This window comes from Indicator indicator, chromosome 2, assembly GCF_027791375.1.
Source record: "Indicator indicator isolate 239-I01 chromosome 2, UM_Iind_1.1, whole genome shotgun sequence".
NCBI classification, from domain to species: domain Eukaryota; kingdom Metazoa; phylum Chordata; class Aves; order Piciformes; family Indicatoridae; genus Indicator; species Indicator indicator.
The window spans coordinates 64,508,398-64,641,135 of record NC_072011.1 but is presented as its reverse complement, the minus strand read 5'-3'; the positions used below and the strand labels follow the sequence as shown (position 1 = coordinate 64,641,135).

Genomic DNA, 132,738 nt, shown 5'->3' with positions numbered 1-132,738 from the left:
TTCTTAATTTTGGGTACCTAATTAATTTGGAGATTAAAGCACAGTACGTGGTTTTGATTGGTTTTATTTCCAGGCTCTTAGACAACAGAAGTCAATGTTACTTGGTTCCATTTTTCCCAGAGGCTTTAGATGTGGAAATAAATTGGATTTTAAAATTCTAAGAAGGTCTTAAGCGTTCGTTTGTTGTATTTTAGCACTGTAGGAAGTTGAAACTGGAAACACAAGGAGCTGCTAAAATACTGGAGGTCTGAGAATTTGCTTTTATCCATGGGTCTGGGTCTGTCAAGACTTCACCACAGCTTAGCAGCTTCCTACCAAGTCCTTCTCCTCGTTGGTAAATAGGAGCCTGTGGGAGTAGATTTTCTACTGATCTCAGAGCCATGGTAGTTTACACGCTGAGTTTTCTTACTGGAACACTTCAGTTTTCAGAAGCAAATGGCACCTAAGGATCTTTGAATGTTCAATGATAGCTGCCTTCCAATCGCTGAGGTCTGCAGACGGCTCCTTCCTCTGTCAGTTCTCCAGCTCAACCTGGACAGTTTTACACAGACTTCCTTCTCTCTACATCAAAGGAGTAAATGGTAGAAATTTCTGCAATACTTTTATGAATTCTAAGCAATTTTTAAACCTTGTTCTGATGTTTTCTTGAGTACAAAGCGTTGTAAATACAAATCAAGAACGGGACAATGTTGTAAACTTTCCCTGTCTAGTGACACAGACAGAATGGTTTTGATATACAGGAATGTCCAAGGTCTACTGACTTTCTACTGGTGCTGCACAGCATTAAAGTTGGGGTTCTCCTTCCTTCCCTTTTTGCTGTTGGGGAGGGGGGAAGAGTTAGTTGTGCATTCACTAATTGTTTGGGGGGTTTTTGCAAACTAGAGATTTGTTGTATAATGCATGTTTCTTTTTAGCCTTGTGTTACTGCATCTGCTGTTAATAAAATGAACAAGCGGCTTTAATGAAAGCAATTAAAGAAAGCAAAACCTTCTGCTAATTACCAAAATTCTGGGGAGGTTTGGTTTGTTGCTTGGTTTTTTTTTGTATATAATTAATAATTTTGTATTATCTGAAATGAACAGAGCAATAAGAGTTTATAATGAAGTGGCTTTCATTTTCTTGTACAATACAATCTTTGTCATATTATTCTTTCCTTCCTCCTGCTCAAAGGAGCATCTACAGCTTGGCAGTGGACACTTAAGAGTCTTCTATTAGAATTCTATGAGGCAAGTCCTCATGACACAAAGATCTCCTAAATACATTCTCACTATAACCATGTCTGCTTTTATTAATAATAATTATTTATTTATAAATAAGTTCTTATTATGACTGTGTTGCTAAGTTCTAAATATTTAAATTGTCTTCTGACATCTCACAGAATCACAGAATGTTAGGGGTTGGAAGGGACCTCCAAAGCTCATCCAGTCCAACCCTCCTGCCAGAGCAGGATCACCTACACCAGATCACACAGGAATGCATCCAGGTGAGTTTTGAATATCTCCAGAGGAGACTCCACAACTCCCCTGGGCAGCCTGTTCCAGTGCTCTGTCACCCTCACAATGAAAATATTCTTCCTCATGTTTCCATGGAACTTCCTATGCCTCAGCTTCCACCATTGCCCCTTGTCCTGTCACTGGGCATCACCCAGCAGAGCCTGGCTCCAGCCTCTTGGCACTCACCCTCTACATATTTATCAGCATGAATGAGGTCACCTCTCAGGCTCCTCTCCAGGCTAAAGAGCCCTCAGCTCCGTCAGGCTCTCCTCATAAGGAAGATGTTCCATTCCCTTCTTTTTTGTGGCTCTGTGCTGAACTCTTTCAAGCAGGTCCCTGAGGTCCTTCTTGAACTGAGGCCCCAAACTGGACACAATATTCCAGATGTGGCCTCACCAGGGCAGAGTAGAGGGGGAAGAGAACCATTCTCGACCTACTCACCACAGCCTTTCTAATCCACCCCAGTATGGCTTTGGCCTTCTTGGCCACACATTGCTGGCTCATGGTCAATCTCCCATCCGCTGGGACCCCCAGGTCCTTTTCCCCTTACTGCTCTCTAACAGGTCAGACCCCAACCTATCCTGGTCCATGGGGTTGTTCTTTCCCAGGTGCAAGACTACACTTGCCCTTGTTGGATTTCTTTCCAACAGCTCTGTGTCATTCTTACAGTGTGGACACCATAACTGGATGCAGTACTGGAGGTGAGGTCTCAGCAGAGCAGAGTCAAGGGGCAGAATCACCTCTCCTGCCCTGCAGCCCAGCACACAGCTGCCTGCTGGGCTGCATGAGGGCACCGCTGGCTCCTGGCGAGCTTCTCAGCAACCAACATTCCCAAGTCTCTTCCTTCAGGGCTGCTCTGAACCCACTCTGCACACAGCCTGGATTTGTGCCTGGGGTTGGCCTGATCCAGATGCAGGACCTTGCAGTTGGACTTGTTGAACCTCATGGGTTTTTATTATTTTATAGTAGATCCCATCCATTTAAGGAGGCTTGAATTTGTTTTTTCCTTTGAGGAAAACAGATTGTACAGGAAATTGTGATACTGTTTTTTCAAGGAACAGCACAAACAAGAACATTAAATTCATTTTCTCCTCCCTAATTTGTGTAGCTCAGTGCAGCCCACATGTGGTCTGATAGCCCCTCAGCACTCATAGGGTCTGTTTGGCATCTCAAAGTCCCAAGAGAATGTGCCATAAGACAGAACGAGTGGCATAATGCCTCCAGCATGCCTTGGAGCATCCTAAGTTCCTATTTACAGACTGTGTGGTACACTTGCAGCTCCTCTCTGAACAACACAGGCATGTGTTGCAGGGCACAGCCCCCCTGCTCCTGCCTGCTTATGCCATTGATGTACCAGACAGAAATACAGACTCCTAGATACATCACTCAATGTTGGATACAGTAGAAGCTAGGAAGTGCTCCACCTTGCCCCTCTTCTGTTTGAATCAGGGCTTTATCTTCCTGTGGTGACAGTGACCTCTCTCCTTGATACAGGTATCCAGCAGCTGCTTCAAAGATTTTGCTGCTGACAAAATGAGAGAGAAAAATTAACGTCTTTGCATGCCTTTAGGAAGCTGCCAGTCTCTTGTCCCCTGAAGGCAGTAAGCTGCTACTGTTGCTTCACAAAGCTCTTGGTGATACTGGTAGGAGGTTACTGCATAAAATCAGGTAGTGTCTACATTAATTCCTCTGTGTTTGAAAATTAAACTTTCTGATTCTAGAGCTCTGGAAATTGCCACTAATTTGGAAAAAAAAAAAAAAGAGCTTATGTTCTACTGTGGGCATCAGCAGGCTGTGCAGCAGAACCAAGAGATTTCACTTTGCTGGAAAGCTTAGTCTGTAACCACAGAACATCCTTTGTACTGATCCAGCCTTATTTGCAAAGCCCTGACCAGGTCTGGTGTTCCTATTACCAACCTTCTGGACATGGTCAGAGAGGAAGAGAGGCCTTTTGGGCAGAATCAGCATGCTTGCTGCCTAGAGCAGTGCTGGCTGTGGTACTTCCCAGATAGTCCTCAAGACCAGCTTACCTTGTTCATCTGAACTGACCTGCTGCAGCATTTGTGATAGCTTCACATCTTTTTCACAGAATCACAGAATGATCTGGGTTGGAAGAGACCTCAAAGGTCATCTAGTCCAACCCCCTCTGCAGTAAGCAGGGACATCCTCAACCAGATCAAGCTGCCCAGAGCCTTGTGGAGCCTCACCTTGAGTATCTCCTGGGATTGGGGGCCCAACGACCTCCCTGGGCAACCTGTTCCAGTGTTTCACTACCTTCATGGTGCAGAACTCTTTCCTAACATCCAATCTAAATCTATTCTTCTCTGGTTTGAAGAACAGGAAAAATAAAATGCAGTGTTAGTTTGAGTCCTCCTCAAGAGGCAAGGGATAAATGATCATGAAACAAAAGGAGAAAAGAGAAAACATTGCATTTAAATCACAAAGTGGATTCCTGTGTTGTATTTACCAGTGCTCAGATTCATTAACTCCTCAGCCACAAAAACCAGAAATACATCACTCAGGAGCTGAAAGTGAAATTTGCATTTTTACAGCTGTACATTAAATGAAGACTAGTTAAAAAAATGTTTTGAAGATTCCCAACTTATTTTGAGGTGGAACAGCTCCTGATTAATTTTACATTGCTATTTCATCCTTACCATTTGAGATGACACTTCAGAGTGATTGTTCATGGACTTTGGATGAAGTCGTTTAGGAGCAGAGCTTACTGTGACTTTGTGTCTGCAGACAGCTGGGTGTAAGTATTTTGAAGGTAAGGATTTCATGATAGTTTTTACTCTACTGAGCAGGATAAGATCTGTGAGGTTTTTCTTCTTGCTGCTTTTGGGTGGAAGAGCTTTTATTTTGCTTGCTTAAACCACCAATATTCCTCTTTGTTCTTGCAGATCCAGAGGCCCAGCATCTTGCTGTTAGAATTAAAAAAAAAAAAATGATGAACCATTATTTTTTTTTCTTTTAATGTTCAATTAAGCATGTTATAAAAAGCTGAGTGGGGAAATGTCACCTAGAAGGCAGTCAGTTACATTTAATCACTTTCAGTGTGTAGGCACTGCCAGAGGTAGTGCATTAAACGCAGCGGAGCATTGCTGCTGCTAATTTACCCATGGAGATTTACTGTCTTCAGCGCTTCAGCTGTGAACACAAAATGCCGTTTTAGACTCCAATTTCTACTGAGCTAAAGCCATCTCCTGCCGTTTAGTGGTTGGGGGCAGTGATTTAGATTCTGGTTTGTGGAAGGAGGAGGTTAGCTGGGGAAGGCTAAAGAACGGCAAAAAGCAAACGGTGCCGTATTCAAAACACTAAGTGGATCTAATTTACCTGGAGTTCCACTCCCAGGGCAGCACTTGTCCCAGGGCAGGTTCCTTATCGCAAGTGGGAAGGGTGACACAGCCTTTAGTTGGTACGGACAAAGCGCTGCGGCCGCAGCCGCTGTCCTGACAGGAGCCGCGTTTCCCACCTCTGCCCTTGAGCGCCCGCGGCCGCGTTCCGTTGGAGGCCGGGCTCAGTTGAGGCCGGACTCGGTTGAAGGCCCGGCTCGCTTGGAGGCCGGGCTCGCCCCGCCCCTGCTCGCCCGCCTCCGCCAGTTGCGGCTGCGCCGCACGCCCTTCATGGGTCTCGGGTCGGCGCGGCCATGGCTCTGCGGCTGCTGGTCAGAGCGCCCAGGGCAGCGAGTAAGAGGAGGGCGGAGAGCGGGAGGGGCCTGGCTTTGCGGTTTGAGGGGCTCCTCAGCTTCTCCTCCCCCTTTGCTCACGCCGGGAGGGGCGGTTGCGGGGTTGCGGTTGGGGTTGCTGAAGGGCGCTCAAGATGGCGGCGGGGGGGCGGGCGGTTGTCTAGCGCGAGGCGTCTCTTAGGGGCGGTGGGAGGGCCGCAGCTGTGTTCCCGCGCTGCCCCCGGCCCCTCGTTTCTCTGCAGCTTTCCTGCTTGCTTTCTTGTTTCTCGTTGTTTTCGTTCTAGACACTAATATTTTTACTGATAGTGCAAACTTGTCACTCTCAAACCTCGCTACTGATTCCAGACGTTCGGGAACACTATATATTAATATTTTCTGATACCAATATTCTGTGTTAGTATTTTTCTAGATATTAATATTTTTCCTGGTATTGCAAACTTACTGTTACTAAACCTTACTATCGATTCCAGAAGTGTGGCCAGCAGGTCAAGGGAGGTGATTCTCCCGCTCTGCTCAGCTCTGGTGAGACCCCACCTGGAGTACTGCATCCAGTTCTGGAGCCTCTGTTACAAGAGGGATCTGGACATGCTGGAAGGTGTCCAGAGAAGGGCCACCAGGATGAGCAGAGGGCTGGAGCTGCTCTGCCATGAGGACAGACTGAAAGAGTTGGGGCTGTTCAGTCTGGAGAAGAGAAGGCTCTGAGGTGACCTTCTTGTGGCCTTCCAGTATCTGAAGGGGGCTACAAGAAAGCTGGGGAGGGACTTTTTAGGCTATCAGGGAGTGACAGGACTGGGGGGAATGGAATAAAGCTGGAAGTGGGGAGATTCAGACTGGACATAAGGAAGAAGTTCTTCCCCATGGGAGTGGTGAGAGCCTGGAATGGGTTGTCCAGGGAGGTGGTTGAGGCTCCATCCCTGGAGGTGTTTAAGGCCAGGCTGGATGAGGCTCTGGCCAGCCTGCTGTAGTGTGAGGTGTCCCTGCCCATGGCAGGGGGGTTGGAACTGGCTGATCCTTGTGGTCCCTTCCAACCCTGACTGATTCTATGATTACATATTCATATTTTCTGGTGTCAATATTCTATATATTAGTATTTTTCTAGGTATTAATATTTTTCCTGACACTGCAGACTTAACAGCTAACAACCCTTATTACTGACTCCAGAAGTTCTGGAACATTATATACTGCTTTCTGAAATCAATTTTCTATATTTCAGTGTTTTTCTAGGTATTAATACTTTTCCTGATACTGCAGACTTACTGCTATCAACCCTTATTACTGAATCCAGAAGTTCTGCAATATTATATATTTTCTGATATTAATATTCTCTATATTAGTATTTTTCTATGTCTTAATATTTTTTTATTATACTGCAAACTTACTGCTATTAAACCTTACTGTTGATTCTAGAAGTTCTGGACTATTACAATAACGTTTCCTGCTATTAATATTCTAGAAACTCATATTTTCTAGGTAATATTTTTTCTGATATTGCAGACCTACTGCCATCAAACCTCATTATTGATTCCAGAAGGTCTGGAATACTCTATATTAATACATTTCTTGCCAATAGTGTTCTCTATATTAATATTTTCTGTTTTTTAACATTTTCTGATAACTGCAGATACGCTATCAAGCCTCACTTGATTCCAGAAATTTTCTTTCTTTACTCTTACTGTTCTCTGTGTGAAAATTCAGGTGCTTTGCTGATAGAGGCTGGAGGACAAATAAAGTTAGCCTGTGGACCACTGCAAGAGACTTGGATATTGTGGATGTTGGCTGTGCAGCAGCTGTAACAGCTTGGAATTATCAACTCCTGTCAAAATTCATCTATAGAATTAATAAACTGCATGACTTTGTCACTTTTCATAAAGGATGAGTCCAAGATCAGTTTGCAGAATGTGGTTTACTGATAGCTGTTCCTCTCATGTTCTTCAGGAGTACTTAATGTTGAACTGAGGCCACCTCTGTGTCAAGAAGACAAGATCTTATCTTGGTCAATAAGATCAAGTATTGCAAACAGGAAAAGGGATTTTGCTTTTGCTGACTGAGATAATCATCTTTGTATCAGTGCCTTAATCTGACTTTTATTTGAACTTGGCTATCAGCTTTGATTTAATTTTTTGGCTACTCTTCCGGCTTGCTGAATGTCAAGATGCTTTGCAGGAGTAGAGAGATCGAATGCACGCAGAAGGATGAGATTCTTCACTGCTGAGGCTCCATTGTGGTGTGCTCAAAGCCAGAAACAAACAAACAAAACCGAAACACCCAAATGATTCTTTTGGGCCATTGGCAACAACTGGCAGGCATCACACAGTTGATGTGGCTGGAGGGCTTGATGTTAGGGTTGTGGTAGTTTAGAATACATGAATATGCTGGTTCTGGGAATACAGCTGGGTTGTTGGCTGGTGAGTCAAATCCATGCTGCTTGAGAAGGTGTCCTGATGCTCTTTAGCAAGGCACAGGAATGGTTCCTTCGAGTGCCTTGCACCCAGGCAGGTACAGGGAGGATTTATGGCTGAATCTTCCTCCTTCAGAAAAGTCAGAGCTGCATTAGGCATGTGTCCACAGCTGAAATGGTTTTAGAGGGTACTTTATGGGCACTGTGGGCATTTTAATCACCTGCAGCAATATCAGGCATTTGGAGAAATCTTCCTAAGGAGCTTTTGACTTGTTTATGACTCTTGAATTACAAGTTGATGTCTCTGCACGCCCATTTTTCTACTACATGAAAGAACTTGAGCATGGATATTAGTAGGTTTTCCTGCATGGAGGACTATATTTGTGTTAAAATGTTAGTAGGGCTTTAAAAGAAAAAAAAAAACAAAACAAAACACTAAGTTTATGCTTTTAATTGAAGCTGAAACATGTCCAGAGAAAGGAATGAGGATGATCAGAGCGCTGGAGCTCCTCTCCTATGAGTACAGGCTGAGAGAGTTGGGGTGGTTCAGTTTGGAGAAGAGAAAGTTCCAAGGAGACCTTATTGTGGCCTTCCAGAATCTGAAGGGGGCTACAAGAAAGCTTTGCTTTTCTGGAAGTTTATCTTCTGCAGCATGGTTTGGATATTGGAACTTGGTCTGTATTTATACCTGGCTCAGCCCAGTTTCCCTTCTGCAGGGCAGCAGTTTGGTTTCCCAGGATAATTGACATTTTCAGCTAGCTAAAGATCTGCTGGCTTAGCCATCTCTAAACTTCCAACCCTGACAATTCTGTGTGATTTGCATGCAGCTATGTAACTGAACTTAAAATGTGCTCAAAGTTTGTCCTGCTGGCTGAATTCTTTTCCCATCATAAGGGAAACCCAACTATTCTCTACCAACATTCTGGAAGAACTGTTACTAAGGGATCAAGGTTTGGTTCTTTAACAAAGTTTGGGAAAGCAGAAGCTTCTGTTTTTCTGCCTCAAAAGCTGCTGGAAATGAGTCAAGAGCTGGAAATCAGCAGGCTTCTTGGGGGAGGTTAGGACTTTTCTCTGGGAAAACAGAATGTCCCAGTCTATGCTAGCATGATTACTATCCAGAGTCTCAAACACAAGAAGGTAACAGTGAAGGTAAGTCTCAGCAGTTTAAAATACACTGTTTATGTGAACTGAGTTATACAACTTTTTTTTTTTTTCCTGCATATGTTTCCAGGGCCAAAAATTTATCTGTGCTGATTTCTTAAGTGTTCATGAGTTGAGTTAAACTAATATTGGGGATCTGGGGTTTTTTTTGTCCTCTGCTGTCTGAAGTGTGGGGTTTCCAGAGGTGCTCTGAGCAGTCACAGTACTACTTGGTGTTAAACTCTCACATGTATGCTGCACCTCTCTGTTTGTTTGGTAGGGGCATCACTGCTTTGCAGCTCTCTGAGGAGCACCAGCTCTAAGACAGGAGGAAGATCTGAATCTGCTAAGCAGCCGCTCAGGAAACCGAAGCTCCCAGTAGGGCGATTTGATGAACCAGAGGAGTCCAGTGTAGAGAGGGAACCCCTGGAAAGTAAGTCATGTTGTACAGAGCTGAAAGCCATGTTTTAAAGGCAAGACTCAGAGCTGGAGGGCTGAGTCAGTTTGAGAGAAGGGGGTGGGCATTCAGCACCCCTCAGCTTCACTTCCAAAGCTTCATGGCTCTCATAAAAATGGCAGGGCAGTGGGCATGAGCTGGAGCCAATGGCATATGAGGGGAAAAGTCTTCAGAACCAAGCTGGTGAATCACTCTTAACAAGTCACCTGAAGAATCTGTGATCCCTCTTGTCATGGAGACAGTAACATTTTCCTGCATGTCCTGACCTAAACCCAGCCTTGCTTTGAGCAGGGCTGGGGCCAGGTATCTGCCATAAACCACTGCACGACTGTGAGAAATGACACTGGTACTGGTCTGTCTTGCAGCTGTAAGTAATGGTCATAATCTCCTGAGGACAACAGCTAACTTTACTATCCAAAAAGCCTGCTCTCTTTCTGACTCATGCTCTGTTTCATGCTTAGCCTTTCTCTTAGCCTTGCAGTGTTGTTTTGAAAAGCACCAACAGGTACTGAATTTGCTGAGCCCCTCTGGGGTGGGGCCCAGGAAGACCTAACAAACTGCTCTTTCTGTTGCCTTCCAGTGGCCTTAGTGGGGCTGCATTTAGAGAAGCTGATGAGACTGAGGCAGACACATCACTGTAGAAGTCACTAAAAATGTGTTTTGTTTTGTTAGGAGAATGACTGAATTTCTTACATTTAATTACCCATCTTAACCAAAAGTTATAGTTATCTTACCATAGTGTGATGTTCTGCTGCTGTTCACCACTTTTGATAACCCATTTTTATTAACTTCAAGGTCTCTAGGACAAGCTTTTTAAATAGATCAATAGATTACTACAAATAGCCAGGTGACAAAAACCACTGAAAAATTCTAGTATCATCTCTGAAAATGGTTGCAGGCAATCTCAGATTGTGACTCACTTGACTACTGACTCAGAGTTGGAGTTACTGTGCAAGCAGCTATTTAATTCTTGCCCTTCTATTCCCAGGAAAAGAAATGTCCTCACTGCTTCATTTTAAAATAAATGCATAATGATTATCTTTTGCCTGTTTTTCTTGAGGTGTTCTGCATATAGATCAATTCTCAAGGTTTCTTTAGGCTTTAAATTTAGCTGCTCCTGGATATTTGAGTCATAACACCAGCAGTAGTTTGTTAGAGTGCTGGCTGCCTGTTGTGTAATGAGGTAACAAGAGTTTCCAGCTGGCTATTTGAATTCCCTAGCTGTGTAGCTATTGTGAGGAATCTTTGCTTCTGCATCCACTGTCAGTGGATCATCAGCAGTGCCTGGAAGTTGGGATAGTGACATCTACACAGCATGAGATATATTTGTGCTCCTCATACTGCCAGAGGTACTCAAATGCTGACATGTCCTACCCTGGTCTGCATGCACTTTGAAACAAGCATCCCAGTGTGTAGCTACATATCCTGTAGCTACAGGAGTCCCCTCCATCACTGTCCTTTTTCTCTGCTCTCCAGGCTTTCTGTTGTCTTCCCTCATTTTAAACTCCACTTCTCACTCATGTTGCTCACAAGGGCTGAGTTAGGGATACAACTGAGAGAGCCCTGAGTTAAGCAAATGTTGGTGTGGCAAGGTGGGGTGTGGGGTACAGGAAGCTTCAGGGAGCCCTGCAGTCTGGTGTAGGATGAGAGAGAGAGCACTCAGCCTAGGGTGGTGCTGTGCCAAAAAGCACTTTGTGGCTGAGTGATGCCAAGTAGGGTGGCCATGGTGCTGCAGAGGTGGCCTGAGTTACTACTCTTTGAGTGGGGCCTCAGAGTAAGGGACCTGTTCTCCAGACCCAGACTTAGTGGGCTTAGATTAAGTTTTAGAGGGTAAAAAAAAATCTAATTTAGTTATCTGGGATCTTACAATATCTTCTGTGACTGTAGTATCTAGTCTGGTGTTGATGAATATCAACATGCTTGCTGCTTCAGCATCCATGAAAATGTGATGTTTTAAAGAGAAGAATAGAATCTTGACTAAAGTTCAAGCTAAAATTAAAGCCTGAGTGCTGAAAATTAGACCCCCTGAGCAAGCATAGAAAGTGACTTGGTGCTTTAGATGTAGTGAAGGTGAGGACAGTATACCTGAAGGACACAAGTTCTCACTGTGAATTCATGAGAAACTGGGGGGCTTTAGTGCCTGTGGGCATGGAGTTGCTTTTTTGTTTGCATAACTGAATATGATGATTTATGTTCCTGGATGTAGTCAAATAAAAAAAGCTCTGAAATTCCTTTTGCCTGACTGTGGGAAATGTTTAGCTCAAGGCTGCCTCAAAAACAAGAAGAAGAGAATCGGGTTTGTATTTGGAAATGAACCTGAGAGGCAAACGTCACAGGTGATGATGGAGAGTTGCAGTTCAGTCTGGAGAAGAGAAGGCTCCCAGGAGACCTTCTTGTTGCCTTCCAGTATCTGAAGGGGGCTATGAGAAAGCTGGGGAGGGACTTCTTAAGGTGTCAGAGAGTGATAGGACTGGGAGGGAATGGATCGAAGCTAGAGGAGGGGAGATTTAGAGTAGATGTTAGGAAGAAGCTCTTTCCCATGAGGGTGGTGAGAGACTGGAACAGGCTGCCCAGGGAGGTGGTGGAAGCCTCATCCCTGGAGGTTTTTAAGGCCAGGCTGGATGTGGCTCTGGGCAACCTGATCTAGTGTGAGGTGTCCCTGCCCATGGCAGCAGGGTTGAAACTGGATGATCCTTGAGGTCCCTTCCAACCCTGACAACTCTGTGGTTCTGTGACATTGTTGCTTTTGTCAGCCTTCTAATGTTGTGGCCTTTTTGATGAACTTTCTCTGTCCTTTTAGAATTCCCTGATGGAATCAATCCTGTTACAAAAGAGAGAGGTGGACCAAAAGGCCCTGAGCCTACGCGGTATGGAGACTGGGAGAGGAAAGGTCGCTGTATAGATTTTTAGTGTGTAAATCTGTCTGTATTGCTGATGAAATGTTTCTAGTTGTTGAACAATAAAATGTACAGAAAAGTCCCACCTTCATTTATTTGGATGTTTTTCCTTCCTGTCATGCTTGTGGTGGGATTTCTGAGAGGTGGTATGTAAAAACCCTGCTGCAACTTGCATTTTGGAGCTTAATGTACTGAAGAACTTCTTCCCAAGATCCAGTCTAAACTGTTCTGCCTTGTCTTGTCTCTGGACACCCTTATGAAAAGTTACTCTCCAGCCCTTCTCTAGGCTCCCTTCAAGTATTGGAAGAGTACTCCAAGGTACCCTGGAGACTTCTCCAGGCTGAACAACCCCAGCTCCCTCAGCTCATCCTCACAGCAGAGCAGCAGAGGTGCTCCAGCCCTTGGAATGTCTTTGTGGCCCTCCTCTGGACTTGCTCCAGCAGCTCTGGGTCCTCCCTATGCTGGGGACACCAGAACTGAAGGCAGGATTGGAGGTGGTGGAAGGTTTGCAATTCTTGAGCCTGGGTACTGTTTATCAAAAGCAGAGCCACTTCTGAGGAGATCAGTGCTTGGCTGATCTTAGCACAGTGGAACCATCCCCTCTTCTCCACTGTAGCAAGCTGGGGCTTCTCTCCTCTCTGTGGAGATGGAAATTCCATTTTTTTTTCTCAGACTGGTGGCTGTAAATGGCATGATGGAAGCAGAGACTAACTCCAGGTGGATTCAGTTGGTGGTTGTAGGGGTGCTCTGTGTGTGGTTCTGAAGCACTGTTCATACAACCCAGCTCAGTAGATGCTCTTTGTGTTGTCTTTTCCTTGAGAAATGGAGATGCCTGTTTGAAATCTGGCTAAGTGTTGCCTGGGGAACAAACCTCTTGCTTTCTAACACTCGGTTACAGGGACCTAAATGACAGTAGGTGGCCTGATGTTGCAGGTCTGAAAACTCAGTTTCAGTCAGACTGAGCTCAGTTCTTTGTTCAGGAATTTGCCTAGTTGTAGATGCTGTAGTAGAGTCTAAATCAACCCCTTGTGTGGGTGCCTCTTAATGACAATAAGATGCCATTATTAAAATGAGTGAACATAGCCTCTGCTTCTCTGCAAGTTCTTTCCAAGGGCCTGGCCAAGTGGATCTCTAGTCTTCAACTGTAAATGTTTTCTTCATCCCCTCCTGGTGTTTTGCTGATTTGCCAGCCTCTCTTAATCTACGCATTCCAGCTTAACTAATTATGATTCCTTTTGCCACAGCACCACAGTGGGCATTACAACTGAGAATGGATTGAAGCTTGAGAAGGAATGGATTGAAGCCTAAGGAGGGCAGATTGAGACTGGAGATTAGGAAGAAATTCTTTCCAGTGAGGACGGTGAGAGACTGGAACAGGTTGCCCAGGGAGGTTGTGGATGCTCCCTAACTGGAAGTGTTCAAGGCCAGGTTGGATGAAGTCTTGAGCAACCTGGGCTGTGGTGGAAGGTGTTCCTGCCCATGGTGTGGGCATTGAAAACAGATGATCTTTAAGGTCTATTCCAACCCATTCTGTGAATCTATGAAAAGTTTCTTGGAGAGGCCAGGACAGTCTCCTGTTTTCTGGCCTCATTTCTTTTTCCTATGTGGGTGGTTTAGCTTTTTGCTGTTGTACCTGAATGAAAGTTGGCTCTACTTGAGTTGTTTTTGTTACTTGGGCTCTGTTTAAGACCATGGCTTTGCCCAGCTTTGCCTTCTGCATGATTTTATTAGAGCAATAAAAGTGTGTTAGTCCTGGTACGAACACTGGAACAGGGAGGTGGTTGAATCCCCATTGTTTAAAAGACCCAGAGATGTGGTGCTGAAGGACATGGTTTAGCACCAGCCTTGGGTAGAGTTAAGAGAATGGCTGGACTTGATCCATCCAAAAGGCTTCTATCACACATCTGTACAACCTCCCTAGAAGTCACTCAACATGCAGCCAGTGAGGGAGCTCCTTGAGGTCTGCCAGCTTGTGGCACAGTGGGTATTTTACTGACATGGTATCATGCTGCTTGTGAGTGTTTGAGTCGCTGCAGCGATGCCCTGCGGAAGCACTGAGTCTGTTCAGTTACACCCTGACCAACCAAATACCTCCCTGAAGAGCAAAAGGAGTTTTACCAAATCTTGGGTTTCACAACAGCTGTTAGCCAGTGGTCATGACATTTTGAATCTTTGCTTTTCTGGAAATGTACCTTCTGCAGCATGGTTTGGATATTGGAACTTGGTCTGTATTTATACCTGGCTCAGCCCAGTTTCCCTTCTGCAGGGCAGCAGTTTGGTTTCCCAGGATAATTGACATTTTCAGCTAGCTAAAGATCTGCTGGCTCAGCCATCTCTAAACTTGCAGATAGGCTGCTTATTAAAATACTTCTGCTAAGGCTTTGCCTCTGCAGTTGGTAGTGGCTTGGAAAACACTCATCACACACCACCCTTCCAAACAGGAAGCAGAGATTTTAATTGGAAACTTCTGCCTTTTCTGCAGGGTTATTAATAGGCTGAACATCTTAATTAGTGAAGAGGCAGCAACACTACCACAGTTATTTTTTAATTCTAAATCTTCCCCTCCTTATGCACAACTTGCCATGTGTGCTCATTACCTTCTCCTACCAGGTTTTACCCTCCCCAGCACACACTACCTAGTGCCACTTCCTCACATTGCTCATTTTCAGTTCTAATTGTCACCTTCAGCACTGCAGCTGCAGTTCTCCCTGGCTGCAGAACTCTAGGGTTTGGCATGTAAAGAAGCAGCCTTGCTTTTCCAGGCCCTTTTAATTACCACCTGCCAGGCTAATGCCAAACCACTGAGTATTTGCGTAATGTGGTTAGGGAATGTGTCAGTAAGGGGTAAGAAACTGAACATTTTGGGGGAAATAACAGGCAACAGCAGGAGAGTGAAAGCTAAGGGCGTATTGATTGGTCTGACAGCTGGTGTTTGCCAAAGAAAGAGGAGCTCTGGTAATAATTAAGGCAAAAATAAGATCCTGTGGTGCTGCACCAGACTTGGTAGAGTTAGGTAACAGTTGGATTTGATCTTAAAGGTCTTTTCCAGCCAAACTGATTCTGTGAGATTCAGTAAAATCTCTTGTGGCACCTATCAGAACTGATCATGGTTTGCATGCAGGAACTGATGCAGTGATAGCATAGGGCATAAACCATCATTTCTGGTCTGTTTTCTTGCAGTGTCTGCAGTTAGGAAAGAAGCACCTCAGCACTTTTTCACTGCTGTCTTCCTGCTCTTCCCAAATGATTAATGAGTAATTTACTGGATTGCAGCATTAGGGTAAAGTGATGGTTTGTGGCATAAGGCATTAGATTAGCCAGAGAAATGTTTTTATCAGAAATACTGATGGAATCTAATTTTGTAGGTCTGTGTTAGTATAACAGTGAAGAGAAAAAGGTTTGGAAGTTCTGGAGGTTTTTGGTAATGGTTCATGGCACTGAGGATGTCAGAGCCTGAGGCAATGACTGGAGATGTGTTTCTGTGTGCTGATGGTGACCACAAACTCAAACATTTGTGGTTGCTTTCATGCCTTTCTAACATCCCATGTCAACATACCTCTGCTTAGCTGGTGGTTGGTGTTCTGTGTCAGACCAGCTGCGATGTGCAGTCTGCAGTGCAGCCTTGGTATGGTTCTGCTCCCTCCTACATCTTGGAAACTGGTGGTAGGAGGTGGTCTTCCCAGGGACTTCTGCTGCAGAAAGGGTGCCACAGTAGAAACTGAATCAGTTATAAAATCTGGTTTTGACAAATCCTGAGGAAAGCTGGAGCAGAGGAGGTTCCACGTGAACATAAGGATAAACTTTTTCACTGTGAGGGTGGCAGAGCCCTGGAGCAGGCTGCCCAGAGAGGTTGTGGAGTCTCCTTCTCTGGAGATCTTCAAAACCTGCCTGGATGTATTCCTGTGTGACCTGCTCCTTTGGCTGGGGAGGGGGTTGAACTCAACGATCTTTCAAGGTCCTTTCCAACCCCTGTGATTCTGTGATTGATTCTGTGATTGATTCTGTGATTCTGTGAGTGTTTAAAACAAGGGCTGTGAAATGTGGATCTAATGTTAAGGTTCTGTTTCCCATTAATGTCTTACACCTCCTCTAGATCCAGTGTCTTTCTGCCTGTTCCCTTGTTGATTGACATTATCTCTACCAGGCAAGAGAAAGGGCATCTTTCTGCCCATCTTTCCTCACTGGGGCATTACTTGGCTCTCTTTCCCAGCCACTGATTTTCACAGAGCTTGCAAGAACTTCCATTACCTTGGAAACTCCTCTCTCCCTGACAGCTTTTCAGAATAGGTTGAAGTTACTCATTGGCTTTTAAAGTGCTGATATTGGCCACCCATCCTTTGGAAACCAAGCTGATGAATAATGTTGACCATATGTATTTTCTTCAGAAGTACTCAGCAACTCTCTGCATTTTTTAATTTCACTTTGAGAACAGATTATTTTTTATTTTTCCTTAAAGAACATCAAAAGTGCCAATTAAAGCTTACAGCAGGAAGATGCTGGCATACATTTTCCAGGCATTAGATTTCCCAGCTATAGTCTTGGGCCTGTAAATGATCACATATTTTAATGTTGCCATTTTTAGAATCACAGAATTGTTTGGGTTGAAAAAGACCTTTAAGATCATTGAGTCCAGCCACTAACTAACTCTACCAAGGCTGGTGTCCCTCAGCACCACATCTCTGCAGCCTTTAAACACCTCCAGGGATAAGGATTTAACCACCTCGCTGGAGAGCCTATTCCAGTGTTCAAGAACCTTTTCAGTCAAGAAGTTTCTTCTAATACCTAACCTAAATCTCCTCTGTTGCAACTTGGGGACATTCTGTCTTGTCCTATGACTCATTACTAGGGGAAGGACAGCAACCCCCACCTCACTCCAGCTCAGGGAGTTGTGGAGAGCAATGAGGTCTCCCCTCAGCTCCCTTTTCTCCAGACTAAATAACCCCAGCACCCTCAGCACCTCCTCACCAGACCTGTTCTCCAGATCCTTCACCACCTTTGAACCCTTCTCTGAACCCTCTCCAGCACATCAACGTATTTTTTGTAGTGAGGGCTCAAAGCTCAGCAGAGTGAGGATGTTCCAAGAAGCTCTTTAAGGGTCCTTGCTTAAGAAATGAATTTACAATAAAACTGCCATTCCTGGCCATCAAAGCACAAATGTAATGTCCAAAATCAGGTGAGGTGTGAGAGGAGCTGCTGATCAGGTTAGTTCTAGAAGCCAGATATTGAACTGTTATTTACAGTGGAACTCTTTCCTAATCAGCTGCTTTAAAATTAAGTCACTTACCAAGCCATCTGTGCTTGCTTCTTAATTAGTTGCAATGACAGGAGGTGGTGCTTTTAAGAGGTATTCTGCCTCAGTAGGGGAAGATCAATTCTTCTTTACAAATGGAAAGAAGTTTTAAGTGTGTCCTCTCCATTAACTTTAAAAGCTGTGTGAACAGCTGTCCTAAGGGAGACACCATTATTAGATAGATGTCAGCTTTGTGGTGGTGACAGTAGACAAGGTGTCAGTGCACATGAGGTGTGAAGCTCTCTCTTCCTCCTCAGAGGGAGGGTTGCACTGGGGCAAGGAGGCCTGCAGTGCTTTTGCTGCCTGAGCCCTTACCAAATGCTGCTGGCAGGGAAGGAGACAATCTGGGCCAGCTCTTGGGCTTCATGGAAAAGGGAGTTTGCTTCCCTAAAAAGAGAGGAAGAAGGCTGGAGCTAAGACTTTAAATTCCTTCTGCCTACCCACCTCCCAAACAAATGCCTAAAGCATCACTTAGCCAAGAGGGTGACACTAAATATATTTATGTTGGGAGTGACAGCAAGCCACTTATTCCAACCTAAGAGTTTGGGGGAGTTTTCTTCCCTAACAAGGAAAGGTAAATGCAGCAAATTAACAGCTAAACTGTCTTCATCCAGTGTGCTGTTGAGAGAGGCAGCTAATATGAAGATAAAACTGGCTAGAAAACAAAATTAATGTATTTGCTGAGCAAACCCTTAGTCTGTGTGACTTCCTCGTGAGAGGTGAAAGAAAGAAAGAGTGGTGTGTTCCTAGTTTCCAGCTGAATGCCAGGGAAAATTTCACCCTCTCCTAGAAGATGTGGGATCAAACATTGCTTAGCTGAGGAAACAGCCTGCTTTTAGCCTGTTTTTTTTCCCACAGGGCTTTCACTTGCAAGGTCTACAGCATGTGTGTTTGTGTATATGATCTTGAGAGGTTTCTCCAGATGTTTCTCTTGAGGTAGGACTGCAGTATAATGACAGATAACCGTTTGGTCAGGCAGGACTATTGCTTCATCCTCCTTGTTTATGTTCATATAGTTCTTTTTCTGCCTGGTATTGACAGTTATAGCTCTGTTGTTATTAAATTACAAGTTATTTAATCCTGCTTTTAATTTTTGCCATCCTTGATAGATTGCTTAAGTTGCTGTAGAGTAGTAACAGGATATTTGACAACGTTAATCACAAATCACAGAGGTTTCTTCCTCTCCCTCACAGAATTACAGAATGTTAGGGGTTGGAAGGGACCTCTGGAGATCATCTAGTCCAAACCCTCTGCCAAAGCAGGTCCACCTAGAGCAGGTTGCACAGGGTGGCATCCCAGTGGGGTTTGAATAACTCCAGAGATGGAGACTCCACCACCTCTCCAGGTGCACAGGAACACATCCATGTGGGGTTTGAGTGCCTCTAGAGACGGAGACTTCACAACTGGTCTGGGCAGCCTGGTACAGTGCTCTGCCACCCACAAAGTGAAGAATTTTTTCTTTCCACCTCCTGTGTTCAAGTTTGTGTCCACTGTTCCTTGTCCTGGCCCTGGACACCACTGAGCTCCATCCCCTCTTAGCTATGTAGACATTTCTAGTTCTTTCAGAGTGACTCCTCATTTTCCAGTAGCACCAGTTTCCCTAGAAGTTTTGCCCCTGAACACAGACTCATTTTAAAGCCTCCTTTAATTGGGCATTGTTAAAGGTAGCTTAGCTGTTATGTTGTTAAACAATTCACAGAGCATGTGGCTGTGTCTAGTCTGTCCAGTACGGACATGCTGGTATCCTGGAGCAGTCCCAAAGCAAGTCACTTGGATGATTTTTATAGGTTGATGGCTTAGTTTGCATGGAGAAACCCAGAGCTAAGGTAGTCAGATCTGAGTGGCAGGCAGGTTGTTGGCTGACCTGTGAATGACCGTGGGTAGAAGCATCTTGGAAATGGCTCTAAGGTTTGGGTAAGTGAGCTTCCAAGAACAGTGACATCATCAGTGGCAGCTCAGATGCTGGGCCTGGCCTTTCCATTTGATCACTGATGCAGTTGCTTGCAATAGGGCGAGGTTGCTCTCGGAGCCAGGCAGTTACCTTCTGGTCCCCTGAGCTGAGATTTATTCCTCCTTAAAGAACAGATATCTCAGAGGTGTCTGACCCACCACTGCTTCAGCAGATGTGCTGTGTCCTATCCTCCTCTGGCTCAGGAAGACCTCTGATGGGAGAGCACAGGCAGGGAGAGGCCACATTGCAGAGTGAACAGGTGCAAGAGAGCAGGCACATAGGCATTTGGGCAGCTGAGGGCCAGATGGTCCTTCCTGTGAAACCAAGTGTGCATAACACTGGTGGATCACAGGGCCTTGCTGTGCTCCACACACCCTGCAGGAGCAGGGAAAATGGAGTGCTCCAAGCAGGATGTGGTGCTTTGCAGGAGGCCAGACCACTCCATAGTACAGGGAGGCAAGGGAAGGAAAAGTGTTCAATTTCTCTCTGTTCTTGTAAAGAAGGGGAGAGGATGGGATGTGTGGAGTGTGGTGGTAGTGTGCTGTGTTACCATACCTGGCTGAGCTAACCCTCTGTGTGTGCCTCACTAAGCCATGGTTATAAATTCCAATACTTGGCTCCTAAAATGCCTCATTTTGCCTGTGTTCTGGCCCACAGCCTCATATACTTTGGGGCTGAAGAGGAGAAGCTGTGCCAGGGCAGAGGGGCACCTAAGCAGGGAGAGGTGGATGCCTGGGAAGGGGTCACAGCCATGGACCACAGGAGTGGTCTGGGAGCCCCTCTGCTGCCTGCACTGCATGCACAGTGCTGTGGTCTCTGGACACTGGCAGCAGTGAATGGGCCAACCTCGGCTGTAACTGGGGAGAGGAGGCAGGAGGAGGCTAAACTGCTGCAGGGGCTGAACTCTGAATCCAGGTTTCTGGGGTCCTTCCTTCCCTTCCTGAAAGGTAAGGACACTGTTAACATCTTACTGACCTTTTCTTCTAGCCTTTTCCTTGTTGCCTGCAGCCTTGGTCTGGCAGGGACTCCTGCAATTCATAAACACCCAGCTGACAAGGAAGGCCCTCTACATGTGCATTAGTAGGTCCCTCCCCATGTGCCTCCTTCAGCCTGAAATGTTCTGAGCTCTTGAAACCAGCAGCACATGGAGGTAAGTGCTTGTCCTTCACTAAGAATGGTCCTGACCTACAATACTGCATATATTTCAAGTCTGGTCATGGAAAACTTACTAATTTATCTTATACCATAATAGAGGTTTCAATTCTTTTGGGTATTTTTGTGCTCTTCCCGCTCAGCTTTGACATAACCCCGGGGTTTTCCCTGTCACAGCAGTGCATGTGGATTTTTTTTTCAGTCTGTGGGAACAAAAAAGGGTTGGGTCCTTTCAGGCTATGTTGAAACAGGGGACTTTTGACAGAGCAGCACTGGTGATGGTGATGGTGCTGGCATTGTTTCAGACCACTGTGGCACTGGAAAACATTATTTGTTATCCCTGAGCAGAGGAAAGAACAATTGCTCCTGGTCTTTGGGAGAAAATTAGGATATGGAACTTGCTTCATCATCTGCTGAGTGCTGGGGAGGGTGTGGAATGAGGGGCTGAGTGGGGAAATTTGGCAAGACACCCTTCTAACATTTTGGGCTGCCTGGTCTGTAGGAAATTGTCATACAGACTAATTTGGGAATAACAGCCCAAATTTCACATCGGAGTCAACAGAACCCTTTCCATTTGCTATACTTCAGCAGCCAGACACATAAAACCTTAGAAGTGGCCTTGGAAGTTGCACTGTTCCTCGACACTTTTCCTAAGCCTGTGTTGTGGGCTGGATTTTGTTGGGTTGTTGGTTTTTAATGTAGGTTGTCTTTGAGGAATATGCCTTAGAGTCAGTTGTAGTATGAATCACTGAATCATAGAGTGGTTTGGGTTGGAAGGGACCTTAAAGACCACCTAGTTCCAACCTCCCTGCCATGGGCAGAGACACCTTCAGCTAGCCCAGGTTGCTCAAGGCCTCATCCAACCTGGCCTTGAACACCTCCAGGGCATCCACAACCTCCCTGGGCAATCTGCTCCACCCTCTGTAGAATAACCTACACTCTTCCTTAGCAGTATCCAGTGTTGTCCTCTCCAGGATTAATAGGCTCTGTAGGCTTCTAAACCCAAGCTGTCCTCTGAATCACTCAAATGGCCATGGTAGTGTTAGGTTGATGGTTGGACTCGATGACCTTAGAGGTCTTTTCCAACCAAACCAATTCTATGATTCTATGAATGCTTTCAGCCACTGCACAGGTAGCAGCCTGGACTCCTAGCATTTCCTCCCAAATCCCAGGCATGTGGTTCTCCTCCCTGGTCTTTTTTGGCAAGACAAAATGTGTATGTTTTTCCTCTCCGTGGGAGGAAATTATTTCAATAACGGCCTCCCACACAGAGCTGAAGCTGGAAAGTGTAACCATTTCTAGAAGATGACTTTCTGCATCCATTTGCATAGCCTTGATTCATGTGTCTATACCTGATACAGAAATGTTTGCAGATTTAATCCCTGTGTAGGAGGTTGGCTCCTCACAAAACCATTTCACAATGCATCAAAGCTTGGTAGAGAACAATTCTAATAAAATATTGTATGTAGCAAAATGACATCAGATAGCTAATGCTGTTTCTTAGAGAGTTTGGTTAGTTTGTGAGGAAAGGCTGGGAGAGGTGGGTTTGTTCAGCCTTGTCCATTGCCCCTTATCCTATCACAGGATGATACTGAACCACTTTGAAGTGGTAACACAATATTTTTTTCTCAGTTTGACCTTTCCTGGAGATTTCTTTTAGAAGGTCTCCTTTCAGCCTTCTTGTCTCCAGACTAAACAACCCCAGTTCCCTCACCAGTCCTGTTCTCCAATCCCTTCACCAGCTCTGTTTCCCTTCTCTGGACATGTTCCAGCACCTCAATGTCTGTTTCGGAGCAAGGGCCCCAAACCTGAATCCAGTACTCAAGGTTTGGCCTCACCAGTGCCAAGTACAGGTCCTGCTGCTGGCACTGTTCCTGATGCAGGCCAGATGCTGTTGGCCTTCTTGGCCACCTGGCCATCATCAGGAAGTAGTAAGATTTCTTTTTTTCTTTTATCTGCTATTTCTCATATTGATGGTTCTTGGTAACATTTGCACAAAGTCATCTGGAAATATGCATCAGGCTGTGTTCTAAAGCCCCCAAACTGGTTTGTGAATTAGGTGCACTAAGGGTACTGGTCTTCAGCTTAAGAGATACAGAAACTAAGCCACATCTGGTATTTTAGTCTCAGCCAGAAATGGGATCAGAAGTGGGAAAATCACCTTACTTTCCAATCCTGCTCCCCTGAGCAGCTCTGGGATGAGTCATTCCAGAATCTCTCCAGTATCTGATACAGCTTGCTGCTAGAAAGGGTCAACAAATCAAGGGAGCTGCTCTCAAGTGCAGGAAGCAAGTGTTTCCTTGAACCTCAAAATCCATGACATCTTCTAAAAATAAACACAAAGCAGATAGATATTTTAGAAAGAACAAATACTTCCACCTTAATCCAAGCTCCAGGGATGCAGGACATGATTAAAAAAATGTTCTTTGGGAGTGCTTCACCTCTATACATCTGGTATCACTTTAAAAAGAGGCCAGTACATTATCTTCATCTTATAGATGGGGAAATGAAGCCCTTGGAGGCCATATGACTTGGCCAAGCTAGACCTGAGTCATGCTGTATTGGATCAGACCCATTTCATCCAGACAAAAATGCTTTCTCTGCCTACAACCACCAGACTCATCACAGGGAAGTACAAGAAAACCCACATTCCATGTGCTGACAACTCTGCCTCTTTACACTACTGTACAGGGAGAAGAGAGGATGATGCAACTGGTAAATTACATCTTCAGTCAAAAAAAAAGCCATAGGAAACTATTTTTTCCTTTCCTTTTGCATGATACAAGTAGGTTATGGAAATGTGTGCTACAAAAAAAAAGATGAAAAAGCTCAGAATTGTAGTTTTGAATTACACCATCAATGTCATGCAAACCAGTCTGAAATTAGAGAGCCACTTAAAGAGCTTAGTTAGATCTGTCATGTCTCATGAAGGACATGAAACCTTCTCATGAACTATTGAAATGCAAAGAGAGAAAGTCACAGAGAGTGTAAGGAGCTTGTGTAACACTGACAGGAATAAATTTCAATCCTGGTGTGACATTCAGGGAAATCTGCTCCGTGGTTATCTGAGGCACAGGCAGTGAGATTCAGCTGAAACCAGAGGAAGCTGTAAATTGCTTGCAGCATTTTGATGTACAGAGGACTTCAGAATCATCAGGGAGACAGAAGAACCCTCTACTGATCTTGAGAGAGATTTAATGGAAAACAGCCCCAAACTAGAAATGAAACAAAGTATTTATCAATGTGCAAGTCTACTCAAACTAAGAAGGGACAGGGACAGCCTCTACTCACTTGTGCCCTGTCTTAGGACAAGGGGCAATGGATGGAAACTACAGCACAGGAAGTTGCACCTCAACATGAGGAAGAACTTCTTCACTGTGAGAGTCCCAGAGCACTGGAGCAGGCTGCCCAGAGAGGTTGTGGAGTCTCCTTCTCTGGAGACTTTCAAGCCCTGTCTGGATGCATCCCTGTGCAACCTATGCTGGATTCTGTGGTCCTGCTCTGGCAGGGGGCTTGGACTTGAAGATCTCCAGAGGTCCTTTCCAACCCCTAACATCCTGTGATCCTCTGACTGGCAAAGATGCTGCAGAAATAAAAGCACACACAGGTATTGCAATGTTAATTTCTCTTTTTGATGACATCAGATTTATCTACCTGGGCCTATGTCAGCAAAGACAGCCATGGCAGAGAAGGAGTAGCCAGTGCCACGCAGCACAGCTGAGAAAGCAAACAGCTGAGGGGCAAAGGATCAACATGGATTCTGCACAGAGAGAGAATCGCCTGTGGAATGGCAATTCAGTTACAAGAGAGTTTCCACACCAGCTTCCCCATTCCTGAATGAACCACAGACTGAAAACCTGATCTGGAGGGAATTCCAAAGTCAGCCTGAAGCTGAAGCAAGCTCAGAAGCTGGAGGCAATCCCAGATAGGCAGATGCCTGGCCAGAGAGGTCCTGCTCTCTTGCACACACTGTGTAGGGCCATGCTGCTCTCTCGAAGGGCTGTGGATTCCTAGCTAGAGCTCAGTCTCCTGACATCACACTTCTGCAAGGGCAACCAAGCTGGTGAAGGCTCTGGAGAATGGGGCTGCTGAGGAGCAGCTGAGGGAACTGAGGTTGTTTCATCTGGAGAAAAGGAGGCTGAGGGGAGACCTCATTGCTCTCTACAACTCCCTGAAAGGAGGCTGGAGTGAGGTGGGGGTTGATGTCTTCTCCCTGTCAGGTGATAGAATGAAAGGATATGGCCTGAAATTATGCCAGGGGAGGTTTAGGTTGGATCTTAGGAAAACCTTCTTTGTGGAAAGTGTTCAGGCATTGGAACAGGCTGCCCAGGGACATGATGGAGTCACCGTCACTGGAGGTGTTCAAGAAGCATGTGGACATAGCACTTCAGGACTTCATGGTTTAATGGCCATGCAGGTGTTAGGCTGACAGTTGGGCTCGATGATCTTAGAAGTCCTTTCTAACCAAAACAATTCTATGATCCTCATCCAGTACAACTGCAAGTTTTGTACACAAACCAAAGAAAAGATCACAGCAACCAACCCTGACTTCGTGATTCGAGAGACAGCCACCCAGAAGATATTTTTAGCTGCCAGATGAAACCATTGTCCTGTGAGCACATCCAAGTGTGCTTCTCCTCAAGTGACTGATCACAGAAGGGATGAAGAAAGAGCTTCTCTTTTTCCCCCCCCTTTTTTATAGTAAATCCTTTTTTCTCATTTCTTCAGTATCCAGTGGCTGAGGAGAAACATGTTTTCCTGCAGATATGGGCTCAGCTTGGGAGTGCTATGGACATCTTTTTGTTGATAAAAGCCTCCCTGCTCACTAAAAATATCCAGCTTTTGAAGTAGAAATGATCCTTCTTCTGAGTCTGTGGACTTCAGAGAAACTCAGAAGCCAGTATGATTTGCTATGACCCTACCTCCTTGGACTCCCCCAGTATGAAACTATCTTGAAGGAGAAAAAAAAAAAAAAAAAGGCAAAATTGAAGTATTTAATGTTTCTCCTCAACATTTCTACTTCTCTGAGGAAGATTCTACCAAGACAGAAATAGGTAGCATCACAGGACCACTGCAGGCTTTCAAAGAGGTAAGGTTATTCATTGCTCTTCATCATAAGGGGTATTTGAAAGCTGCACACAGATTTATTTGCTTTCATATTTACACTACAGAAAAGATGAAAGAAAAAGATACTGTTTCAAAGGACCATCTCAAAAGTTCTGTATATAGAGGTTCTCTTCTGTCTCCAAGAGTCTGAAGCTTGTAATTCAGCAGCTAGGCTTTAGCCTGCACTCTCTGCAAGTTCATGATTTCACTGGGGCAAAGAAAAAAATGGGCTACCTGAATCACATTTTCTATTGTTGAGGAGCTAAAATTAAAATCTGTTCCATGTGAAACCAAGATCAAAAGCTGTCCTAGCTTTAGTGTCTATCCTGTTGTTTACCCCATCCAAGTTTGAAAGACTATCTTATGCCCAGGAGAGCATGAGAGTAATACCAGTGGAGCTCAGCTGTCCCTCTTTGTATTTTCTTTTCATATTTCTCCCAAATCTTTCAAATTTATCATTTCACAGATGATTTTACGTCTGATTTTTGCTCCTCTTCTTGGCTAGATATCAAGGGTTACTGATACCTAAGGCTGGTATTCTTATCCTCAAAGCCTGAGTGAGCCAAATGTATGACTCACAAAGTTCCATCTCACAGTCCCTCTGTTCAAAAAAGCCCAATCTTAGATAAATGGAAAGGAAAAGACTCATGCTGAAACATACACACAGCCTTAAATAGCTGAGAAACTGCTGGGAGCTTGGGAAGTGCAAAACATTTCATTTTTAAGATCTCTTCCATGCTTCCACTGGAACCACATGGACCTTCCATTTCCTTCTATGCTACACCTACACTGCCCTGTATGATTATTCACATTATAATACAGTGGCCAAATGTATGTAGTAGTTTAAAACATAATGGTGTGTATGGGTAGTAGCTGTACAGCATGGGGTGGTGGTTTTTTCTGAGCTGACACAACTATGACTGATAGCAAAGCTCACTGAAGTGTCTTCAGCTGTTTGCATCCAGCTGTTTAATTGATAGGTACCTCCCAGGTACTCATTTGTGTTTGTAATTACAACACAAATTTACTAACAGCTGTCAAGAAAACATAATTGTTGGTGAAGTGTCATCATGTGCTGGGATGTCACCAGCTCATTAGGGAATCATAGAATATTTTTTTTTGGAAAAGACATTTAAGATCTTGAGTCCAACTATTATCTAACCCTACTAAGTTTGAAGCTAAGCCCTATCCCTCAGCACCACGTTTCCTCTTTAAAACACCTCCAGGGATGAGGATTCAACCACATCCCTGGGCAGCCTGTTCCAGTCTTTGAGAACCCTTTCAGCCAAGAAGTTTCTTCTAAGATCCAACCTAAGCCTCCCCTGGTGCAACTGGAGGCCATTTCTTCTCATTCTATCACTTGTTACTGTGGACAGAAACTGACCTCCACCTCATTCCAACCTTCTTTCAAGGAGATGTAGAGAGCAATGAGGTCTCCCCTCAGCCTCCTTTTTCCAGACCAAACACCCCCAGTTCCGTCAGCTGTTCCTCACCAGCCCTGTTCTCCAGACCCTTCCCCATCTTTGTTGCCCTTCTCTGGACACCCTCCAGCACCTCAATGTCTTTGTTGCAGTCAGGGCCCCAAAACTGAACCGAGTCCTCAAGGTGTGGCCTCAGCAGTGCTGAGTACAGAGGGTGATGCCACTTCAGAAAAGATGAAGATCCCATTCTTGTTTTAAGAGTTTCTGTCGCAGTTTGCAGGAGTGCAGACACACCACCATCTTTTGGTTTCAGTGTATTTTAGATGTTCAGCACCTACAGAAATTAGGGTGGGATGTCATAATGTCAGTAATTCACCTAACACCAGCTGCTCAGTCCCTGCACAGAAGTAAAGGAAGAACCAAGAAACAGGAAGAAAAATGTACTGCCTCTAATATCTCAGCTCTCCAGTTAAGTTGTTGTACAGAAGCTAAAATTCATTGAAAATGCAGCCTTCCCTATAAATCTTGCTACTTTTACACTTTTTAACCATTTTGGGTGTCAGACTATAACTCTTGGCTTCAGGGGCCAGGCATTAAGTGCTCAAGGTGTAAGAAAATATGACTCATGCCACTCGTGGGGCAAGCCCACAACAGTTATTGATCAGACTTCCAATTGCAGAGAGTCTACAAGGCTGTCAGACATTTAATGCCCATTCTGGGATGATGTGATATAAACTTGTTCCTCAATGATCCAGAAAGTGATTCACGTCCTTCAGCTCACCCCAGTCTGAGGACAAAGCACCTACAGGAACATCTGTTTCTCTCCAGTGGCTTGCAGGGGTAGCCAGGGTGCCTGGATGATAGCTGAAGATTTTCTTAGTCTGGGATAGAAATTCCAGCTAAAGTGTTAATCGAAATGAGGTTAACTTCTCAGGTTCTGCCATCCTCTGCCAGCCCAAGGCTGAAGGTACCATGTTATCTGACCCTGAGGGCTGCCCAGATTCCACAGCCTGGGAAGCCAACTTTGAAGAGTTGAATTTCAGCCACAGTACTGAAATGTCCACTTCCCACAAAGTTCTATATGTTATTTGATTTAAGAGCATGAAAACATCTGAAGCACCAAAGTTTCTCATGAATCTCAAATCCTAGAACTCTATCTGGAGCCCTGTTTACTTCTGGGCTTTGCTATTTGAGGCTGAGACATTATTAAAACACAGCTATTTTAACACCTGGGTTCAATCCAGTTAATAACTTTGCACCTGATACATTCTCCCCCATTAAGTCAAATTTATGCTAATACTGTCCTGATTAGCAAATACTATTTAAAGGTGGTTTATGGGCTGATTTCTGAACAAGGTGGGCACCTAGATTCAGTGAATTTTAGCCATCAGATTCTAAGACAACATGAACTTCACAAGCTGTCTTCTAGGTATCCCTACAAAACTGTGGAATAGCCTGCAGGGTGACAAGTGGTGACAGCTAGGGGGAGAGAGGGATTTTTCATGCTGAGTAAACTTGTGCTTCTGCCAAACACAACATCATCTCTCTGCAGAATTCCAGTATTTCAGGGACTTAATGGAAGTGAAGCTCACTTGATTCTGGAGATCCATGACTTGAAACACACAAAGTATGTATTGAAAAAATTCCAAATCTGGATTGCATAGGGCTGTGCTCTGCAGGGCTTAAGGAAAGGTGAAGCAAAGGGCACCCAGCTGACAGGCTCAGTATGACAATTCTCTATCTTCTCCTCCTGAAGGAGCCTTAGGTGGTGACATCTCTGGCCTCTCTGTGCTATCTTTCATGGCATGGTGTGGGCAGAACTTAACTCATTCTATAAGTCATGCTGTATCCTGAACGACATCTTTTCTTGCCTTTTTTGTGTGTGTTTTGCTTTCTCCCCTCTGAAAAATGCTTCAGGCAATAACTTTGCATCTCTAACACTCTGCTTCTCTTCAGGATCCAGAAAAAGCAGCAAAGGCACAGAAGGGATTATGTTTTTGTCTTTAGATTCCATCTGAGCTCTCAGGGAAATACCTAATAATGCATTTTACAGCATGCTGTTTTCAAAGTACAAGCTATTAAAATATTAATAACCTGTTCACCTCAGCCCCAGAGTGGAGGAGGTGATTTCATATCTCTGCTACTTTACAGGAGCATGGATGAGCACTTTGAAGGAAGGGATAATTTTCAGAGCTGAACACAAGAAGCACATCTTTGTGCTTGACAGAAGAGGATGACCCGTGTCAATCCAGCCCAGCACACACAAGAAGCAGGAGTCAGACCCAGACAATATGTAATCTAGTCTAAGGCACTAAGCACACAGCTTATCCTTGCTCTGCTCTTGGGTAGGGTCTTTCAAGCATAGGAACTGGACCAACAGCCACTTTTCATGGCCTGTATCACTGCATTCAGTCCACCAGAGACACCTGGACAGTCTGGAGAGTTGGGCAGGGAGAAATCTAATGAAATCCAACAAGGGCAAATGTAGAGTCCTGCCTGTGGGGAAGAACAACCCCATGGAGCAGTACAACTTGGGGGCTGACCTGCTCTGGGGGAAAAGACCTGGGAGTCCTGGTGGACAACAGGCTGACAATGAGCCAGCAATGTGCCCTCAGGGCCAAGAAGGCCAGTGGAATTCTGGGGTGCATTAAGAAGAGTGAGGTCAAGGGAGGTTTTCCTCCCCCCTCTACTCTGCCCTGCTGAGGCCACATCTAGAATATTGTGTCCAGTTCTGGGCTCTCCAGTTCAAGAGGGACAAGGAGCTACTGGAGAGAGTCCAGTGGTGAGCCACAATGATGATGAGGGGACTGGAACATCTCCCTTAGGAGGAAAGGCTGAGAGAGATGGGGCTGTTTAGCCTGGAGGAGACTGAGGGGGGATCTTCTCAGTGCTTATCAGCATCTAAAGAGTGAGTGTCAGGAGGATGGAGTCAGACTCACTGGTGTCCAGTGACAGGACAAGGGGCAGTGGACACGAACAGGAGCACAGGAGGTTCCACATAAACACAAGGCAAAAATCCTTCTCTGTGAGGGTGGCAGAGCACTGGAGCAGGCTGCCCATAGAGGCTGTGGAGTCTCCTTCTCTGAAGGCATTCCAAACCCACCTGGATGTGTTCCTGTGTGATTCATTCTGGGTGACCCTAAGCTAGCAGGGGGTTGGACAGGATGTCCCTTCCAACAGCTACAATCCTGATTCTGTGAATCTGTGAAACTGATGAACATTCAACTCATTGCTCAAAGCCATTAGCTACCTTCTGGCAATTTGGTAGAGAGTTTCAGACTACATGAAATTTACAGGTCAAGTCTGTCCTGACACAGAAAAGCAACTTCCCTCTAAAATGGCAGTGCTGCTTACCTAGTGTGTGACAAGCAAGTTTTTCTCTCAGGGACTTTTCTCTCTCAGGGCATTTCCTGCCCACAGCTCTTGTCTTTCTGGAAAGCATCCTGTTCCTCAGAGCCCTGGGATAATGGTGAGGTATTTGTTGGCCTTCTAGCTGAAGCTGGTTTTCTCTCATAAAGATTCAAACCTACTTTGGGTTAGAAAAGAAAAACGATTGTATGCTTGTAGGTGAAGCTAGAACTCAGTCTTATCTGATGTCATCTTTAAGCAGTCAGGACTATTGCACCCCAATAATTAAGCCCCTAGTCTAGTATGGCTAACAACAGGCTACGTCAGTGTTTGTTTTACACTCTTTCTGCTGCAGGAAATTCCTGGATTTAGGCACTGTTGTAAGGCAGCTGGAGCTCAACTCTGTATTTTTAGTTTTAACCCTTAATGCCTGTCTCCAAGTAGGATGCTAATCCATCTAAACCACATCCTCATTTTGCAGCCTCATACCAAATAACTCACTGGCCAGGACACTCAGCCTTTGGGCAGACCTTAATTCCCTACTTTGAGGGAGATCTAAACACATTCTCCCACTTCAGGTGCTTGTTTAATTACTATTTATGTGCAGTATTTATAGTTCTTCCTGTTTGTAACTCTTCCAAACTCAGGGAGTAGTTAGTTCACATTTGGATAGGAGAAAAATCTACAGAGAACGATTCAGTAATTTAATGGCTGAGAAAAGACCTGAATTTTCATCTGCTTCACTTGTGGATTTTATAGGCTATAGATAGGCTTCAACTCTTTCCAGAAGGGTTGAATTATAGGGGAAAGAAACTCAAGCAAGCTAGAATTGAGCTGACAGAAAGGATGTTACCGGTGAATAGACTCAACAGAGAACTCAGCACAGGCAAAGGGACCTACAAAATGGAGAAAGGGGAGACTAGAGACAATGGTACTTAAGAAAGGGCAAGTACAGAGGTGCCCAGCTTTGGTCACAGAAGCTTGAGCTGTGCTTTTTGAGGGTACTTTGGGTCCAACTCACAGTGCAGCCCCAGGATCCAAGGCTGCTAACCTTAGAACCTCACACAACCTCAGGGAGAGCAAAAAAAAAAAAAAAAAAAAAAAAGGCACCATCTCCATTGTAAAGTCTCTGCTGCCCACCTTGCCTATTTTGCAGACAGAAACATGGACTCCTGGAAAAAGTTCAGAGGGAAAACCAACACTATAGCAGTGTCGATTCACTCAAGAGACTTTTCACAGCAGGCTCTTCTGCTCCAGCACTGGCCTGGGGGAAGACACCTGCCCCAAGGACACAGGACTGCCCAATACCAACCAGCACTGCCTGAGTGGCTGCATGTTTTGGAGTATTCACCAGCAGTGGGTTGTCACAGCCCAGTCCAAGGGCAAAACAACTCTTTTAAGCAGTGGAAGGTGTGTGGTAGTTTTAGGTTATGCCTTTAAAATTTTTTGCAGATCTTGAACAGAAAGTAATAAAATGTAAATAAATCACTGTTGGGTGTAAAAAGGAAAATGATGATTATTCTAAACAATCCCATTGGAGAGATATCTACCATAAGATTTGGTTCCCAAAATAATCTCTCTCTTTTCACTTCCTTGGACTGGGAGATTTGTGCTTCTGCTGGTATTGACTCCTCTGCTTCTGTCTCTTGTCCCTTTTGTAGGAAGGGGGTAAGTGGGAGGCAGGGAGAGAGAAGCTGTTGCAGCTCCCCAGGTCTTTGGCCAGGGGAGTCCTTGTGCTGTTTATTAACTGTAAATCCTGTATATTTTGTACATGTTCATTGCATTCCATTGTAGATTGGAGTTTTGCTTGTAAATACAGCTTTCATTTGCTTCCAGCTGAGCTGGTCTGGCAAAGTTAATGTTGGGAGGGGGAATTTTCAACCCGCCACGAAGGTGCCACTCCACCTTCCTGTGGACACAGTGCTCAGTCCAGGCCAGCCATACTGGGGGGCAGCTGCCCTACCGTAACCTTGCTCCGGGCCTCCCCGGTAGGGTGAGGCAAGACGCGAGGGTTCGAGGCCGGCAGGGCCCGGAGGCAGCACGAAACGGCGCCCGCAGCAGCTCGCGGAGTTCAAGGAACGGCCCCGAAAGCCCAGCCGCTGGGGCGGGAAGGATGCCGCGGCGTGGGGAAGCACCACCCGCTGCTCCAGCCTGGGATCGGTGCCGGGCACCGGGCGCTGCCCTCAACTCACGGCCAGCGCCCCGTTACCTGTGGGCAGCCGCGGGCGGCCAGAGGGGCGGCACGTCCTGCCCGCCCTGCCCACACAGGTTGTCGGCGGCAGTGCAGATCCGCGGGCGCTACCTGCAAGGCGGTCACCGCCGGCGGATGGATACCACAGGGTCACAGACGACGGGGCTGAGGCACCTCTGGAGATCAACTCCCTGTAGAGCTGGGTCGCCCAAAGTACATCACACAGGAGCGCGTCCATGGAGGTTTGGAATGCCTCCAGAGAGACTAAAGAGCCCCTCTGGGCAGCCTGCACCATTGCTCTGCCACCCTCACAGTGAAGGATTTTTTCCTGATACTTGCGTGCAACTGGGTTTCAGTTTGTGTTCACTGCCCCTTGTCCTCTCCCTGGAGACAACTAAGAAGAGTCTGGCTAAATCGTCCTGACACTCGCCCTTTTGCTATTGATCAGCATTAATGAGACCCTCCACCGCGGGCTAAACAGCCCCAGCTCTCAGCCTTTCCTCATAAGGTAGACCTTTCATTCCTCACATCAGCTCTCTCCACTGGACTCTCCAGTGGCTCTCCACTGGATTCTCTCCGGCAGCTCCTTGTCCTTGAACTGGGGAGCCCAGACGTGGACCCAGTACTCCAAATGAGGCCTCACCAGGGCAGCATAGAAGGAGCTATCTCCTGCTCTCCTCAGGTGACCTTTACCCTGGGGCATTTCTCTATGCCCTTCGAAAGCCAAGTCAAGGTGGAGCGTCACCGCCACTCCTTGGAAAAACCCGGACAAGTCAGCACGGCGATAGGAGCTGGCGGACTATTTTTCATCTGCCCTCACACCCAGGCGCAGGCTCCCGCGGCAGGGGTGGGTGTGCGCGCGAAGAAGAACGGAGCAGGCGAGGAGGGAGGGAAGGAGGGAGGCAGGCAGGCAGGCGGATGCGTCTGCGGACGCAAGTAGTTCCGGTTGAGGAAGTCGGCTCTCGCTGCCGCTGTTTCCCGTGGCTGTGCCAGGGCAGGAGCGGCGCGTCCCGAGCGCTGCCGAGCCCGCCCCGGCCCAGCTCCCGCCGCTCCTTCGCGGAACCGATCGCTGCTGCTGTCGTTGTCGCTGCTGCCGCCGCCGCCATGGCCACCCGCTCCTGTCGGGAGAAAGCTCAGAAGCAGAATGAACAGCACCAGGCCATCCTGGCCAAGCTGCTGCGGGAGGAGGACAACAAGTACTGCGCGGACTGCGAGGCCAAGGGTACGGGGGGCGGCCGAGGAAGGGGGAGCGGCCGGGCCGGCGTAGGTGGGGAACTGCCGGAGGGGGCTTTCCGTGTGTGTTCGGCTACGGCAGGGACCACGCTCGGGGCTGGGAACCGGCAGCGAGGCCCGGAGACGGGCCCCGCCCCGCTCCACGTCCACAGGGGCGGTGGCGGCGGGCGCCGGTCCCCTCCCGAAACGGGGCCAAGAGGGGCGGCGGCGGCAGGAACCTGCGCTGCTCGGGGAGAGCGGCGATGGAAGGCTGACAACCTTTTCTTTCGTTGTAAAGCCGTTTCCGCTTTTCCATCCAGGCGAGCTGCAGCTGCGTTCTCCCAAAGTGAGGAATGCCCCGGCCGAGGCTTTATGCAATGCCTGGCCTAGTCCTTTCCTGAAGTTTCACTGCCGCGTCCCCTCCCTTCCACTGTCAGGGATTGATGAGGCGCTGGGCCTTCGGGAAAGCACTGGACGGTGCTGCGGTTAGGTGCCAGAGGAGTTGAATGCTGAGTGTGCAAAACAATGCCCTTCAATGTTGTCTGTGCCATATAAACACTAGGCTCTTGCAGTCTGGGTGTCTGTGTCTGGCTAGATGTGTCACAGATCCAGCTTGGGTGATGAGTGGCATTTTAAAGAGTCTATTGCTGTTAAATCAGATCTCTCTGTAGTCTATATTAACCTTTCTTAGTTTTACTCTGCACAGAAGTAGATCTCTCTTTGTGTTTGTATTTGCCTTGAGTTCCGTGGCTTGGAAGTGCACATTCCTCTTTCATCTCGAGTGGGTTCATTAAGATGTTACCCTAAATAAGATGACTGTACAGTAAGTTATTGTTTTAAACGTGGTGCTTCCTGACTAACAACCAGGTGTTCACACTGTTTGACTCGTTCCAGAGCTGCCCTGTTCAGCCCTTCTCCACCTCAGCTGGAGGTCAGGCATGGTGAGCAACCAGAAATGGCACTGGTTTTGTGATTGGCTTTTCCAATCCCCATCTGCTGCTTTTTTGTCACCCTGGGTATAAATCCTGCAGTGTCTTGTACAATGCTGTTGTTTGACATATCAGAATCAAGTATTTGTTGTCCTAGTATATATCCTTAAGAAATATATCATCTAGATTACACCAAAGATCTTTATATTCTGCAGTAACTCTTCTTAATCATTTTCTAGCACAGCTGTTCTTGCCACCAGATTTCTGGCTGCTGTGTAAAAGATGGGTTGTAACTGGTGGTTTTCTGGAAAAATCTGTATGTTTGTTTTGTGCACTTGAATTTCCCATGCTGAATGCTGCTCTGAGTTGCTTGCTGATGGAATTCCATACAAATTCCATAGCATAGGCCTCAGGGCTGGGTTGCTCAAGATCAAAGTCTGGAATTAACCAGCTAATTTTTGTCTTCCTCTCTGAGTTCCTTCTTGGACCATATCCTGGTCAAAGTATCATTTGTAAATCTCTAGTTCCTGGTGGTTTTGTTTCTTTGGTCACTTTAGTTTGGCAGCGTTGGCACTTTGAGCTTCCTTCTTTTTCTGTTTGTGTTATTGAGTATCTTTGTGCAACTCTTCAAACCTCTTCTCTCACAAGAGCTTTCTTTCATAAGTTCAAGCTTTGATGTCACTTGAGTTTGTTGTTTGTTTGGGTTTTTTGGGTTTTTGTTTGGCTATTGGTTTCTTTTTGTTGGTTAGTTTAGTTGTGGGGTTTTTTTTGTGTGTGGGTTTTTTTTTGTGTGTGTGCTTTGGGTTTTTGTTTTGTTTTGTTTGGGTTTTTTTGTTTGGGTTTTGTGTTTGGGTTTTTTTTTTTGTTTGGTTGGTTGGTTGGTTTTTTTGGGGGGTGTGTCAGTCCAGATTCTAGAGGACCTACCAATCTCTTGACCAGGCTGCTGTCTGCAAGTACCTACAATTCAGTTTCCATTTTTCTAGTCTTTTTTCCTTATTTTCCTTACCTACCTTACAGAAATCTTGACTGTACTTCTGAACTCTGTTTTCTCTTTTGCTCGACCTTCTCCCCTGCTGTCTCTCTGTATGCCAGAGGCATGGCTTGTTTTCACCCTGTCCCCCAGGAAAGCTGGCATGGAAATGCTGTGTTATGCAACATGAGCTTACAATATTTGAGGGAATTGTTTGGGCTTTTAAAATTCTTTCTTCTTTCAAGTTTAGTTGCACTTGCCTCATCCTATCTGGCAATTCTTACTTCAAACCTTGTGTCATATCAGCTTGGCAGTGCCCTCTGCCTTTCCCTGAGTTTCTGTAGTTCAGTGTTTTTCTTGTATTTGGAAGGCGGAGTGTGGACTGAAACTTACTTCAATTTTAACTGTTCCAAAGGCATTTGACAGGGAGATGGTCGTATGTGGACATTGGATGGATTTCTTTCCTTAAGTTTAGGAAGTTTCCTTCTGGGAAGGAGAATTGTGTGGACAGTACTGAAATATATTGGGATGGGGTGGTAGAGAGCAGCGTTGCAGAAAAGGACTTGGGGATGCTGGTGGACAAGAACCTGGACATCAGCAGACAGTGTGAGCTTGCAGCACAGAAGGCCGATGGCAGCCTGGGCTGCATCAAAAGCAGTGTGGCCAGAGGTGGAGACAGGATTCTGCTACTTGACTCTGCCCTGGTGAGACCTTGCCTGGAGTGCTGCACCCAGGTCTGGTGCCCTCAATATAGGAAGGACATGGACCAGAGGAGGAGGGCCATGAAAATGATCAGGGGGTTGGAGCACCTCTGCTACAAGGACAGGCTGAGGGAGCTGGGGATGGAGAAGAAAAGGCTCCAGGGAGACCTAATAGCAGCCTTCCAGTATCTGGAGGGGGCCTGCAAGAAGGATGGAGAGAGACTGTTTACAGAGGCCTGCAGTGACAGGATGAGGGGCAATGGCTTCCAACGAGAGAAGAGCAGATTCAGAGTGGATGTTAAGAACAAGTTCTTTAATGTGAGGGGGATGGTGAACACCTGGAACAGGTTGCCCAGGGAGGTAATTGAGGCCCCATCCCTGGAATATTCAAGGTGAAGCTTGACAGGCTCTGGGCAACCTGATCTAGTGGAGGATGTCTCTGCTCACTGCAGAGGGGGTTGGACTATATGACCTTTGGAGGTCTTGTCTAACCCAAACCATTCTATGATTGTATGTCTCCACTATACCCTGAAGTCTAGACTTTATGCTTCCAGGAGGCATGTTGCTTAAAAGAAATATGTGATCAGTCATTTATTTGAAAATCAGGCTTGCCTCAAGCACAGAATGCCACCATTGAGCTCTTCCTTGTTGAAACAGTCCTCTTGGTTGATCAAATAAATAGTGAAGAGTACTTTCAGTTGCAGTCAGCTGTTTTTTTCTCTCATGTTTCACCTCTAATCCTTGGTGCTTAAGTCCTCATGACTTGCTGGTGCCTGGCAAAGTTGGAGTTTTGCTAGTCCTGGTATGCAGTGATGTCTGAGGCAGCAAGTTCCACTGTGACTCTGCTAGGTAGCCAGAGCCTGTGAGCTGTCCACATGGCTTTCTCCAGGCTGTGACACCTCGTGCATCACTACCAGCATCTCTTTCATGTCTGGTTATGTTTGTCATTAGTCTGGAGTTGCCTATTGCTGCTTCCACCAGAGTCTCTTCATCTTGGGTTCTGCAGGTATGAACATGAAAACCATTCATGACAAAATCTGATGTCCTAGATGAGAACATGTGATTTGTCCTTTTTTTTAAGTGTAATTGAGTCTTTTTCCTTTGAAATGCTCTTCAGTTTCTATTACTTCTCTCTTATGTGAGAGCTTTTCACCTTTGTCTGATGTCTTCCTTCCTGCTGTTCAGTAGGATCCCCCGAGTTCTGTTTTATTTTGCTTTCTTCCTGTCCACCTAATTGTTGGGTGTCATCATCATCTTCATGATGAACTCTGGTTGTGTTAGCTGAGTTGTGGTTTTATCTTGACTCATATTCTGGCAATACTTAAACCCATTGTTTTCAGTGTGGTCCTTCAGGTAGCTGACACTTTAGCATGGGCTCTTAACCAAGCTAAGAGGCTATCATCACTAATTCCTTCTTCTCACCACAGGTGTAATAGTCTCTCTTAAACCTTAGTATTATATCTAATCTAGGTGTCTGTCCAGATAGTCACATCAAAGGGACGTTGAAAGCTTGCAGACTCTACTTGTACTTCTGTTGTAATGGTTACTCTTTTAGGTTCTGGGAATTCTTAGGTAGATAGAGATCTTTTTAAAATCTTACAAATATCCTTTTGATGCTAAAAATCTTGATGCAGTCCTATTTGTGTATTTATCACTCAATGCTTTCATCATATCTATTGTCATCATAGAATTGTTTCAGTTGGAAAAGACCTTAAGGATCAGTGAGTCTCTCCAGTACCTCAATGCCTGTCTTGTAGTGAAGGGCACAAAACTGAACCCAGTACTCTAGTTGTGACCTCACCAGTACTGAGTACAGGAGGACAATCACTTCCCTGGTCCTGCTGGTCACACTATTCCTGATCCAGACCAGCATACTGTTGGCCTTCTTGGCCACTTGAGCACACTGCTGGCTCATGCTTATGTGCTGTTGAAGTCTTCCTTCGTATCATGAAGGCTTCTTTACTGTCTTTTACTTCTTGCATCAAAAAGACCATTAGAACTTCCTGCTGTCCTACTGCTGATTAATTCCTAAATTACCAAATTAGCTCTCAGTATATGACCACCAGCTGCATTGCTTGGGAGGAAGTTTCAAGCGTGCATCTTTCCTATTTTAGCATGTGCATGCTCTGTATAAGAATTCCAAAGAAGCTTCGTCTTGGTCTACCTCAGAATAATCTTGCTGTTGTTACTAGGGATCTTGTATCAAGAACAAGCCCATCCTTTTGTTTCTGGACTACTTTTTCAAGTGCAAGTTCTGCAGATACATCAGAGAGCTTTGTTCTGCAAGTCTTTTGGAAGGTGGAGAATACAGATGAGGACACATCTGCCAGAGTAAGCCTTAAGCAATAATTAGGATTGCTGACTCTGGCAGCGGTTTCTGGAAGTGCTTTTTATTCTGTGTTTGCCTTTTAACTTTAAAATAGCTGCTGTGAGTCTGACCATCATTGTCCTGCAATCTACTTGCTGTGGGAACATGCTGTAGCCACCATATGCCACCTTCAAACTGTGAGTCTTACAGCTGTCAGCCTAGGTGACACCTCTGTGGGGAATAACCTGAAAATCAAAGGTTCTGGAGCTGTCTTTGCAATGACTGAGAGTTTTGGAAGAGTGAGGAGGTTGGGGTGACGTTTGACGAGGCAGAGCTTGTCAGTGTACTGACTGTTCTTCACATCCCCATCTGAAGAGCCAGCTACATAAGGCAGTGGATGTCTTCCTGCTGTTATGCTACTGGAAGTGTTTCCACTACTAATGTTTGTAGGAATTAGTAAGCCATGTTGGCAGGAACTTTCACTGATCCCGAATTTTTGAAAGAGAGAAGCGTCTGAAAAGCCTTTGTGCTCCTAGATGAAGCTAGCAGGAATTGCAAGGGTTTAGGAGAAAGAAACAGCCACAGATCTGTCCATCTGAATCACAGAATCAATAAGGTTGGAAAAGACTTCAAGGATCATCAAAGTCCAACCTGTCACCCAAGACCTCATGACCACTAAACCATGTCACCAAGTGCCACGTCCAATCCCCTCTTGAACACCTCCACAGGGATGGTGACTCCACCACCTCCCTGGGCAGCACATTCCAATGGCTAACAACTCTCTTCATGGAGCAAGTTCTGTGACCGTCCCTGGAGGTGTTCAAGAAGCGTGTGGACATGGCACTTGAGGACATGGTTTAATGGCTATGGTGGTCTTAGGTTGATGGTTGGACTCAGTGATCTTAGAGGTCTTCAACCAAAATGATTGTTTGTGTGTGGACTTTACTGAAAGCTGGTGTAAAGCATGCAACTTTCTTTTTTTGCTGTAGAGGGAACCCAAACACATTTTTCTTGTTCCAGTACTGATATTTTAATCTTTTCAGTTCTAACACATCCTAGAGATCTGTCAAAAGGAACCAAAATCAGAACCTGTTAACTTGAGTCAGCAACCTCTTGACTGTAGGAGCTGTAATTTACTATTTCTATGTACCTTAGTGCTTAGTTATAAGGAGCTAGAAGCCTCCTAGGGTTGTGTTACTGCTTGGCAGCAAGACTGGAACTGTTTGGGTGCTGATATTGAATTGGAATTTGAAGACTATTATGAAACACAAAAGGAGAGACTTTTTCTTTAGAAGGGGACAAGATATTTAGCAGTATCAAGGGACTGCTGAACAGGCTCCTCAGAGAGGTTGTGGAGTCTCCTTCAATGGAGACCTTTCAGAACCTGCCTGGTTGCGTTCCGGTGTGACCTGCCCTAGGTGGGCCTGCTCTAACAGGGAGGTTCATCTTGATGATCTTTCAAGGTCCCTTCCAATCCCTAACATTCTTTGTGTGATTCTGTGACCAGCCATCCAGGCAAGCAGGCCTGTAGAGTAGGCTGAAGGCAATCAGTCTTGGTCTAGTGTGACCCTCTCTGCAAACATGGGCCATGAGTCTCAGATTTCTGTTCCTAAGGATGCTTGCAACCAGTGGGAATGTTCTCCAGTGTACCTTTTCTGTCGTGCTTGCACTTGAGTGTTGACTTTGGGACAAATGGATTAACTACTGAACTCTCCTTATAAATCAGTCTCCCTGTCAAGAAGGCAATTACTTGAGTTGCCATGGCTTTAGAATTTGTTTAGCTGTAACAGTAAAAGCAATGTAATTGGAAACTTGCAGGTCTCTGTGCAGACAGTTGCAGATGTCTTGGGCCTTCAGCAAAGGTGAATCCATTTCTGTACCAGGGAGGTGTTCTGTGGTGTGGCGTTTTGAATGTTTACTTACATCATGCCTGGTAGTGCTTGAAGTCTGGTTAAATAATCCCTTATCTGAATCATAAAGTCATTGTGGTTGGAAATGACCTCTAAGATCACCACCATGGCCACTGAACTGTGGCCCAAAGTGCCATGTCTACATGGGTTTTTTTGAACACCTCAAGGGATGATGACTTCATCACTTCCTGGGCAGCCTGTTCAATGCTTGACCACTCTTTTAGTGAAGAAATTGCTTGTAATATCCAATCTAAACCTCCTGTGACTAGTTACAAGGGAGAAGAGACCAACCCCCACCTTGTTCCAGCCTCCTTTCAGGGAGCTGTAGAGAGCAACGAGGCCTCTCCTCAGCCTCCTTTTCTCCAGACTAAACACCCCCAGGTCCCTCAGTTGCTCCTCACCAGCCCTGTTCTCCAGACCCTTCACCAGCTTCCTTGCCCTTCTCTGGATCTGCTCCAGCACCTCAGTGTCTGTCTTGTAGTGAGGGGAAAATCCTAGTTTGAAGAATCGTCCTGACACTGTTGCTCTTTTAACCAGATGAAAATTGATTATAACATTAATGGCAATACTTGTCAGTATTTATAGTTGTACTTTACAGCCCTTAGTCATTTCTGCGTATCACTAATGACTTGGTCTTTGCTGTCTGAATGGTTGAATGGTTGAATCCCTATCCCTGGAGGTGTTTCAGAGAAGCAGAGATGTGGAGCTGAGGGACATGGTTTACCACCAGAGTTGTTGGAGTTAGATAATGGTTGGGCTTACTGCTCCTAAAGATGTTTTCCAACCAAGATGTTTCTATGATTCCTTAAGAATATCTTGACCTCCTCTAATAGCAAGGGCCTGTGTCACTAGAAATCGTGGTGGTCATCTGGGACTTAAATTATTACTTTTCTGGCCCCTTCAAAGACCTTAAAAGACCAGAACCTCCTTTCCATCTCCCCTGACACTGTAGAACCAGGACTTTTTTCCTGATACCCTGCTCCTAAATGAAACTTTACCTGGTGCTGACACTGGTTGCATGAGACTGAAACTTCATTAGGAATTAGTTATTGCAGCAGGTCCTGAGAGGTTCAATTAATTGTCTTACCCCAGAAGAGAGTTCTTCAGAAGACACCTCTCTTGCTGGGAGGAGCATGGAAGCTTAAGCTTCAAACTTTTAACTGGGCAGGGTATTGCAGTATTGGGTGACTCCAGTGGCACAGGTAAAGGGATTTGTTTCCATCTCCTGCCTCTTGCAGAAAACCACTCTGAAATAAGTCACAGGAAGTCTGTTTAACTGTTGCAGAACAGGTTGGTTTGCAAATACAGGTTCTTGCTGTCAAAATGGTGTGCACAGCCTGAAGGCTTTTCACCAAAGCCCTTAGGATGGTGTTTGTGGGTGCAGTCTCCACTCTTCAGGACCTAGGCAAACTGTCATGGGTTCAGGCTTATGCCTTCAAGATTGGATGAGCCTCAATGTGGCAGGATATAGCTTTGAAGGTAGCCTTGCTTTGACAGGAGGCTGGGTTGAGATGACCTCTGGAGGTCCCTTTCAACTTACTGTTTTTCTTTGACTGCTAATAAAAATATCTGTGGGACTTTTTATTATGTTACAACTCTTTTAGGCTCTCTGAGGTGGATAATGGAGATGCAGAAATTCTGTTGCCCTCAGCTATCTCTCCCTACACTGAGAAGTAAAGGCCTTGACAATTTAAGATATTTCCTTTGTGTGGACCATAAAGGTGGGACAGTTCCTGAAAAGGGATTATTGATATTGATGAGACCATGTTCATGCCTTCTGAAATGCAAGGCACCTTTGTTGTTTTGGTCAGGGGCTACTGGTCTTTATCTCCTAATGGTACCCAAGCTGTGGTTCTGCCCCAGGATGCTGTTGGTAACAGCTGCTTATTTTTGCTTTGCTCCTTTAATCTCCTTTTGTGGAACTGGAGCTGTTGCTGTCTTGTAAGTCTGGCCTCTCTGGTCTGAACCTGTAAGGAAAGAGCTGCTGTGCTGCAGCCTTAGGAAGTCTTTATCAGCAACACAGAGGAAACCATTGCATCTAAGGCTGTGATAAGCAGACTTTTAGGGAGGTATCTTTTCCTGGAGGCGTGACTCCCTCTTTAATCCTTACTTCCTACAGGACTTAAGAGAGTTAGTTATCAGCCCTTACTCAGGGTGTAGTCAGTGGTTAGTTTAGCTCAGGTGTGACATTGCCCTGGACTGGCTCACTGAAGTTCATTTGAGCACGATCCAGCTTTACCTTAGGAGCTTTTGAAACTTGGTCCTCTTCTCTTGTGACCACAACTACATTACCCAAGACTTTGTCTTGTGGACTGGTGAAGTTATCAGTAGTAATTTACTCTCTCTCATGTTAAGGTTTTGGAACAAAACTGTTGAACCCATTCCAGTTGAATCCGTCTTGGCTGTCCTGTCAGCACATTGTGTTCAGATCTTATGGGAGAGTAAAAAATGAGTTCAGGCTGAGCTGTGATTTTGTTGGCATCACAGAGTGGGCTGGCTGGAACAGTTGGAGGGCTACAGTGGATAGGTACAGGTGCTTCAGGAGGGACAGGCTTGGATGGTGTTGAGAAGTTCTCTTTTTCTGTGAGAGCAGTGGGGCTGCAGGCAGCTTTGCTTAGGGATGACCAATGAGCCAGTTGAGAGCTTATGGGTCAGGATTAGAGGAGAGAACATCACAGCTGCTTCAGACTAGACAGTCTTTAAGGTCCTTTCCAACTCAAGCCGTTATATGACTGCTTCAGACGACCTGATCAGGAAGAAGTAGTAATGCCTGCCTCAGATGGCTCAAGCCTAACATTCACAGACACTGCTGCTCGTGGAGGACTTAACCAGCCTGCTATTTATTTGCTGGAGGGACAGCACAGCAGGGAGCAAACAATCTAGGAGGCTTCTGGTGTGCATTGATGACCACTAATAAACAAAAGTGGTTGAGGATAAAGGAAGATGCTCCTGGACCTCTTGGTGGATCTTATACTTAAAAACACGGAGGGGCAGACTGAGGATGTGAAAGTTAAAAGTAGTCTTGGCTGCAGTGACTGAGATGGAAGGGCTCAGGATGTAGAGAGGAACCAAGCTCAATGGAATCACAATCATATCTTCTGCAGGGAAGACTTTCATCTATTCAGGGATCTGCTTGGAAGAATCATTTGGGAGATGGTTCTAGAGAATAGGGAGGTCCAGGACAATCGGTTGATTATTTTTTTCCACCAAGGGTCACTCCTTTAAGCTGTAATGTGGCACATCCTGGTGAGCAGAAGATTGCACAAAGGCAGCAGGGGAACAGCTTCTATGAACAAGGAGCTCCTGACAAAACTTAGACATGAAGCATTTAGGAGGTGGAAACAGACAGCTGACCTGTGAGGAACTTAGAGATGCTGTCCAGGCACACATGGATGCATGCAGGTAGGAAAGACAGCATCCAGGTGGAGTTGAATCTGCCAAGGGATGTGCAGATGGCAACGAGAAGGGCTTTTAATGATAATTGGCAGCAAAAAGAAGACTGCAGAAAATGCAGACCTGCTGCTAAATGGAGCAGAGGACCTGGTGATAAGGGGTATGGAAAAGGCTGAGGAATTCCATACCTTCTGCACTTTGGTCTTTATTAGCAAAGAAAGTCTAGAGCAACAAGGGCTTACTCTCAGTAGTAGAGGAGGAGGATGATGTTTAGGAGTGCTTAGAGAAACTGCCTGCAGACAAGGCTGTGGGCTCTGGTGGGATGTGCTCTGAGAGCTGACAGAGCTCAGACAGAGCTGACCAGTGTTGCTTTGAGGCTGCTTTCAATAACTGTGAGGTCATGGTGAACAGGAGAGAGTCTTGAGAGCTGGAAGAAAGGAAATGCCATTCCTATCTCAGAAAAGGGCAAGAAGGAGCATCTAGGGAACCACAGGCCAGTCTGCTTTTCCTCAGCCCCTGGGGAAGTGACAGAGTAAATAATCCTGAAAATGCATGAAGGAGAAGATGGCTGGGATTAGCATGGATTTACAGAGGGACTGTCATGCCTGACCAGCCTGATAGCCTTCTCCAGTGACCAAGCCAGATGTCTTGCTTGGTAGATGAGAGCAATGGGTATTTTTCACTTGAACTCCAGTGATGCTTTGGAAGCTCTGTCATGTAGTGTCCTCTGTGCTCTGACTGCATAAAGAGACAGGGAGGTGAATTTAAGAGGGCTGAAACGCCACACTCAGAGCTGTGATCAGCAGCTTCAAGTTGAGCTGGAGGCCAGTCACTAATGACATACCTCAGGGGTTTATACTGAGGGCAGCTCTGTTTAATCACTTCATTAATGACCTGTGTGCTAGGACAGACGATGCCCTCAGCCAGCTTGAGGTGATACAGAACTGGGAGGAGTGGTTGATAAGCCAGATGGATGTTCTGCTGCTTGGAGCAGAAAAATTGACAGGCTGGAAATATGGGACAGGAGAACCTGCATGAAGTTCATCGAAGGGAATTTGCAAAGCCCTGCCCCTGAGGAGAGAAAGGAGGTGGCTGCAGAAGAGATGCTGGGGGTCTTGTGGCTCACAAATTGGTCATGAGCTACGAATGCACCCTTGTCAGCAGGAAGACAAACAGCATCTATAAGGGAGACCTTCTGGTGGCCTTCAAGTACCTAACAGGGACCTGCAAGAAAGTCAGGAATGGACTTTTTACAAGGGCTTATAGTGATAGGGTGAGGGGGAATGGATTGAAGCTTGAGGAGGGCAGATTTAGACTGGAGATAAGGAAGAAATTCCTTACAGTGAGGGTGGTGAGACCTGGAAACAGGTTGCCCAGGGAGGTCCTGGTCATCCACTATGGCCAGGTTGGATGAGGCCTTGATCAATCTGGTCTAGTGGAAGATACCCGTGACAGGAAGGTTAGAACTAGATGATCTTTAAGGAACCTGCCAACCCAATTTATGAATCTTGGACTGGATTTCAGCAAGAGCATTGTGAGTGGCTGGGGGGAGGTGGTTCTTCTCTCCTCAGCACTGGTGAGTCTGCATGTGTAGTACTGCCTAGTCCTAGGCTCCACAGCACAGGAGAAGCATGGACAGGTTGGGGCCAGTCGAGCAAAGGGCCAGTAAAACAAAGAGGTTGGTGTGTCTGACCTAGAAAGAGAGGGTGAGGGAGCTGTGATTGTTTAGCCTGGGGGAGAGAAGTCTCTTGGGGAGATCTTATCGATGTGAATAAACACCTGGTGACAGGGAGCAAGAATGGCTGAGGCAGCATTGTCTGGGGTGTGCAGTGATGGAAATCAGAGGCAAGGAACACAAACAGAAACACAGGAAATTCCACCAAAACATGAGAATAAACTTGTTGTTTTCTTTGCTCTAGGAGATGTTGAATATTGGAGCACATGACCCAGAGAGGCTGTGGAGTCTCCATCCCTGGAGATACTCAAAACCTGACTGGGATCAAGACTAACCAAGCTGCCATAGTTTGCTCTGAGCAGGAGGGGTTTGGACTGGATGATCTCAAGGGGTCCTTCCTAATCTCAGCTAATTCAAATCTCATTCAGCTGTTGTATCACATAAGAGCTGGAATGGAGTCCCACTGCAGGTATCACATTGAGTTTTATGTTGCCAACACAAACATCTGTCTGCATAGATAACAGGTAGATTATTTACTTAAAGTTGAGGTCATGCAGGAGAAAGGAAGGTGAGTAAACAGCAGTAAATACAGAGAGCAGCAGCCTTGACTTTTCTTGCAATAGCTGAAACAGAAATCTTCCTGTGGTTTGTGCATCCTGAGCTGTAAGAAGGACCAAACCTGGCCTTTTGAAGCAAGTTGGAATTGAGGGGTTAGATAAGAAGAGTTACTGATGTCTTTTGGCTGGAATGCTGTTGAAATCTAGCTGGAAGAAAATCTTGTCAGTTTAAACTGCCTCCTAGAGCTGAGACAAAGCTGCTTAGAACTGGAGTATCTCGTGCCAGAAGTCTTTTCAAACTGCTGCTTGGAGCTCTGCCTTCATGGCTACAAATTATGTCCCCTAGAAGACTGGGGCAAACCAAGCTACTCCAGATTGCTTTTCTGCTCCCATTCTGACCTCTTCCATGATTAATGCCTGCTGGGAGCTTCAGCAATAATACTATGTTCACATTTTTATCTTTAATTGCTTCACAGGAAGCCATTCACACACAGCTTTCATTTTCTGGATGAAAATTTGGCAGACTTGGCTCTGAATGGATACCTGTTTCTTACTCATCTTGATTTACAGTAGACTCTGGTATAAAGTTAACCTTTATTATCCTCCACTCTCTTGTTTTGAACACTTGTTGCTTTCCAGTAGGTTGTAAAAGTACATGTCTTGAATATATACTGCTGTGGAGTTCCTGCTTGGAGTCATGATCATAGTCACAGAACTGTTTCAGTTGGAAAATACTGTTAAGATCATCAAGTCCAACCATTATCCAACTCTACCAAGGCTGGTGCTAAACCATGTCCCTCAGGACCACATTTCTGTCTTTTTAAATGCCTCCAGTGATGAGGATTCAACCATCCCCCTGGGCAGCCTGTGCCAGGCTTTGAAAACCCTTTTAGTCAAGAAATTTCTTCTAATATCCAACCTACACCTCCTCTGGTACAACTTGAGGCCACTTCCTCTTGGCTTGTCATTTTTTACTAGGGAGAAGAGACCAACACCCACTTCACTCCAACTTCACTCTTCATTCAGGGAGTTGTAGAGATTGAGGTCTCCCTCCAGCCTCCTCTTCCCCAGGCTGAACAATCTCAGTTCCCTCAGTCTCTCCTCACAAGACCTATTCTCCAGACTCTTCATGATAATTGACTGAGTCTGGAGAATCACGGAGTGTTAGAGGTTGGAAGGGACCTTGAAAGATCATTGATTCCAACCTCTCTGCTGAAGCAGGATCACCTAGGGCAGGACACTCAAGGATGGATCCAGGTGGGTCTTGAAAACCTGAGAAGGAGCCTCTACAGCTTCTCTGGGCAGCCTGCTCCGTGGCTCTGTCACCCTCACAGTACAGAAGTGTCTCCTCATGTTGAGGTGGAACCTCCTGTTTGCCAGCTTGCACCTCTTGTTCCTTGTCCTGTCATTGGGCACCACTGTAAAGAGCCTGGTCCCTTCATCCTGACACCCACCCCTCAGATACTGATAGACATTGATCAGATCCCCTCTCAGCCTTCTCTTAAGACTGAACAGCCCCAGGGCTCTCAGTCTTTCTTCATAGCAGAGATGTTCCGGTCTCCCACTCATCCTTGCTGCTCTCCATTGGACTCTCTCCAGTACAGCCCTGTCTCTCTGAGTTCCTGCTTTGTTTACAGTGTATCCAGAACACTTGCTAATTAGATGTGGTTCCTGTGACCAGAGGAGCTCAATGCTTTTGTCTTCTGGGATCACCATCTGAAAGAGAAGGAAGAACTTGGACATTCAGAAGAGACTTCAGTGCTGTCAATCTGTGGTAGATGTGGGCATAGAGAGCACTAATTTTGTACCTTGTGGAGGTGGTGAGAAGTTTTATGGGAGAAGTGAGAACTGTACAGGTCAATGTAGAGCCTATCTCAGTAAAGCTGGGCTGTCAGTTGCCCCCACTCTCATGAGGAAAGCTGTTTGCTTCCAATAGACCATGGAGGAAAAGGAGGTAGAGATAGTAGCTCAGTCCCTGTCAGAGTGGAGCTGGGAACAGCAGTGTGTGGAACTTGGAGGCAGTGTTGCCAAGCACCTAACTTTGCAGCTGTGATTTAGTGAAACAGCAGCTCTCCTAAAGCTGTGCTGGGCTGTGATTTTTGTCTGAGAGCATGGGTATGTTAGTGAGGAGTGGGGAACTGGCCCTCTTGCATGGGTGACAAGAGGAATTGGACATTCCATGTTTGACTGTTGATTGCCATGCTCTTATTGGGTCCTACGTACTTTGCACAGAATCACAGAATGCCAGGTTGGAGGAGACCCCAAGGACCACCTGGTCCAACCTTTCTAGGTGACAGTGGAGTTGAAACGAGCTGGCCCAGCACCCTCTCAAGCTGAGTCTTAACAGTGTCCAATGTAGGGGGATCCACCACTTCCCTTGGGAGATGATTCCAGTCTCTGACTGTTCTCAAGGGGAAACATTTTCTTCTCAAGGAGGAGTGAACAAGAATCTGTAAGGCAATTATACCAAAGTGCTTGAATGAGGATGGATGAAGCTTCAGAGTACAGGACTTCATTAGCAGGCAGTAGTAGTCATGTAAGAACTTCTGCAAAAGAAGATGGAAGTGATTTTTTTTTTTTTTTTTTATGTGTAACTATTCAGGATATGGTCTAGTGGGTGTGGAGGTGTTGGGTAGAAGGTTAGACCTGAGGATCTTAGAGGTCTTTTCCAACCTTAATGATTCTGTGTTTCTTGGATGCAGCTGAACTTGCAGGTGGGTTCAAAACATGCCAGAGTGTGACAACTGGGAGTGAGAAATATTGGAATAAGCTCTTTTTAATGTGCTCTCAAGTCTTTTGGGTTGAAATTTGTCATTCACAACAATTTCTAGAAGCAACCAGTGTCACTAAGTAAATTTTAATTTTTTTTTTCCCATAGGCCCTATGGAATACCTGTTCAGTTGCCTGTTACCAGAAGGTGATGGTAAAAGCATCCCTTTCTTCAAACATGGCAAACGCAGTTCACCTTCTACATCTTCAGAAATCATAGAAGAGTTTGGGTTGGAAGAGACCTTTAAAGGTCATCTTGTCCAATGCAGTCAGCAGAGATGTCTTCAACTAGATCAGGTTGCTCAGAGCCCCGTCCAGCAAGAGCTTGAATGTTGAGAGGAATGGGGCATCTCCACCTCTCTAGGCAGCCTCTACCAGAGTTTTATCACCATCAACATAAAAAATTCCTTCTTTAAATGTAGTCTGAATCTCCACTCTTTTAGCTTAAAACCATCACCCCTTCTCCTGTTGCAAAAAACTCCACCAAAGAGTCTGTTCCCATCTTTCTTCATGTGTTTGGGCATTCTGGAATCATAGAATTGTCAGGGTTGGAAGGGACCTCAAGGATCACCCAGTTCCAACCCTCCTGCCATAGGCAGGGACACTTCACATTAGATCAGGCTGCCCAGAGCCACATCCAGCCTGGCCTTCAAAACTTCCAGGATAATCCCCAGCTAAGCAGTGGTCACACCAAAGAATCATGCCCTTACCACAGTTGCCTACAGGCATTTTGATCTTTGTTTTCAGTGCCAGGTGACATCTAAGTAAGTTAATCTCAGCTTTAAATGACCTGCACTGCTCTGTTTGATCTGGCTGGACTGGAGGTACCTTGACCTTTCCCCTCAGCAGCCCTTTTAGTGCTGGGCTTGATGGAAAGATACTGATAACACACCAGTGTTTTGGTTGTTGTTGAGCAGTGCTTACAGCATCAAGGCTGTCTCCAGATTGCACCCAAAAGCCACCAGGCTGGGGGTGATCAAGTGTTTGGGAGAGGACATAGCCAGGACAGCATATCCAAAGGGATATTCCATACCATATGAAGCTTGCTCAGCAGTAAAAGCTGAGAGAGGTGTTTGTATTCCAGAGCAATCAGTGTGTCTGCTGAGGCCCTGCTTCCCAGGAAGAGGACACGGCCTGCTGATATGGGGTAGAGAACAAATCTTTTGTGTTCCTTTGCTTTTCTTCATGAAACTGTCCTTATCTTGCATCTTGTTCATCTTGCCCTGTCCTTGCTGAGCACATGGCAGCCAGCCAAGGTTAACCACCACAACTGCTGAGGGTTTCTTGGGAGTTCTAAGTAAAAAGTAACTTGTCATTCCCCTTAATAAAGATTGTCAAGCACAGGATTCTAGGTGTGGTCTCACCAGGGCAGAGTAGAGGGGGAGGACAAGCTCCCTAAACCTGCTGGACCCATACAAGTCTTTGTGTACTGATGGTTTCAGTGTATTTCTACAGTCCAGAGCCTGAATTTGGCCCCCTACTTCTTATGTACAGATTCAGATTTCTGTTTTTTTCAAACTTAGGTTCATGTGGAAGAGGTCATGGAGGTGCATTTACCTGCTTTGTAATACAGAATGTATGAGGGAGAGCATCTACAGAGTCCCTGAGGGTTGCACAGAAGTTGTGTAGTTAGGGAAGTGTTCACTGAAGCGGTCTCTTCTTCAGCTGTATTTGAGTTGAAATGCAGGGGAAGCTGATCAATGACTAGAGAATTGCTCTCTGGCAGGGAAGAGTTACCTTTCATTCTTGTTTAAGGCAGACAGGCTTTGTTGCAAACCCAAACAAGGAGCAGTGGGTTCAAATACAGAAGATTTCAGCTCAACACGAGGAGAAACTTCTTTACAGTGAGGGTGACAGAGCACTGGAACAGGCTGCCCGGGGGGTTTGTGGAGTCTCCTTCTCTGGAGACTTTCCAAACCCACCTGGATGCATTCCTGTGCAGACTACCCTAAGTGATCCTGCTCTGGCAGGGGGGTTGGACCTGATGATCTCTTGAGGTCCCTCCCAACCTCTGTGATACTGTGATGCTATGATCTGGCAAACGAATCTGAGTTCTGAGGCTTTTTTGTCATCATTAAAGGCAGAACTTGAGTTGCTGACTGAAGAGTTTATTTATTTTATTTATCTGTTTATTTATTTTCAGCAGATACTTTTTATATAACTTTTATCCTGTTCCTGGGTATGCAGGCTGGACTCTGTCTACATCCTTATATAGCAGCATAGATTGACACTTTTTTTTCCCCTTTTTTTCTCATCAATGAAGTTTTTACTTGATGCTTAGCTATCAGCTTCTGAAAACACCTTGTAAGAGCTCTCTGTTCCCCCATTTTCCTTTTATTTCTGCACAGAAAATGAATATAAATGGTACACTGCAACCAGTAAGTTGTTTAACAGTTCCCTTGCTGACAAGGGAAAGAATGCAACCAAGTGCAGCTCCAGAAGCTTCCTACTAAGTCTGTAATGAAGAATGTACTGAGAGCCTGCACCTCTTCTTCTTGCAGCTTGCCCTCTGACACAAGCAGCCTTTTCCTTTCCAAGCCAACAGGCAGGATGAAATTAGAGCACTGCTCCTTAGCCAGACTGAAACTTGATTTCTGAAATTGGTGGCTTATTGGAGGTGCCAGGGTTGGCACCTCTGACATCTCTCAGGGCTCTTACTTGACTTCCCAAAGGCTGTGATGTAGCAGACTAGTATTCTACAAGGCTGGTAGGAGAGCTGTGACAGTGTCCTATGTCCTCTGACTAATTGAGGGTGAGGATGGCAGGCACATGGTTTCCAGCCAAGGGCCATGAGCTGCTCTCTGACAGTTCAGAAGCTGGTTGTGATCCTCCTTGCCTGGACAGTCTTAGCATGGTTGGGGAAATCTAAGCTGTGAAATACTTCCAAGGCAGCAGTGCAGACTTTGGCAAATAGTTTTAAAGGAACATAAAACACTGAATTGAATTGATATTCACTTACTATTAATGTATTTAATGAGGAAGATGTTCCACTTAAATCCTCTTATCTTAGAAATAAGATGAATAGGAAGCCTTGGTGATGTTTTGGCCAACAAAGCCACAAAAGCCAAGGAAGCCTTGAAGATGCTTTGGGCAACAAATCCACAAATACCATTTGTGATTTTATTTCTTTTTTAATATTCCTTTATGTGAAGATTGATCAACTTTGTGTTTCTACAGTTTGACAGTGAACTCCAAATATTGTATTTTATTTAACAGCTTGGCATTTGGCATCATAGCATCGTTGCCTCATGTTTGGTAAAATGATTTATCTTCTTACAAGCTTCTTCAGTCAAAACTCAGATTTTAAGTAACTGGCTGTTTGTTAGTAATGCCAAAAAGCTTCAATTCATTCTTTCACTTTGTCACCATGCAAGATTTCTTGTGCCAAAATGGCTATCAGAGAAGAACAGGGCTGTTCATCTCAAGAATAAACTGATGTAACCTGTGTATTTGTAATAGCTGTAACTAACCAGGCCTCAGATCTACAAGCAGTTGGTTTTGGTTTTGTTTTCATGTTTCCAGCTTGGTTTCCTGTGTGAGTCTCAATGTTTGAAATGTTGATTGACTTAACTGCTTTAATTCTGGAGTATATTCATCAAGCTAACCACTTAATTTTGTGTCTTAAGTGTAGACCTCTGAAGGTCATCCAGGCCAATGAGCAGGGACATCCTGCACTAGATCAGGTTACCCAGAGCCCTGTTGAGCCTCACCTTGAATATCTCCAGGGATGGGGCCTCAACTACCTCCCCTGGCAACCTGTTGCAGTGTTCCAGTACCCTTATGGTACAGAACTTGTTCCTAACATCCAGTCTAAATCTCTTCTTCCCTCATTTCAAACCATTGCCCTTCCTCCTATCACTGCAGGCCTTTGCAAACAGTCCCTCTGCAGCCTTCTCGCAGCCCCCTTCAGGTACTGGAAGGCTGCTCTTAGGTCTCCCTGGAGCCTTCTCCAGGCTGAACAACCCCAGCTCCCTCAGCTTTAGCTTCTCTTGTGTTGAATTGAAAAAAATACAACTGTTGGTAACTAATTGCCCTTCTTTTCTGTGTATCTGATACATGAGTGTTATCTTCTGTCCATGATCTTCATCTGTATCTCAGCTTGGGCAATTTTACATGATGGATGAGCCACGAAGATGCTTAGGGGACTTGAACATCTCCCCTATGAAGAGAAACTGAGAGCCCTGGAGCTGTTTAGTCTGGAGAAGACTGAGAGGGGATCTGATCAATGTCTATCAATAGCTGAGGGGTGGATGTCAGGAGGAGGGGGCCAGGCTCTTTTGGGTGGTACACAGTGATAGGACAAGGAGCAATGGGTTCAAACTAGAACATAGAAGGTTTCACCTCAACAGGAGGAGAAACTTCTTTACAGTGAGGGTGACAGAGCACTGGCACAGGCTGCCCAGGGGAGTTGTGGAGTCTCCTTCGCTAGAGACTTTCCCAACCCACCTGGATGCATTCCTGTGTGGACTACCCTAAGTGATCCTGCTCTGGCAGGGGGGTTGGACCTGATAATCTCTTGAGGTCCCTTCCAACCTCTGATATGCTGTGAGACTGTGATAGTGTGATACAGATGTTTCTGGAAAATATTGATTGATAATCTGGTTGAAATCTTGACTGGAACACTTGTGAAGTACCAATTCCATGGGGAATTAATGGAGGGAGACTCAGCACCGCATGGCCACGCTTGTGCTGATGCAACCAGTGAGGCTTTTTTGGTAAGTAGCCCAAAAGTGATGGTTGTTTAGGAAGCAGCTGGCAATCCCTCAGGGTGAGTCGTGGAGATTTCCCTGCAGTTAGTTCTCTGTTCCACAAGGTGGCGCCAGGTATTTGATAAATAAAGTGTCAGCCTGTTGCGGAATCGGGAGAACTAGAGGAGAATTCAGGTAGCTTCACCGTGCTTTGGGACCCGAGGGCAGGCAGGCAGGGTGCAACTGAGTGAGATGAGCAATTGTAGTCTGTTAGAAGTCTTTGAAGATGGTGGCCCAGGTTAAGTTTGCTACAGACTGTATTGTGATGCAAAGGTGTTTGTGCCCTGTTAGATGTAGTGCTTGGTTTCCTTCCTTGCTAATTGGCAACTGCAAGAGTGGGGAGGGATCATAGACTCATAGGATTGGCTGAGTTGGAAGGGACCTCCAAAGGTCATCCAGTCCAACTCCCTCTGCGGTGAGCAGGAACATCCTCAACTACATCAGGTTGCGCAGATCCCTGTCCACCCTGACCTTGAATATCACCAGGGATGGGGCCCCAACCACCTCCCTGGGCAACCTGTTGCAGTGTTCCACCACCCTCATGCTGCAGAACTTGTTCCTAACATCCAATCTAAATCTCTTCTTCTCTAGTTTGAAGCCACTTTCCCTCATCCTATCACTGCAGGCCTTTGTAAGCAGTCTCTCTCCAAACCTTTTTTAAAACACTCTTGACAGGCTTTCTTCATTTAAAGCTTTGTCTCAAACTTACTAATCTCCTGGCTGACTGGTTTTATGCATGTGTGGTGTAAAGGGTTCAGAGTAGTTTGGCATGTAAAGCAGCCACTCTTTCCTTTGACAGTAAACACAACATTGAAAGGCTGCCTGCTTGTTCTTTTTACCCCATTTCTGGCCTCTCTTTGCTGCCTGTAATTGAGATACTTAGTAGAAGTGAGCAGCACCTGTGCTGCAGCCAAACAAGTGTTTCAGTATTAACCTGCAGTTACAGCGAGCTGAACAGATGGCAGCGGACTGATGGGAGGAAGGAAATGCTGAATTACTCTGATAAGGGAAGCAATCATCATAATTCTCCTACTTTGCAGGCATATCTGCAGTAATCTTATACTTGCTCCTTTGTGGGCATCTCCCAAGTCTGTCATATCGCAGAACTGTTGTTTCCTTTTGCCTCTTTCTTACTTTGTTCTGATCTCCACTGCCTTTTTTAAGACTTGTTTGTGTGGGAGGTGTTCTTCCTCCTCCCCAGTGTTGTCTGATAGTGTATAACCTTACTCACTAATTTCTTAGTGCAGGTAGAAAGCTGAGTGGAGGATGGAGTTTTGACTGAGATGTTTAAAGCACTTAAAGGATTTTTATGCAGACTAATTAAGCAGAGAGCTAAAGCAATAATCCACACTAGTGACTGCTTGGGTTCAAGACAAGCTTCCATGGCTTTTATAATGCAAAGAAAAGTACTTTTTCCTCAGCATATTAAATGAGCAGTATCATAGAGCAGTAGGGGTCGTAAGGGACTTCTGGAGTTCATCTGGTCCAACCCCCCAGCTAAAGCAGGGTCATCCAGAGCAGGTTGCATAGGAATGTGTCCAGGTGGGTTTTGAAATTCTCTGGAGAAGGAGGCTCCACAATCACTTTGGGCAGTCTGGTGCAGTGCTCCAGCACTCTCACAGGACAGAATTTTTTCATTGTGTTCAAGTGAAGCCTCCTGTGTTGTACGTTGTGCCCACTGCACTTTGTCCTATCACAGGGCACTGCTGAAAAGAGCCCAGCCCTTATTCTCTTGACCTCCACCCTTTAGCTAATGATCAGCACTGGTAAGATCCATCTTCAGTGTTTTTTTTTTTTTTCCAGGCTAAAGACCCCCAGGGCTTTCAGCCTCTCTGCTTCTCATAAGAGAGATGTTCCACTCCCCTCATCTTTGTAACCTTCTATGGGACTCTTTCTAGTAGTTCCCAGTCTCTCTGGAACTGGGGAGCCCAGAACTGGACAGAATACTCCAAGTGTGACCTCACCAGGGCAGAGTAGAGGCAGAGAAGAACCTCCTTGGACCTCCTGGCCACAGTCTTCTTAATGCACCCCAGGATGCCACTCTCCTCCTTACCATGTGGGCACGTTGCTGTCCCGTGGATCTTGCAAGCTTTGCTTTGTACCTGATACAGGACTGTGCATCTGCTGATGTGAAATAAAGCTCAAGCAGTTTGGACTCAAACTGAAACCTTGGACTTTTAAGAACTAATGTGCTTAGACTTGTGTTTCTTTTGGAAATGCACTGTACTGGCTTCAGCATTGCCATTCCTGCTGTTATTTATGCCTGAGGTTCTGAATCAGTTGTACGTGCAAAAAAGTTTTCTGTAGCAGCTCCGATGACCTTGGCAGAGTGTGTCAGCAGTGCTGGCAATCTTTATTGCAGCTTCTTCGAACGGCCTTCTACTGTAAGGGCCTGGACTGAATGAGTTATGGGGAGGGGGAAGAAATCCAACAAGGACAAGAATAGAGTCTTGCATCTGGGAAAGAACAACCCCATGGACCAGTAGAGGCTGGGGACTGAGCTGCTGGAGAGCAGCTCTGAGGCAAAAGGGCCTTGGGGTCCTGATGGACAACAGGATGGCCATGAGCCAGTAAAGTGCTCTTGTGGCCAAGAAGGCCAATGGCATCCTGGGCGGGATTAGAAGGCCTGTGGTGAGTAGATCCAGAGATGTTCTCCTGCCTGCCTGCTCTGACCTGGTGAGGCCACATCTGGAATATTGTGGCCAGCTCTGGGCCCCTCAGATAATGAAGGACCTCAGGGAACTGCCTTAATGAGTCCAGCACAGAGCCACAAAGCTGCTGCAGGCAGTGGAATATCTGCCTGTGAGGACAGGCTGAGAGAGCTGGGGCTTGGAGCTTGGAGCAGAGGAGCCTGAGGGGTGACCTCATTGCTGGTGATCAAGATGTGCAGGGCAGTGTGGGGAGGACAGAGCCAGGTTCTGCTCAGGTATGTCCAAGGACAGGACAAAGGGTAAGGGGTACAAGCTGGAGAAGATAAGGTTCCACAGGAACATGGAGAGAAACCTTTTCACTGTGAGGGTGACAGAGCCCTGGAGCAGGCTGCCCAGAGAGGTTGTGGAGTCTCCTTCTCTGGAGACTTTCAAAACTGGCCTGGATGTGTTCCTGTGTGACCTGCCCTTGGTGATCCAATCCCCCTGACAGAGCAGGACTTGGATGATCTTTCAAGGTCCCTTCCAACCCCAAATACTCTGTCATTCTGTGAAGTGATATAAATGACTATGTGCAAGGTGCTAGTCCAGTTTAAAGAGCATGGAGAAGAAATACCTCATTAAAAATGGCACTCTGAGGAGAGGAAAGTTTGGAGAAAAAGTGGGAAGACTTTGAAATATGTTTGGACAAAAGCTTTTACCTCACTGGAGAATATGAAAAAACAGTGCCTTTTTCAAACAAGTCCTACTTCGAAGTACGTTTTAGACCCAAAGCATGACATGCTGAAAAAGTTAACCTCCTTTACAACTTAAAACTTGGCTTGCAATCGCCTTATCTGCAGACTTGTAACTAAAAATGATGTCAATGACTTTCAAGCTCTTTATTGCTTAGGTTTTAAGCAGCTGAAGTCAGTTTTGGATGTATTTTCACAGTTTTTTAGTAGCTGTACATATTTCTGCAAGTAGGGAGAATGTTCTGCAACAGTAACTCTGCTGTTGTGGAAATCTGCTGTCACTGGAAAAAACCTCTCCTCAGGTAGGTCCTTAAATCCACAAGTTACCAAGCAACTCTGAACACTTAAGGACGTACCAGGAAGTATTGTCTTGTGGCTACGTATTTCTTAGAATCACAGAATGCTAAGGGTTGGAAGGGACCTCCAGAGATCATGGAGTCCAACTGCCCTGCAAAGCAGGATCACCCAGGGCAGGTCACACACGAAAGTGTCCAGGCAGATTTTGAAGATCCCCAGAGAAGGAGACTCCACAACCTCTCTGGGCAGCCTGCTCCAGGGCTCCAGCACCCTCATGGTAGAGAAGCTTTTTCTCATGTTGAGTTGGAATTTCCTGTAATTTGAGTTTACATCCATTGCCCCTCATCCTATCACTGAAAAGAGCACTGGTTGGGTATTTGTAGATATTGATCAGGTCCCTTCTCAGCCTTCTCCTTTTCTTCTCCAGACTAAACAGCCTCAGGCCTCTCACTTTCCTCTCAGTCCTTTCCCAGCCTGCTGGGTCCGGGTAGGAAAGAAAGCCTTGACTCTGTGCAAGCAACTGTCCAGCTTTGGACAAAGCATTAGAATCACAGAATGTTAGAGGTTCAAAGGGACCTCCGGAGATCATTGAGTCCAACCCTTCTGCTAAAGCAGGATGTCCCAGACTGAATCACACAGGAACACATCCAGGTGGGTCTTAAAGTCTATAGAGACGGAGACTCCACACTCTCTCTGGGCAGCCTGTTCCAGTGCTCCAGTACCTTCACAGTAAAGAAGTTTCTCCTCATGTTGAAATGTTCCAGTGTCTCCCCATCCTCACTGTAAAGAATTTTTTCCTAATCTCCAGTCTTAATTTCCCCTCCTCCAGTAGTGATTTAGTCACACATCCAAAGCACAGCTCCATCTAGGCAGCTGTGAAGAAAATTAATTCCATCCCAACCAGGCTCAGTAACAGCCAAGACTGTAAGTGAATTAGTGTGAAGCCACCTGGCAGCTGTGAATGTTTTTAATAGGTGCAAAATAGTTCCTGTCTACACAAAAGGAAAGAGTAAGACTAAGCTCTAGTTGTCTGTTTGGTTAAGTCAAGCACAACTTGTTTGATGCCCACACTGAAAACATAATTTTGTAACTTCTTTTGCCTGCTGCTTAATTGTGGCTTTGATGAATTTGTGTTAATTAAACCAATTTTCATTTGAAGTGTTGAATATTGCATATTGTCATTTGTCTGTGAAATCAATTCAGAAATGATGTGACCATTTTTGTGTGGCCTCAGGTTTGTCTGTTATCTTACTGCTTAATTTGTTACTTTATTACTTAAATATATTTCCTTAAGTTAGATCAAAAATAAGTGCAAATTAATGACATTTGAGCTTCTGGGAGGATACAAACCTGTTCTCTTGCAGGGGAAAAGAAGCTAATTTACAAGCTGTGTTACAGTTTTTCTTGTTAATAAAGTTGAGAGTTAAAATATTAAACTGCAAAGGTAATGATCTCCCTCTTCATTCATTAAGACAGACTGCAGTCATGTCAAGCCCTCATTCTGCTCTTGTCTCATTAATGTAGAACTTGCCTGTCTGGGATCTCAGCAACAACCTGAAGAATAGGAAACTTGTCTGATGTGTACTTGGACAAACTCTCTTGTGAGCTTCCTAGAGAGTAAAAATGTGGACAGCAGATAGAATCCTGCAAACTGAGCTTGAGGAGGGGAGATTTAATCTGGAGATGAGAAAGAAATTCTTATAGTGAGGGTGGTGAGACACTGGAACAGGTTGCCCAGGGAGGTTGTGGATGTCCCCTCCCTGGAAGGTGTTCAAAGCCAGGTTGCATGAGGCCTCGAGCAAGCTGGGCTAGTGGAAGGTGTCCCTTCCCATAGCAGGGGGGTTGGAACTAGATGGTCTTTAAGGTCCCTTCCACCCTAAACCATTCTATGAATCTATAAACATCTCTTGTCCCAATAGTAACCTGATCAAACCTGGCTTCCCTCTTCAGAAGGTACATCCCTGGGGTATAATTTGGGGAGAAACAAACTGGAGAAGCTGCTTGACACACCAGGCCTTTCCTTAGCTTTTGGGTTCTAAGCTGTCAAGAGGAAAGGCTGGGAGCCCTGGGGCTGTTTAGTCTGGAGAAGAGAAGGCTGAGAGGGGATCTGATCGATGCCTATCAAGATCTGAGGGGTAGGTATCAAGAAGAAGGTGCCAGGCTCTTTTTGATGGTGTCCTGTGATAGGACAAGGGGCAGTAGATACAAACTGGAGCACAGGAAGTTCCACCTCAACATCAGGAAAAACTTCTTTGCTTGTGAGGGTGCTGGAGCCCTGGCACAGGCTGCCTAGAGGGGTTATGGAGTCTCCTTCTCTGGAGATTTTCAAGACCTATCTGGCTGTGTTCCTGTGTGACCTGCCTTAAGTTATCCTGCCTTGGCAGTGGGGTTGGACTGGATGATCTTTGGAGGTCCCTTCCAACCCCTACTGTTCTATGGCTACGTTCAGAAATCATATAAGCTGAAGTAGTACGTTTACAGTGGATGGAGGCTTTTTGATTTTCTTCTGGTGGTCTGCTTTAGGTGCAACTTGATTAATTAAATTTGCTGAGGCAAATGGCCTGCAAAACTCTTATCCTGGAGCACTAAAACTTTGGACTAGATTAAATTGTAAGTGGAGGCTTTGTGAATGATTAGGTTTACACCAAACTGTCCAGGAAGGTGGTGGAGTCACCATCCCTGGAGGTGTTCAAGAATCACATGGGCATGGCACTTTGGGATGTGGTTTAATGGCCATGGTGGTGTTGGGTTGATGGTTGCACTTGATCATCTTGGAGGTCTTTTCCAGCCTAAACAATTCTATGTCAAGGATGAGTATTTTGTGTCTTGGGGCAAGAGGGGGGGAATAAAAAGTCAGGTCAGCAGGCTGCTAGATGCACATTGCAAACAGCTCAGCTGTTTGTTCTTACCCACCAAGTAGTTTTAACTTAGAAGTGCCCTGTGAGAAATGTGTTGGTTTCAATGAGTGATTGTTAGATCTCCTGACCCCTGAAATGTAATTTTCTGGTGGTAGCACTTATTTCAGAATCTGCCAGTCATCTTAATCATGTTAGGTCTTCAGAGGTGAAGCAGAGGACACCAAGTGGTCTGACTGTTTGAGATCTTGAACAAGACAAATGAAAAGGTGTGTGGTACCCAAAATACCCCAAATACTCAAAATAGTAAGAGGAAGGCTTCTTGCAACCAGTCTAGGGAGCTGTGAGTGTGTCTTAGGATTTTCAAATACCAATTCTCCTGCTTCCTTGGGTTTGGCTGTTGCTGAAATCTTTAGAGTCAACCCCATTCACAGAAGTCCAGCCCAATTCATTTGTCCATGGGTGGGTTGGGCTTGCAGGAATATCTCCTAGCAGCCTCCTGCAAATAGGAACCATCCACTCTTGTCCTCAGAGGCTATCTCTCCCTCCCTCATCTCCACCATGTCAGGGCTTTGCTTTTCTTCTCTTCTGCCCCACACAGATGTGGGGATGGATGGGCAACAACTTGGAGGAGAAACAGCTTGGACAGCTGCTGACTCTAAGTGACTGTTCCACACCATGTGATAATGTGCTCAGCAAAAACCTTTAGAGGTCCCTTCCAGCCCAAACCGTTCTATGATTCTGTGAAATGCTTGAGGAAAGAAAGGACATTCTTGGTTATGGTGCTGTCTTCCAAATCAAGTGCTGAGTGTGCTGATGCTTAGCTTCCTAGAAACTGGCTGAGTACCAGTCTGCTGATGGGAAGTAGTGAAGGAAATCCTTTGGCTTTCTTTTGTTTCATTTTTGTTTTGTTGGGTTGTTTGGTTGTGGGTTTATGTTTGGTTGGGTTTTGTTACTTTGCTTGTGTGCAGTTTTTGCTTCCTTTAGTAGAACTATTGTGCTCCCAGTCTGTAGGTCTTTTCACCTCTTCCTTTCCTCCCTGTCCTGCAGGAGATGAGAGCAAGCAAGCAGCTCTCTGGGTGTTTGGCTGGGGCCAACCAAACAGAATCCTAAGCTAAAGATCAGGAGGGGGAGGCATAAAATTCTATTCTAGGCCCCAGGAAAGTGTTTGTAATATATATTAATATTGAAAGGCAAACTGCTGCAGTTGCATAAGTGGTCTAGATGTGCATCTGTTGTACAAAGGCAGAAAATAATTAATGTTTTCCAACTCTTAATTGTGCCTTCTTGCTTTTGGTGGTTAATTATTTAATCTTTCTATTCCTTAGAGCTCAATACTAAATGGATTTTAAAGCAGTGCCTTTAACAGTGGTAGTGTAAAGAGCTGGAATAAACCTATTTAAATATGTTTAATTTCATAGAATCACAAAATACATTGGGTTGGAAGGGACTCTTAAAGGTTGTTATGTCCAACACCTTCTGCAGTGAGCAGGGACATCTCCAACTAGATCAGGTTGCTCAGGGCCCCATTAAGTTTGACCTTGAATGTCTCCAGTGATGGGGCCTCCACCAACTCTCTGGGCAACCTGTTCTAGCATCTGACTACCTTCATTATGAAGAGCTTTCTCCTGATGTCCAACCTAAATCTACTCTGCTCCAGTTGCTTCTCATCCTATCACTCCAAGCCTTTCTAAACAGTCCCTCCCCAGCTTTCTTTTAGGTCCCTTTCAGACGTTGAAACACTGCTCTGAGGTCTCCCTGGAGCCTTGTCTTCTTCAGGCTGAACTACCCCAACTCTCCCAGCCTGTCTTCATAGGAGAGGTGCTCCAGCCCTCTGATCATCTCTGTGGCCCTTTTTGAGTTGTAGCAGCTTCAAGTCAGATGTTCTAAATGTCACATTGAGAGTTCACGCCAAGATACTTGAGATGTGTCTCAACATGTGAACACTGTTGAGAAACACTGGTGAGGTTCATAAACCAGCCTGCTTGGCTGAGAACATTCCTGGGTCTGTGAATGGCAGCTCCTGTTGTAGTTTAGGAATCAAGGCTGTTGAACGTACTCAGTTTTTCCACCATCCTTAGTAATGGGTGTGTGTTCTTCAGTTGGTTTTGCACACCTCTGTGTAAGTATTTCCTAAGAGCTTGCGTGATGCTGTTATAAAGTCTGTGCCCTGTGAGGTATTCAGCTTGCATGAAGCCTTGAGCAACCTGGTCTAATGGAAGGTACCTGTGCCTGTGTCAGGGGGGTTGCAACTAGGTGACCTTTAAGTTCCCTTCCAACCCAAACCATTCATGATGATTAATGTAAGATATCTATGTGTTTAATTCCAAGGTAAGTACAAATGCATGTCTTGGGAAGCTTTAAATTGGAGGAAAAGGGGCAGCTTCTACTGATTTCTACTGATGCTTGCATCTGATGCATTGTCATAAGGGTGATTCAAGTTGTAAGCAAAATCTTACTGATAAGTCAGCTTTTTGAAGTTTGGGATTTTTTTAGGTGAGAGGAAGGCAGTGGACACAGCACAACTTCCTAGCTTCATCTGGCTAGCTCAGTGTTATGTGACATCACTTGCTATTAGAAAGCTGTAATTAAAGTGGCTAACAATGAAGATTGTTTCATAGACTCACAGAATAGCTTAGATTTGAAGGGACCTTATAGATCATCCCCTCCAACCCCCTGCCATTGGCAGGGACACCTCTTAACTAGACTTGGCTGCTCAAGGCCTCATCCAGCCTGGCCTTGAACACCTCCAGGGAGGAGGCATCCACAATCTCCCTGGGCAGCCTATTCCAGACTCTCACCACCTTCCTACTGAAGAAATTCTTCCTAAGTTCCAGTGTAAGCCTACTATCCCTCAGCTTCAAACCATTGCCCCTTGTCCTGTCTCTAGACACTCTCATGAAAAGTCCCTCTGCAGCCTTCCTGTAGGATCCCTTCAGCTATTGGAAGGCAGCTCTTAGGTCCCCCGGAGTCTTCTCTTCTCTAGGCTGAACAAGTAGCAGATACCCCAGAGAAGCAACTGTGAGCCTTTATATTCAGAATTGCTTATTCCTGATGCCAGTATAAAATTATGCCAAAGAAAGTCTTCCCAGTATGTGGAATTTTGAGAATTGCTTTTCTCATTCCCCTTAGGTCCAAGATGGGCCTCTTGGAACACTGGGGTTTTTATTTGCATCAGATGTGCTGGAATACATCGAAATCTGGGGGTCCATATATCAAGGGTCAAGTCTGTCAACTTGGACCAGTGGACACCAGAACAAATACAGGTAAAATATCTTCAAACTTTTTTTTTTTTTGCAGTTTGGGAGGTGGTGGGAGGTTGATTCTAGGAGTCTTTTCAAAAGGATTTGAGTTTACCACAGTGCCCCAACTTTAACAACTACTTTGAGTGCACAATATTTGTGTTATTGTTCTACCACAGTGAGTTTTAAGTTCTGAAATTTCCCTTCAGAAGCTGGTTTATCTTTTCTGTGTTATTTTAGGTGTACCCTGCCACAGGGTCTCTGGGAGCCTCTTGTTTGTCAGATCTGTGGATGTGTTGGAAGCCTTTTCAGTAGGGCAGCGTTCACACATCTGCCTGAGTCTTAGTTGTGTTCTTTTGGTGTACCAAGTACTGAATTTTCCAGGTGCTCTCCAGTCTGTGGCTTCTTTCTGCTGCCACTCCTGTTCCTCCTGGTCTGAAGAACCATCCTGAGAGGTGAAAGCTTATCTTTCACTGGATAAATTACTTTACACTGTACCCAGTGTCTGTGGTGGTAGCTTTTGTCCAGCAAGTCATGCAGCTGCAACATGGGAGCATCTCCCAAGCTGTGCCATCAGAGAGGTCTCCCAGTTCAAATCTGGCAGCATCATTTGAGCACACCAGTAGCATTCTGACTGTGTGAGGATTTAAGGTGCTGATGGATATGAGCTAACTGTTCTCTGCTTCTCCTCAGTGCATGCAGGAAATGGGAAATACTAAAGCAAGACTACTTTATGAAGCTAATCTACCGGAGAACTTCCGAAGACCTCAAACAGATCAGTATCCTTTTTTGGTTTAGCTTTCACGTTTGCAATGCCTTTTAGTGCTGTTGAGGTGTGAGGGCTGTTGGAAGGCACAGCTCCCTTTGGTAGCTCACCTGATTTATCTTGTCGAGATGATCAGGTAAGAAGTGGAAGTGGAAGTTGTGAATAGTTCAGAAAGGGTTTAAATTGCTTCACTTACAGCAAATCTCCTTTGTAATGAGCTTTGGCACATCCCATTTAGTTTTTTGCTTTCAGAAGTGGTGACTTGATAAGTTCCCTGTATGTAGGAAGTTAGAAGGATACTAGAGAGCTCTTGAATATTCTATTTTTATCTTGAGCAACTGCCAGCTGAAGTTAGAAGCATTTGAACAGGAAATAATAAGCTGAATGGTAAACTAAAATAAGTCTTTGTATCCTACTCCAGTGAAGTATGAATTTCTTCCTCTAGATTAAGTGTTCTCTATTGTTTTGGACATGAAGTGTCTATGTGCTACAAAGTGTATGAGAACAGAAGACTAGCATGGGAATATCTAAAGAAACCAAATTTCCCTGACAGCTTCCACTTGTGCTGCTGATGTGTGTTTCATAGATTCAGAGAATGTTTAGGGGTTGGAAGGAACCTTGAAAGACCATCCAGGCCAACCCCCCTGCCAGAGCAGGAGCATTTAGAGCAAGCCCACAGGAAGGATGGAGAGATAGTGTTTACAAAGGCCTGTAGTGATAGGGCGAAGGGCAATGGCTTCAAACTAGAGAAGAACAGATTTAGATTGGATGTTAGGAACAAGTTCTGCACTGTGGAACACTGCAGAAGGTTGTCCAGGGAAGTAGTTGTGGCCCCATCCCTGGAGATACTCAAGGTGAGGCTGGACAGGGCTCTGAGCAGCCTGATCTCGTTGAGGATGTCCCTGCTGACTGCAGAGGGGGTTGGACTAATTGACCTTTGGAGATCCCTTCCAACCCAGACCCTTCTGTGAGCCTGTGATTTATGATCAGCTTTTGATGCATGAAATGATTTGTGCCAGTCAGAGAACAGGTAAGCACATTTCACCTTTTATCCAAAGAGAAAGCATTTTTTCCCAAGTTTTATGATGCTAAGCTCTAATTATTTACTTTATATGAGTACCTTTGTTCAAATATTTGCAGTAGTAGAGTCATGTAACTTCTAAATGCCAAGTGAAAATATCCTAACTGTGGAACACTGAGTTAACTTCTAGCATATCCTTCTTATATTGTTTCATTAAGAGTGTGAACTGATTAATTCTCTGTAGGAAAAAAAACAGGGTTTTTTGGACACTGAAGTATAAATTGTTCTGTTTAAAGCAATTTGTTGTTTTAAAACTACAGAATGAGGTGGAGCAAGAATCTGGTGCAATTCTTTCCTTTGAGTAGCTCCTCAGCTTTCTCAGTGTTTCTATCTTTCTGAACGTATATTTTCCTTAAAAGGGCTTCCTCCAGAGCTGTGGAATTTTTCATCAGGGATAAGTATGAGAAGAAGAAGTATTATGACAAAAATGCAATTAATGCCTTCAATGTAAGTAAACAGTTTCAGCAAGGATTCTGTCACTTTGCTTTTTTGAAAGCTATGTAAGAGGAATGTAAAAAGCATTGTCTGTGTGTGTGTGTGTGTGTGTTAAAATGTCTTTTACAGGCAAACTTTTTGATACAGGGCTAAATATTCTCTCTTGGAAGCTATTCCTTTCTTCTTTTAAGTTTAGCATACCTTGTCTATTAGAATACAGCAAAGTGCAATGATCCAGCAAATTGGGGGTTGGACTGGATGACCTTTGGAGGTCCCTTCCAACCCAGACCTAACTATGATTCTACAATTCTATGAAATAGTTTGCTTCCAACTCTTGCTGGGGCTCTGAGCAACCTGATCTAGTGTGAGCTGTCCCACCCATGGCAGGGGGATTTGAACTAGATGATTCTTGAGGTTCCTTCCAGCCCTGATAATTCTAATTCTGTGATTCTATGTTGTGTTTTTTCTCTTTCAGTGATGGGCACTTCTCCAACTGTATACTCTCTGAGTCCTTTCTGAGTAACTTTTTTTGTGTTAGAGGAACAAGATAGGATTACTGTTACTGGTGACTTTGTCTCCACTTGTTCTCTATAACGATCACAGAACGTCAGGGGATGGAAGGGACCTTGAAAGATTATCCAGTCCAACCTCCCTGCCAGAGCAGGGGGCAGGTCACACAGGAACATGTCCATGTGGGTTTGGAAAGTCCCCAGAGAAGGAGACTCCACAACCTCTCTGGGCAGCCTGCTCCAGGACTCTGTCACCCTCACAGTGAAAATGTTTCTCCTTATGTTCACATGGAACCTCCTCTGCTCCAGCTTGCCCCCTTTGCCCCTTGTCCTGGCCTTGGACATCCCTGAGCAGAGCCTGGCTCCAGCCCTGTACATCTTTATCCCCAGCAATGAGGTCATCCCTCAGGCTCCTCTGCTCCAAGCTCCAAGCCCCAGCTCCCTCAGCCTGTCCTCACAGGGACGTGTTCCACTGCCTGCAGCATCTTTGTGACTCTGTGCTGGACTCATTAAGGCAGTTCCCTGAGGTCCTACTTGAACTGAGGGGCCCAGAGCTGGCCACAATATTCCAGATGTGGCCTCACCAGGTCAGAGTAGAGGGGCAGGAGAACCTACTTAACCTGCCTTGATGAGAAATCCTGGGGTGTTTTGGATGCCTCTCCTGAGGGCCTTGTGCCAGATGTTGCTTGTAGCAGGACATGCTGTAAGAGCAGACATGGACAGTGTGGCAAAGAAGCTGTTTAATCCTGTAGCCATGTGTCCACTATAGTAAGTTGGTTGCAAAGCAGTTTTAAGAATGTCACCTGGTACTGAAGCCTTGTTTGTTGGGTTTTTTTCAATGCAGTTCTTTCTGGGATAGACAATCTTGGTTATGTATTTGAATTTATATAGCTGTATTTATGCTTAAGCACACCCTCCTTTAGACCTACATGATTTAAGTGTGGCCTGACATCTGACTTACTACTCCCATCTTACTAGGCAGTGAATTTAAGCAGGGCAATGAATACAAGGTTGGGTGTGAAGAGTGGGAGTTGTTTTCTTTCCCACCTGAGCAAATAGATCTTTGAATGATAGTTTTATTTTGAAAGGCAATGAAAACCCCCAAACCTGGAAACTAGAGAATTGTGTTTCCTTAAGCACTAGTGAAGAAGGGGGGAAATTGCTTCACTTAAGAGGTAAAATACAGCTGTGGTAGGAATTCCACTTTCAGTTACCCTTTTTTACTTCTATTCCAAAGCAGAAAAGAGGAAGTGTTTAAAAGCGTTTACTTCTTGAGGTCTTTCAGACTGCCAAGGTCTCTCTAAACAGAGACTCTAGGTGTTAAATATAGTAGCCCACTACTACCTCAATAATGTTTGTAGGAATAATCAGGTTTTGAATTGCTTGCAGCAAGCATAAAATCCAGACAAGCTGAAGAGATTCATGTTACTACTGAGGGCTGGACACCAGTTTGCTTCTTCTCCTGGGGCTTTTCATTCATGGGCTGATGGAAATTGCGTCACCAGTCTGAGATGGGAACAAAATCTGCTGATGGAATATTTCAGCAAAAGCTGAGTCATGCACACTCACCTGCATCTCCTGAATGCCACCAAATGTCAGATTTGAGGTGGGCAATCTCAAATCACAGCTAGGGTAAACTGCTGTAGGTACATGATAGGAAATGCTTTCAACCAGTGTAGCACCTGAAGTCCCAGTTGCTGCTTGTATTGGGTTATCCTCCTTGGCTCTGGCCCCAGCCCAGCTCACATGCATGTGTAGTTCAGTGATTGGAGTGAGCCTGGGACTGGAACAGGCTGCCCAGGGCAGTGGTGGAGTCACCATCTCTGGAGGCATTCAAGCAATGTGTGGCCATGGCACTTTGGGACATAGTTTAATGGCCATGGTGGTGTTGGGTTGATGGTTGGAATTGGCTATCTTGCAGGTCTTTTCCAACCAGAACAATTCTGTGATTTTACTGATCAACCACCTCAAAGAGCTGTGCCACTCTTCCAGTCCTGAGCAGTGGTACAGAACCAACATTTCCCATTTTCCCAATGATAAGGGATCAGAAAACTCTGCTGCAGATACTTTCTGAACTGACACATTCTTTTCCACTGCAGGGAGTGGGAATTTATTATCATGTCCTGACAGTGTTTAGAGAATAGTAAACAAAATATATTTAAGGATGGGTGTGAATTATGCATGGAGCAGAGGTTTCCTGTAACTCTGAAGTTTGCTGAAGGTCTGTATTTTCTGTCTGTATAATGTAAGAAGTATAAACTTAGGAAGCTGGCGAAAATGTGATGTGAGCTTAAGAGCTTGTGATGGCACATTTCCCAGAAAGTTTTCTTGAAGGAGATGATTCAATCCATGATGCATTTACCACACTAAAATATGTCACATAGGCACCTGAAGATGAATAAAGTGGCTATGTGAAGAGTAAGCTTTTTGTACCTAGCATTCAGAAGCATTCACTCATGGACTTGCAGAGAGATTGCCCTCCCAGTACTGCAAGAGCCGTACTGGGTGTTACAGTGGTCTGGGGTAGAATTGGTGAAGTGATCTGAAGCATTTTTGCAATGTGCTATTGAAGACAGCACTAGGAAGTTCTGAAATAGCATACAAGTATTATAGCTTCAGGGGAAGAATAGTGAAATGAGATGATTTGGAGACTAGAACATCTGTCTTATGGAGAAAGGCTGAGGAACTTGGAGCTTTGTAGTCTGGAGAAGAGAGGACTCTCTGGAGATCTTCTCAATGCTGATCAATACTTGAAGGGTGAGTAGCAGGAATATGAAGCAAGGAGTTTTTCAGTGGCACCCAGTGAAGGACAAGAGGTAACAATCCTGTGATTCCCAGATCACTGAGTGGAATCATACAATCATAGAATAGTTTGAGTTGGAAAGAACCTCCAAAGGTCATCTAGTTCAAACCCCCTGCAGCAAGCGGGGACATCCTCAACTACATCAGGTTGCTCAGAACCCTGTTGAGGCTGATCTTGAATAGCTCCAGGGATGGGGCCTCAACTACCTCCCTGGGCAACCTGTCCCAGGGTTCCACCACCCTCATGATGCTGAACTTGTTCCTAACATCCAAGCTAAATCTGCTCTGCTCTCATTTCAAACCATTGCCCCCCATCCTATCATTGCAGGCCTTTGCAAACAGTCCCTCTGCAGCCTTCATGTGGCCCCATTCAGGTACTGCTATGGGAAAGGACACCTTCCACTAGCTCAGGTTGCTCAAGGCCTCATCCAGCCTGGCCTTGAGCAGCTCCAGGGAGGGGAGATCCATAACCTTCCGGAGCAACCTGTTCCAGTGTCTCACTACCCTCACTGTAAAGAATTTCTTCCTAATCTCCAGTATAAATCTCCCCTCTTCAAGCTCAGTTTGCAGGATTCTATCTGCTGTCCACATTTTTACTCTCTAGGAAGCTCACAAGAGAGTTTGTCCAAGTACACATCAGACAAGTTTCCTATTCTTCAGGTTGTTGCTGAGATCCCAGACAGGCAAGTTCTACATTAATGAGACAAGAGCAGAATGAGGGCTTGACATGACTGCAGTCTGCCTTAATGAATGAAGAGGGAGATCATTACCTTTGCAGTTTAATATTTTAACTCTCAACTTTATTAACAAGAAAAACTGTAACACAGCTTGTAAATTAGCTGCTTTTCCCCTGCAAGAGAACAGGTTTGTATCCTCCCAGAAGCTCAGATTTCATTAATTTGTACTTATTTCTGATTTAACTTAAAGAAATGGAATACATTTAAGTAATAAAGTAACAAATTAAGCAGTAGGATAACAGACAAACCTGAGGCCAGACAGAAGTGGTCATATCATTTCTGAATTGATTTCATTAACTTTTTAAAAAGCCTTCCCAGTTAGTCTAAAGAATTCTGTAGAAATTTGTGAATAAATATTGTAAATAGTAAATTAGTATCTTCTTTCAGTATTTTGAGAAGAGGTCTCTTTCATAAATGGCAAGCAATTGCTTGTGTGTTTAGAGGCAGGTAAAAGCAGTCTGTAATTGCTACTGCTTTAAAATAACACAGTAATGTAATTCCAGTGTTGTCAACAGTTGTTGGAATACAAAAGCAAAAGTCTGCTGAAATAAGAATAAACATCTCATAGCTGAACTGGAAACCTGGGGTGCCTCAAGAAATGTGTGTCCAGCAACTCTAGGGAGGTTCTACTCCCCCTCTACTCTGCCTTGGTGAGACCACACCTGCTATAATGTGTCCATTTTTGGACTCCCGAGTTACAGAGAGACAGAGATCTGCTGAAGGAGAGTCCAGCAGAGAGCTGCAAGGATGATTAAGGGATTTGAACATCTCTGCTATGAAGAAAGGCTGGGAGCCCTGGGGCTGTTTCGTGTGGGGAAGAGAAGGCTGAGAGGGGATTTGATCAATGTCTATCAATATCTGAGGGGTGGGTGTCAGGATGAAGGTGCCAGGCTCTTCTTGCTGGTGGCCAGGACAAGGAGCAGTGGGTACAAGCTGGAACCCAGGAGGTTCCACCTCAACATGAGACACTTCTTTACTGTGAGAGTGCTGGGGCATGGAACACGCTGTCTGGAGAGGTTTGGAGTCTCCTTCTCTGGAGACTTTCAAGACCTATCTGGATGTGTTCCTGTGTGACCTGCCATAGGTGATCCTGCTTTGTAGGGGATCTTATCTTCCAACCCCTACCATTGTGTGATTGTGTAAATGAGCCTAGAAGAGTCCTCTTCCCTAGGCTTGTTTCCCCATATGCTGTGTGCATATAAAATGGCCACTCGAGGGCACCTTTGTATTTGATTCAACTGCTGATTTCCTGACTATTGATGTGATCTGGTAGCACTCTCATTTCTTAAGCTCTTGAATCTTGCTAGCACCCTAAAGTTTATATGGAAATGGAAGCTTGATTCAGGTTTCTAACACTTTACCTTGAATCCCCTTTAATAAAAGGCTAAATAATAACATCAAGAGCAGGATTTTGGAGCAACTGCAAATAAAAGTTGTCTAAAACTTAGTACATTGATCTGGGTCCTGCACTTAGGTCAGGGCAATCCTCATTACCAGTCCAGGCTGGGGGATGATGAGATTTAGAGCAACCTTTAACAAATGGACTTAGGGGTGCTGGTGAATGAGAAACTGGACATGAGCTAACAGTGGTCTTGTAACCCAGAAGGTCAGTGGCATCCTGGGCTGCATCAAAAACAGTGTGGCCAGCAGATAGAGAGTTGATTCTGCCACTCTGCTCTGCTCTGGTGTGGTCTAACCTGCAGTGCTATGTCCAGCCCTCAACACAGCAAGGATGTGGAGCTGATGGATTGGGTCCAGAGAAGCACCACAAAAATTATAGGGAGCTGGAACACCTCTGCTATGATGACAGGCTGAGGGAGCTGGGGGTGTTCAGCCTGGAGAAGAGAAGGCTCCAGGGAGACCTAATAGTGACCTTCAAGTACCTGAGGGGGGCTACAAGAAGGCAGCAGAGGGACTGTTTGCAAAGGCCTGCAGGGACAGGACGAGGGGCAATGGTTCGAAATGAGAGCAGAGCAGATTGAGCTTGGATGTTAGGAACAAGTTCAGCATCATGAGGGTGGTGGAACCCTGGGACAGGTTGCCCAGGGAGGTAGTTGAGGCCCCATCCCTGGAGCTATTCAAGATCAGCCTCAACAGGGTTCTGAGCAACCTGATGTAGTTGAGGATGTCCCTGCTGAGTGCACAGGCGTTTGAACTAGATGAGCTTTTGAGGTCCCTTGCAACCCAACCCATTCTATGATTCTGTGACCTTAAAGACCAGTAGTGTTTCTCTCTTAGCTGCCATGAGAAACTTGTCAATACAAACTGCACCAAAGTAAAATCATTCTGAGGTTTCTGCCTATTACATTTTCAATAGCTTCATTTAATGTTCCTTTCAAGCTTACTTTTTACACTTGAAATAATAACCTAGTGCACAGACTTCAGCAAAGCCTTTGGGCCAAATGCTGTTTATAGTGATGCTTTTACATGAGCTCTTATCACAGCTTGGATTTGATTAGTGCCTCTACTAGGTAATAACTTAATAAATACTATAGAGAGGCTTCTAATGGGGAAAATGAGGGCAGGAAACACATTGCCATGTAAAAGGGGCAGGGAACTGGATTAATGTTGTAAATCTGCACATCCTTCAGTGCTTTTGTGAACAAAATGAGTCTCTCACAGAGCAGAGGTGTAAATTAAATCTTAGAGTTTTCTTCCATGTGTGTGTTTCCTTGCTCAGCACCGAGTGTACACAGTGCTTTGAGGTCAGTATTGAATTTCATTGTGCAAAATGGTTATTTTGACTTTTAGCAGCTTTTTTAAAAGGAGTCCCAAAGCACAGACAAGAGGAAGGGATTCAAGAATTGCTGAAAATGAAATGGCTCCAAGTCTTTGGATCTGAAACATGATCAAAATTTTGTGGGTGTGATTGCAAATGTGGAAACTGAAGCAACTCCTTGACTTTATTTCCTCTTTTAGGCAATTCTCAGTTCACTCCTTATACAAGAGACCAAACTACTCTTAAATTGAAAACCAAAATAAAATAATCAGATGCCAATTGTCTGAAACACACACAAACACTGTCACTTTTTTTTTTTCCTAGCAGCATTTATGATTGGTTGCAGGGATTGCCATTGGTTTTATCTGCTACTTTAAAGCTCCAATAATCCAGGGCATCCTGGTTGACAACTGTCCAGAGCATAGTACTGACAGGTTACCTGAGCAGGTGTTAGGATCACAGAATGTTAGGGTTTGGAAGGGACCTCTAGAGATCATCAAGTCCCACCCCAGAGCAGAGCAGGCCTAGGACAGGTCACACAGGAACACATCCAGGCCAGTTTTGAAAGTCTTCAGAGAAGGAGACTCCACAGCCTCTCTGGGCAGCCTGCTCCAGGGCTCTGGCACCCTCAGTAAAAAAAGTGTTTCCTCATGTCAAGGTGGCACATCCTGTGTTCCAGCTAGTACCTATTGTTCCTTGTCCTGTCACTGGGCACCACCAAAAAGAGCCTGGCACCTTCATCCTGACACCCACCCCCAGATATTTGTAGACATTGTTCAGATCCCCTCTCAGTCTTCTCTTCTCCAGACTAAACAGCCCCAGGGCTCTCAGTCTCTCTTCACAGGAGAGATGTTCAAGTCCCTTCATCACCCTCTACCCTCCACTGGACTCTCTGCAGGAGATCCCTGTCTCCCTTGTATTGGGGAGCCCAGCAGTGCATAGTGAATGCTTCCTTACTTGGATTGTGGAAGGTGACTGGAAGCAGCTTTTTGGTTTTGATGTAAAGCTTCAGGTTACTTCACTGCTTTTTCCAGGCTGTCATAAGTGGAGGTGGTTTTGATCATCTGCTTTTAGTGATTGTGAAGATAAATCTTACTCTTGGCAGCTGCTTCTTCAAATGTCTCTTTTCATTGAGTCTGAGTTAAAGAAAGACATTTTCTACTTTTCCTGCTTTCTGCTCTTCAGACTTGCTAATTGGTGTCAGTGTGGGCCAGGTTTTCTTGAAACTAATTCTTTAGCTTTTTAACGCAGCTATTGAATTAAAACTGACAAATTAGAAAAGTGGTAACAGAAGATAATTATTGCTGTGGACTAGTAGATTGTTGTAAACCAGATTTATTGCTTACGTTTTTTCCACTCCAAAGAGGGGATGAAGCAACAGGGTTTGAGGTCCTCAGATTTGGACCCAAGCATGGAGTAGATTTTTCCTTTTACTGATCAAGCTTTATAGAAACAAGTCATAAATGATAGGTCTGATATAGAAAAATAAATATATCTAAATAAAACATCTAAACAAATAATATTTCTACAATATATAAATATATGGAAATAAATACAAACAAAGGCTGATAACTACCAAATAAGCCAAACCCCTCCCCCCCATATGTTACTTTGATCTGGGATTACATGGTGATGCTTTTCAATGATCTCAGTCTCCTTAAAAACAGTTCAAAAATTATTATTAAAAGCCAGCTTGGCACTCCTGAGGGGTGACCAGGCTTCTGCTATCAATATTTCAAGTGCATTTGTGGCTTTCAGCTAATTAAAGGCGGTTTCACCAGGACTGAGTGCAGCACTTAGGCCAAGAGAGCTGGATGCAGATACCTGTCACGGGTGAATGGTTTGATCCAGGGGTTAGTCTTAACTTCAATGCTCCCACTCCTGGCCACAAATGGAGAAGTTGGTCCCTGAGCAGATGCTTTCTCATTTGCCACATATTGACAAGCTAATGAATCTCTTCTGAGAGCAGTTTTATGAGCCCACTGCAGTGGGTTTAAAAACAAAGCTTTACTGGAAATGCAAGCCAGCCACACACAGCTTGTCAACCACTGCTCCTTACTGGCATTTCACTGTTCAGTACCTCACAGGCCCTTAGGTAATGGTAAGTCTGCACTGCAGACAGGATGAAGAAGGTATTAATGCTAATTTGGAGTGGTTTAATCTGAGTTTTGGCAACAAAGTCATCAGAACAGCATCCAAGTTGTTGATTTATGCTAATGAGAAGGATTATTTGTTGTGGATTTTGCTATACATCGGTAGAGCAGGCTGCTGTTAGACAACATGAACTTACCATAACCTTTCCAAATAAGAGTTGGGGGACACTACAAGGCAAAACAAAGCTTGAGGGGTTTTATTGACCTCTCAGAATGTTGAGAAACCTCTCTGGTTTGCTAAATACAGGGTCAGGTCAGGTTAAAAATGAGTATTTCGAAATCTGAAAATGAGGGGCTTGATAAATAGGTGTTTGGTTTCTTTCTGTGCTTGAAGAGGGTATTGGAATCTGTAATATTCATAGAAATACAGAACCATAGAATAGTTTGGGTTGGCAGAGACCTTAGAGATCATCTGCTCCAACCCCTCTGCCCTGGGCAGGGATGCATCTTGAGCAGACTCATCCAGCCTGGCCTTGAACACCCTCAGGTAGGAGGTATCCACAGCCTCCCTGGGCAACCCATTCCAAAGTCTCACCATAATTAAGACAACAATTTGGAGAATCTGTTAATTTGGAGAATCTGTAATAGTGATCTGCTCCAGGGAGACCTTAGAACAGCCTTCCAGTACCTGAAGGGGGCTACAAGAAGGCTAGGGAGGGACATTTTGGAAGGGCTTGTAGTGATAGGATGAGAGGGAAAGGATTGAAGCTTGAGGAGGGCAGATTTCAACTGGAGATGAGGAAGAAATTCTTCACAGTGAAGGTAGTGAGACACTGGAACAGGCTGCCCAGGGAGGTCATGGATGCCCCCTCCCTGGAGGTGTTAAGGCCAGGTTGGATGAGGCCTTGAGCAACCTGGGCTGGTGGGAGGTGTCCCTGCCCATGGCAGGGGGGTTGGAACTGGATGATCTTTAAACCCAACCCAAATCATTCTATGAATCTGTGATCTTAGTGAAAATTAAGCCTTCTAACTGTAAAAATGCTAAGGCAATAAAAGATCCCTCTGACATCACAGTGTTCCAGTTTTTAGTCTTGTTTGATGCTAGTTCTGATATGTGCACATGACACAATGTGACACCTGAGCAGAGGTGAGGAGCAGAGTGGTTGGCACTGCAGGGACTTGATTCTAGCTGGAGAACACTGCTCTGAGGTCAGGAGGCAGCTGGTTCAGTGCCAGCTGGGAGGAACCCTCACAGGGTCAGCAGGTCAGCTGTCCCACAAGCACCAGTTTGTCCCAGTGGCAAGTATTTTTCCTGTCTTCTCTGGTACCCTGGTTGACTCTTGGTACCCTGACAGCTTACTCACTCACCGCAGTGGACTGCATCAGCCTCTCTGTTAATCCTGGTTTATGCTGAGCTTTATCCAGCCACTCAGTTTGACTGGGTTGGATTTTTTCCATTCAGATTTCCCTATCTGGCACAGCATGGTAGATAACAAATTTAACAGGATGCAGTGGTGATAAAGCTGTTCAGCAGCCTAACCTCATGCTGCTGCTTTCATCATATCAAATGAATCAGTTATTTATGTGTTGTAATGTGTCTTCTCTTCAAGATTAACTTGAGTCGTGTCTTCTGTGCTCCTGCTTAGGTATTTGCATCTGTGCAGGGTGCATCAAGTGCTGCTTTTTAGCCTGCAGTGAATGCAGTGCTGTTGTTCAGATTCATAGAATGGTTTGGCTTGAAAGGGACTTTAAAGATCATCCAGTTCCAACCACCCTGCCATGGGCAGGACACTTTCCACTAGCCCAGGCTGCTAAAGCTTCATCCAGCCTGGCCTTGAACATCTCCAGGAAGGGGGCAACCACAATTGCCTTGGGCAACCTGTTCCCAGGTCTCAGCACCCTCACTGTAAAGAATTTCTTCTTGATCTCCAGTCTATATCTAGCCTCCTCAAGCTTCAGTCCCTTAATTTCTGAAGATGATATGCAGATTGAGAGGATGGAAGTGTGACACAAACATCTCTAGTGCTGATTAGCCCCCACAGCCCCCAAACAGAATTCTGCTTACTTGGTTGTGTGTGGTGAGGAGCTCTTAGCTGCTGTTCACCTGGGAGAGCTATCTGGCTTGAATTCTCTTAAAATCACAGAATGGTTTGGGTTGGAAGGAACCTTCAAGATCATCTAGTTCCAACCCACCTGCCATGGGCAGGGACACCTCACACTAGACCAGGTTGCTCAAGAACAAAATGGAACAAATACCAAAATGCTTAGGAAGTTGAAAGCATACTGAGGATGTTTCATTATCCCAATTCCCCATATTTGCACTTAATTGAAATCTTAGCAAGGAACATGATGTTAGAGCTCACAATTTAGTATATGCAGTTACCTAATCATTTTTTCTGACATCTTTATTTGGTTCCAATGGAGTTGTAATCAGAATAAACAGGATCCCTGGGTTCCTATAGCAACAACAATGGTAGTCTGAAGAATTGGTTCATTGCAGCAGAAGTATCCCTGACTCTGTTGATAACCTGAGGATTTCAAAACACTAAATTAAGAAATGAGGCTTCTGATTCATGATTCTGTAAGTAAAATTTGGGTTAAAATTTAAACCTTGTGATAACCTGAGGCTGGAGCACCTCTGCTATGAGGACAGGCTGAGGGAACTGGGGGTGTTCAGCCTGGAGAAGAGAAGACTTCAGGGAAACCTAATAGCAGCCTGCCAGTACTTGAAGAGATCATGCAAGAAGGCCTTTCCAAAGGCCTGCAGTGACAGGATGAGGGACAGTGGTTTGAAATTAGAGCAGAGCAGATTCAGATTGGATATTAGGAACAAGTTCTGCACTGTGAGGCTGCTGGAACACTGCAACAGGTTGCCCAGGGAGGTAGTTGAGGCCCCATCCCTGGAGGTATTCAAGGTCAGGCTTGGCAAGGCTCTGAGCAACCTGATGTAGTGGAGGATGTCCCTGTTGACTGCAGAGGGGGTTGGACTGGATGAGCTTTGGGGGTCCCTTCCAACCCAGACCATTCTGTGATTCTATACTGATCTCCTCTGCAATAGCTCCATTTATTTTAACATTTTCCTTGTAGCTAGCAGAGGTGGTGGAAGGTAGTGCAGAAGTGTCAGCTTTAGAGCTCTGAACATCTTCTGCACATTTGGTAAATTTCATTCAGTTGTGGTTTTGTTGTAAGGAGAGTAGAAAGATAATGTTTCCATTAAAGTGATCATCTGTGCAGAAAGAAATAGGATAGAAAGATGGATGGAAATACATTTAGAGAAATCCTATTTTCCTGAATAAACTGCATCTGTTGCATACAGAACTTCTGCCTTTGGGATAATTCTGGAAGTCTGGAGGTGCTAATAGCAATTTTTGAGACTGATTCCCAGAAAAGAGAGGGATCACCTGTCTGGAAAGTCTGGCATCCTAGTGATAGAATGTGGTTTTGTGTTAACTCTAAGCTCTTTCCCCTTTGTAGTGCAGTTAATTAGAACTTTAATTAATGTATAACTTCAGAGTTAGTTTGCATTCCTCTTAATAAAAATCTATTAAAGTGAGCGGGAACAAAGATACTCCCTTTTTCCTCCCTCCTCTGGGACAATGTGCCTTCATGCTTCAGGACATTAATATTTCAATAGTCACTGAGGATGAAACTGAACAATGGATGAAACCTAATTATTTTTCTTAGGCCTGTGATATGATCTGAGCCAGGTTCATTTTCTTCCATTCTATTCTAGTGAACTTCATTAGAAGTCACTCAGTGTTACCTGACAGATTGCCTTCAAAAATCACACTGATTAAAAAAAGAAAGGAAAACAAATACTTTGTCTCCTCTTTTTGTTTCTTCTATGCTGTACTTTTTTTCTCTCACCCTTAAAATGACTGAAAAACAGATTTAAATACTGCCTGTTAGCCCTTTCTGCTGCCTCCCTGCCCAGCTGTTCTTGCTTATTTTCTTTCTCCTTTCTTTCCTCTGTTTTTTGTACAGATCTCCTCTTCTGATGCTGCTCAGCCTCTGGCTTCCTCTCCTTCTCTGCAAGCTGCTGCTGAGAAGAGCAAAGCAGAGGTACATTGTGTTCAGGTGTAACTCTGCTCAGGTCACTGCTCTGCACAAATGTTGACATTTCTGTCATTTCACTGAGCTCACCAGAGAAGTTGAATTGATGGAGATCTTTCAGGCATTTCAAATGCTTCTCTCCTGGCTTTCTGGACTAGATAAATGAAAAGAACCAATCCAGTGGGACAGAGCATGTGTGATTGTTACCTCCAGGTGTTCTGCTCTGGTTCAGTGTCACTAAAGTGTGGAAACACTATTCTGTTCCCACTTAGTGGGCATGAATGACATTGTCCTCAGTTTGATTGTCTTGTCCATTGTCCTCAGGAATAGTTTTTGATGTGCTTTTCTTGATATGACTTGTTTGTTTCAAAATCTAAATTATCACTACTGTTCCAGCCATTTAGTTCATTGTCCTTGGAGATAAATCAGAGAATTGAGAGGTAATTCTGCCACTTTGCTCTGGTAAAACCTCACCTAGAGTACTGCATCCAGCTTTGGAGCCCTCAACACAGAATCACAGAACGTTAGGGGTTGGAAGGGACCTCTGCTGCCTTCTTGTAGCCCCTTTGAGGCACTTGAAGGCCATTATTAGGTCTCCTTGGAGCCTTCTCTTCTCCAGGCTGAACAACCCCAGCTCCCTCAGCCTGTCCTCATAGCAGAGGTGTTCCAACCCCCTGATCATTTTTGTAGCCCTCCTCTGGACCCACTGTTCCTGTCTTTTCAGATCTTCTTAGCTTAGGAGAAACAACTCTCCTTTTTTCCCTTCTGCTTATAGAAAAGCAGATGAGCAGGTGGAATAGTAAATGTCTTGAATTCTCAGAAGTTCCAATATTTTTAGTAGTGCTATACTTGAGAATTGATTCAATTCTCAGACTTAACAGCATTTTTCATAGTACTATATTAGAATTTCTTGAATTCTTAAAAGTTCCAGTATTTTTAGTAGCACAGCATTTGAGAATTGTCAGAACTTAAGTATTTTTAGCAGTGCTGTTTGAGCACAGTGAGTCACTTCTGGAAGCAGAGCAGGTAGGAGCTGACTCGAAAGGGTGTAACTGAATCTCTCTGTTTATATTCTGTAGGGCCATGGGCATTCAATACATTTGCAAATGCATCCTTAGTGAGTACTACCAAAATGCCTTTTGTTGTTGTTTTTGCAGAAGGAAAAAGAAAAAAAGAAAGAAGAGAAAAAGAGGGAGAGAGAATCAGAAAAACCCTCAAAACAGTTAGCAGTTGAAAAGGTAAGAAGAAGTCTTTTGCAGTTATTTAAAAGGCATTCAAGAGATTTAATGAAAATGAGGTATTTTTGGTGTCTAAGTGTACATTTGTGGGTGTATATGACCAATAATCCAGATAATCCCCACCCATGGTTTCCCTGTGCTGGTCCTTGCAGAGATTGGTTGACCACACTATGAGGAAAATGTTGGGGGAAGAGGGAAACAAGTTAAGAATTGTTAAGATTTAAGTTCAGGTAATGAAGGTTTTTAAGATGCTGTTCTTGCACAGGAGACTTGCACTTTTATTGAGCACTTAATACTGCCTTGCATAAATGAATCCTTCTGAAACCTCAGTGTTTGTAGTGTTTGTTTTGCACAATTGAGGTAGTAACTCTGTTCTAGGTAACTTGAAAATATTCAACTAGAGAGCAGTCTGGAAGAGAAGGACTTGGGAGTTTCAGTTGGTGACAAACTCCCCAGGAGCCAGCAGTGGTCCCTGGCAGCCCAGCAGGCAGCAGTGTGCTGAGCTGCATCCAGAGCAGGGAGAGCAGCAGCACAGGGAGGGGATTCTGCCCCTCTGATCTGCGAGACCCCACCTGGAATACTGCATCCAGTTCTGGTGCCTCTGGCATAAGAGAGGCATGGAGCTGCTGGAGCACATCCAGAGTAGGCTGTGAGGATGATCAGAGGGCTGGAGAACCTCCCCTGTAGGGACAGGCTGAGAGAGTTGGGGCTGTTCAGCCTGGAGAAGAGAAGGCTCTGGGGAGACCTTATAGCAGCTTTCCAGTACCTGAAAGGAGCCTACAAGAAAGCTGGGGAGGGACCTTTTACAAGGGCTTGTAGTGACAGGACAAGAGGGAATGGAATGAAGCTGGAAAAGGGAAGATTCAGACTGGAGATTAAGAAGCAATTCTTTCCAGTGAAGGTGGTGAGACACTGGAACAGGTTGCTCAGGGAGGCTGTGGCTACCCCCTCCCTGGAGGTGTTCAAGGCCAGGCTGGATGAGGCCTTGAGGAACCTGGGCTGGTGGGAGGTGTCCCTGTCTATGATAGGAGATTTGGAACAACCTGACAGACAAACCAGTAAAGGGACTTCTTTCTGCAGCTATATTAAAGCACAATAAGCAGCCATAGCCAGGTAAGCACAACTAAATGTGCACTGCTCTAGAGAGTGAACATTCACCAGAAATGGAATGGGTAAGTACAAATTGCAGTAATTCCTTGTAAGACAGATGTCCCTTCTCAGCTCATGTCAATCCATCAGCATCTTCTGATCAGCAGTGCAGGCTGCAAAATGCATCAGAGTCTCCATCTGTCAGTTGATTCCCCAGCAGTGCTCTGCTACCATTCTGAAGCATGTTGTGTAGTCATTCATTATGACTGCAGATGTACTTCTAGTTAAGTTTTCCAATAAGATTTGTTTATTTTGCATAATAAAAGAAGATACAAAAATATGTGCATACTTGGAGGGGGAAGGGGGAAGGGGGAAAAATCCCTACTTCATGCCAATATCTTTTTTTTTTCCCCTTCTTTCTGAAATGGGAAAGTAATTTTGGAATAAGTTTAGCACAGAAGCAAACTTTGTTCTGATGAGTTGTGTAGCTTCACTGAGCTGGAGGAAAAGGATGTCCTTAGTCGTGTTGGAGGAGGTCAAAGTGTATTTATGGATGCCAGTAACAATATAGAAATTGTTGGTTATTGAAGTTTTACAAAGGTATCTAGTCAAATGTTTTATCCAGGGAAGCTTTAGGCTGGATATTAGAAGAAACTTCTTCACTGCAAGGGTTCTGAGAGCCCTCAGCATAAGGGGAGACACGGAGCCGGTCCAGAGGAGGTCACAAAGATGATGGCCAGAGGGATGGAGAACTTCTCCTATATGGGAACAGGCTGAGAGAGCTGGGGCTGTTCAGCCTGGAGAAGTAGAGGCTCCAGGGAGACCTTAGGTCGTCCTTCCAGTACCTGAAGGGGGCTACAAGAAGGCTGAGGAGGGACATTTTGGAAGGGCTTGCAGTGATAGGATGAGAGGGAATGGATTGAAGCTTGAGGAGGGCAGATTTAAAGTGGAGATGAGGAAGAAATTCTTCACAGTGAAGGTAGTGAGACACTGGAACAGGTTGCTCAGGGAGGTCATGGATGCCCCCTCCCTGGAGGTGTTCAGGGACGGGTTGGATGAGGCCTTGAGCAACCTGGGCTGGTGGGAGGTGTCCCCCTGCAGGGAGTTTGCAGCTAGATGATCTTCAAGGTCCCTTCCAACCCAAACCATTCTATGAATCTCTGTAAGACTGGAGCAGGCTCCCCAGGGAAGTGCTTGAATTCCCATCCCTTGGAGGTGTTTCAAAGAGGCAGAGATGTGGTGCTGAGGGCCATGGCTTAGCGCCAGCCTTGGTAGAGTTAGAGAATGGTTGGACACGATGGTCTTGGAGGTCTTTTCCAACCAGAGCAATTCTATGGTTCTATGATTCTGGTCCATATAGAACAATACACTTTAGTTAACAGAAGTTAAAAGCATGGCTGTGATTTGGAATTCTTAACTTTCTAATCCCCAAGGGTCTAGTTTTGGTCTGGGGGAAAGAGAGAATTTCCCTTTGCAGGGATGCTTGAACCTTGTGACAGGGCTGGGAACGCTTGGCTGGATGGGGAGGAAAGACAACAGTGCCTGCTGTCAGCTGAGGGACAACCCTAATAGCTGAAATAAAAACCAACTGAAATGCCACTGATTGGATTTACATCTGAAGTGCCAGCAGATTACCACTTAATAATTAAGCAAGGAAAGTGAAGTCGTTTGATTTTAAATGCTTGTGCTACAAAATAAGGAATTGGGAGACTGTGTCTGCATTGGCTGAGAGTGCTGTTGTCACAGCTGCAAAATCACCTGGAATACTGCAGCAGATTTGAGTTCATTTTTAATATGTCAGCACTGATTGCTCAGATTGAACTCATCCATATGACATCTTGTTCATTGAGGAGATTCTTTAAACTCAGGCTTTTCAAGGCTTTTAAGGAAGGGCATGGACCTGATGGAGGGGGTCCAGAGGAGGGCCACAAAAATGCTCAGGGGGTTTGAACACCTCTGCTATGAGGACAGGCTGAGGGAGCTGGGGGTGTTCAGCCTGGAGAAGAGAAGGCTCCAGAGAGATCTAATAGCAGCCTGCCAGTACCTGAAGGGGGCTACAAGAAGACTGCAGAGAGACTGTTTGCAAAGGCCTGCAGGGACAGGATGAGGGCAATGGCTTCAAACTAGAGAGAGCAGAATTAGATTGGATGTTAGGAGGAAGTTCTGCACCATGAGGGTGGTGGAACACTGCAACAGGTTGTCCAGGTGGTTGAGGCCCCAGACTCAAGGTGAGGCTCCACAGCTCTGGGCAACCTGATCTATTTGAGGATGTTCCTGCTGAGTGCAGGAGGTTGGACTGGATGACCTTTGGAGGTCCCTTCCAACCCAGACCCTTCTATGATTCCATGATTGTGCTGAACCTCTCAGGATGATGAATGTTTCTGAAGGGTTGCAGCAGTTGAGCTTTGATTAACTGAAGAACTGTTTGACACTGAATTTAGTTGGGTTTATTGCCTTGCATTTTGAGTTTGAAATTGGCTCTTGCTAGCCTATGGAGTTGATTTAAGTGCCAAGAATGGGTCAGTCAGAGGTTACCTTTCAGTGGCAGTATATATCAAATACTGGTTTTCCTCCCCAAACTGGAGCCTAAATTGTCAGTTTAAACTCAGCACTAACAGTTACTGCTTCTCAATTAGCTGATACCAACTAGCAGCAGATGGCCTGAATTAACAGAGGTAGACATCAACTGCATGTGCATTTTAAAAGGCCTAGAGAAGCCCTCAAATAAAACTGGGGGCAAAGAATTTTTCTCTTCATGCAGGAAAAACAATATGACAAATATTTCTTGAACCAAATAGGAGGAACTTCTTAGGCTGCTGCTTTTGTTTGTTCTCCCCCCAAAACAGCTAAAAGTCCTCCAGGGCAAGTGAGACAAGAACTATCAGTCCCCAGTAGTTCTCTGGAGATGTTTTTACTCCAAATTGTAATCCTAATCATTTTGTACAAGGAGGGAGTTGGAGCAAACAGTGCTCTATTGATCTTCACCTCCTTGTGAGAGTGCAAGGAAGAGTTGAGAGCCCACACAATCCTTGGTGTCCACTTAAACACCACTTTGGTGGAAGTTGGTCATTTAGGTGTTTACTTTTAAGTTGTAGGAGAAAAATGACTCTCAAATATTGACCGGAATGATAAGTTAAATACAGAATTACACTGAGCGCACCCTCAGCAGGTTTGCTGAGCTGTGTGGTCCGCGTGACACTGGAGGGAATGGATGCCACACAGAGGGACTTGGACAGGCTTGAGAGGTGTGCCCAAGCCAAACTCATCACAGGATGTTAAGGGTTGGAAGGGACCTCCAGAGATCATCAAGTCCAACCCCCCTGCCAGAGTAGGACCATAGAATCCAGCACAGGTCACACAGGAACACATCCAGGCAGGTTTTGAAAGTCTGCAGAGAAGGAGACTCCACAACCTCTCTGGGTAGCCTGCTCCAGGACTTTGTGACACTCACAGTGAGGAAGTTCCTCATGTTAAGGAGGAATCTCCTGTGCTGTGCTCCATTACCCCTCATGAAGTTCAACAAGACCAAGTTCTAGGTGGCAATCTCAAGCAGAAATCCAGGCTGGGAGAGGAGTGGCTTGAGAGCAGTCTTGAGGAGAAGGCCTTGGGGGTGTCAGTTGGTGACAAACTCCCCATGAGCCAGCAATGGTCCCTGGCAGCCCAGCAGGCAGCTGTGTGCTGAGCTGCATCCAGAGCAGGGAGAGCAGCAGCACAGGGAGTGGATTCTGCCCCTCTGCTCTGCTCTGCTGAGACCCCACCTGCAGCACTACCTCGAGCTCTGGTGCCCACAGAGCTAGAAGAACATCAAACTATGGAGCAGATCTGTAGGAGGACACAAAGATGATCAGAGGGCTGGAGAACCTCCCCTGTGAGAGAGCTGGGGCTGTCCAGCCTGGAGAAGAGAAGGATTTATGTGGATACAGGGCAACCTGTTTCCCTGCTTTCTACTCCCACAGAGGTCGAAGGGTTTTAAGGCTTCTTGTTGTCTCAGGCTGCATTTCTTGGACCTGTCCCAGACTGGTTTTATATTTCTAATCAGACCTTTTCAGGCTTAGGGAAGAGATCAGATTATTTTGGCTTCTTGGGTTGCTTTTAATGCTAATCTGGGGAGAGGTAAATTAAATGAGAGTCTTCCCAAAACTTCTGCAGTTCATTCCTTTAGCAAGTAACAAAGGAGCCTTATGTTGGAGAATTACCTTGAAAAATAGTCTTACTTCATGAAATTAATCTGGCCTGGCTCTTATTACACATTGGGAGTTGCAAACAAAGAAATTAAGAAATAGATATTGCAGTAGAAGCAAGTGAAAGAACCCCTTTTTTTTTTTTTTTTTTTTTTTTTTTGGTCAGATGGGAAGAGAAGGATTGTTTGTCCTTTCAGTAAACCTCTAGCAAGGCTATCATGGTTTTTTATTTCAGCCCAGTGCATGTTCTCTCTATTAGCTCCTGGTTCTCTCAAGTCTGGCCTACAGCAGGACAGTATTTTAATGTACTTTTAAAATACTCTATAGAAATAGAATCCTAAAACTGTGAGAAGAAGCTTGGCTTTGGGCTGCTTTGGTTAAATTAGCTTCTTCTTTAACTTGCCCAACTATTTTTAACACAAAAGGTTGCTTAATTTAATTTGCTCCTCAGTAACATTTTTGCTCAGTGCAGGGTCAAAACCCGAGACTGCTCTGGTTTTTCAGTTGGTGGTGCTCACTAGTAGATGACATTGCCAGGGTTCTCCTGCTTGTCTATGGTAAGCTTCACCTTTTGTCCTGGTGACTGGATATAAGGAAGAAATTCTTGACAGTGGGGGTTGAGAGACACTGGAACAGGTTGCCCAGGGAGGTTGTGGCTGCCCTCTCCCTGGAGGCATTCAAAGCCAGCTTGGATGAGGCCTTGAGGAACCTTGGCTGGAGGGAGGTGTCCCTCTGCAGCCTTCTTGTAGCTCCCTTCAGGTACTGGAAGGCCACTGTGAGTCTCCCTGGAGCCTTCTCTTCTGCAGGCTGAACAACCCCAGCTCCCTTAGCCTATACTTGTAGGAGACCTTTTAGTTCTGAGTGGGTACACTGATGCTGTGTGATGTGTGACTCAAAAGGTTTCCAGAAGGGAAGTTGTAAAAGAAAACACTTTAATGAGGAGTTGGAAATAATTCAGCTACATTATTGCAGTCTAGCCCAGGCTAATGAGCTTGATAGAAATGGAGTAGAAATACCTAAGCTGAGTTCATATAACCATAATAGCCATAAAAATGTGGTTCTAAAAATGAAGATGTATTTAAAACAGCTTGTAAAAATGCAAACCATATTTACTGCATTTCACAGCTTGCAAACTGAGATGCATTAAAAAAACTTCAATCCTAATCTGATTTATGGCTGTTGTAATGGGACACTGGATCAGCTACAGCTTTGAGATGGATCTGTCCTGTTTTTCTACTTCAGAGTGATTTCTTCTAAGAGATTTTTCTTTTAGAAACAGATTTTATTGGATTAGCAGCAGTATGCTTTTGTTTTGTATAATCAAGTTCCATGACATAAAACATAGAATGGCTTAACTTGGAAGGGACCTCAGAGATCATCTACTCCAACCTCCCCACCACGGGCAGGGACACCTCTCAAATAGACTCAGCTGCTCAAAGCCTCATCCAACCGGGCCTTGTACACCCCCAGGGAGGAGACATCCACAACCTCCCTGAGCAACCTGTTCCACAGTCTCACCACCCTCATACTGAAGAACTTCCTCCTAACATCCAGTCTAACCCTGCTCTCCTTCAGCTTCAAACCATTGGAAAGCATTTCCGAGGTCTCCCCAGAGCCTTCTCTTCTCCAGGCTGAACACCCCCAGCTCCCTCAGCCTGTCCTCCTAGCAGATGTGCTCCAGCCCCCTGATCATTTCCATGGCCCTCCCCTGGACCTGCTCCATCAGATCCATGTCCTTCCTGTGTTGAGGGCCCCAGACCTGTACACAGTACTGCAGGTGAGGTCTCCCCAGAGCAGAGCAGAGCAGAGCAGAGGGGCAGGATCCCCTCTCTCCATCTCTGGCCATGCTGCTTTCGATGCAGCCCAGGCTGCCATCGGCCTGCTGGGCTGCAATGCTTTAACCAGATCCAGAAGTCTTTCAGCTGTCAGGAAAAATCATGTCTAGAAACCTATTGCAAGCTTAGAGTAAATTACTAACATTGCTTTGTCGTGTGGAAACTCTCAAATGTTTATGCTGTCTTGCAAGTTTTCTTGCAAGCAGGCAATGAAGAGGGAAGGAATCCAATTACTTGATGCACAAAGCATACAATTCCTGCCTAACAAGAGCAAAGGAAGACTTTTGTTCAGTAACCATAGAAGCATCTCTGAGCTCTATTGAGTAAACTGGAAATTGCTTTTAAGTAAGACAAAAAGTGCTTTTCACTGAATTATTTGATGGACCCTCAGCCTTCATAAAGCTGCTTGTAGTTAAGGTAGGGTATAGAAATAAGGAATTCATGGGCAGTCAGCTGTGTATGAAACCCTCAGTTCTAGATTCATGTGAGTTTTTCATTGGAATACAAAACTGAGGGGAATGTGCAGAGAAGGATTTTTTTAATGTGTAATAGTAAAGCATGAAAACAGGAGCAGAGAACTGGCCTGGGCAGCTGGTGGCTCAGATTTTTGGCAGTGACTGATACCTTACTTCAGAGTAGGAGGGATATTTACAGTAGAAACTTAGGGCAGGACATGGACCTGCTGGAGTGGGCCCAGAGGAGGGCCACAAGGATGATCAGAGGACTGGAGAAGAGGAGGCTCAGGGAAGACCTTAGCACCATGGACTAGAACATAAAGGGTGGCTACCAGGAGGATGGAGACTCCCTTTTTTACAAGGAGTCCCCTGGAAAAGACAGTTATTGCTGGAGAGATTCCCATTGGAATGTTTGTAGGAGAGGAAAGTAAAGGATTACCTGAGCAAGGAGAGCTTTACACCCATGTGTTGAACTATAAAGTTCTCCTAATACTAAATACTAGGAGCTAATGACTTCAGGAATTCAGGAACCCAAATGGCTCTACCCAAACCACACTGGTGGAGTCACCATCACTGAAGGTGCTCAAGAAATGTGGCCATGGCACTTCAGGACATGGTTTAATGGCTGTGGTGTTCTTAGGTTGAAGATTGGACTCAATGATCTTAGAGGTCTCTTCCAACCAAAACAGTTCTGTGATTGTGGGAGTGATAAAGGTGGGAGTGAAGCAGGTTCTGTTGGTGTCAGCCAGTGGGTGTCAGCCAGTGGCCAGCCTGTCAGTGTTCCACCACCATTACTCATTAATCTGTTTTAGCTCAGAACTGCTCATTGATCAACCAATCTTCTTCATGGTGGTGTGATAATTAGGGAGTCAATGCATGTGGAATGCATGCAGGAGAAGGCATTTGTCATGCCACTGCTGGAAAGTGGTTTGTATCAATACTACAAATTGTTGGTGTGATGGATTTAGGTGATCAGGCTGATAGTGGTATGAGAAGAATTGTAACCAGATTTGTGAACTCATTTTCATAATCAAATTTCATGCTAATCCCATCTTCCATTCTGATGTCTCTAGGCAAGAAAAGACCAGGAGTTCCTTATTCCAAAGGGGAAAAATGCTGTCATTTGCCTTCAGGTCTGCAAAGGCAAAGATCATGAACACAGGTTATGTCCATCTGTGCAATCTGAAAGCTCTGCAGATGCCCTTTTCAGGAAGGTTAAATGATGTCAGCAGCCTGCTGCTAATTTTTCACAGAATCACAGAATTGTCAGGGTTGGAAGGGACCTCAGGGATCATCCAGTTCCAACCCCCTTGCCGTGTGCAGGGACACCTCACACTACAGCAGGTTGCTCAGAGCCACATCCAGCCTGGCCTTCAAAACTTCCAGGGATGAGGCTTCCACCACCTCCCTGGGTAGCCTGTTTCAGTGTCTCACCATCCTCCTGGGGGAGAACTTCTTCCTGACATCTAATCTAAATCTCCCCTCCTCTAGATTGGATCCATTCTCCCAGTCCTATCACTCCCTGACACCCTACAAAGTCCCTCCCCAGCTTTCTTGGAGCCCCCTTCAGATACTGGAAGGCTACAATAAGGTCTCCTGGGAGCCTTCTCTTCTCCAAACTGAGCAACCCCAACTCCCTCTCAGTCTGTCCTCACCGGGGAGGAGCTCCAGCCCTCTGATCATCCTTGTGGCCCTTCTCTGGACACGTTGCACTTTCAATTTAAGCTTTTAAAAACTTGAAGGTTTTTCCCTTAGTGCTGCAGAACTGTATAGTTTGGGTGCTGCAATTAGTGGATAAATCAAATTCTGGGCAGCTTTTTGCCTGGTATGTGATATGCAGTGGTTCAGTGACAGATTTCAGCTTCTTTGTAACCTATCCTGGAACTCATATTTGTTTTGTAATGTGTAGCAGTGAAGATAGAAGGATAATGTTTTACAGTCATTGTGCCACATCCCTTATAATCATAACTGCAGCTTATTTCATTACAAATCAAATTCATTATGATAAACAAACACAGAAAAGAGGTGGGTTTTTTTTACTCCTGTTACTGGAACAGCATATTTAATGAGAACTTTTTAAGCACTCTCTGTCTTCAGAAAGGTTACTTGTGTTTGTTTTATTCTTCCTTTTAAAGCCACAGAAGAAAGAGGATCAGCAATCAGAAGCTAAAGCAAGTCCCAAAAAGTCATCAGAACCCACAATTGACCTTTTAGGACTTGGTAAGCAGCACATAATTGCCTCATTTTGAATCAACCACAGATGCTTGGGTATCTGTTTTAATAGCCACACTTTCATTTTCTCTGTGCTTTCACATAGTTAGAGGAGGAATTTGAAAACCATAAGCCTGAGCCTATGAATTTGAAACTATAAAGGAAAATGCTTCAGGGATGTGGTTATAGCAGTGCTTGTGTTTTGCTAAGGAGAATAATGAGCTCCTGTGGGAAGGAGAAGTTATCAAAGTGATCTTCAAAAGGCTTTGTGGATTGTGGTGTTTCAGTGTTTATGGTAATGACAATGCTGAGGTCATCTCAATTGTGCATCTGTGAAATACTTTAGATCATAAAGTTCCTCTATTAGTTAAAAGAACAGGAAGCTGCCTGACTAGTCTGCTGGAACACCTAATGCACTGAGCATGGCTGTGGTGTGGACTGTCACCACTTAGCTGCAGGCTTGGGAGAGTGAGAGAACCATAGAATGGCTCAGGTTGGAAGGGACCTCAGAGATCAGCTACTCCAACTCCCCTGCCATGGACAGGGACACCTCTCAGCTAGACTGAGCTGCTCAAGGCCTCATCCAACCTGGCCTTGAACACCCCCAGGGAGGAGGCATCCACAACCTCTCTGGGCAGCCTGTTCCAGAGTCTCACCATCCTTGTAGTGAAGAACTTCCTCCTAACATCCAGTCTAACATGGCTCCCTCAGCTTCAAACCATTCCCCCTTGTCCTGGAGGGACAACTTTTCTTCACAGGATGAGGTATGAGCAGCCAAGTCTAGTTCAGAGATGTCCCTACCCATGGTGGGGAGGTTGGAGTAGATGATCTCTGAGGTCCCTTCCAACCTAAGCACTTCTCTGATTCTATGAAAATCAATAGTAATTTAGAGTTGATGGAAAGATGATTCGCTTCTGTATTTTTCCCTTTAGCAGACCAACAATCTAATTAAGACCTAAAATGTAATTAGTATGTTAAGACTGCTGAGCTTCTGTGTCCTTTTAGTCATGATTTGAAATGAATCTTGGTAGCAGAGTTTTATTAGAGTTTTATTATGGTGAGGAGGGCCACGAGGATGATCAGAGGGCTGGAGCTCTTCTCCTGTGAGGACAGACTGAGAGAGAGTTGGGGTTGTTCAGTTTGCAGAAGAGAAGGCTCCAAGGAGACCTTCTTGTGGCCTTCCAGTACCTGAAGGGGGCTACAAGAAGGTTGGAGAGGGACTTTTTAGGGTGTGGGGACTGATAGGACTGGGGGGAATGGATCCAAGATAGAGGAGGGGAGATTTAGATTGGATGTTAGGAAGAAGTTCTTCACCATGAGGGTGGTGAGACACTGGAACAGAGGTTGTCCAGGGAGGTAGTGGATGCTTCATCCCTGGAGGTTTTGAAGGCCAGGCTGGATGTGGCTCTGAGCAACTTGCTGTGGTGTGAGGTGTCCCTGCCCATGGCAGGGGGGTTGGAACTGGATGATCCTTGAGGTCCCTTCCAACCCTAACAATTCTGTTATCCTGTAATACAGTTGGGATACAGAGGCTAACTGCAGATGTGGTATGCAGCAGAAAGAGCTTTATAATTGGTGTTCAGCAGCTGTGCTTCTTCAGAGAGCTATACAGAGGGCAGAGTTGATGATTTGAATGTTAAACCCCCATCATTTTAGAGGAGGGAGTGTTTAAAGATCTTTTGAATAACAAATTGAAAGACAGCCTGACAAGCTTGTAGAGTTTGGAATCCACCCAGCTGCAAACCAGTGGTGTGTTAATGAGAGCAGACCTGCCTGCTTCATTTACAGAGCTGCCTTTTAATTAGTGCCTGCAGCAGGCTGCTTCACATAATACCACAAGAAAGATTAATTCAACTCCATGTATCATAGAATCATTGATTTGTTTCATTTGGAGGAGATCTCCAAGCTCATTGATTCAACTATCAACCTAAGACCACCATGGCCATTAAACTGTGTCCCAAACTGCCACGGCCACAGGAGCAGCCCAGGTGGAAAGGGACCTCAAAAAACCATCTGGTGCAGCCTGTGGGATGAGAAGAGATGAGATTGTCTGGCATTGTGTCTGATGGCATCTGCGCAGAATCACAGACTGCCAGGTTGGAAGGGACCCCAAGGATCATCTGGTCCAACCTTTCTGGGTGATAGTGGAGTTGAAATGAGCTGGCCCAGCACCCTGGCAAGCTGAGTTTTAAAACTGACCACATAGGGGAATCCACTCTTAGGAGATGATTGCCATGTCTGACTGTTCTTGTGGTGACACGCTGCATCCTGAAAGCCTCAGTTGTACCCTGTGATAGGACAAGGGGCAGTAGGTGGAAACTACAGCACAGGAGGTTCCACCTCACCATGAGGAGGAACTTCCTCACTGTGAGGGTCACAGAGCACTGGAACAGGCTGCCCAGAGAGGTTGTGGAGTCTCCTTCTCTGGAGACTTTAAAGCCCTGTTTGGATGTGTTCCTGTGTGACCTGAGTTAGATTCTGTGGTCCTGCTCTGGCAGGGGGGTTGGACTCAATGATCTTTGGAGGTCCCTTCCAACCCCTGACACCCTCTGAGCCTGTAGTCCTGTGATGAAAGGTATCTCCACACCACCCTCTTGCAGAAGGCAGCTAGCAGAAAGCTGGGGTGCTGCTGTGGTACTGATGTATCAGCAGCATGTCAAACACTTGGCAGGTGCTGGCTCCTTGCAGCTCTGATCTCCTGTGAACCTTCTCACTATGTTGGAAGGCTTGGTTTAGTGAATGGTTCCATTGAAGTGTTCACTCTGATGGGCTAAAATTTGGCCTTTTGGGTTGATTGGGGTTTTTTGGGGGGGTTTATTTATTTTTTTATTTATTATCAGGGAAACTGAAGCACTTTGGAACATGACAAGGGAGGGAGGGTGTTTAATACATGTGCCTCAGTGAGAAAATGAGAACGTTCAATTATTCATTCCAGGCAATCCTTGTGCCTGGAAATTATGCACAGCACATTCCCAAATAGACCTGAAGCAGTGAACCTTGGGGGAGAGGATTTTTGGAACTGCCTGTCTGTAGAATGACCTCAAAAGGAGCTTGTTACTTAACTTGCCAGTATCTGTGATCCAGGCTGCATCAGTGGGCCAAGGACAATGGGATGAGGTTCAAGAAGGCCAAGTGTTAGGTCCTGCACTTGGATCACAACCCCATGAAATGTTACATTTCATATTGCAGAGTGGCTGGAAAGCTGCCCAGCAGAAAAGGACCTGGGCATGCTGTTTGACAGCTGGCTGAAGATGAGTCAGCAGTGTGCCCAGGTGGCCAAGAAAGCCACCATGCATCCTGGCCTGGATTAGCAATAGTGTGGCCAGAAGGACCAGGGAAGAGATTTCCCCCTGTGCTCAGCACTGGTGAGGCACCACCTTGAGTGCTGGGTTCAGTTTCAGGGCTCTCACTAGTAGAAAGACATTGAGGTGCTGGAGCAGGTCCAGAGAAGGACAGCAAAGCTGGTGAAGGGTCTGGAGAGGAGCAGCTGAAGGAACTGGAGTTGTTGAGTCTGGAGACGAGGATGCTGAGGGGAGATTTTGTCACTCTCTGCAGTTCCCAGAAAGGAGGTGGGAGACAGGTGGGCAGGGGTCCCTTCTTCCTAGGAACAAGTGACAGAAAGAGAGGAAATGGCCTCAAATTGCACCAGGGGAGGTTTAGGTTGGAGATTAGAAGAAACTTCTTGACTGAAAAGCCTGGCACAGGCTACCCAGGGAGGTGGTTGAATCCCCATCCCTGGAGGTGTTTCACAGAGGCAGAGATGTGGTGCTGAGGGCCATGGGTTAGCCCCAGAACTGACAGAAGTTGAGAATGGTTGGACTGGATGATCTTAAAGGCCTTTTCCAACCCAAACAATTCCATCATTCTAATGTTAACTCTGTGCAGTGCAAGAGCTGAAGGTTCTTGTGGATAATGAGCTCAGCATGCCTGGCAGGGGCTCATGTGGAGCTAGAGAATGAAGCCAGTGCCAGGTACTTCAGAAAAAGGGGGAAGGGTGGATTTCCTTCCTAATGCAAGTAAAGCTCCCTTCAGTAAATTGGCACATCAGGAGTAACTGTATGAATCCTGAAATACCAGTTTAAATCCACTGGGATTTCAGTGGACCCAGTGTTTTGTCTGATGCATGGCTACCAGGTTTGGGCCTTCTCAGTAAGACCTCTGTTTAAATCCTCACCCAAAATATTGGTCTGCTTGAAAAAGGCACTTCAAGAAGGAGCTGGGTGTGGACACTTTGCTGTGGCTGTCTTTGGGGAAGGCTTTAAGTGTTTTCTCCGTTGGGGTTGTTTGGTTTGGTTGTTCTTTTCTGAAGCACACTAGCATCCCATCTCTTACAGAATCACACAAGGGTAGGGGTTGGAAGGGGCCTTGAAAGGTCATCCAGTCCAGAGGAGGATCATCTAGGGCAGGTCACACAGGAACACATCCAGGCAGGTTTTGAAAGTCTCCAGAGAAGGAGACTCCACAACCTCTCTGGGCAGCCTGCTCCAGGGCTCTGTCACCCTCATAATGAAGAAGTTTTTCCTTATGTTCATGTGAGACCTCCTCTGCTCCAGCTCACACCCCTTGCCTCTTGTCCTGTCCTTGGACATCCCTGAGCAGAGCCTGGCTCCAGCCCTGCACATCTTTATCAACAGGAATGAGGTCACCCCTCAGGCTCCTCTGCTCCAAGCTCCAAGCCCCAGCTCCCTCAGCCTGTCCTCACAGGGAGATGTTTCACTGCCTTCAGCAGCTTGGTGGCTCTGTGCTGGACTCTATCAAGCAGTTCCCTGAGGTCCTTCTTGAGGGTATCAGAACTGGACACAATATTCCAGTTGTGGACAGAGTAGAGTGTCAGGAGAATCTCTCTTGACCTACTAATCACAGCCCTTCTAAGACACCACAGGATGCCATTGGTCTTCTTGGCCACAAAGGCACATTGCTGGCTCCTGGGCATCCTTCTGTCCACCAGGACCCTCAGATCCTTTTTCCCCAGAGCCACTCTCCGGGAAATCAGTCCCCAACCTCTGCTGGCCATGGAGTTATCCTTTCCCATGTGCTAGAGTGGATAATCCTTATCTCAGAAACGAAACAGAGCTTTGCTGGGGGCAGGGTAGGAGGGAACAGGCAGCTTTGATTCTTCTCATGCTGTTCAAAACATGACCAACTTTCCCTTTCCCTCCTGCCTTCTCTTGAAGATGGCCCAGCTGAAGCATCTGTTGCAAACGGAGGCACTGCTGCTGTCACAGCGCTGAGCGATGACCTGGATATCTTTGGTCCAATGATCTCTAATCCTTTACCAGCAGCTGCTGCACCTCCTGCTCAGGTAAGAGTTATCCCCTGACATGGGTGAGCAAATACGTGCAGGCAGGGCCACGTTTTCCTGCAGGGAATTGTTCCTCACTCAGAACTGATGCAGCACTCGTGGCTGAAGACTCTTCAGCTGCTCTTTTCTCACCTCTTCAAGCTTCCCCACAGAATTAGGAGGTAATCTGCTCTTCCTTTCTGATTCCTTCTGCATATCCAGCTGCACTGGAGCCTTTCTTACCCTGCTGATGGCAGTCGTGTTCTCCTTTGGTTTGTGTTCCTTTGGCTTGTTCTTTATCAGGCACTGTTGAATGTATTTTTACTTTATGTCCTCAGGTTATTGGGCTGTAAGTCATACTCAAGACAGAATCACAGACTGCCAGGTTGGAAGGGACCCCAAGTTTCAGCTGGTCCAACCTTTCTAGGTGATAGTGGAGTTGAAATTAGCTGGTCCAGCACCCTGGCAAGCTGAGCCTTAAAACTGTCTGGTGTAGGGGAATCCACCACTTTCCCTGGGAGATGATGCCAGTATCTGACTGTTCTCATGGGGAAATATTTCCTTCCGGATTCCAATGGGAATCTCCCCTGCAATAGCTTGTCTCCATCACCCCTTGTCTTTTTCATGTGATTCCCTGTAAGAAGGGAGTCTCCATCCTCCTGGTAGCCACCCTTTATCAACTGGTCCATGGCAATAAGGTCTCTCCTAAGCCTTCTCAAGGCTGAACAAACCCAGCTCACTCAGCCTTTCTTACTGCTTTCACAAAGCATTAAGACCTCTTGCTGCTTTGTGATGCTCATATTTTGGATAGGCTACAGCAGATGCTGTACCAGATGTCTTGGATGTCTTAGAGCTGCTAAAATTCTCTACTCTTAACCTTCATATTCAAAATCAAGACTGGATATCAAGAAAAACAATATTTCTACCTAGGCTGATCTCTGTGTCTCATCTTGGAACTTGTATAACCCCAGATGGGTTGTGTTCCTCAGGAGATGTGACAGGAATGGGATGTGGAGTTCCTGAGCAAGCCCTGTGTGGATCTGTATGTGTGTGAGCAGCACTGAGACACACCTGGGTGTCACCTCTGTAGCAAACATTTTGGTGCAAGAGCAGAGAGAACCTGACAGCCTGTGCCTGTTTCCCAGTTGTAGACTGCAGGAAGGTTTAATTACTCTCAATAACTTAAATTAGCTTGAAGGGCTTCAGCCAGAGAGGAACAAAGTATTAGAGGAATGTTGCTGCTCGAAGCTGATGAACTGAAATTTTACTTCAGCCTCTTCTCCAGCATTGCTCCTCTGAGATGCTGCAGTTTATCCCAAAGCATTTCATCTTCTGTTTCTGCTCTGCTCTGGTCCTCACCACCCAGGAGAAGATTAATGAGATGTGAGCTGTGATCTCCTTAGTGATTTCCTAATTGTCTTCCATAATCTTAACTACAGCTCATGATTTATGCTGCTCACTGGTGAAAAGTGCTGGAGCAACAGGAATCATGCAGTTTCAGAGGTTGGAAGGGACCTCCAGAGATCATCCAATCCAAACCCCCTGCCAGAGCAGCATCACCTAGGTAACATAGGAACACATCTAGGTAGGTTTTGAAAGTCTCCAGAGAAGGAGACTCCACAACCTCTCTGGGCAGCCTGCTCCAGGACTCCAGCACCCTCACAGTGAAAAAGTTTTGCCTTATTTTGAGGTGGAATCTCCTGTGTTCCAGCTTGTCCCTGTTGTTCCTTGTCCTGTCACTGGGCACTACCAAACAGAGCCTGGCACCTTCATCCTGACACCCACCTCTCTGATATTGATAGACATTGCTCAGATCCCCTCTCAGCCTTTTCTTCTCCAGACTAAACAGCCCCAGGGCTCTCAGCCTTTCTTCACAGGAGAGATGTTCCAGTCCTGCAGTCACCCTCATGGCTCTCCATTGGACTCTCCAGCAGGTCTCTGTCTCTCTTGAACTGGGGAGCCCAAAACTGCGCACAGTATGCCAGGTGTGGTCTTACCAGGGCAGAGTAGAGGGGGAGAAGACCCTCTCTAGCCCTGCTGGCCACAGGAATGAATCATCCTTAGCTGTAACCCTCCCTGGAGCTGGTTGGGGTTTTAGTGTGGGGTGTTTGGTGACCTCCATCTCTTCCTCCCATAATCTTTGTGTCAGGTTTTTATCTTCAGCTCCCCGTTCCCTTGGTGTCTCTAAGTGCACCTTTCTTTCCCAGAGCACCTCCACTAAAGCAGCAGCAGCTGCCCCTTTGTCTGCGGCCTCCGGGGACCTGGATCTGTTCACGGAGCAAGCGCCCAGGTCGGAGGAGTCGGCCAAGAAGCAGCTCTCCAAAGACTCCATCCTGTCGCTGTACGGCACAGGGAGCCTGCCGCAGCAGAGCGCGCCGGGTGAGTCATGGGGCAGGGCTCTCAGCCTCCCTGCGGCCGGAGAACTCAGGCTGGGTGCCCTGCTCGCCTCCGCCAGGATGAGAACAGAGCTGCTCTGCCTTGCTGTCAGCTGCGGTGCTGTGAAAAGAGACCCCCAAGGCAGCCCTGAGAAGGTTGTGGTTAGAGTCAGAGAACGGGTTGGGTTGGAAGGGACCTAAAAGATCATCCAGTTCCGATCCCTTGCCATGGGCAGGGACATCTCCCACCTGACCAGGTTGCTCAAAGCCTCATCTAGCCTGGACTTTCAGGGATGAGGTGTCCACAGCCTCCCTGGGCAACCTGTTCCAGTGTTCCATCACTCTCACAGTGAAGAACTTCTTCCTCATGTCCAATCTAAATCCACCCTGCTCTAGTTTAAAACCACTGACCCTTGGCTTAGCATCACAAACCCTTAAGGAAAGTCCTTCCACAGCTTGCTTGTAGGCCCCCTTCAGGTCCTGGAAGGCTACTATGAGGTCTCCCTGGAGCCTTCTGTTCTCCAGGCTGAGCAACTCCTGTCCCCACAGGGGAGGTTCTCCAGCCCTCTGTCTTTGTGACCTCCTCTGGACCCACTCCAGCAGTTCCATGTCCTTGTGCGGGGGACACCAGAACTGGATGCAGTACTTCAGGGAGGGTCTCACAGGGCATAGTAGAGAGGCAGAATCACCTCCCTTGACCTGCTGGTTCACCACAGGGTTTTTTGAAACTCTTGGCCAGTTCTCCTCTGGTGCTGAGTCCCTTTCCTCTGAGAGCTTTTAAGCAGCTTTTAACTTCTACCAGAAGCTAATGGTGCTGATGTACAAGGGGACAAAGTTAGCCTTGAAAATTATTTAGGGGCACTTCTGATTTGTGGGGTTGGGGGAGAAAACCACCAAACACCTTTGCTGAAATCTTGCCTTCTCTGGTCCAGGTATGTTCATGGGGTCATCTTCTATGCCATTTACCACACAACCACAACCATCAACTCATTTTCAAGGCTTTCCAGCCATGGGAGTTCCTGTGCCTGCACCAACCGGGATGATGGGCAACATGATGGGACAATCTGTGCCAGTCATGGGACAGAGCACAGGCATGATGGGAGGAATGGGAATGCCCAATGGATTTACTGGTACTACACAGACTGGTGTGATGGGACTTCCTCAAAATGTGGTTGGACCTCAGAGCGGGATGGTGGGACAGATGGTGACGCCACAAAGCAAGTACGGATTGCAACAAACCCAACAACCTCAATGGAACCTCTCTCAGGTAAGGACTTGTCCTGCCCAGGCAGGGCTGCTTCAGGAACAATGTAGCTCCTCAGATACACCACATTGGGCTGCGGGAGGAGAGCTGGGGTGGAGCCAAGGGACAGGCTGCTGGGCTGGGAACAGCTCAGAGGCCCAGTTTCAACCCAGTGAATGATGGAATTCAGAGTAACTAATTTATGAGCAGAGAATCAGCTTGGTCAGGGTAGGGCAAACTCAGCTCTCTGCTTCTGCAGCTGCTCTGAGCCTGGCACCTGAAGTTGGCCAGGGCACAGCCAGCCTGGCTGCAGTTCCAGCATAATGGATGGAAACAGCCTTGGACTGAAAGCAGCCTTTCAGTGCCTGAGGGTTGTCATGGACAGTTCATGCTTTGGTTCATAGCCTTCAGCAGTCTTCTCTGGACACTTGCTCAGCCTCGGCTCTTCCTTCTCCCTGGCACTTCCATGCTGTTTTTCTAGTTCTTAAATATGTTTTAAAGGCTCTCTAAGAGTGTCAGTGCACACCTGGGGTGGGGTTTGTGCACACCATGGAATCACTGAATCCATTCAGTTGGAAAAGCCCTTTCAGCTCATCCAGTCCAACCATTCTCTAACTCTGCCAAGGCTGGTGCTCAACTATGGCCCTCAGCACCCTGCCCCTGTCTCTTTGAAACATCCCCAGGGATAGGGATTCAACCACCTCCCTAGGCAGCCTGTGCCAGGCTTTGAGAACCCTTTCAGTCAAGAGGTTTCTTCTAATATCTGACCTAAACCTGGCACAATTTCAGGCCATTTCCTCTTGTCCTATCACCTGCTTCTAGAGAGAAGAGACCAACCCCCACCTCACTCCAATCTCCTTTCAGGGAGTTGTGGAGAGCCTCTCCTCAGCCTCCTTTTCTCCAGGCTAAACAGCCCCAGTTCCCTCAGCTGCTCCTCACCAGCTCTGTTCTCCAAACTCTTTACCAGCTTTGTTGCCCTTCTCCAGACCCATTCCAGCACCTCACTGCCTGTCTTGGAGTGAGGGCCCCCAAAACTGAACCCAGTCCTCAAGGTTTGGCCTCACCAGTGCTGAGCACAGAGGGCAAATCACCTCTCTTGTCCTGCTGGCCACACTATTCCTGATCCCCGCCAGGATGCTGTCAGCCTTCTTGGCCACCTGGGCTCATGTTCAACTGTCAATAATATCCAGTGAAACACCTTGAAATCAGGTATTTGAGATCTTACTGGGAGGGAGGACATAAAACTAAACTTGGGAGTTCAGTATGGGTGGTGGCAACTACTTTTTAATTCATGATCTTCTTTGAATTAGAAGAATCCAATGGTTCCTCACTGCCTATTGCAGTAACTCAGGAGGTGAAGCTCAGTGACTTGTTCAGCTTGGCTTCCATTCTTTTTTACTGCTCTGCTCAGCTCTGTGGTGTGAATGTTTCTGAAGGCAGCCAGTGTTTCTTAGATGGCTAAAACAGCCCCTCCTTGAAAATGCAGGCTGGTGCTCTGCTTTGAAGAGCACTTCTTAAAGGTGAGGATTTCAACCCAAAGAAGGCTGTGGATTTCTTGCTAATAGGCTCTGTCTAGGTATCTGACTTTCAAAAGATCAAGATCAGCTCTGAAATGAAAATGGAGCTTCTTCTCAGATAGGTATCAAAGGCTGGCTCTTCTTAAGAACAAGCTCTTAAGGTGTCTCCTCACTCCTTGCACATCAGATGTCAGCAGTGTGCTGCATTCCACACGTGCAGGGGACCTGTGAGCTGACACCTGACTCCACTTGAAGGGGGAGGAAGAGCTGCTTTGCTTAGCACAGTGGCAGTGTATGGAGAGAATCATAGAATCTTAGAGTTGGAAAAGACCTTTAAGATCATTGAGTCCAACCATTCCCTAATTCTACCAAGGCTGGTGCTGAACCATGTCCCTCAGCACATCTCTGCCTCTCTGAAACACCTCCAGGGATGGGTATTCAACCACCTCCCTGGGCAGCCTGTCCCAGTCTTTGAGAACCCTTTCAGTCAAGAATTTCCATCTCATATCCAACCTAAACCTCCCCCGATGCCATTTGAGGCCATTTCCCTTTGTCTGCTTCTTAACCAACACTTCCACTCCAGAAGAGGTAAACACCTAGGAAAAGCACGCTCCTCTCCTTTTGTCATTTCCCTCTTCAGTGCCAGGTTGGGTTTGCAGATTCCCATGAAAGCAGACACTATTTTACCCTGAGATACTTATTTCTAATTAATTTTGTATTTTTTTTCCAGCCATGTTTCATTTTCACTTCACAGCTCAGAACTGCTCACTTGTGTTTAGATCAGCTCCGAGTTTTACTCGATATTGTCTCTAGCTTGGGTCTAATAGTGCTTGTCCAGCATTTAATTTAACATTGAATACTGGGTTCAGGTTGGGGCCTCTCACTACAGGGGCTGGAGCATGTCCAGAGAAGGGCAATGAAACTGGGAAAGGGTCTGGAAAACAGGGCTGGTGAGGAACAGCTGAGCGACATGGGGGTGTTTAGTCTGGAGGAGGCTAAGGGGAGACCTCATTGCTCTCTACAGCTCCATGAAAGGAGGCTGGAGTGAGCTGGGGTATCCCTAGTATCAGGTGCTAGATGGAGAAGAAAAGGCCTGAAATTGTGCCAGGGGAGGGTGAGGTTGGAGATGAGGAAAAATTTTTCCTGAAGTGGTGGTCAGGCCTTGTAACAGGCTGCCCAGGGAGGTGGTGGAGTCACCATCCCTGGAGGTGTTCAAGAAATGTATGGCCATGCCACTTGGAGACATGGTTTGGTGGCCATGGTGGTGTTGGGTTGATGGTTGCCCTTGATGACCTTAGAGGTCTTTTCCAACCAAAACAATTCTCTTGTTCTGTGGTTTTTGTGCAGTAAACACTTAAGCTCCATTCCTGGAAGTTTTCAAGGCCAGGTTGGATGTGGCTCTAGGCAACCTGATCTAGGGGGAAGGGTCCCTGCCCATGGTAGGGGGGTTGGAACTGGATGATCCTTGAGGTCCCTTCCAACCCTAACAATTTGTGATTCTGTGTGACTCTGAACTGTGGGCAAAGCTCCTTTAAATGGGTTGCCAGCCAGAGGAGGCACCACTGCCTCATGGCTGGCAGCCTGTGGTGCTCCAGCAGCAGTGCTCCCTGGGCTAAGCATGCTCCTGTGTGTGCTCCACAGATGAATCAGCAGCTGGCTGGGATGAATCTCGGCACCTCCAGCACGGCCATGGGCTTTGGCCAGCCCCCCAGCACAGCAGCAGGCTGGACTGGAAGCTCCTCTGGTCAGACTCTCAGCACACAACTGTGGAAATGAAAGCTGCAATAGAAGTCTCAACACCCACAGCGGCCACCCTGACATTCCTTGCTCCGAGAAGTTTTACTTTTGCTGTCCCCTCTGTGTACAAACTCTTTTTTTTTTCCCTCCTACCCCCAAGCTGTTCAGATTAAGGATATAACTGACTGACCGTGTTGTGGTCTCTGTTGATTTCAGTTTGGTGTAGTGACAAAGCAGATCAAGACTCCATTCAGACATCCTTGGCAGCCTTTTCATACAGTCCACACGATTTCATCTATTTAAGAAGCTGCTTAACCACATACTGATCATTTTTTATTATTCCCCCCCCCTTCCAAATTCTAGATCCAATGTTTGCATATAAGGGACGTAGCTATCTTGTTAGTAATATCCAAAAAAACAAATACAAACCCTTCCCCCCACCCCTTCCCCCCCCCCAAAAATCCCCCAATAATCCTGTAGAAGGTACTGTATGAACAAATGTTTAATCATGTATCAATAGAATGTAAATGTTATCACTGAGCAATGTTTTCTAGTGTATCCAAACCGATTTTTGTTTCATCCTCCCATTTCACTGTGATGTTCTTATGGTGTGCATAACAGGGAATATGGTTACTGAAAAAGGAAGATAAACCTGGATGTTGCTGGCATTCTACAAATCAAGAGTTTATTCTTTTTTTTTTTTTTTTTTTTTAAATGAGCCTTGGATCCCTTGGGAGTTGGCTGTGAACAAGCACCCAGCCTGGCTCGGGAGGCACAGACATGGCGTCGGTGCCGAGGAGGAGCAGCAGAGCGTGCAGCCAAGGTAGCAGCTCCCTGTGGACAGCCCTGATTTCCCCTGGCAGAGAGATCCAGGTTTATGACAGTGATTGTGTTTACATTTTATGGTGCCTCGTAATGATAAAATGTTATTTCCCTATATTAAAAGGATGAATCCAGAAACGCTTGTGGGAGCTTTTATTTCATTCTTGTGTGACCTACTGGACTGCTCATTCTTCAGGGCCTGTCTTGACTACTGTTTCTTCAGGACCTATTTGACTCCTATTTATTTAGGATCTATTTGACTGCTGTTTCTTCAGGACCTATCTGACTGCTATTCTTCAGGACCTGTTAGACTTCTATTTATTTAGGACCTATCTAACTTCTATTACTTTAGGACCTCTCTGCTCTTTCTTCAGGACCTATTTTGACTTCCATTCCTTCAGGACCTATTTGACTCCTGTTTGTGCAAGGATTCTGCTTTAAACGAAGGCAAACCATGTTCAGTTTGGAGGATCCATTTATGCAGATATTCAGATCACAGGTACACAGTTTGCAGCAGGTTGGAAGGGACCCTCAAAGCTCATCTTGTCCAACCCCCCTGCAGTCAGCAGGGACACCTCCATCTAGATCAGGCTGCCCAGGGTCCCATCAAGTCTGACCTTGAGGGTCTCCAGGGATGGGCCCTCAACCACATCCCTGGGCAACCTGTTCCAGTATTTTACCACTCTCATTGTGAAGAACTTGCTCCTGATGTCCTTAGGTCGACAGCTGATGATTTCAAAGCAGGTTGTAATGACACCATGAAGCTGGATGAATACAAAAAATATGCTGATAAAGGATGATTCTGCAAACAGCCGCGTTGCTCTTGGTTGTTTTTACTGTGTGGAAACAGCCTGGAAGGTGAGTGTCAGTTTATTGAGAGTTCAGGATTGCATGCAAACGAGTTAGGACAAAGCACACCCACTTGATTTGCCTTTTAGAGTATCTGACAGCTTCCTTTTGTTTCCACAGAAGTCCATCCGGTGACCTTTCAAAGGTCTCACTCACAAGCAGACTATTAACTGGCTGAATTCAAACACCTTCTGACACATCCATTTGTGCTTCCTGTGTGACTGTGCCTCCAGCTCATACCTCAATGTTGACTGTGTCCAGGTGGTATTTTGGCTCATTAGCTAGATTGACTTTCTCTGTCCGAGTGTGCCACACAAGGACCTACAAAACAACATTGGTGTTAGTACAGGCAGAGGCCACACCAAAGCATCTCAGTGAGTCTGAAAGCTCTACCTTGGTGCAGTTGTTGGCTTTTGGCTCCAGCTCCTCCACTGTTGTTATCTGTTTCAGAAAGTCAGATTCTTGCATTCCTGGTTGAGAACCACGGCGCTTGAAGACGGCCTTGGGATGTGACAGAATCACCTGAAGGCTCACGGCGAATCCTTGGGGAGAGAGAAGGGAAAAAATGTTAAGAATAAATCATTGGCTTTGTTTTTGTGCAAGGTAGAATTAAACCTAGAAAGCAGAGAATGGAAGGGGTTGGAAGGGCTCTATGGAGATCATCCAGTCCAACCTCCCTACCAAAGTAGGATCACCTGGGGCAGGTCACACAGGAACACATCCAGGCAGGCCTTGACTGGGGGACACTTTCCACTAGATGAGGTTGCCTTGAGCCACATCCAGCCTGGCCTTAAAAACTTGCAGGGATGAGGCTTCCACCACCTCCCTGGGCAACCTGTGCCAGTGTCTCCCCACCCTTATGGTGAAGAACTTCTTCCTCATGTCTAATCTAAATCTCCCCTCCTCTAGCTTGGATCCATTCCCCCAGTCCTATCACTACCTGACACCCTAAAAAGTCCCTCCCCAGCTTTCTTGTAGCTCCCTTCAGATACTGGAAGGCCACAAGAAGGCCTCCTTGGAGCCTTCTCTTCTCCATGGTCCCCCACAGGGAGGCTTCAAACCAAGAAAGCACCAGTTTGAAGAAGCTCCCCCTGCCTGAAGCAGCTCTCCTCAGTCTCCAGTTTGCCTGTGTTTATAGAGCTGCAGCTTTCAGTCACATGGCTGCTTCTGTGAGTGACTCAAAACTTCACTGCTACAACACTTGTGCAGCAAAACCACATTTGTGAGGCCTCTAATTGCCCAGCCTAGCAAAGGCAGCCTTTCTTCTTCAGTTCAGAGTGCTTCCAGCTGTCCCTTTATGACAGAAGTAGTAACAGCTTTGACATCTGTTCTGGAAAACTACAAGACCATTTCATTCTAAAACCAGTATTTAATTTTTTTCCTCATTTCAAAACATGTCTAACTCTCTGTAATGGAATCCAAGGCTGTTCCCCCCCCCTCCTGCCTTCTTAACTAGAATTATCTCACTACTCTATTTTACCTCAACTATAGCTGTGGCTTTTATGGGAGCCTTTTAAAGAGAAAAATATAAAGTAATTACTACATCAGATGTAAAGAAGGCACAATGAAACCAATTCTATCTTAGCAAGCACAGGAAGACACCACAAGGTGGTTTTTTTAAAAATGTATTATTAGAAAGATTTGGACACTGCAGTGAGGGCTGTGGGTTGGAGGTAAACAGCTCCCAGTTCAGTGGCATGGTTGAAGAAAACAGAGAATCACAAAATAGTTTAAGTTGGAAAGGACCTTAAAGCTCATCCAGTTCCAAGCCCCCTGCCATGGGCAGAGACACTTTCCACTAGCCCACATTGCTCAAGGTCTCATCCAACCTGGCCTTAAACACCTCCAGGGAGGGGGCATCCACAACCTCCCTGGGCAACCTGTTCTAGTGCCTCCCTGTAAACACATGTAAGTTTATACATTACATCCTGCCCCAGATAAAGAAAAATCAGCATCTAGACAGAAAGGGCTTCTCCACATCTTGCAGAACACTCTAGTGAGAGAAAGCTTCCTGGTAAGACTTTGGCTGTAGGCTGTCCTCATCCTGTGCAGTTAAACTCTGCAGCCTGCACCACCTGCCAACAGCAGTGCTGGGATCCAGCTGTGGTCTGCTGCAGCTGCTGGGTGTAGTCAGGCATTGCCAGACAGATGAATAGCAGTTTGGAGTTCTCTTCCCAGCTAGGAATCACAGAATGGTAGGAGTTGGAAGGGATCTTGGGAGATCATCAAGTCTAAACCCCGCTGCCAGAGCAGGATCACCTTGGGCAGGCCACACAGGAACACAGCATCCAGGAGTTTGTCTTCAACAAGCCATGGAGCTTTTCCTGCTTCCTACATCTTGCAGCCTGGCTGTGAGGGAGCAGAGGGTGAGCTCTGTCCCAGTGCCCTTTGCAGCCAAGTGTAATGTTTGTGAAGAGCTCAGGCTGAGCGTTGAAGTCCCTCAGCAAGAGGCAGCTGTGGCACATGCAGACAGCTTTTTGCACCTCGAAAGGTGACCAAAGACCTATCCCTGATCAACAAATTGACCTGGAGCAGTTCAGTATTTCTGGTTAAAGGCCAGTTGGGTTGGGTTCCCCCCCACACACCCACACCAATTAGAACAAAGAATATACATTTTTGGTGCAGATGGGCTTTACTGTGGTTGATATTTTGGGCCTCCTTCCAAAAAATGTTTGCTTTGCAAGGGAAGGCATCATTGGAGTGCTGCTCAGCTGTGCAAGCTGCTGCTGCTGCTTGAAAGATTGAAGATTGAAGCTGGTCATCCATAAAGGAGAAAAGGAAGAGAACACCAAAGTTAATGCAGTGTCCTAGTTTTTAGAGTGGAGAAGGAATCCCTGCTAAGCAGAAGAGACACCCAGATCTGCTGCTTTGTGTCTCAGCCTGACTCCCATAGCCCATACTTAGTTCTCCTAAGTTCCCTTGTGGCAAAGCTTGCTCTGATCAGAAAACCACATCCAGTTCTGAGGGTGGCTTTCTGCTCTGCACAGACCTTCAGGTGGGCTGCACCCCCCTACACCTAACACGTGCCCTTGCTACTATCTTATTTCCAACAACCCTTTGAGGGTGCTTCTAAAAATCCCTCAACGGTTTTAGGGCACCAAATGAAAGTCAGATGATTAAACTGAGTGTTGTAAGTGGCAAGGACATCAGGTCCTGTGCACTGGCTGGCCCTGAGCCTGAGATTTGTTTCATTGTAGTCTTGTGTTTCTTAAAAGAATCCAATAAAGCAGCAATTTGAAGAGAAGATAATTCAAGGAGACTTATCTCCTGACTCTGGTTCTTCAGCTCTACTTGAGAACTGCTTTGATTTCCCATCTATGACACTCCCATACATGACATTCATATAGATAGGACACTGGAGGGACTTGAGGACATGTAATGATGGATTCCAGTTGACTTTTTCCTTGCAGATGGATCATTTTGGCATCAAAAAGAGAGGAGATGGCTCGGGTTTTAGACCAGACTGCCACAAGTTATTTCTCTTAGTAAAAATCCTAAGGTAACAGATGAAAATTCAGTGTTAGCTTGAATTGTGTCCCTAAACAGGGATTCATCTGGGACCTCTGTCTCCAGCATAACCTTAACTGAAGAGCGATGCATGCATGCAATTCTTTTACTTGATCATTATTCCAAGGTCACATTGGGCTTAAGTTTCACATGAAATCCCACAGGACAACTTCACAGCTGGAGTGTGAAAAGATATTTTGGATTGGTTTGGGTTTTTTTGTTGTTGTGGAGTTTTTTTTTTTGAGGAGGTGGGAAGTGTTGTTGGTTTGGGTTTTTTTGGGTTTAATGCAAAGCTGTAAAATAAATCTAATTGGCTGAAGAGGTACCTAGATAAGAATTAATTTGTTGAAGGATAAGATGCCTGGAAGACACAGCAAAGATTACATCTGCTTGCCTTCAACATAAGCTGTTTCTGTTAATTCATACCTTGACTTGGGTTAGATCAATGGCCTGTGTTAGAAAGCAGAACCATTTTCCTTCATCCAGTTTGGCTGAGCTGATTTTTAATCAATTTGTTGCTGTGATTATGGCTTTTGCCCCCCAAATGCTGAAGACAGCTCAGAACTGAGGATGTTCATCATTTCCAGCGCTCAGTGCTGATGTTGAGATGGAAATTGACATAGTTCAAGGTACTACCTTTGGCTGGTTGAACCATGGCTTGAGGTTTGCTTCTTTCACATTGTCTTCTCCCACTGACATACTGCTCAAGTTGCAGTAATGTAGAGATGCTCAGCCAGGAGTGTTTGTAGTTCAGAACAAAGACATCTGCTGACAGCTAATTCACCATGAAAGAGGCTCTTCATTTTAAACCCAACCTTTAAAATAGTTGTTACCTTTTGATGGAGGAGTGGGTTTGAGTGGGGTGTCTGCCACAGCCACTCAATTAAAACTTTTCTGTTTGTGTTTGTCACTTCCAGCAGTGTTTCCTTTAGCTTCAGACAAAGCATGCCATGGTTTGCAGTGCCATTAACAGGCTAGCCTTTTAATCAGGAAACGAGAAAGAAGATGAGAGGTACTAAAAATCTCAGCAGAATCCAAAAAGAAGTGACTGCTCAAGCCCTAGCAGAGGGCACAGTGGATGAGCTTGGAATTACAAGTCCAAAATCATAGAATCATAGAATGCCAGTTGGAAGTGACCTTGAAGATCATCTGGTCCAACCTTTCTCACAGGCATGGGTAAGTCTATGACTTAGGTGACTCCTGGAATATAATAATGTAAGTGTTTTCTGGATCAGTAGACATTTAATTTGTTCTTCTCAAACTAGAGAAGAGCAGATTTAGATTGGATGTGAGGAACAAGGTCTTTACCGTGAGGGTGGTGGGACACTGGAACAGGTTGCCCAGGGAGGTGGTTGAGGCCCCATACTTGGGGGTATTCAAAGTGAGGCTCTGCAGGGCTCTGGCCAACCTGATCTGGTTGAGGATGTCCCTGCTGACTGCAGGAGGGGATGACCTTTGGAGGTCCTTTCCAACCCAAACCACTCTGTGATTCTTGTGAGTGGTCAAAAACTCTGGCACTGGGAACAAGCTCAAAGTAAATCACTAAGAGCATCATTTAACAGAAGATTTTAAATGAGATCTATAAAAAAACCAACACACTGCCTACCTCACAATCAATGTCACTTTTTGCTTACAACACCCAATTCTCTACTGCTTTTCTCCCCTGAGGGGAAGGAATTGAATCTGTGTCAAACTCTAGAACCTACTTACAGTTAATACCGAGGCAGAAGTTAAAACTCACCAGAACTAATTCATATGGTGTGTTGGTTGCCACACAAGAAGCAACACAGGAGAACAGCTACTCTGCTTTCTGAGTGCAATTTAGAGAATACCAGTGCCAGTCACAAGCTTCTCAAAAGAAATACCCAGAGCTTACTGAGATAATTGCTGTGTGTGCCTATTATTTCAAAGAATCATAGAACAGTTTGGGTTGGAAGGGACCTTAAAGATCATCTGGTTCCGATCCCCCCACCATGGGCAGGGACACCTTCCACTAGACCATCCTGTCCAACTCCCCTGCAGGGAGCAGGGACACCTCCAGCTAGATCAGGTTGCCCAGGGACACATCAAGTCTGATCTTGAATATTCATCTCTAGGGATGTGTCCTCTGCCAAAATTTGATGTTTGTGTCTTTGAGATATTGCCTCTACCTTTTTTTAACCACTGGAACTCTAAATACATATTTTTCATCAAAAATGCCAATCAGTGTAAAAATCTTCTGTTGAGATCAGAAAGCACTGCCCCTTTTCCTCTCCCCAAACAAAAGTTATCAGAAAACAGTGCTTAGTTATTTCTACCCTGGCCTTGCCCTTGTATTCCTATTTTTCCCCTTCCCTCTCCTTCCTGAATAGAGAAGATGCTGTAGTGCAAACTACTCCATCATCTGCTGGGAAACCAGCTGCTGCTACATCAGAAACTGGGCTTCTGCGCAGCAGTGATTCATGTGGCAGTTGTGAATATATACAAAAGATTGCCTAAGCACCAGCTGACAGCAAGACAGAGCTATCTGGTGTGCTAACTTCACTACAGAAGATTGATTAGATCCATTTTGAAGCTTTTCTGCCTTCATCTACCAGGCTATAGCTGTCAGTGATTCTTCCCCTAAGCCCAGTGTTTCAAACTAGATCCATCTGCAGTTATCACCATCACTCCAAATAACCCATAAAAAAAATGACTAATTTAATGATAAAGTGACAGTTTACAACTTGAGGTCCAAGAAGGGCCTGCATTTAAACTGCCTGGTGGAGACACAATGACAGGCAGGGGCTCCTTGCAAAAATTACTTGGGTTAATTAATTTACTATTAACTTCTTTCAAACAAACAATCTGCACAGCATAAAAGCCAAGTTGCTGCAGAAAATTAAAAACAAGTGAATTCAGTTCAGGTATCACCAAAAAATAACTAGATGAGATGAGATGTGTAAGCCAAGACTTCCAGGGTATTTAGTACTGAAGGATGCACTTCAGGAGTTTTAAAAGCTGCCTATACCAAGATGTCTGTTTCTGTCCCACTCATGGCACTTCAGGACATGGTTTAATGGTCATGGTGGTGTTGGGCTGATGATTTGACTCAGTGACCTTAGAGACCTTTTCCAACCAAAACAATTCTATGCTAAGAAATGTCAGAACAGTTGCCACGAAAAACACTGAGGTATGAGGAATCACAGAATCATTAAGGTTGGAAAAGATCTCTAAAATCATCAAAAGTCCAACCTTCTGCCCAACACCTCCATGACCACCAGACCATGTCCCAAGTGCCACATCTACTTGTTTTATTAAAACCTCCAGGGATGGTGACTCCACCACCTCCCTAGGCAGCCTGTTCCAATGCCTGACCACTCTTTCTGTAAAGAAATTCTTCCAAATATCCAACCTAAACCTCTCCTGACACAACTTGAGGCCAAAGGGACACAGTTTAGCGTCAGTTCTTCAGTGCTGAGTCAAGGGTTGGACTGGATGATCTTTGAGGTCTCTTGCAACCAGACATATTCTGGAATTACCTCTTGTCCTGTTGTTAGTTACTTGGGAGAAGAGGCCAACACCAGTCTCCTACAACCTCCTTTCAAGTAGCTGTAGAGACTAACAAGGTCTCAGCCTCCTCTTCTTCAGGTTTAGCAATCCCTGCTCCCTCAGCCTCTCCTCACAAGATGTGTTCTCCAAACTCCTGACCAGTGTGGTCGCCCTTCTCTGCACCCACTCCAGCACCTCAGTGTCTTTCTGCAGTCTATGCTGTGGTGCCCAGGCTTGGATCCAGTGCTGAGCAGAGGGGCACCAACCACTCCAAGGCAAGTGGACACTTACCTGCCATGTCAATAGCAAAGGGCCTGTCAGCTCTCCAGCCAGTGTACCAGCCCACCACTTTGCCGTTCTCCACGACCGGCCGCTCGTAGCGTCGTCCTCCCACCAGTCCCACAGGCCAGACGGAGACTTTCCGCGTTGTACGCATCTGCAAGGGGAACACAGCAGGACTCAGGACCACAGAAACAGAGGATTGGTCTGGTTGGAAAAGACCTCTAAGATGATCCAGTCCAACCACCAACCCAGCACCATCATGGCCGTTAAACCATGTCCTGAAGTGCCACGGCCACGTGTTTCTGGAACACCTCCATGCAAGGTGACTCCACCACCTCCCTGGGTACCCTACTGCAATCAATGTCTCCTAGCAGACTGTTTTGGTAAGGGCTGGTGGAAAGCCCACACAATAATCATCAGGGTTAGGTATTGCAAAGCAATTCTAGCTTACAGATTGCAGCCCAGCAGAGTTAAGAACTTGAAAGCTGCATGTGCCCACTCATGTTCTGTGAACCCTCCAGCCCACAGGCACCTCCATTCTACTGAAAATCTCCCCCTCTGGTTGGTTTGAAGGCTTTTGAAATAAGAGTATTTGTTTTCTTCTTTGTTTGGCTTTTCAAAGGTGTAGTAGATCTTTTTTTTAATCTGTGAGATTACAGCAGTCTTGTTCTGCAGGTGGCTGAGGTATTGTACAAGCCTAGCATGAGAGAATATTATAGCAATGATTACCAAATACACCTTTCATTAAGTATTAGGAGTTTTAGACTGGCAGCAAATACACTGAACAGAGGAAATTGTGACACTTAACACTTGCTTACAAATGTTTAAGGGCTGGGTGTCAGGAAGATGGGGCCAGACTCTTCTCAGTGGTCCCCAGTGACAGGACAAGAGGTAATAGGCATAAACTTGAAGACAGGAGTTCCATCTGAACAGGAGAAGAACTTATTGAGGATGGCAGAGCACTGGAACAGGCTGCCCAGAGAGGTGGTGGTATCTCTGTCGACTTTCAAGGCCCACCTGGGATGTGTTCCTCTGTGACCTGCTTTAGGTGATCCTGCTCTGGCAGGGAGGTTGGACTCTGCAGAGGTCCCTTCCAACCCCTTTCACTCTGTAATGCTGTGATTACCCTACCTGCAACACGCCAGATTTGTACAATACATACATCTCAGATCTATTAAAGCCTCACAAAAAGAAAGGATGAAGCTTGAAGTTTGGAGCTGAGCCTTTTGAATTCCACATTTTCTGTTGAAAAGCTCTGTCAAGTTTCTGAGAAGGCCAGAAAGCAAGTCTGGCAGGATGCTTCTGCCAGCCTGCTATCAGCAAGGGGAGTTTTCCCCAATGGTGTAAATGCAACTCTGCAAACATGGTCCTCATTTAACCTAGAAGAATCTGTAGCCACTAAAGAAATGACCCTAGCAAAAAAGCATGCATGACTGGGAGCCAGTGAATTCACTTCAGTGGGTAGCAGAACATTATCTCCAGTAAGCAGGAGGTAACATGACATGAACCTGACACGCTGCTTCCCTTGGGGAAATCACTGCCAGCCTGGCATGAGAACCTGAGGAGATGAGTGCAAGGACACAGCAGCCTCCACAATGTAACCAAAAGGCCCTGTTTTAACCACTGGGCTTAAGTACAGTGCCATTTAAACAAGTATTAAACTACTGCAGTGTAACATGGGCTTAATTTGATCTGGGGCTCTTTGGCCTGGAGAAGAGAAGACTGAGAGGCGATCTTATCACAGTATCACGATGTATTAGAGAGGTTGGAAGAGACCTCAAGAGATCATCAGGTCCAACCCCCCAGCCAGAGCAGGATCACTTAGGGTAGTCTGCACAGGAATGCATCCAGGTGGGTTTGGAAAGTCTCCAGAGAAGGAGACTCCACAACCTCCCTGGGCAGCCTGCTCCAGGGCTCTGTCACCCTCACTGTAAAGAAGTTTCTACTTGTGTTGAGGTGAAATCTTCTATGTTCAAGTTTGAACCTGTTGTTCGTTGTCTTATTACTGTGCACCACTGAAAAGAGCTTGGCCCCCTCCACTTGACACCCACCCCTTAAATATTTATACATATTGATGAGATCCCCTCTCAGCCTTCTCTTCTCCAGACTAAACAGCCCCAGGGCTCTCCGTCTCCCTTCATAAGGGAGATGCTCAAGTCCCCTAATCAGCCTCTTATCAATGTTTACAAATACCTGAAGGGTGAGTGTGGGAGGTAGGTGCCAGTCTCCTTTTGGTGGTGTGAAAGGATAAGGGGCAATAGATACAAACTGGAGCACAGGAAGTTCCACTTCATCTTGACAGAAAGCTTCTTTACTGTGAAGGTACTAGAACATGGGAACAGGCTGCCCAGACAGGTTATGGAGTCTCTCCTTCTCTGGAGACTTTCAAGGCCCATCTGGATGTGTTCCTGTGTGACCTGCCCTAGGTGATCCTGCTTTGGTAAGGGGGTTGGTGATTGCTAGAGGGTCCTTCCATCCCCTACCATTCTATGATTCTGTGATTGGTTTTTAAAGCAATCTCTTGTCTCCTGTTGCAGCTGAGGCCTGCTCCTCAGGGTGCCCTTTCTCCTTCCAAGCACTCCTCTTAACAAAAGCAAACACAGTTTTACATACTTGCAACTGCAGTCCCCCATCGATAGGCGTTAAAAGCAAAAGACAACCTTGGTTAAATATTAACTACTTCCCTCTCTCTCTGCCAAGGTGAAAGATTTGTCATGCACATCATCTAAACTTCCAGAAGATAAACCAGAAAAAAAAACCCAAAAAGATGTCACATCAATCTGGTTCACGATCCTAAGCTAGGAACATTAGCAGGTTCTGGGGATAACTTTCACACAGGGAAGGCATGGATTGCACATTTAAAACCCCACAAATCTGTCTGTACAAACAGAAGAGAGCCAGGCACCTGCTCTCCCTCTTACTCTTTGTGTGTCTTTACATTTGTTTAGCAACATTTTCTCCCCTCTGCCCTAAAAACTGTTGCAGCAAGTCAGACCATCTCATTCAGCACCAGCAGTCCCTGCTGTGTAGGAAGGAGGTATGCATGCAACTGGCAACACAGGGATTGCTCATGATGAGGATTCTATCCAAGCCACTGATTAGTTAATTGCAAGTGAGAAACTGCCATGAATCTCTCTATGGGTTAAATGTGTTTGTCTGTAACTGTTCTCCCTGCTTATTTTTCCATTCTCTCCCACTCCCTCCTTTTAGCAAACAGAGAGTTAGCAATTCACTGTTTGGATATGGAAATCAGTCAAACCTCATGAAGATCTTTCAGCTCTGGTTTTAATGGTATGTCCATTCTCACAGATTTTTCTAACAGTGTATTCTACACAGCAAGTACTGGCTTCAGTTTTGGGCCCCTCGCTACAAGGACATTTTGGTGCCAGAGTTAAGTCCAGAGAAGAGCAACTTAAGCTGGTGAAGGGTCTAAAGAACAGGTCTGGTGAGGACCAGCTGAGGGAACTGGGGGTGTTTAGTGTGGAGAAGAGGAGGCTGAGGGGAGACCTCATCACCCCCTACAATTACCTGAAAGGTTGGAGCAAGGTGGGGGGTGGCCTCTTCTCACATGCTAAAGTGATAGGACAAGAGGAAAAGGCCTCAAGTTGTGCCAAGGGAGGTTCAGGCTGGATATTAGGAAGAATTTCTTCACAGCAAGGGTTATTAAGTGTTGGAACAGGCTACACATTGGGGTGGTGGAGTCAGCATCCCTAAAGGTATTTAAAGGACACATGGATGTGCTGCTGAGGGACATGATTCAGTGGCAGTGGCTTACAGTAGTGATGGGGTTGTGAGCTGTAGGTCAGTGGTTGGACTTGATGATCTCAAAGGTCTCTTCCAACCTCAACAGTTATACGGTTCTACTAACATCCAAACACACCAGAGATGGACACAGGGCTTTATCCTGTTGGGCTTGTCTACGCAAACAAGTTTCCAATAGGCTTCCCAGGGTTATTAACTGCAGTATTATAACCAGGATTAACTGCAAGATAAACACAGATGCCTACTCACTTCTTTGTTGTGGTCATTACTACCTTCTGGAGGCCATGGCTACCTGAAGCAAATTACTGATGTACAGCATTTAGCTACCCTGTCCCGACTGCTTGTCCCCACAGCAATGATAAAATGCCACAAGACAAGGGCAGGTGTGTTCTGACTGATGCGTGGTAAGCCTACACCCTGCCTTGGGCAGCTGCACTGCACAGTGAGCCAGATCACACCAGACTTCTAAACTGGGTCAATAGCAGCCACAGGATTCCTGCCAGCAGAACCAGACTGATTTACATGAATATTTTACCAATGTGTAGGAAAATCTTTTCAATGGAAAGTATCTCACTGACCACAGGAAATCACAAGAAGTTTTAATTACAGTCTTGGGTCCATCTCGGTGTCTAGAAATCAAGTCAGTAAAGCTACCACACATCAAAAGGACATAAATAAACCTTTGCAGAGCTCTTTATTCTGTCCTTACATTACTTTATTCTCACAGGCTACATTTCTGGAGAATGAAATAAGCAGGTGTCAAGACTACAGCAATCCCTCTAAGTACATACTGAGAGAGCACATCTAGCCTGGTATTTATGCTAATTCTGAAATACCTCACAGCCCCAGGATATGCCAGGCAGATGAAAAGGGGAATATTTATTTTAAGCTGCTGAGAATAGCATTACTGCAGTTATCATACTGGTATGTTGAGGCTTTATTAATGTATGATGGGGAGACAGCTATTATTTGGATTAAAAGGCCATCTTGCATCTGGAATTTGCTGCTGCTAATCATTGGGGCACAAAAAGGTGATTCAAAAACATGTTAATTCTAAACAGCTATAGGAGTGGTAGCACCTGCTGTCTTCATACTCAGCATTTTCAGTCCTACTGGGTTACAGCTATAGTATTTCTCTAGTATTTCTCTTACTTATACTTAACTCCCTCTAAGTTAGGCATCTGGTCTACCCTCCTTAGAGTCCTGTAGCTTATGAATAGAGATAGGAACCTACTGATGTGATTCCTCCTGCCTGGCTTATACAGCTGTCTTAAGGTGGAATGAATCTCTCTCTGGAAATACTTTCGACATAAATTCATGGAACGGTTTGAGTTAGAAGGGACTTGAAAGATCATCGAGCTCCAACCCCACCATCCCTAAGGTCTGAGACACCTTCCTTTAGACCAAGTTGCTCAAAGCCTTATCCAACCCGGCCTTGAACACCTCCAGGGAGGTGGTATCCATAGCTTTTGTGGACAACCTGTTCCAGTGTCTCACTACCCTCACTGTAAAGAATTTCTTCCAATATCCAGTGTAAATTTACTCTTTCAGCCTTAGTCCATTCCCTCTCATCCTACCACTACAAGCCTTTGTAAAAAGTCCCTCCCCAGCTTTCTTGTAGGTCCTCTTTAGGTACTGGAAGGCTGCTCTAAGGTTTCCCCAGAGCCTTCTCTTCTCCAGACTCAACAGCCCCAACTCTCATTCTCTCACCATACAGGAGGTGCTCCAGCTTCCTGATCATCTCTGTGGTCCTCTTCTGGACCCGCTCCAACAGTCTGATGTTCTCTATTTACTTTTGGACTATTTGAAAGGGAGTTTGGGGTACTGGAGGAGAGTGATGATGCACTGGATGGATGAAGATGAGAAAAGGCTGAGTCACAGACCAGAACATAATTGAGGAATGGGCAAGGAAATGACAGGAGAGAGGAATAACAACAGACCAAAGAAATCCCAGTGAGGTAATGGCATCTAAGAGTAAATACAGGAGCCACAGAGGGACCACTAAAGAGTACCAAGTGAAAACGCAGAAACTGCATTGAGCAATGAAATAAAGACAGCGATAAAGCATTGCCAAAAATAGCATCTCATTAGTCAATCAAGAAAAGCTGCTTAATGGGGTGCACCAGACTGATGGGCAGGGAAGATGCCAAGCCAGCAACAAAACAGAAAAGCCCAAGGGAAATGAAGGCAAATGACAGAAGGAAATGTGGCCACAGTGCCTGCAGTGAAAAGGCTGCCAGGCTGAAAGGACCATCCTAGTGTTTCTGCTGCATGCTGTTGATGCTTTTCTTTTTGGGATTCAAAGCTCTCAGCAAATGCAAACTTGGCTGCCCTGGTGAGACCTCACTTGGAGTACTGTGTCCAGCTATGGGATCCCCAACACAAGAGACACAGAGGAGGGCCACAAAGATGATGAGAGGGCTAAAGTACCTCTCCTATGAAGACAGGATGAAAGAATCAGGGCTGTTCAGCCTGGAGAAGAGCAGGCTCTGGGAAGACCTGAGAGCTACGTTTTAATATCTGAAGGGGACCTACTTCCTGGCTGGGGGAAGAAATGTTTAGAAAGGCTGCAGCAATAGGATGAGGGGCAATGGTTTGAAACTGGAGCAGGGCAGATTTATGCTGGACATCAGGAGGATGTTCTGCACAATGAGAGTGGGGAAATACTCAAACAGGTTGCCTAGAGATGTGGTTGAGGCCCCATCCCTGAACACATTCAAGGTAAGACCTGACGGGACCCTGAACAACCTAATCTAGTTGGAGGTATCCCTACTGACTGCAAGAGGTTGGACAGGATGAGCTTTGAGGGTCTCATCCAACCTGAGGCAATCTGTGAATACAGCAGGACTTCTTCTGTCCCTTCTTTGTCACTTCAACCCCTGTGTAATTTGTGATCTGTACTGGTGAGGCTGCAGGTTATCATCCAGGCTCACCCCACCCCAGCAAGACTGCAGTGATTTTCATGCAAAATTCCAATTTATCATTAGTAAAGATGGGATCTACAGCTACTTCACCACAACTCTTCCATAGGGCAAAATGCTAGGGGTTAAAGCATGAGCTCAGCCCAGCTCCCTGCCAGGCATCCTGCATTACTCACAGGTCATTTAAAGCTCCCCCAACAAAATTTGTGTGACCTCACTAGGAATCAAAGGGATAGCTCAGCTGCAGTGATGCTGTGCCCCTTTACTTAGGCATTAGATGGGAGTTCTGCTCCTACTTACCATGACTTCAAAGGAGGTACTGAGTCATAGAAAAACTGTGCCAGTGGGTTTTGTGGTTCAGAGACTGTGATGTTTAGGGGGGTGGTAACTTCCAAGAGCGAGTCTGTTGTTGGTAAACTGACTGTAAAGGGTATGTCCCTGTGGAAAAACTCATAGAAAGAGTCTACAAATCAGAAAATTTGTCAATCATTGATCTAGCCTGCTTTGCAACCCTCACTGGGATCTGATTTAGTGCTTCACCATCCTCACTATCAGAGAGCTTTTTTTCCAAACATCTGCCTTAAACCTCCTCATCTGACTCCTACCCAGTCTGCACTGCAGAGAGAGGAGAGATTAATTCCCCCTTCTCTCAAGCAGCTTTTTACACATCAGATACAATGATTAATGCTTCTAAATTACACCAGCATCCCTGGGCACAAATGTCAATATTGCCTCCCTACAAGGAGAAAACTGTACTAAATTTAACCAAAGCAGTTAGGAGCCAATTTCTCCGGATTGGGAAGACTTCCAAAGTATTTGCTATTCCTGTTTCTTTTTTTTTTGACCTTCTCTTTACTAATTCTTTTTCTTATCCTACTTTGTTTTTCTAACAGGTTGTGTTCACTGAACCTCTGAAAAGCTGTTGACCATTGGTGATTACAGTAACAGTATCACAGGTAAGAAAAAGATTGCTGTCAAAGTCCACAAACAGACAGTGCTTGGTACTTTGGAACCCAGAGTCCCTCACTTGGATAAATCTGTTTCAAATAGCTTCTTTTGGTCACTGCTTCCTCTAATTTTTAAGCTATTTCCTAGTTTCTCTACCAGTCTTTTCTAATCCAGCCTCTCTAGCATAGGTCTATGTGCAAGGGGAATGTCAGTGTGCATTTAAAATCTGTCATGTAGTCTTAAATCATTTATATCCTAGAAAGGTGTTTAATGCACTGCTAACTCATATTTAGATCCTTTTTTATGATGAAGAAAATCACTAATGACTGCCAGATAATATCCAATTCTGTCTCAAGTACTGAATGTTATTTTTAAGACTCTAACAAAAATTGGGAAAATCAAATCAGCTCCAAAGAGATACCACAAAAGACCTCCAGGTTTTCAAAGATAAACAGACTCACTTAAGACTACTTCTAGGTTGTTTGCATCACTATATCCATTAAAAAACGCACAAATTAGTCTAAGAGAGAGCAGAAAGATTAGGACAGTTATGTAAAAGTTATCAAAGGTCCAAAATTGGAATAAATAGTAAATATTAACCTCTTTTAAGGTCTTTTTTCAGTTGTTCTCAACGAATTTTACCTTCCCAAGTCTACCACTACAGAGCTTTCCTGGGCAAATTCAAGTCTGGTCCCCAGCTCGGTAGGCAACAGGGTTAACTGCTAAGCTATCCAATAAAAATCTGGGGGTTGGGTTTTTTGTTTTCCCTTAGAAATGACAACTACTGCAGTTAGTTATTTTCAACTCCATGCTGCAAGGCTGCATTCAGGTAACACCTTACAGAGTGGGTTCCTCTACAGACTCATTCTGCAAATCCCCACCTAGCATTCAGGCAAAAGAGCAGAGTGTGCCATACATGCATGCTCTAGGCAACAAGCAAATCCTGCTACACCAGTGAGCACAGGGCTAGAGGTGGCAGATCCCAGGTTTTAGATATGAGCCTTTTCATTTCACAGCTGAGGTGCATGAGCAAAACACAAGTGATAGATATAACCCAGGCAGGAATCTCTAAAGATCAATGCATTTCTGAAGGCAAAGTCACTTTTTCACATGCTGAAGGTCTTCTGTTCTTTGTACCCCTTTAAGCAGCTCACCCTCCAAAGTTTTCAGGGGAGTCTGCACAACCCACCCACACTAATTGTCAGAATCAAAGAATTGGTTGGCAAAGACCTTTATGATCATTAAGTCCAACCATTCTCTAACTCTACCAAGGCTAGTGCTAAATCATGGCCCTCAGCACCATATCTCTGCCTCTTTCAAAATCCTCCAGGGATGAGGATTCAACCACCTCCCTAAGGAGCCTGTTGCAGTCTTTGAGAACCCTTCCAATAAAGAAGCTTCTTCTAATATCCAACCTAAACCTTCCCTGGTGCAACTTGAGGCCATTCCCTCTCATCCTACCAATTCCTCCAACTTGCAGACACATCCATACATGGAACCGAGGAAGCAGTGCCCTTTGTCCAAATACTTGAAATACAGAAAGGGCAGAGAAAATGAAAGACATAAATGGTGGGAAGAGTTAAGGAAGTGTAACTTTGCTACATCCATCTTTGGTTTCCAGTGCTTAGGCTACTCTTGTTTTTAAAACCCCTCTGAAGATGGAATGCCAGCTTTATCCAATGTTTTCTTTCTGCAACTCTAAAAATATGCAGTTGGCAGTTGCTAGGCATCAGTCACAATACTACAATAACTTGCATTCAGGAATAAGATGAAGCAAAAACACAAGAGAAACTGTGACAAGAATCACTCCAAAAAAGAAGAGCCTATAGTAAAAAATAGAATTTATGATGATTCATATAGAAACATCTGTAAAGCATTAACAAATACAGTAGCTGGAGTTTCAGGCTTTGTTACGAACACAGGCTGATGTTCAGCTGATACATTTCCAGAGAGCAGACTGTTTTTGCCAGGGAGATGCAGATGCACACCTCCAGGTGAACAGATCATACCTGAGCAGAAAAAATATCAGTTATTTTTGAGGTCTGGATCCCAAAATAATAAATGACAAAATGTAACATGCCAGAACTACCAGCATACCAGTAAAAGCATGATTTTTAACCTGACCACCATTACACTCTCAAGCAGAAAGAATTTGGAATAACAAAGCCCCCCACCTCCACTCCTGGAAATAGTTCTTCATCACTGCTGCAGCCCCACTTAATAATCTAAAGAACTTCACAATCACTGAACAAATTGGTCCTTTCCCTGAAGCCTTTCCAGGGAAAATGAGCCTTCCCTAACAAAACGCTCAGCTGAGCCAGTGCTGAACATACCGCCGCAGCAGCAGCAGGACAAAGGAGGCTCTCTACCTTTTTCTGGGAGCGATAACTAAACTTGCTCACACCCTGCCCAGTTTGACTCTCAGGACATAGCTTTGCCAGTCAAAAACTAAGTTCTACATCCACATGCTGTTGTACATCTTAGAGAAAAAAAAAGATCAAAACAACCCCAACTATAAATAGCACCAGAGGGTTCCAGATTTACTACAGATGGTGACATTTCCCAGCAAAACACTGCTGTAAACTGGGTGGATTTTTTCCCTGATTCCCATGAAACACATTTTGCCCAGGTCTGTTTGGCTCAGCTCACTCCATATCAAATATGAGGTACTCACTGCTGTAAGTACTAGACTGAAGCCCTGTGGACAGAGATTAGAATTTCCTCATCAATAGCTCTCTGAAGTATGCCATGGCATTTCATGTCAAAGCCACACTTCTGTCTGATCATGCCCTTACAATCTATAGACCTCCACTGACAGCAAAGCCTTTGCTGAATTTGCTTTGTTAAAAAGGCTCTGTCTTCTGTAAGGGCAATAGGGAAACCTACAGCAAAGGAGCTGCCTTAAACATAATCCTTCAGCAGTGTGCAGCTCCCTAGGATGCCTTCCTCTCTGTAGTAACGCTTTTTCAACCTCTGAGCAAAATACATCCCTAACACCAATGGTTTTATGGTCCTAACTAGCTTTGGTTCCCACCCCAGTAAGCTCTTACTGCTATTATTGAAACCACTTTTGCCTCAGAAAGCCATTACAAAGACAGACCTACTATTTCATAAGGCAGCAAATGCACACAACTGCTTGCAGGCAGATACCAGCAGACATTGCTGCTGGCAGTTTGGGACCCACGTGTCCCAGGGCCTGCATCAGTGACATGCTGAAGGCCAGCCAGCCAGCATAGGATGGTGGTAGGACCAGAATCCAGAGCTCCTGTCTCATCCCTCTACATTTACACTACCCTCCCCCGTGATCAGACAGTTTATCAGACCTCCTTTGGGATTACATGACTGCAGGTCCATAGAATTGTTCCTGGCAGGGTAACAAACTGAAAAATCCTCCCTTCTCAGGTACTGTTACAATCATTTTCATGACAGGCACCGAATTTCATCTGCACACCCGTGTTCTGAAGCTGTTCTCTTCATGCCTGGAGATGAAGAGTATGGTTTTACCCTCACAAATCAGTCAATTCCTGAAGGAGAGATCAAGATTTACTACAAAGCTGTCAAGACAGAATCTGTAAAGACAGAGAGTTGTTTATAAAAGAAAAAAAATCCAACAACTAAAAACCAGCCCTCAAGCAGTGTCTTGACTGAAAACAAAACTGCTGGCACTCTCTAAAAGCAACCTCCCACTCACAAAGGCACATCCCGTTGGCAAAGCCTGCCAAGGGACTGCTGTTGACTTTGCCAGGTCAGCAAGGCACCGATGGTGTCCCAGAGACCTCACGCACAGCCCATCAGCGACTTCAGAAAACAGCCATGGGAACCTGCAGTGGTAACTGAAGCAAAAGCTCCTCTCTGCTCCTGTAACAGAGCCTTCCAACCACTACATTTCGCAAGGAAAACTTTATTCAAGCAGCTGTGAATGCCTGTGAACAGAACAAATATCTCCTTCCCAGCAGCCGAATCCTGAAGCACAAGCTTTGGGACTGAGGAACTGCATATCTGAGGTTGCCACTCTTGTTAGCAACAGGAAAGGCAGATTGCCACTTGTGCTTGCAATTTGCAAGGCTAACGCTTCAGACAGATTTATCCCCTTGCTTTTCTGCATTTCCTAGCTGATTAGAGAGGTAATTTGCACATTATTTCTTCCAGCATTCACAGCAATTAGAAAACTGCTACAGGAAATTATGAAAGAATAAACCTGACTCAACCCCCTTTCAGTAGCTGTGTGCCACTCAAGACTGCCAATGTTTGTGTTAAAATTAAAAAAGAATAATAATACATCTTCTATCCCACCCTTCTCATTGTGGCAAAGTCTATTTTCTGTATCAATTTACAGGATCCAAGATTGAATAGTTTTATATCCCTGAAGAGAGGTGGACACTCCCATCACATCTAAGATCAGTAAGTGGAATTACTGTGCATTAGAATGCACTAAGCACAGCCAGGAGATTCTAAGAAAATCAATTACAACAAAGGTTTAGCCTCCAGGCAAAGGTCTCCAAATTAGCAGTTTCTGTGCTGAATGTAAAAGGAAGTAGGGCATCCCTGCAGAATGAGGACCAGCACCTGCCTGCATACTGGCAATGGAAAAGGATGCATTACAGATCCAAACACAAAGGAAGGCAGGCATTTCTGAAATACCTTGCTCTAGGGAATTTCACATGCTTCACATTTCATAGAATGGTCTGGGTTGGAAGGGACCTCCAAAAAGGTCATCCAGTCCAACCCCCTCTGCAGTCAGCAGGGACATCCTCAACTAGATCAGGTTGCCCAGCGCCCTGTTGAGCCTCATGCTAAGCATCTCCAGATATAGGGGCCTCAAAAACCTCCATGGGTAATCTGTTCCAGTGTTCATGATAAAGAGCTTACTCCTAACATCCAGTCTAAACCTGCTCTTCTCTAGTTGGAAGCCATTGCCCCTCATCCTATCACTGCAGGCCTTTGTAAACAGTCTCTCTCCATCCTTTTTGCAGGACCCCCTCAGATATTGGCAGGCTGTTATTAGATCTCCCTGAAGCCTTCTCTTCTCCAGGCTGAACACCTCCAGCCCCCTCAGCCTGTCCTCATAGCAGAGGTGCTCCAGCCTTCCAATCATTTTTGTGACCCTCCTCCGGACCCTCTCCATCAGGTCCATGTCCCTTCTGCATTGAAGGCTCTAGACCTGGACAGAGTACTCCCAAGTGAGGTCTCACCAGAGCAGAGTCAAGTTGCAGGATCACCTCTCTCTATCTGCTGGCCATGCACCTTTTGATGCAGCCCACGATGTGACTGGCCTTCTGTGTATGGTGTTGATTTTAACCTACTGACTGCAAAGCAGGTGAGGAAGCACAGTGCTTCCAAACTGCAGAACAGGGATGTACACCACTAGATACAACACCGTCCACCAGCAGAAGACATGTACCACAGTTTGTCTGAAATCCTGCAAGTTCTCTATCTGCTGCCAACCTACTTGTCAATTTCCCTGCAGAGGTTACTCTTCTAGCTGTCACAGAATATGCTATGATCATTCCTCTGCTGTTTTATGTCCACTTGAACGTCCCTTCTTCCTGCCAGAGAGAACCCAGGATGAAAGCTGGATATCCTCTCCCACAAGAGCTTGCCAGTTCCCACCAAACAGGAGCAAAGCCCTTCACCAAGGGGCTGCAATAAAGACAAACCTAGGTCCCTGAACAAAAGAGACTCCTGAAAGGGTGTATAGTCGTTACACAAACGATTTTGCTGAGTGAAAGGCTTCCAAAAAAGTCTGGGCAGCTCCATGCGAAGGAGCCAGCTGTGGATTAATTCATTTGTGCCAAGAAAAAAACTGTGAAGGACGGTGACGTGCGATGCCCTACAGAGAGAGGGATACAGCCCCCGAAGAAATAAACATCAAAGAGTGTTTTTCATCCCAGTTTTAACAACAACACAGGATCCCTTATACAAACTTGCCTCCCTCGGCAGGAAAGTGACAAAACAGCTGTAAAAAGTTGGGGGGGAATGTGGAAGGGCAGGACAAGAATTTAAGAGAGGAGAGGTTATAAAGAGGCAGTGCTGGGCAGCTGGGATGAGGGGTTGCAAGGTGTCAATGCCGGGGAGCACCCTTGGCTCATCTCTGCCCGGGTCAGGGGCTCCGAGTTCGTCGCAAATCAGGGACGGGGCTTGAAGGGGCAGCGAAGGGAGGGTGAGAACGGAGAGCACCAGAGAGAAAGGCGAAACCGGCACCTGAGGGGAGGCGAGATGGGAAGCGGCAGGTGCCTGAGGAGCAGCGAGATGGGCGCTCGAGGCGGGGCAGGGTGCAAGCGGCAGGTGCCTGAGGCGCAGCGAGATGGGCGCTCGAGGCGGGGCAAGGTGCAAGCGGCAGGTGCCTGAGGGGCAGCGAGATGGGCGCTCGAGGCGGGGCAGGGTGCAAGCGGCAGGTGCCTGAGGAGAGGCGGGAATAGGCAGGTGCCTGAGGGCCAGACGAGATGGGCGCCTGAGGGAAAAAGAAGTTGGAAACGGCAGGCGCCTGAGGGAAGGCGAGAAGAGACGGTAAAAGACGGGCGTCTGAGGAGAAGAGAGGCGGGAAACGACAGGTATCCGCGGGGAGAAAAGGTGAGAAACGGCAAAAGCCTGAGGGGCAGATGAGATGGGCGCCTGAGGGGAGGCCGGCGGTGCAGCGTCGCGGCCGCACGCGTCCCCCCGCCCCGGTCCCGTACGCACCTCCTGGAACAGCTCCAGACTGTAGGTGTTGTCGTCGTCGGCGAAAAAGAGCACCCCGGGCTGCGGGGGCGGCAGGTGCTGGTGCCTCTGACGCAGCCATGCCAGGCCGGCGTTGCGCTGCTCGGTAGCTCGGGGCAGCCCCGGCCGCTTGTACCGGCGGGGCGTGGGGACGTGTAGGTGTGTGCAGGGCAGGCCGGCGGCCGCCACGAAGCGGCTCACCAGTTCGCTGCGCGTCGCCGCGTCTTCCACCAGGATCCAGTGGAGCCGCGCCACCTGCCGGAAGGTGTTGGCCAGGCGGGTGAGCTCGGCCTTCTGCACCGGGCGGCTGTAGGTGGGCGTGATGGCATAGATGGTGGGCAGCGCCGCCTCGGGCCCCCGCCGCTCAGGGGGCAGCCGTCCCGCCGCCGGACGGGACCCGCCGATGCCACCGCCGCCGCGGGGCGCCAGGGCGGGCAGCGGCGCCCGGCTACTGTCGATGTCCAGCACGATGATAACAATGAGCACCCAGGGCAGCAGCAGCAAGAAGCGGCTGAAGAGCAGGGACTTCATCCTGCCCTTCAGCGCCGCCCCATGGACGGGCGCTGCGGTACTCAGCGCATGGCCGCGACAGGCGGCGGGGCTGCCCCCTTCGCTCGCGGGCCGGGCGGGTCGGGGCGCCCCTCCGTGCCCTGCGGTGCCGTGCGGCAGCCCGGCGGGGCAGGTGTCTGGCCCCGCTCTCGCCGCGCCTCTACTCTGTGAGCGGCCACCCTTTCTCCTCCTCCTTCTTCTTCACCCTCATCGCCGGGCTGGGGACCGCCGCGCCGTCGCGGCTGGGGCTCTGCGGGGGGCTCTAGGGAGACGCTGCTTCTCCTCCGCTTCCCCGGGCGGCTCTGGCGGTGTGCGGGGGCGGGGAGGGGAGGGCGGGCGAGGAGGCGGGAGGGAGGGTCCCCCCAGGGAGGGGTGCTGCCGCCCCGCCCCGCTCTTGCTGCCGCTGCCGGGAGTCGTGGGGAGCGGGCTCCAGTGCTCAGTGCCCTCGGGGGGTCGTGTCAGGACCGGATGGCGGCCAAGACGCTTCCTCCGGGGCCGCACTGGCAGCCCGACGAGCCGGGCTGGGGAGGTACGGAGGGGCTCGTAGCCGATTCCTCAGCCGTCGTAGCGGCGGGCAGCTGCTCGCTTCAGTTTTTGTTATTTGCGGGTTTTTAATCGGAGAAGCATTTTTTGAGCACCGCAGAAGTAAGAAGTTGTAAATAAGGTGGCTGTTCTGTGCAGTTCCCTCGTTTTAACTGGGTGTCCGTCAGTCGCTGTCGCCCTCCCACCCCCTGTCCCCGCCCCAGGACAGAGGCACAGGGCCCGCAATGTGTATCCTGTGTCCTTCTGCACTGCCTTACCCGTTCTTCTGCCGCTTCCCTAGAGATCAGACGGACTCGAGAGCTCCTTTTTAACAAGCGTTTGTATGCGAGAAATTCAGAATGATGCACCTGCCGTTATCTTGAGAAAACGACATGTGTGTGTGCCACGACACACACCTGAAATGCACAATCTCAGACCTCCTACGAATCCCTTCCTACCAGGGAAGTTCCCGATGCGTTTTTTCAACATGCCCTGCTGTCAAAACTAAACACTACAGCTTGAATTACACTTTTAAAACTCAAAGTTGCCTAAAAAACACAGAGGAGTAGCATTAGGATTCACGAATTACTGAATTCTTCCCAATCCTCTGATTAAAAGCGTTTACCCTTGCGTAGATCACTACACAAGGGACTATTTGAGATCCAAAATTGAGTGATTCAGTCACGGATACATCGACTTATTGGTAGGAATTGGTTAAAGAAATCAGTCAGGTTTCCACATCAGCCTCTCTGGTGGTTTCCTTTCTGTTTTCCTTTCCATTTTCCATGCATCCTTCACATTTGCATGTGTATAACCAATGCAGGTAATGTGGGCACTCTGTGTATCTATCATTCATATCTATCTGCAATCAATTTGTTATTCAAAAGGATGTATTAACCCAGCGGGCTCCAACCCAGAAAGAAAGTTCAAGTGATATAAGCTGAAATCCATGTGGAAGTGTGGGTGACACATGACCAGGCATTGAAGGTCTAAATGGGGAAACATTTGTGTAGCAGAGAGATAATTAGAGGTAGCATGTTTAGTGGAGGAGTGGAAGGGTTGTGGTGTGATTAATGAAATATCATGGAGGAATAGTGAGCATAAATAGTTCAATACATCAAGAACATCTCGGACATGAAATTACAGTTGCCCATTTTGTGCTGATGCAGTTTATCTAGAGGACGATCATCTAAATGCTGTCTCTGATGACTGAACATATCATTGTTTTCTCATTTACAGTATGATCCTATTTACAGAGATAATTGGTTCAAATAATGCAAACAAATGCATCAAAGTGACACACTGAGAAGCTATTGCTGTTCTTCTGTGAAAGTCAGTGGTCATTTGGAAAAGTTAATTCAAAGCCAGTCACTTCTAGATGTTATGTGATAACCGTATCAGGACCCTAAGAAGCTGCTGAGGCAGAATCTAGAAACTAAGGGTTGCAAATCACAGAATGGTAGGGTTTGGAAGGGACCTCTGAAGATCATCGAGTCCACACCCTAAAATGCACGTGTTTAATTGATAGTCTTTACAGCAAAAAAGCTTTATCTTATTAAAAGTTATTAATTTTATCTTTACATTATTTTTCACCCAAAAATACTATCTTTAGTGGGCTTGGGTGTCATATTCAGAGCTTAGGCTGAATATGGCTTTAAGACCGTAAGAAAGGCAGCAATAATAACAGCTAAATGTAACTGCAGCACTTGTAAGAAGAAGCACAAACACTGTGAGCACGAGGGAGGTATCCCAAAGAACTATTTGGTGTTCTTCCATTTGTTTAATCGAGTTCCTGGTAGCTATGTGGTCCTATGCACTTGCCAACAGAGTATTTACTGCTTCTAACTGTGCACAAGGTCTGTGACTTAATGATATGAGAGACCTTGGAGTCCTTGGTGGACAATAAGTTCTCCATGGGACAGCGATGTGCTCTTGTGGCCAAGAAGGCCAATGGTGTCCTGAGGTGCATTAAAAAGAGTGTGGCCAGCAGGTCAAAGGAGGTTCTCTTTCCCCTCTACCCTGCCTTGGTGAGTCCTTGTCTGCAGTACTGCGCCCAGTTCTGGAGTCCCCAGTTCAAGAAGGACAACGAACTACTGGAGAGAATCCAGCAGACAGCCACTAAGAGGATGAGGGGAGAGGAACATCTGCCTAATGAGGAAAGGCTGAGAGAGCTGGGGCTGTTTATTCTGGAGGAGACTGAGGGAAGGGGACTCTCATTAATTCTTATCAATACCTAAAGGGTGAGTTTCAGAAGGATGGAGCCAGATTCTTCTCAGTGGTGTCCAGGGACAGGCCAAGGGACAGCAGACACAAATTGGAATGCAGGAGTTTGCATGAAAATGTAAGGAAAAACTTCTTCTTCTTTGAGGGTAGCAGAGCACTGAAACAGGCTGCCCAGAGAGGTTGTGGAGTCTCTTCTGGAAGCATTCAAAGCCCACCTGGATGTGTTCCTGTGTGACTTACTCTGCCTTAGGAGGGAGGTTGGACTAGATGATCTCCAGAGATCCCTTCCAACCCCTACCAGTTTGTGAATCTGTGATTCTGTGAAATGGCAATAACTACATTTTTACCTCAGAAATGTTCTAACATGTTTTCATGTGGCCCAGAACAGAGCTGGGAGGTCATGAGTCACATACATCAGGTGTGGTATCAAATAATTCAGCAGCACTTTCTGTTAGCTGTAGGTATAGAATCTCTTGGATGGAAAGCTAGAAGATAATGAAGGCAATATATAGAGCTGAATGTTATTTATTAAACTGTTGTTTCCTGATAAGCAAAGCAAAATGTTCTTCCTTTCAAAAACTGTAGGAGCTCAGTCAAATAACCACTCCATTTGTGGGGCCAAACTGTCTGCAGAGATAGCTTTTTCTGCCCAACACCTTAGCACTGGTTATTATAAAAATTGTCACATTTGATTTGAGGCCTCAGGTGCAACTCAGAAAGAAAGGACGAGTTTCTACCTTATGATGGATGGTACCAATCATTGTGTGACTCAGGCTGTTCCTATGGTTTCACACACAATATGCAGCAGAGTGCATATTCTGGGTCGTATCAGAGTGGGTGGGCAGGCAGGCATTTCTCTTCAGGATCTGGTCCAAAAATGGTTTGTTTGCAGTAGTTTATGGCTTGGCTCATCTATTATGTTATTGCTGATTGCTGCCCCCATTCTCCAAAGGTTTTTGTCAGGACTTGACATCCAATTTTTCATTTGTTTTTAGGAAAAAAAACCTACCTCTACTCCAGTTTCTCAGGGCTCTTACCATCAGAGGATGTCTGGCTCTAGGAGGACAATGACACAGAGCAAGGAAGCAGTGTGTGTGTGCCAGTGTGTGCCAGTACATGCATGTAAAAGACATCTCATCCCTGGGAACCTTCTTTACAGGCCCAAGGAGGCTTTTTTTTTTTTTTCCATTTTGGAGCACACTGCAGCCTCTTGGTTGGGACTCTAGCCAGCAGGTGTGTGTCCTGGTTTGTTTCTTCTTCACTGGGTTCAGTCTTTCCAGTATCTGTAGAAAAGGATGGGTATGGTAGGAGAGTTGCTATAGCTTTGCCACAGATGTGCTGCTCCACTCTCTCTGAAACAATTCAGTTCTTTTTCTGCCCCTCACGACTTGAGGTCACCCACCTATCAGGACTAGAGGCTTCTGCTGTGATCCAGCCCACCCACCCAGCCTCTCAGCTGGACGTACCTGGGGGTATGGGGGCAAACAAGCTGGCCAAACCTTTTGCTTGCTCCATTTGTGCTTGCTGGAGTGGGTACAGAGAAAGGCAGTGAAACTGGTGAGGGTTTCGGTGAGCAGGTCTTATGAAGAGAGGCTGAAGGAGCTGGATTGTTTAGCTTGAAGAAGCAGGGGCTGCACTAAGGGAGGTTTAGATTGGATATTAGGAAAAATTTCTTTGCTGCAAGAGTGGTCAGACATTGGAAAAGGCTGCCCCAGGAGGTGGTGGAGTCACCATCCCTGCAGGTGTGCAAGGAACAAGTAGATGTGGCACTTCGGGACAAGCTCTAGTGATCATGGAGGTGCTGGGTAGGAGGTTGGACTTGGTGATTTTAGAGGTCTTTTACAGCCTTAATGATTCTATGATTCTTTGATTCTTTGATTTGAAATTCCCCTCAGTTTCTGAACACCAGGATTTGCTTTAGCTGGATACAAACATTACAGGCTGGTGGTTTGGTGTGTTTTTTTTTTTTTTTTCCCCAGCTATTGGAAAGCTGGTCAGTTATAGATAGCATTTGAAATAAAGCTATTAAAATCTATTGTTCTGCAGCTGATAGAACTATTGCAGTCCTGTGGGAAGCAGAAGCAAATCCAGTTGGATAAACATATAAAAATGTGCAATTATTTTTAACTAGTGGATAAAACACTGCAGAGAAATAGTTCCTGTTTCCCACAGCTGTAATTGAAGAGATCAAACCCAAGGATGGTTCCTTTCTTTGGACTGTTTCATGGTTTTCTTTCAACAGCAGTGACTGGCAATGACTGAAGCAGCTCTGGCATGCAAGGGTGGCTCAGCAGCCTGGTTTCTGTGATGGATAAAACTAGATGATGGGCGATTGAGATCATAGCAGGCAAAAGACTAATTGCCTGCCTAAATTAAATATATGCAATGTAGCTCCTAGCGTTAGAATTTATGCTTTTGGGCATCGCTCAGTCAATCAAAATGTGTGATTGGCCAAAAAGAAAAGATGCATTGGGGCTGCATTTCGCAAGGAGTGTCAAAGAACATCCTCTGTCTACTGCAAACTGCTGGGCACAAGCCTGGTCTCAGTGGAGTCATTGTGTACCTAGGGATTCAAATGAGGACAGGTTTATTATGTTAGTGAAGGCTCAAAAGAGCAGTGCTTAAGCCAGGCATCCTGCAGAGAAAGCAGTATTCTGCCAGCTGACAGGCACGGATCACCACCCTCAGTGTCTGCAGAGGGGTACCTTGGCATCATCAAGGGGTGAAGAAGGGGGAAAAAAAGAAAGTGACAGCACAGGTTTCAGCAAAAGTGTAATTTCTTCTGTCCTCTTCTGCTCCTTTTGATTTATTTCAGCCTCATTAGACCACCTAGCCTTTCTTCTAAGAGAGCACATTTTCCTCCACTCTTCAGTTGTGGAAGCCCCCAAGAAATTTTAACCATCCAGCTCAGAAATGAGAGCCTGGCACTTGTTTGCAGGATGCTGCGTGTCAGAAAAAACAGGCAGTGGCGACTGGGCTGGGCTTGCTAAAATAATTGACATGGGATCTGTGCTGTTCTAGAAACAAGAATCCAGCTGCCTGAGCTGACAATGAAGAGTGAGACTGCATGGTTCCATATGTGCGCTGCCCAGTTTCAAATCATTCTCTACAGCTTTGTTCCTTTTCCTAATAAGCCAACTTGTTTATCACTATAGCAACTGGCCACAGAATCCTGGAAAGGACTGAAAAATGCCCATGTGGACTTTGTGGTCACAGGCACTTGGTATCAGCAAGGTGTCACACCTGCTTCCCAGAGCTGTGAAATGCCACAGAGTGACCACGCAGAGTGAAGCAGGTGTGACATGGGTCCCTCATTACAGCCATGTCCCAAAGTGCCATGTCCACATGTTTCTTGAACATCTCCAGGGATGGTCACTTCACCACCGCCCTGGGCAACCTCTTCCAATGCCTGACCACTCCACCAGGAAAGAAATTTTTCCTAATAGGTCTCTTGTGGTTCAGCCTTTTCACCTTCAATTTTCTTTCAAATCCACCTTTTCAGATAATACGAAGAGGATGGTCCTTACTCTGTCTGACTACCCCTCCCTTGTATTCATGCAGCTCATATCAGAAGCCCCTGAATTCTCCTGGAGTCCTAGTGCCTGGTCAATTTGCTTATCTTTTGAGCAGTCCCAGGGTATAAAAAAATGAAAGTTACAAAGGCTGCAAAAGGCTACTTGACCCTTGGTCCTGATACAAAGAGAGCTGAATGTTTTTGTTCAGTGTTTTGTTTGTAATGTAATGTTATATTAATGAGGTAATGTTTTTGCAGCACTGATGACCTAGCATATGTCAGGCAAGCTTGTAAGGTGACATATCTTCTAATAGGCTACATGCTACAGTAAATAAACCCCAGGCAGAGAAGTGTTCAGGCATACAAGCTTTGCTTTGGGTCTGAAACAGCACCTAGCTGAAATGCCCTCAAAAGAGGAACAGCTCAAGGCTACTCCCTGCAGTTATTCCTCATAAAGAAAATGTTTTCTTTCACCATGTTGGGATATTTTGGAAGAGCCTTGAGTTGATTTTTTTTTTTTTTTTTTGCCCTTGAGAAGCAAAAAGGTTTGCTCCAGTTTCTCTTGAAATCATAAAGGAACCTCCTGCACCCTGATGCTTCAGACCTGTGTGAGGCTTTGTTGACAGAATAGACTATTTTAGTGTAGCCAGATGTGGATGTAAACCAGCACTGCCAAATGCAAGCAAGATTCTCTGCAAGCATTTCCCTACCTGAAGACTAGATCATCCCTGTGTGGGTCTTTTATCCTCTGTCTCACTGGCTAAAACTCCACCTGGGCTGGCAGCAGTGACAGACA

General features: G+C 45.8%; 3 protein-coding genes across 4 annotated transcripts; 2 read left to right on the top strand and 1 right to left on the bottom strand.

Moving 5' to 3' along the window:
* The first annotated feature begins 5,124 nt into the window (after positions 1-5,124).
* SDHAF4 (succinate dehydrogenase complex assembly factor 4) lies at positions 5,125-12,147 on the top strand. The gene is made up of 3 exons (XM_054399168.1): positions 5,125-5,182; positions 9,000-9,152; positions 11,977-12,147. The coding sequence occupies exons 1-3, from the start codon at positions 5,143-5,145 to the stop codon at positions 12,084-12,086; spliced, it is 303 nt and encodes a 100-aa protein (XP_054255143.1). The 5' UTR covers positions 5,125-5,142; the 3' UTR covers positions 12,087-12,147.
* Positions 12,148-33,636: 21,489 nt separating this feature from the next.
* SMAP1 (small ArfGAP 1) lies at positions 33,637-101,928 on the top strand. 2 transcript variants are annotated; one of them, XM_054395221.1, is made up of 11 exons: positions 33,637-33,754; positions 63,371-63,504; positions 64,174-64,259; positions 65,699-65,774; positions 78,607-78,684; positions 79,833-79,923; positions 89,622-89,693; positions 94,859-94,986; positions 97,173-97,344; positions 98,273-98,607; positions 101,742-101,928. In XM_054395221.1, the coding sequence occupies exons 1-11, from the start codon at positions 33,637-33,639 to the stop codon at positions 101,874-101,876; spliced, it is 1,425 nt and encodes a 474-aa protein (XP_054251196.1). In that variant the 3' UTR covers positions 101,877-101,928. The 2 variants fall into 2 exon arrangements, with proteins under 2 accessions (XP_054251196.1, XP_054251204.1); XM_054395229.1 differs by lacking the exon at positions 78,607-78,684.
* A 1,814-nt stretch (positions 101,929-103,742) lies between these two features.
* Positions 103,743-125,665, bottom strand: B3GAT2 (beta-1,3-glucuronyltransferase 2). The gene is made up of 4 exons (XM_054394264.1): positions 125,117-125,665; positions 110,817-110,961; positions 103,902-104,050; positions 103,743-103,829 (listed from the first exon to the last, which is right to left on the bottom strand). Exons 1-4 carry the CDS (start codon positions 125,663-125,665, stop codon positions 103,743-103,745), a joined length of 930 nt encoding a protein of 309 aa, XP_054250239.1.
* Between the last annotated feature and the right edge of the window lie 7,073 nt (positions 125,666-132,738).

What these genes read in the sequence shown, in the direction of transcription:
- SMAP1 (XM_054395221.1), top strand. Translation starts at nt 33,637, where the DNA reads ATGGCCACCCGCTCCTGTCGGGAGAAAGCTCAGAAGCAGAATGAACAG. An exon ending in AGTTGAAAAGGTAAGAAGAA is followed by an intron (nt 79,924 to 89,621) that starts GTCTTTTGCAGT and finishes CACAGAAGAAAG; the next exon opens with AGGATCAGCAATCAGAAGCT. An exon ending in CTGCTGCACCTCCTGCTCAG is followed by an intron (nt 94,987 to 97,172) that starts GTAAGAGTTATC and finishes TTTCTTTCCCAG; the next exon opens with AGCACCTCCACTAAAGCAGC.
- SDHAF4 (XM_054399168.1), top strand. Translation starts at nt 5,143, where the DNA reads ATGGCTCTGCGGCTGCTGGTCAGAGCGCCCAGGGCAGCGA. An exon ending in CAGAGCGCCCAGGGCAGCGA is followed by an intron (nt 5,183 to 8,999) that starts GTAAGAGGAGGG and finishes TTTGTTTGGTAG; the next exon opens with GGGCATCACTGCTTTGCAGC. An exon ending in AGAGAGGGAACCCCTGGAAA is followed by an intron (nt 9,153 to 11,976) that starts GTAAGTCATGTT and finishes CTGTCCTTTTAG; the next exon opens with AATTCCCTGATGGAATCAAT.
- B3GAT2 (XM_054394264.1), bottom strand. Translation starts at nt 125,665, where the DNA reads ATGAAGTCCCTGCTCTTCAGCCGCTTCTTGCTGCTGCTGCCCTGGGTG. An exon ending in CTTTGCTATTGACATGGCAG is followed by an intron (nt 104,051 to 110,816) that starts GTAAGTGTCCAC and finishes TCTCTCCCCAAG; the next exon opens with GATTCGCCGTGAGCCTTCAG. An exon ending in AAGCCAACAACTGCACCAAG is followed by an intron (nt 103,830 to 103,901) that starts GTAGAGCTTTCA and finishes GTTGTTTTGTAG; the next exon opens with GTCCTTGTGTGGCACACTCG.